At 40.2% G+C, this 144179-nt stretch overlaps 1 protein-coding gene across 1 annotated transcript; it reads right to left on the bottom strand.

Annotated features, from left to right (window-relative positions):
• Nucleotides 1-24648: 24648 nt before the first annotated feature.
• On the bottom strand, nucleotides 24649-109545 carry ATP10B (ATPase phospholipid transporting 10B (putative)). The gene is made up of 23 exons (XM_054516483.1): nucleotides 109253-109545; nucleotides 70204-70497; nucleotides 68637-68831; nucleotides 55899-56103; nucleotides 53551-53636; nucleotides 50852-50958; nucleotides 47178-47309; nucleotides 44653-44780; nucleotides 43300-43552; nucleotides 42144-42379; nucleotides 39094-39273; nucleotides 37955-38546; nucleotides 37334-37440; nucleotides 36553-36679; nucleotides 34883-35067; nucleotides 32463-32775; nucleotides 31249-31325; nucleotides 30577-30702; nucleotides 29262-29462; nucleotides 28592-28672; nucleotides 28380-28484; nucleotides 27748-27935; nucleotides 24649-25135 (listed from the first exon to the last, which is right to left on the bottom strand). The coding sequence occupies exons 1-23, from the start codon at nucleotides 109543-109545 to the stop codon at nucleotides 24649-24651; spliced, it is 4698 nt and encodes a 1565-aa protein (XP_054372458.1).
• Between the last annotated feature and the right edge of the window lie 34634 nt (nucleotides 109546-144179).

Raw genomic sequence — 144179 nt, 5'->3', positions numbered from 1 at the left:
GACTCCACTCAGACATGGGCAGTGCTGCTCACTGCCAAGCCAGTTCTCAGCTTTCCGCCCAGCAGAACTCACCCAGCCTCCAGCACCTCCATTTGTACCCAGAGCTGTTCAGCCTCAGCAGCCGTGGGGATGGGAATGAGCAGCCAGCTCTGTCTGCTGTGGGCTTAGCTCCTGGTCCCTGCCCTGCCAGCCAGTGCTGCCAAGCATCTGCACAAGGATCTGTCCTGCTCCTGTGCTCCATGGACTTCCCTCCCTTACAGAAGCCTGAGCATCAGCCATCTACCCCTGTTCAAGCCAGGGAGAGGCTTACAGCTCCAAAATAATTAAATACAGAGACCCAGCATTTCATGGGAGTCTGAGTAACCTGTTGGATGCTGGGGGATTGGAAAAACCTCATTTTCCCACAGTGAATAATAAAATAATTACATCATAACAGGCAAAGCTGCTGATTTTAAGGAGGTTCACTTTCCCAAGGGCAATACTAAGATGATAAGCTTTCCCCTCTGGTGTGACACTCTTCCCTGTGTGGTATTTTATTGTGGTTTCTATGGAGCAAGTGGCTACTTAGCAAAAGTAATATGTCAGTATGAGAACTTTATATGGGGTCTGGGATATCATCACTGAGCTTTTCATGCATTTAAAAAAACATAATAATGTCAGGAGAGATTTATCTATCGCTACTAGTTGGCTTCCCAGACCACACCACAACACTTTTATCCAGGGGTTCTTGCACTGCTCCCAGGAGTTATTGGCAGAAGCAGCTCCCTGGAGCTGAAGTGGAGAAGACAATTTAATGTGACTAAAGTTTAAAAATTGCTTCTCTGCTTTCTAATTCAAACTATATCTAATGAATTATCACTCCTCTTAGGGTTAGAATATAAGCCCAATGTTTTACACCTGGCAATATTTAATGGCTGTGCCTCTTTGCCTCTTTGTTCTGTGACCCAGGGGAATAGCTTCTTAATATTTCTTTTAAAGACTTAGTGTTTGTGTTGGCTTCCCCCTAAATTCATGGTATTTCATTAGCAGCTAAACTGCAGCAAACCCCACATAACTATTAGGAAGTCTTGCACATAGATAGAGAAAATGCACTCACAAGATTGCTAAACAGAAATTGCTCTGTCTTTAAATGACCATGGGCTGTCAGCTGTTCCTTTGTTTGGATTATTATAGACACACATGAAATATTTGACTGAATGCTCAAGTTTTCCCCAGCTAGAATCCAGACAGATGTCTGATAAAATAAAAAACACACCCCACTCCAGCCCTCCTCAGAATCCTCTTCCTGCTTTGGCTGGATTCCTCCCTGTATTGAACCCAGTATTTCTGGGACTAAATGGGACAAAGCAAGCAAACAACCTCCTTCACATTGATTTCCAAATCAAATCATTTTTAATCACATCAATATTCCCAGCTGGTTCAACAGCCTTGGAGCCCAGCTTTGTGGCTCAAACCAGCTCCTCAGCATGGATGCCAGGGAGCTGTGTGTGTATGTTGCCTAGGTTTGCTATTAACTTTTGTTGGAAGCATTCACTTCTGTTGGAACCTTTCACCTCTTCAGTTCTGCACGTGACATTGGATTTCAAATCTCTCTGTGAAGGGAAGGGGACCCTGCCTTGTACTAAAGTAGTGATCCAGGGCAACATCGACTCACTTAAAAGGAACCACAATTCCCCAGTCACTGAGGAGTCTGACAAATATTTCAGTGCAGTGAACTGCTAATTTCTGGGGCTAAACTCTTCTCTTTTGGAGTACAGCTCTGTTGGTGAATGTGACATCTTAGATGGTGTCAGTCTGCCTCCCCAGACTGTGCTGACTATGGGGTAAAAGCCTGCTCTTGCTGACATTTGTCCAAGGGGTAATTTCAAGCCCATGTGCATCTCTTTGTGCTCAGTGAGGTGCCTCTCCTGCTTTAGAGGAGGGGAGTGCCTGTGTTTTGGGAGGGTGGCAATCAGGGCAGTGGCACAGTGGAGCTGTGCTCTGGCTGGCAGTGTGGGAAGGGATGGAGCTCACAATCAGCAGATCTGCCCCAGGTCAGGTTTGCCTGCAAGTGGTGAACAGCTCCTTCACTCTGTGGCAAAAGAAGGAGCAGAATGGGAGAGAAGGTGGGAGACACAAGCCTGGCTGTTTCCAGCAATAACAAGAAACCACAGCTGTGTGCACACAGGGGAAAACAAGCACACACACTGAGCACACTCCAGTCCCATGTAGAAATGCCTGTCAGACTGGATTTATAGACAGTCTGAATAGGAGAGGGTGAGCCTTGGAGCTCTGAATGCCTTCTCCCAGTTGGACACAGCTCACAGGAACTCTGTCTGTTCACACCTGGGCACAGCTGGCTGGGAAAACATATGTGCCCATTTGACAGAAAATAAATTTACCCGGTCAGATAAGCAAGACTTCAGGACTATATCAGTAACATTCATTAGGAAAGGCAAGGTATGAACTAACAAACCTTGCTCTCTGCTGGTTCCTTTGCAGTGCAGGAGGGCTCACCCCTCCTGAGCCCTGCAGTGGCCTGGGCAGCCCTGGTTCTGTTAAAGGCCCATGTGCTGCTCTCCTGGTCAGGGAGCCGAGGTGCCCTCTGCTGAATGAGGCCACTGACAGTTTGGTTCTGCTTTCTGTGGCAGTAATCCCCCGTGCCTGCACTGAAATTGCCTGGGGGTGGGCTGAAATGTGGCCTCAGGCTGGTGTGTGAGCTTTAGAGCAGCATCACCAGCCAAGGCTGAGGTTGGAATTGGGTTTGGAAGGGTCTCTGCCTTAGAAATGGAAACTGATGAGGTGACAATGGTTCTAGAAGGAAACTTAAATGTCTCTTAAGATGGTTGAGTGAACTTATGTTTTATTTTTTTAGGCCCACCAAGCCTATGTCTAAGTTAGCCTCCTTTTGGGCTCCCTCCCTGCCACTGTGGGCCACTGTTTTGGGTTGGTTTTGCCTTTCCTTATCCTTCTTGACTCAGAGCCTCTAAGCAGATTTTTGAGAGGAAATGAAATCATTCCCCAGAGCTGGTCAAGTTTTCCTACCCATCCCAAATCCCTCTGGCAGGGACATTCTTGCAGGAGCAGAGGGAGATGCTGGTTGAAGAGTTAACACATCACTCTGATACCGCCTATCACAGAGCTCCAGACAAAAACCAACCAAACAAAATGTACCACTTTTAGTGCAGATCAGCCTATTGGATCCATGGCTGTGCTCCTGCCATGGCAGAACAGACTCACCTGCCTGGATGAGTGCTGGGAGCTCATTTCATCTTTACTTCTTTTATTTTAAGCAAAATTTCATTTTCAAAAAGTGCCTGACTGGTATGTTGGGCACCTGGATTGCAACACAATGAATGAGTATTGCCAGAAACATTGAAGTTTAAAAACAAAAGCTTGAGCTGAGGAGCAGCTCCCCAGAGAAGCATTCCCACAGGCACTGTCCCAGCTGCCACCAGAACTGTGTGGGACTGAGGAGCTCCCAGGGGCACTGGGACATGTGGTGAAGAGTTCCCTTGTTAAACAGAGGCCTGAGAGGTGTCTCACTGCAGAAGGGTGACAACCAAGGAAACAGGGGTGCCTTCTTCCTCAGTACCTTGGTTGCAATGTTTTCATCACAAATAGGCGTTTTCCACGAGGAGGGCCTATATAAAAGATGTTGCAAATGCGCTACCAGGTGTGCTGGAATTTGTACCTTGTTCCATCTCCTGCCCTGAATCCTGCCTGAGGGAGGCTGAGGGTGACCAGCCCAGGCAGAGATGTCACCATCCCTGTGCTGGTGGCTTTGGCCTGGCTCCCCAGGCTGTGATGGGTCACAGGTCCCAGCCCCGGCACCAGAGTGCAGCCACCACCCTGGTGCTGTCACCTGTCCTGGGACAGGCTGAGCCCCTGGGGGGACACAGGCACGAGGCTGGGTCAGTTATGCTCCAAAATTGATGTGGGCAAGCTGCCTAAAACAAGGTGGGGGCTTGAAAAATACCTTGAAATGCAATTGTTGGAGGTGCAGCCAGCTCTGGCACATTTCTTAAATGAGAAACATCTTTTTGGCTGGGATAATCTATCATGCTTGAAACATTCTGAAAGGCTGTATCTTTCCCCTAAATACCTTTACTATTTTAATTTAAAAGCTTTTAAAAATTATCACCCAAATGAATGATAAGGAGTGAGAGGGTAAACTGCTCTGAGCTCTCCATTAATGCAAACAATGCAAAGCGACTCTGCCCTATTTACAGAAAATTAATGAACTTAAAAAAGATGAACTGCATGTCATTCTAGTGATCATAAGTTGTTTTTCATGCAAGAAGGTTTGCAGCTTTATACATTAAGTGCTGGGACAAAAGAAACATCTGCAATATTAATAATTGTAATAGATGATTGTATGTTGAGGGAATAGAAATAATATTAATTTTCTTTAATGAAGACTAATGAAATTGTTCTGATCTTTCCATTACAATTTCAACAAGTTTTTCTAATCAAGAAGATCCTGCCTTTTGAAAGCTAATTTTTCATTTTTAATTCCTGAAATGTCAGCAGAACACTATAATGTAAAGGCAATATCGTAGGATGTCAGTACATTTCCAGTTCTAATGGGAAATTGATGCATTTCAGGGGGTTTGTTTTGCTTTTGATTAAAAGAAAAAACCTCAGGCTATTACAGAAAAAGATGTTTTTCTGTCACGGTCCTTTGTCTATAGACTGACTTGGCAGATACTCTTCACTGGGCTTATCAACAGCTGGATGGACAAAGTGCCTTTTCCCTAAGCCTGACTAGGGCAGGATGCCAAGCACTCTGAGTGAAGGGATGCAGCCTCGAGGGGCAGAGAAAGAGATCCTCACTGGAACCAGCTCCTCTGGGAGCACCACAGTCAGCACAGATAGATCACCTTTGAAAAGCACCCCAGCTCATTCAGCCTGGTTACAGATGCTGGAGAACAAGTAGAACCTGACTTTTTGGGGGTGTTCATGCTCAGATTCACAAAGGAGCACAACTATAGGAACTCACTTGTTTTTGGGATGATACAGCTCTGCCCTTCCTTTGTCACAGACAGCAGTGCTCCCAGAGCTCCTGTGGGGCTGCCTGGGGGTGTTTGCTGCTGATAAAGCTCTCTGCCTAGATGGACCTGGACCTGCCCCATCTCCCCTCTGCCAGCTGCTGGGTATCAGCCCTAATTCTAGAAGGAAAAAATTTTGGGTGTTTGCACAGAATTTTTTTGTCTTAATTTCTGTCACATATATCTTATAATCTGCTGTCTAACACTTTTCATAGCATTAATATGGTTGTTGATCCTTCAATATTTTTCACGCCTGATGGTTTCTTAGAAAGCATCAATTATTTTCCTACCTGTGTTCACAGTTTTGTTGTAATTAAAAAAAAAGAAAAGGAAATGTAAGGATTTATTTTACTTTTTGTTTAAACAGAAGAACTGAATTTGTCCATAACCTTCGTATAAGCACAAGCCTGATAACTTCCAGAGCTAATGATGAAATCTGAACAGGTGAACTGCCATTTTCAGGCCAGTTGGTGTGAAGAAGAAACAGGATAAAAAGTCATACTGAAAATCACAGCTGATTAGTGTGATGTTAGGGTCATTTCTAGCTGCATTTATGCCCCAAAGCACATGTAAACACTCACAGATACAGAAAGTATTTATCTCCTGTAATATTTCATTTCTATGCTCTGGGAAAATTTCTCAGTGGGTATCATATATCTTTGGCTGAGAAACAACTGCCTTCTCCCCTTCTACTTTTCCTTCCTTCCTCAGCAATTCTGGTTTGTTTTGCCACCTGCCTCGTGCCCCAGTCCCTCTCCCCTGCCCTTAGTTTATTGTCACTCCCCTGGTTTCACAGATACCCACTGTGTCTCCTCCAACTTTGTGCTGGAATGATGTCCCGAAGGTTCCAGATTGCCGGCACCTTCATTTCATGGCCCCTCCTGCTGACTTGGGTGCTTCTGGAACAGCACCACGGCACCCAGAGAAGGCAGATCCTTGACAGATGCAGGAGCTTTGATGTCACACTCTCTTTTTATTAAAAACCAAAAAGGACATGAGGACTTCTGTGTCCGTGGGCTCCGAGCTCTCTCTCAACAGTGTCACCCACACATTGACTTGTCCCTTTCTGTGACACATATCAAATACCAAGATTGCAATTACACCAAGTATGGACTTTTCTGCCTAATTGAGATTAAGACACACAGTTAGAGCATTAGCTCAGGAGCTGAACCTTGGGGCCTTCCAGCAATTACTTATCTATTTGCTGTGTCGGGTCCTGATTAGTTATTCCAACAGTTACACATTTGCAGCACTTTGCCATGGGAGAGACCTGCTCAGGCCCTTCAGTGCACAGCGAGGGGCCCTCCCAGGTGTACTTGCACACAGGTGTACATTCACACAGGTGTCCATGCACACAGGTGTCCATGCACACAGGTGTACATTCACACGGGTGTACATTCACACAGGTGTCCATGCACACAGGTGTCCATGCACACAGGTGTACATTCACACGGGTGTCCATGCACACAGGTGTACATTCACACAGGTGTGTCCATGCACACAGGTGTACATTCACACAGTTGTCCATACACACAGGTGTGCATTCACACAGGTGTCCATGCACACAGGTGTCCATGCACACAGGTGTACATTCACATGGGTGTACATTCACACAGGTGTCCATGCACACAGGTGTCCATGCAAACCCTAGCCTGCCCATGAGCACCCCTGTCACAGAAATATTTTCTGAAAAATCCTTTTGCCAGGATCTTTTCTCCTGAGAAGCTGGGAAGCTTTGGCTTTTTGCTCTTTTGGAATGTGATTTGGAGAATTGTTTACCCAGCATGTGAAATTGTTTTTACTTGATGACCAATGACAGCCACCTGTGTTGAGGCTGTGAGCAGTCACAAGATTTTATCATTCTGTTCCTTTCTTTGCTAGCCTTCTGATGTAATATATAATTATATATATTTAATATATAATTTATATAATTATTTAATATCATTTATATAAATATTTAATATATAATTTATATAATGATAATATTTTATATAATTAAATTATAAACTATTATATGATTTAGATAATTTAATAATATATATAAGATATTATTTATATAAAATAAAATTTAATGCATAATATATAAATATACATACAATATATATAATTTATATATATATATATAATATATATAATAAAATAATAAATCAGCCTTCTGAAACATGGAGTCAAGATTCTCATCTCTTCCCTCGTCCTGGGACCCCTGTGAACACAACCACACACCCCCAGCTTCTCCTCCTGCCTCTGTGTGTGACTTGAGGCACTGCTGCCCACGCTGCTCTCTGGGTAAAATGGAGCCATAAAATGAGAGCTATCACATGAAATTTGCAGTGGTTGCAACCACCAGTAACTGGGCTGGTAGCCTTGAGCAAATCACCTTGGCCTGTGCTTCTGCTTTCCCAAAAACCAGTGTGGTTTCTGGAAGACCTACTCTGTGAAGTCAGAGAGGCAGAGGTAGATTTCCCTAAGGTTTTTTGGTACTTCTGTGCTTTGCAGTGAATCAGGGTGCTGATGGAGTTCTCATGCAGCTGTCACCCTGTCCCCAGCTTGTCTGGGGGAAGCAGGGCAAAGGGCTGAGATTGCTCAGCCTGTGATCAAAGAGAAGAGCAGAGAGAGAACGTTTCAGTTGCACCCCAAACCCTGCTCCCTTTCTGGTTGCTGGTTTTCCTTGCTGGATTTTTCCAGCAGAAACACAGCATGGCAGGAACCTTGAGCTTTTCCAGTGAGTGTCAGCCAGAGGTGGCTGAATGCTCCTCATCCTGCTGTGCCTGGCACTGCCAGGTGTAAATGTGGAAGGGACCAAACCCTACCAAAACCTACAGCCCTGATGGCTTTCCCAAGAGGTAGCTCTGCCTCCAGCTACCCTCCTGCTTCTCCTTCCTTCTTACTTTCTCTCAGTTTTGGGGGTGTAGAGGTCTCTGCTCACTCTTCCCATCTCAATGTATGTAAAATAAGGCAGTTTTGTGGTGGAAGCAAGTCAAGACCTGATAGAAACCCTCAGCAGCAGGGTTTGACACTTGGGAAACTGGGGCCCAGCTGCAGCTCCAGCCAGCCTGGAGCTCAGCACAGCTGGGGCTGCAGGAGCTGGAAAAAACACCCGAGGAAATTATTTATGTGACTTTGTTTTCTGCACAAATCTCACCCTAAAAAGGGCACAGCTGTCACTCTGTCAACATCAGCAAGTAACTATGTCAAGAAAAACATCATTGTGCTTCTGACTTTGGTGCTTGCTCTGTCGAGCAGAGCCCAATAGGTGGACCACTTGGATCGTGTGAGGAACGGCACAGTGTGATGTGCAAAGCTGGAAGGGCTCCTCCAGCTCCAGCTAAGCTTGTTATTTTTCCCCCAATAATAGAGTGAGAATTGAGAAAAAGACAGAAAATCAGCAGTAGAAAAATCAGCCCCTCCTTGTTGAATAGAAAATTGAATTTTTTCCTGAGCACAATATACCTGAAGAACGATAAGAAACAACTTGGATATCAAGCTAAATAAATAAAAAAGATGTTATATAACCTAATTTTCTGTGGGCCTTACAGAAGTCTCTAATTTATCAGCTTTCATTTAACCAGAGCAAAATTAATAAGATGAGAAAAGCAGAGCTAACTGCAATACTACAAGATTTCTTAAAAAGAAAAATAAAATGTCTAATGAGCTAATCTAAATGAGCTCAGTATTTTGTCTGTGAGCAGCTGTGTGGGAATTCAGAAGGGCTGACCTTCAGGAGAAGCTGATGATGGGTGAATGGCACTGAAGGCAGGGGCCCCTGGTCCCCAGGCTGGTGTTAGCTGGCAGAGAATTGGCTCCACAAAGGGGAATTTGCAGCAGTGCTGGGGCTGGCTGGGCTGCTGGGCTTGGAGGTGGGGATGCAGGGGAGGAGGGATGTTCCTGTGTGCCTCAGCCAGTGGGTGCTGCAGCCTCCTGGGAGGTGCAGTGCTTCACAAAGGGGCAGCAAGGTGCAGAGACAGGGGAGCTGATCGTCCTTTGGTGTCTGTAGGAGCTCAAGGCACACACAGTGTGGTTCACATGCTCAGGGACTGATGAAACACAGGAATACCATTGCACATCAATGTCAGACAGTGACCTTGGGTGTCACTGGCAGATAAAAGCAGCCTGTGTGCCTTTGCCCAGGGATGGATGACAGAGGAGTGTGTGTAAGAGCCACAACAGCTGTGAGGAAAAGCTCCTGCTCTGGGGAATTTCACCAGGGACTCTCCTCTGCCCCTGTGTGACTGAGGGCAGCTCCAGCCCTGCAAGGAAGCTCTGGATGGAAATGCAGTGTCAGCATCTTGGCACACCCTCTCAATCAGCAGACCACAGCTGCCAGTGGAGTAGAAGGGAGTGGCCTTTTCCATCACTGAAGATAAATTTATCAGGAATTGTGATTTGATCTAATGCCTACAATTTCAGCCCTGCCTTTAGGAGTAGAACTGGGGACATATCAATGGGAGGTTTCTTTTGGAAAGACCCATTAACCCCCTGCCACTGTTATTCTCTGGATACTCCATGGGAGATTGTTCTGTCTTTGTGCCTTTAGCCTCAGTTGGGAGCTCTTTCTTCAGCTCTGAGATCTGATTGCATGCCCAATCCCACTTAAACTGGCAGAGCATCATTCTACAGCCCATTACAGCTGCCAGTCATTTAAATTACATGATTTGCATTTATTTGATAAACACAAAGAGTTTTTTTAACCATTTAGAACAGAAACTGATTTTCTGTTGCAGCTGCCCACACTGCACAGAAAGGTGTGTTGGGTTTCCTGTGCCACCCTGCAGCTGGTACCTCCCTGTGCTCTCAGCCAGGCACTTTTCAGGGTGTTCTGCCTTGTATCCCACCCACCAGCAATCTTTTTATCAACACTGAATTTGCTGTGAATTCTTACCATCTTTCTTCTATCAATGAGAAGAAGTGCAAGTGTCTGGTGCTATAACATAACCACAGGAGAAAGCATTAAACTGAAGATCATCACTTCACCAGCCCATGGCTTGTGAAGTATTTGTACAACTAATTAAACTTTTTTCCATCTGTCTCCTAAATGGGACCTTAGTTCTGAAGAAGTCCAGACTTCTTCTGGGGTCACAGCTTTGCTTCAGCATCACTTTTCCCCGGCAGCTGTAAAGTAATAATGAAAGAAGTAGAATGATGTAGTTTATTTGTTAGTGAAAGTAGTGGTGAAGTAAAAGGGGAAGCTTTAAAAAGTAAAAAGGCAGAGACAGTTTTTAGTGCAGATGGAAGGAATTGCTGTTGACCTCACTTTAGAGAGATGTGACACACTCTTGTTCATGAAGAAAAAAGTAAAGGTTTATTCCCACCTCTCATTATATAGAGTTTTACAAACATATCATGCCTATTTCTAATTGGTCAGTAACAAGTTGTTACCTGTAACAATTGGTGAATTCACCAGAGGTGCCTACATGCTGGCAAGCATCTGTTTTTAGATGTTGTTTGCATATTTCTCTTTGATGGTTTAGAACAGCTTATAGAGGTGCAACAGTCCCAATCTCAGAATCCTTTCTCAGGGAATCAAGCTGTTTTTCACTGTTCCAGGAGTCTACTCTAAGGAAAGGCTGGTAGCTTTCTCACAGCTATGTCTGGTTGAGCCAAAGTCCAGTCTATGAAGTTTTACAGGCCTGCTGTTCAGCCACCACAGGAAGGTAGGACCAAAAACTCTGGAAACATAATACATATTATATTATATTATATTATATTATATTATATTATATTATATTATATTATATTATATTATATTATATTATATTATATTATATTATATTATATTATATTATATTATATTATATTATATTATATTATATTATATTATATATAGTATATATAATTATATTATATAATATATACAATATTATATAATATATAATATACATAATATATAATATTGATAGATTGCCCCAGTGATTAATTAGTTTGTCAGAAAAAGCCCATCAAATCAATGGTTTTTACTCTTTCTTTTGCTGGATCCTATGTTATGCTCTTGCTGATTGCAAGGGGAGCCCCTTGTGTTGCAAAGTCTTTTGCTCTGGTGTCCTCTGCTTGGTTCCAGGCTGCTCCTGCTCCCCAGGGGCAGGGAAGGACAACAGGACACCCTGTATGCTGTGGGAACAGCTGCTGTTGAGAGGTGTCACTTCACTTTTTACCACACTTGGTTTCCAGGCAGCAAGGCTTTTTGCCTGTTCTTTGCAGGACAGTCTGCATTGCTCAGTGACTTTAGGAGAAAACAAGTTACTTATGTTCTCTCACAGAAAATAGCAGTCTTGGAAGGGAGCTGAGGGAAGAACAGGGAGATAAGAAGCATTGTTATGATTAAAAATTGTCTCACTGATCTGCTGTGGTTTCATCTTAGCCCATGGAGTAGAAAATGTTCTGACTGGAGGCAGCAAGGCCAGATTTAGTTTCTAATTACCATCATTCATTATATATAATTGTTTTTTATATATATATAGGTGTTGTAAGAGAAATAATGCTCAATAAAAATTATGTTTTGTGAGGCCAAGGGGATGATGCAGCATAAATAAACATGTAGGTTGAGGTCATATAAATGTGGTAGGTTGAGGTAGATTGCAACATCCATGTTATTAAGGAGTAATAACTCAGTGGCCTGCAGTAGTCACAGTGCCTTTATTTTGTGCTAGGCACCCCCAGACCCTGCCAGCCCCACCCCACTTTGCAGGCCTGGCAGGCAGGAGGGTCTGCAGGGCTCTGGGGACCTCAGCTCTGCCCATGGCTCAGCCACAGCAAGAGAGGTTGATGCAGGTCAAAATGAGAATTACAGAGGACTCAAGGAATAATCAGTGTCCTCTGTTATGTTTGTTGTGTGAAATCTGCTGCCCTCAGATCTGATCCTGCCAGCCCTTCCTGCATGGGGAGGGACCTGGGAGTTCAAATAGTCTCAAAGCCAGGTGGCCCCCACAGAACCTGTACAGGTTTTTGAAAGGAGGTTAAGCCCAAGAGTCACAGGAGATGGGAGGAAAGCAACACATGAAAAGTTTTGGAGTAGAGCCATTTAAGAATTGTTGAAAAAGATTTTTCCACTCTTGCTTCCAGTTAAGTTTTTTTTTTTTTTTTTATTTTTCCCCCTACACTCAAACTTCTTCCTCTTTTTCAGGCTCAGATTTGATTTAAATCATTGTAGACTTCTCAGATGTGCTCTGGAATAGCCTGCTTAGACAAGCCTGCAGGCAGATCCCATTAGCACCTGCTCCTTCCCCATCTTGGAGCAGCCCCTCTGTGTGACCTGGAGGGTGGGGAATGGCTGCAAGTGTAAACTCAGAGAAACCAGAGTGCAGGGCTGAGCTGCAGGGAGCAGCTGATTCACCTCAGACTCTGCGTGGGTGAAGGGAAATCACCAACAGCCAGACAATGCAATGTGATGTGCACCCACTCCTGCTTTTTCTAGAATTTCTGTTCCTCTTACTTTTAGCAAATGCCCTCGTGCATTACAAGTCTGAAAATTCTTAGGAAATTTTCCTTTTTTTTTCTTCTCTGAAAGCTTTTAATAATTAAAACAAAACCCAGAAAATCACTGCAAGGGACACATTCATTTTCAGCTGTGCAGAGGAATGCCTAAACCTGCCTCATGTAGAACCACTCAAATTACCCTATTAAACTTATTATAAGCCTAAATTAACTTCTAGTAATTCTGGTTTTTTGTAGTTTAAGCTCGTAGGCTATAGACTGAGTGGTTGACTTGATCCTCACCAGAGCTGATGCATCAGCCAAAATCAGCCCAAGTTTTGCTGACCACCATTCCTGTTCGTTCTGGCTGAACTCTTCCACACAGATTTGTCTTCTCCATTGGTCCTGGCAGTGCCAATGCCAGGGAAGTGACTGGATTTTCACAGTACAGCCCACCATGATGCTCCATGCCTTGGTCTTCATGAGAGCTGAGAGCAGCTCAGTATAGACTTACTGAAGAATAAGGAATTGTACACACAAGGAAGTATTAAATGCTTTGGACAAAACTTAAGAAATTTAATCTTTCCTCTTTGTTAATAAGTACCTGGAAAAACATGGAACCTATCTAAAGAAATGTGCATAGATACACATTTATAAATATATGTTTATAAATCTCCTGGGTGTGCATGCACACCTGTCAGAGGAGAGACTTTGGAAATGCACACCTTTATTTCCCAGGGTTACAGCATTTCATGTTTAGCAATTCCACTCCTCCTACTGCATTACTGCCAGCGTGACAATTATTCTTTGATTCCTTTCCTCCTGTACAGTGTTAATTTTTTAATATCAAATGTGGTGCTTTTGACAAATTTATAAAAAGTATTGGTTTGTAGATTGATGTATATTGGTTTGTAAATTAATGTAAACAGGTTCTTCAGTGGAGTTCAGCATGGCCAAGCCTGAATGCCCTTCAGAAGTTGCTAGGTGACACTGGCACACCTCAGTCTGCTGAACAAATGAGAGCTCATAATGTTGATGCAGTGTGTTCAACCAAACATCCTGCTTTCATTTTGACAGAAGCTTTTTTCCTTTCTGCAAATCATTGTATAATTTTATGAACTGCAAGCAAGTTCAGATTACATTTTTTGCTAGTTGTGATTTAGTTCATAAAGCCAATGCAAGTTTTTCCATGTTGCTTTCATGGAAATCAGAACAAATCTGTATATTTGCATGGGCAACAACATAGAGTGATCCAGAATATTTAACAAATTTCACAGCTTTGATCCTGAACTGCATTTATTCTTGTTTTGCTGCCTGTACTGAAATGCAGAACAGCTGAGCTGAAATGCATCTTTGCAGCCTCCTCCACACTCACTCAGAGCACTTGCAAACCCACAGGAACCCAGTCTGTGTAACACAGACTTAGGTATGTGCATTATGTCCTTGGGCACCCAGGACAGATGAGTCACTGCTGAAAATGTGGATCCTTAACCAGAACCAGCACAGTTTTTTTCTGGCTCCTTCCCAGTAGCTCATGCCATAACATGTAAAAGTAGAATTTTATGACAGTGAAAAGGAGGAAAAGAGCAAAAGTCCTTTAAATTTTTCTCTTTATTTTCCTTTTTTTTTCTTAAGAAAAATATTTCCCGATTTCTTTCTTCCCTGTTTTGAAGTAGTAATCATGCTGCACTGACTCAGACTGTTCACAAGGTGATTTCACTTACCTGGAATTGGTGAGAAATGTGTTTCTAAAAATTTTCCTCCAGGCAGAGACCTGTGGAGCCAGGAAATGTCTCTCAGTGGACTCCTCTGAAGCAAAATGGTGAGTTTGAAAAGAGAGGGTGCATGGGCTTTCAAGCCTTTGGCCTGTCTCTTCCAGCATCATTTTTGTGATCCAAACTGGCATTGATTTAAGATGTGTTCCTGTTCAGGGTAAATAACAGCTTAAAGCAGCTGTTAATTAGCTCAGCTCTGTTCCATTCTTGCTTTTCATGTTTATAGATCTCCTTGAGAAATAAGAAGCAGAAGGAAAACATCCAAGAAGAAGAAGTAGCAAGAAGGCAAAGGATGGGGATTGCAAATGGAAACTCATTTCATAAAACTTTATATAAATCTGGGCTGCATCTGTGCAAGGAACAGTGACTTAGGAAGAGAAACCTGTCGGTTTCTGGAGCAAGGTGCAAAGCCTGGCAGCCTCTATGCCTGCCCATGGCCATTGTGTGCTCACCTCTGGAGTCTCGACCTCATTTTGCCTCCCCTGGCCTCGGTCAGGCACTCTCAGCCCCACTGGGAGGGTCGTGGCTGGGTGTGAGCCCAGAGGAAAGACACTGTGGGCTCAGCAGGCCTTAGCTCACATTTATTTGGGGGTAGCAAGCTGCCATGTCCAACCATTTCAATCTATTCTACATATATAAATATGTATACATCATATATATATATATAGACACTTACATACATAAATAAAGCATTCAGCTTCTGGCCAAGAGGGAACTATTTGTAGCTCTGTTGCCCACTTGACTGCCTGGTGATGATTGTCTTTCTGGGAATCTTGGATCATTCCCAGCATAAGCGAGCAGATAAAAATTTGTGTTTGCAAGTGCAGCAGGTGTCTGCAGAAAGTCATTGCTGCTGAAAAATAAAAAAGTAAAATAAAAAATGCTACCCATATAGTACAAAAACCAGTGGGGAATATTTATTGTTATTTTGCAACGCAGACTTTCAATTGAGAATCACTTCTCTTAGACATTCTCAGAAGAAAAAAAATCCTTGGTACCTTGCATGACTGGGCTGAGATTCTCATTTTGAGGGCTCAGTACTTAATGAAAAACCTGAAACACAAGACTCTTCCCAGTCTCCCTGAAAGACAGTGCTGGATCAGTGTGCTAGTGTGAATGCCACCCCTTGCTTACCTGCCTGTTGCCCTGAGTGGAATCTCAGAATTACCTCAAATGAAAACTTTCTCTTCTATGTTAAGACCATCTCAGTGACACTGAGCAGCTCACGCTCTGCTGTGAATTGGTCTCCAGGTAATAACACAGTGCTTATCTCTCCTTACTTACTTCTCCAGCCACTCTTTCCCTTAATGTTCAAACTGAGGGATTGAGGCATCATCTGGTATCCCAGCACTGAAGCTGTCTCATGTAGCATCACCAGTTGGCACTCAGTCTCATTTTAATGTTTCCAAACCAGAGAGGGCAACGTCAGCTACCTCCCAGGATGGATGCAGAGGCTATAATCCAGAAATCTTTGTTAACAAAAGCTGTTTCTTATCACTCTTCAAAAGACTATGAAGACAATAAACTAGTCAATTTAGTCTAATGGACAGGTGTTCATTAGGGTCTTGTTAATACTGTCTGGAAAGACTTAAAGAAATGTGAATGTCATGGGTGTCAGCTGCTGGAGTGGCAGGACCTGAAGCAGTGCTGATGAATGTTTGTACTTGCACAAGAGGCAATTCCAGTTCATTGTCCAAGGTGTTAACTATTGACATTAGCACTGCTTAAAATTTCCCTTTTGTGAATCTATTCAGATTTCCCTCTGAAATTTAGTTCTCATAAGGTAAAGACATTAGTAGGGATTTCTCCTGATAAATCTGATCTGTATTCTCTCCACATTTGGCACAAATATTTTCTGCCCAGCATCCCCCACTTCTGCCAGCATTCCAGCCACTACAGCTGAAAGCCTGTTTATTCTCATATCACTTGTAGAGGAAAGGATTATTATTTCCTCTTACAGTCTGGGAGGGAAGCATGGAGAGATGGCTCCCATTTCCTGGCAGGTATTTTCCTCTGTCAGAATCCCTGAATGGCACCTGTGACTGCTGAAACCAGCAGCAGATCATTTATTTACCTGTGGGAGAGCTCCCCAGGGCCAGACCCTGCTGGGGGATGTGAGCCTGCAAGGCAGCCTGACTTGGTGGGTTTAAGGTATTTATGCATAATAAGGTATTTATTAAGGTTTAAAGTATTTATGCATTTTGGTTTTGTTTGAGTGCTGTTGCAGAGGGAGAAACTTTTAAAGCATTTGTTGCACAGATAGATCTGGGAAAAAGACATTTGCCGAGGCATGTTTTGTTTCTGTTTTAGCAGCACAATTATCCATTTTGCTGCTGGCACCTGCATCTTTCTGACCTGGGACCTCTGTACTGAGGGAAGCCCATCCTTAGGCGCTGGCCAGGGACAGCTCAGGGAACGAGCAAGTGACACCTTAACCTCAAAATACTAATTAAAAACTGCCCTTGAGCCAGCTCCAGGTCAGGCAGCAAGACAAAAGGCCCTGGAGAGGGATGAATTTACAGTAAATAGCAAGACCTGTAAGACCTTATTGTGGGTAACAGAGAGTTTCAATACATAGAGCTTCAGTCTTACTGAAATATGATTAAAACTACTTATGTATAGTTTCTTTATCAGAAATTCAGTAGAATTATTTATTTTCCTCTTCCCAAAAGTCTGATTATTTAGCACAGCTGAACCATTAGTGGCTTAACAAAGAAAGACCTATACACAAGCCAATAAAAATGCTTTTACAATAAATGATCTGCTTGCCTTTTGAGAGCTGAAACAATCTGTTTGATTGTGACAGTATTGATTAGAGCAAGATAAAGACTATTAAGACAATATATTTCTTGAAGGTGAGCATTTAGGGGATTCTGGATAATTTCCTATTTCTTGTCAATCTTTAGAAAGATTTTCATTTATCACTGAACAGCAAGCAGATCTGAATAAATTGCTAAACAGAGGTTTCCCCACAAAATGACTTTGGATATCTAAAACAAAACTAGTTTTCACTTTAAGCTATTTTCTGCTTTTCCTTAGGTAATTGTAACTTTCCAGTATGAGAATCAAACAGTATTATATGTAACAAATAGAACATATTTAAGGACATACTTTCAATGAAATAGTTTTCAGATTTTGATGTTTGTGGTCATTATCATGAAGGTTAAAAATGATAGAAATAACATCAGGAAATAGGTGCTGAAACTCCTACAATCAAAGAGCAACAAAGTGAATATGAAACTTTAATGTATTGGCATTTATGTGCACCAATTATTCTAATATTTGACTAACTCTGCAAATTCCATTTTCCTTCAAGATTTCTGCATTTTTATACCAAAAGCACTGAATAGAAATCTGATGTTTTGAAAACAGACTGATGTCATATTAATTCTGCATTGTGATAAAATTTTGCCATAAGCCCCTTGACTGCTATGAAACAAATATCTTTACTTCAGATGATTAAAAAAAAAAAAGGTGCAATTTTCTATATATTGGGGTTACATAGAAATCCTGAAAATCTAGACTGCAGTTACAGTGATGAAACCACTATAATCAGAAAAAAAGGTGAAGTTACCACATAGAAAACTGTCCTGATTCAGGACATGCAGGGCCTGTCTCTGTGCCATTGAAGGACCAGAGGCTTTGGCACTGGCCCCACACTGTGGGCTCAGCATTTATTTGGGGGTAGCAAGCTGCTATGTCCAGCACCAGCCCCTCCTTTCACTACTGGCTCTTCTACTCTGCCCTCAAGGCAGGCACACACTAATGAAATTGCTCTAATAAATCAGTAATAATTACTGATCCAAATATAAAAATGTATCTTCCCTCAGCAGAAACCGAAGATGATGAAGTTCTCCAATAAAAAATATTTTCAAATACTGTGAATAAAAAGCCAGTTTCAGAAACACATAACAAATGTAAACCAGAGAGAGGCCTTAAAATGGGCTGTAGCTGATTTCCCTGTACAGCTTTTCCTGAAGTTTCACTGGTTGCTAAGATACTACCAGTATTATCTTCCACTGTGCCTTTGGTATTTGAAATTTTATATTTTTAAGCCCTGTACAAGTCTCCTTTATGCCTTTACCTGCACCTTTTCTTTAGGAATGAGCAGGTGGGGAGTGTAGGTGAGATTCTCACACATGAAAAACCCCAGACTTCAGTTATTCTAGCAGAGCACTCCTACCTTCTAACCACTTACATTCTGCCTGGTAAATACAATTGCTTTATTTAGAAATCAACAGTTTTTAGGCTGTGTCCTGCCAGATAATGTATACTCTTTTAAAAATGCAGAAAATTTCACTGCCTAGAGGTGTCAGAAAATCAGAGGTCTGATTTTCTAAGTTTATTTGGAAACTATATGCTCAAATACCTGTTTTCCTCAATCAAAGTAATGTTTATGTCTAAATGGTTTGCATTTTAGTGCTCTGCAGGCTGAGGAAGTTTTTTTTCAGGATCCTGTAAATGATTTTCATAACTGAAGATGGAGGGATTGGAAGGAAACTCATTCCTTAAAGTTCATCACTCTCACCAAGCATGATTAAACACTATATAATTTAACATTATTTGCTGATAGAAAATCAAAGCACTTGCCCCCAGCATGCTGGCATTTACAGCAGTGGGGAACATTTGCACATTTTATGCTTACAATAACAGATGAGTTATGAAACAGATTCTGATACTCATGGAAGTCTTCACAGCATATGAGCTTGTTCCAGATCCCTACCATTATTGTGATCTATTTCTACAAACTGGAAGTAAAGAAAAACTATTTTGATGACAGATAGTGGATAAATCTTCCAAACTCCAGTAGCAGGTTCTCCTCAAGCATGCTCCACTGCAGGGCTAATCCTCTTTCTCACAGGGTTTGAGTTTGGTTTTTTTGTTAATAAAGACTTGCATAGGCATGGATTGTCTTTCTCTCCTGAGACACTGGACTTTTGTTTGATTCTGTGAAAGTATATCACAAATAAGGAGTTAAGTAATCTCAAGAAACTGAAAATAATTTTAAATGTTAAAGAATGCAAGTCAAATGCAGTGCCAGAATATTCCTTTTAAATAAGCTGCCTTCAAAATCAGTATTAGGAATTAAAATGTTTATTTGGTGTGGTGCTTGGACTGCATTATTGAAGAGTGTTGGAGAGTTAAACTCCTATTGGCTCTAAATTTTAGCTTTGGGTCTTTTATGTAAGAACTAATAGCTGCAAGCACAATTCTGTCTCTTTGATGTCTGTGTGCTATATTCCTTCCCTACTGTGATATTGAAGATTATGAAATTGAGCAGAGGATCCTAAGAACAAATTCCCAGTATTTATATGTTAAAATTTTTGAGAAATCCAATTTGAGTCTTTACAGCATTACCTCCTCTTAAAACATTATTAAAACCATGCTCATTTTAGCTTATTTACTCATTAAAACTATGCTCATTTTAGCTACTGCAAGAGAGTGGCCATTCTTCACAGTCCTCTGCAGTTAACCAAGAACATGCACACTTCACTTGTTCTACTCATAAAGGATGTTAGATGGACACTTAAAGCCCTTAATGATGTGTGTACAGTGATGGAAAGCAGTTCCAGAATTTGTTTGGAAAGCTCCAGAAGGTCTTGGATTTGCTCATGCTCTTCCTTTATCATTACTCCTGGTCTTGATACTGATAGTTCACTCCCATTCCATGCCATGTAGACAGGAACAGGATGAAAGTCTCCTCTGCCCTTCACATCTTGACTCAGACCATGAAATCACTGGCCACAAGCTGCCTAAGCATTGTGAAAGAGGATCCATTCAGACTGAGCTTTGACATATTTGTCCTTCCTGGCAAAAGTCCTTAGAATTAAAGTATTAAAAAAATGAGATAGGCACTAATAAAACTCCAGTGGAAGCCAGCTGATTTCAAATGCACCCAACTGACCTGCCTGCAGTCTATTGATTTCTGTTTGTCCTTTTTTGAATAAAACCAATAAATGTCTGGAAGTTCCCTAAGTGATTTGTTTGACGTTAAATAGAAAAATGTTAGCAAAATAAAGAGGAATACAAAAGGCAGGAACCATCTCTGTTTAGACTCTTCTTCCATTGTATTGTCTACTTATTGCAAATATTTTTACTGCTTCCCTTCCCACTTCCATTAAATTTTTGTCTCAGCTTTGTGGTGCTGTACAGTAATGGTTACAAGAAAGCAGCAGCATGACATGGTTTCTGTGAAGGTCAAAATTTAATCTCTGTGAGCCAAAACTTGACCTTTTTGTCATTTATGTTGATAATTTATAGCGCTCTGCTCTCCTGCTGGAGAACACAATAAGCACACCAGTTCTCTGGGCACCCACAGGAAAAGTATGGCTGGATGTGGAAGCATCCTTCAGTAGCTGCACTGGGAATGTGGGGGAATAACTGTTGCCTTCTATGCCTTCAGACAACAGATCCTCAGACCTTTTTTGAAAAATAATGATTCAGGCTCTATTCAGTCTCAAACTTTTTCATGTAAATGAGCCTAAGTTGGTGTTATATTAAAGAGGCCAGACAGCGAGTTCTATTTGCAGTTGTCTCATGTACTGATAATTGCAGCAAGTTCCAGTCCCTGGCAATGTCAAAAGTACTTTATAGCTCTTCAGTATTATTGGGTCTTCTCTTTAAATCCCACCCTCTGTGATCATTATCTCCAAGAGCCTCTTGTCTCCAAGTTTGTATTTTTACTCATCAGTGCTGCTTACAAGTATCTAATCATGCCACATCCTGCCTGCAGTCACCTTACCCCTAAAGCTAATAGCTCTGTACTCATACCTCTAACTCCAGCCAAACAAATGAATTAAACATTTAGCATCAGCCAACAAAGTGGGAAAGTAAATGCAATTCATCTTTGAGAAAAGTGGCTGCTCACTCTGCTTCAGCAGAGAACCCATCTCCACAGAGTATTAAAAGTGAGATATGTAAGGAGAGAGCAAGCTGGAATCCTTCCTCTCTCACACCTGAATAGTTCTGGGTTTTACACTGCACAGTTATTGCTGACTTGCAGCAGATAATCAGCAATAATGCCAGAGACCTCTCCAGCTGGCCGTATTGAGACAGACATGAACAAGGTGTGTTTGTGTTTGCACTGCCTGCATCTCGTGTTACAAGAGCCCAGAATTTGCCTGTTCTGAGAACATGAGGGATGGCTCTTCAATGACCACTGCAAGCAGCAGAGGACTCCATCCATGACCTCCAACAGACCTGGCAGGCCAGTTCTGCCTCACCTCTGTGTGAGATGTCACCTCCTCTTTTTCATTAGGTAAAGCTATGTATAGCTCACTGCTCCGTATGCAGAATCATTAAAATAACACCATAGACAGGAATAAAAAGAATGCAGTAATTTCACACATCCCTCCATTAATTTAATTATTTTATTGTCCAAGCATATGAAATATTGAATATCACCAGAGGATACATTAAAAATGTGACACCTGTTCTGTCATGAAGCATTCACATTAGAATTAATGGAACATGGACCTTGACAGTATTATTAAATATGTCTTGAAATAAATAAATAAAGCTACCTTTCTAACTGGAAATCCAGTTAGGTCTAAATAACCCATTTAGTAAATACACTTCCCTTCTTCCAAAGAAATTCCTTAGGAGACTATCTGTCTTGCTGGAGGCTTGTTTTCACTGGAAAATGAAGTTTTTTCTCTTGATCTTACATCCCCAAAGGAAGGACAGTCTCAGCTAATTTACCTCATGATCAAAGGGAAGTAAGTGCCTGTTCAACATTTTTTTAAACATGAGATAGTTCATGGTAAGTGCATAGCCAGGAGCAGAAGGAAGATGACTCTGTTTAGCAGTTATTGTGGGTCCAAACTGAGGCAGCATCTGCTCCAGAGGATGGCTGTCACCCAGGAGGGGATGCACAGAAAGCTCTGGAGCCAGCTGCAATGCAGAGGTCAAGCCTTGCATGGTGCTGCCTTTCTTTTCTGTTTATTTCAGCTTTCTCTCTCCTCTAGGATCAAGGAAAATGAAGGGGTAGTTTTCTTCTATGTTGCAAACTCTCCAGGTAAATTCATCCATTGGACCATTTGTGGCAATCCACCACACAATAGAATTATCAGTCTGTATGTTTAGCTACAGAATTATTTAAGGCATGCAAAATTGCACCCATGCAAAATTGGATTTGCATTGAATTATTTATTTATTTCTTTTAACCAACATAACTATTTTTGGTTACAGCTTAGAAAATACTTAGAAAATGACTCTTCTTCCACTTCTTTTATTCCCAGACACAGCAGGATACGCATCACTAAATAGCTTTTAGTGGTTATTTTGTTGGAGTTCCTAATCAATCCTGTTTTCCCTCCCCTCTATGCTATTTCTAACCCTAAGCCAGGGCAAAATCCATTGGTAGAACCATTTTGTAGAGACTGATGAGAAAACATGAGATTAATTCTTGGCTTTCAATTCAGGAAAGGCGTACAACTGGCATTCAGTTCAGGAAGTCTTCCAGAACTGGTGAAACATCTCCTGTCTGGCCCTGTGCACATTCAGATACATTTGTCATGCAGCTCTTCTGATAAGGGCTCCTGCTGTGCAGAGGAGCAGCCTCTGGAAACAGGAGTTTGCTGCTCAGGGGTGACAGTAGGAAAAGCATTTCTCCACCTCTGTTTTTGTCCTCTCAACAGCACAGCAAGGCATGACCTTATCACACTTATTTCTATAAAACACTTCAGATTTTTAGTACAATGTGTAAGCAATGGACATCTTCTTTAAGCTCAAAGGAAATGGACCATTTAATATAAAAAAAGCTGTGAATGGTAAAGGATTTCTCTTTAGTCTTGCTGCCCCAGGTCTGTTCCCAGCTAGTGAGCAAACATTTGAGCAATCTTACCCTCCATTAACAATAATGTCATCTATACCTATTTTACTTCATTTTGCTCATCAAGCAAAAAAATCTTTTACTGAATTATTTGCTGACAATTAATACTCTTAACAAAAGGAGTTCTTACATATGCTCTTGCTCTGGCTACCAGAAATCCCAGTGGGAGATATGCTACTCAATTTTGCCTGAGTTGTTTTAAAGTAAGAACTTGAAGACTCTAGCTACAGTAATTATTATAACATACAGAAGTTAAATTAGCATTTGCTAAATAGGTTATTAGAAAGATCACATGTTGTCATAGGTAGTAAATAGCTAAACACAGCATGTATAAAAAAGGCTAAAAACCTATTAAATCAGAACCAGTGATAGATTCACAAAAGTACAGATGGTTTGAATTTGAAACTAGGTAAGATTTCATCCCACATTGTGAAGAAAACCTTGGGAAATGGTCTTACTAGTCAACATTTCTATAAGAAATATCAGTCACCTTTCATTGCATTGCAATAAGTAGTTATGATGGTGACATCTTATGGTTTTCTTCTGCATCTTTTTGCCCTGAGATACCAAAAAAGGGATAACATATTATGCATATTTTGGTCATTTTACACCATGTGCTTCCTACAATGTGATTGGGGACCTTCATATATGTCTTGTCAAAATCTCCATTATTGAGATCCATCAACTAATGAATGTGACCCACTGTGGGGAGGAGCATGATTCATACTTGATTGAATGTAACAGCACCACATAACAATATAAGGAACTGAGAAACTGAATTTCTAGAAGAAAAATCAGGGACAATTTAAGAATTCCAGGACATAAATCCTTGAATGTGACTTGTTATATCTGTCTACTTTTGTAGGTATGAAGAAGTAGACTCCTCTTACCACCAAGTTGTCTTGGCAGTTCCTGTAGTTCAGTATTTGTATTCTTCATATTTATAAGCTCATTTGTCCTTTCCTTAACATTATCAGGTCAATCTGCTCTCTGCATAAAAATCTTACTCTTCAGGGAACACAGGCTGTAGAGCTGATATTGTTGTATGTGTAAAGTACATATATTAAAACCTGGGACATTCTCTAATGTCTCTCCGTTGCTATTATTCTGCAAGTACCTTTAGTATCTGCAGGTAGTAATTTTTTATGCACAATTATAATTTTTAAGTTAATAAACTCCTTTTAAGACTTTGAGAGTAAAAATCTAGAGTGTTGCTTTAAGAGTTGATTTAATAAAGAATGGATTCTCTTTCTATTAACTCAATAGCATAATAATAACAACATTGAAACTTCACAAGTATTCCCTATTAATATGATACAAAAATATTTGTTGAAAGAAAGTAATTGTGCAATTCTCAGCAACTGTGTGATGCTCATGTAATGTTCCTGTGACATGACCAAACCAGGAAAATAAAAAAGTCGTGTACTGATAAACCCAGACAATGACGCATACAGCTAAAGTTGCATATTGGAGTTGCTATTGCACTACTCCAGCTGCCTCTCTCTCCATTTCTGGTGAGAATAATGGCTAAGCAGAAACATTTTTATTTTCCCTGTTGAGTCCTTCTCCACATGGGCTGTGGGTTCCATTTCTGAAAGTTTCTTCAGAGTGTCACTGAGCTCACTGACCGCCGGTGGCTTCCGTAATTAAAGTTTTTGAGATAATCTTTATCATCCTGCCCAGGAGCTGTTTCCCTGCTGGCTACAAGGGGATGATGGCCAGAGGAAGGCCCTGCTGAAGAATCAGTAGCAGCAGATTCTTCCTCTGCCCACCTGTTAAAGAAGAAATAGCCTTCCTCAAATGTCCTTCTCCCGAGGGGATTAGAGGCAGAAACTCCCAGATTTTCTGTGTCCCTGGGAGACAAGGCTGCTGCTGGATGTAGAAATGGTGACACACATAAGTGGCTGATGCTTTGGTCAAGGTCATCATTAGATGCAGGTGAGGCCACAGGTGCACTACAAGTACCTTCTTTTCTTGATCTTAGTTTCTGGATTTCAAGGTCCTGTTGCTCCTTAGGAAGTTTTTCTACTTGCTGTGCTTTCAGAACAAGAGATGCTCCAAGGGTTCCTCGCAGAGCAAAAATAAAGAACCTGATGAAGGAGGAAGGGAACGGATTTTTTTATCAGTGGGCTCATTCCATAATCTACATCACATATCCAAATACAGATACTAATTTTCCATTGCTTTACAGACATCTGGTAGACACCTTATACCTGGCAGATGAAAGTTGACTCCTGGATCTTAACACAACATGTTACTACATATTTAGCTTAACCTGTATAGAGTCAACTACATGTACAGATTATAATTTTTTTAGTATTCATAACTACTTGTTTGCTGAACAGTGAAGAAAAATAGAAAAAAAATTCCAAGAGATGCAATATTTGAAAATATGGAAGTTGCGTTTATACTGCTAAAATAGGCTAAAGAAGAGATCTTAATTTGTCAGATAAGAGAAAATCAGAAGTTAAAAACCTCACCTTTTGGATTTTTTTCAGAAAGCAACAACTAAAATGTCGTCTCTGCCCTTTGCAGGACAGAGAACTTAGTAACTAAATATTGTGTGTTGTGAGACTGCATACGTCCTCTCTCCATGTCATGTCAGCTTTGTGTGAAAATCAAAGTCTCTTTCAAAGCATCTTTTTATTAGGATTTGACCTTTACATAGGTGGCTTCAACATGTATTTTATAACAAACATGGGTACTCTGTGAAATTGCATTTTGAAAGGTGCCATCCTCACATCCTGCTGCTCAATGTAACTATAAACAAGATTTACAAGATTAAAAAGGCTAACAAGGTACAGAAAGGGCTTTTAAGGCAATGGATTTCTTGGGCTTGCACAAGCAGGAGTGGATAAAGTTTATTTGCAGTGCCTGTGCTCAGGCTGGTCAATCCCAACAGAATCTTGGATCTGCTCAGGAAGTGAAGAGCATGGGAGAGCCCAAGACTTTCTTTGTAGATTTGCTGTGGATCACAATGTCCTGTGTCTTTCCCCTCAGCTCGTTTTCTGTATCTTTTGTGCAAGTTCCAGGTAAATCAGACAGGATGACAGAGAAGGAGTGGGAAACTGTGTCTCCCATCCTGTAAACTGCTCTCAGTTGCTCCTGCCCTCCCACAGCCCTGGCAGGGCACAGGCCAAGCCTCCCCCTGAATGCTGCAGCTCATACAAAAGGCAGCATGGAGGGGAGGAACCCAGGAGGGCAATTATTATAAAAAACCTGTTAGAAGGAACCTCCAGACACCGAGTGAGGAGATAAGGAGCAGGCAGAACAGTGCAATGGACCATGGAATGGAATGGAAGTTAAAATTTAGTGCATTTCAGCAAAGGGTGGTTTCACCACTGCTGAGATCTGGTGGCGCGGCTCAGTTGGAGTAGAAACAGGGCCTGGATATTCTGCAGGTGAAGGAGTGTGCAGAAAATAATCTGGGGTACCAATATGAAGGAACAGCAGTTGTCCAGATTTGAGGATATGAATATACAACCCTTAACCTCAGTAACCTGCTGAGGCAGCAAGGATCTTAAGTGTGCTGAATTCCCAAGATGGAGACACGAGCTCTCTAACCACGTGCTTGATGCAGCTCTCAGCAGAAAGCTCAGGGTCAAAAATGTCACTGTGAATGAGGGCTGATAGGAAAACAAAAGTCGTGCAGGAGCAAAGCAGACTGGAAAAGGATGCCCTGCCTAGAAGACATAAGACCTTACTGAATTGTGTTGTTTATTCTGATCTGAACTTATATTATATAACATAAAAATCACAAGAGCATCTCAACTCAAATGGGAAAATAATAATAGTTTGAAGAAAAACACCATCTATTGTTGAAAAGTTCCTTTTCTGTCAGAGTTAAGGCTCAGATTCTAATCCCTTAAAGCACTTACAAAATCAGATACTAAAAATATTGTCCTGAATTTTGTAATACCAGCATGCTGCATTACTTCATGGGAATTAGGATGAGAAGGAAACTAGCAAGATAGTCAAACCAACCCATTTTTTTCAATGTCCAAGCAAATAGCAAATAAATATTTGAAACAAATGGTGTAACTCAAAACATACCTGCTTTAAGAATTATTGAACACCAAAAGTAGTAATGTTCCCATATGTATATGGGAACAGAATAATTCTGTTTTTTAAACCATTTTTTCAGCAACACATCTCAATAACTATCCCTCTCCAAATATTATCCAGTCTCAATTAAAGTTATCTTTAACATATCTGTTTTTTTGCAATACAAAGTTAAACTAAAATTTTGGATGCGAGGAATATTTGTCATATAGAAATGCTCTTAAATTCAGCTTAGTAATGCATCACAATGTACTTAAAACCAAGAATACATTTAGTAACTCTCAAACATACAGGAATAATTCAAAGATTTGTTTATAATCTTGATTTCCTCAACAACATTGTGGTCATGACAGTGAATAATTAGGTAGCAGATCTGTACTGGTAAATTTTGATGCACCCCAAGAAAAAAGGTTTTCCTGATGGCAAGAGTAGAAAATATGTAGTGACTGACCTAGGATTATATAACTGAATAAATGAATGGTTCATGAACTGGAAGGTTGAACTCAGGCATCTGACTTCCACTGTGATCAGTTATCCTGTGCAGCACGTGTCTGACACATCACATATCTGTACACATCCCTGTCGCTTCTTCACTCCCATGTCTGCAAACCCACAAAAGGAAAGAGGAGAGCGTTCAAACCTTGGTAAGAGCGCGATGACGGGGGTGATGAGGCACAGTAAATAGAAGGTGGGGTCCTGGAGCTGCCTCTCCATGATCCAGTAGGGGTTGGTGGGGGGGTTGCAGAGCAGGCAGGCAGCGTTGTAGATGACGGAGAAGATGAGGTACAAAGCCACACTGCAGATCATTGTCACCAGCTGCAGCACGGTCTGCAAGCACAAGGGATGCCAGTGAGACCCTGACTGGGTGTGAGACAGGAGGGGACAAAGGCAGCTGCAAAGAGTGCATCTAACAGTGCATTTTACTGAAATCTGCAGTAGGAGAAATAGCCGGAAAGTAATTTAGAAAACAGCAGTGAATATAGTTCTCCAAGTAACACTTCCTCATATACTGAGGTATGCAAATATTTGGTACTCTCCTGTCCAAAGGCATGATAGAAACAAATTCTGTCATTGTGCACATGAAAGTATTAACCTGGGGCTACTAAAAAATTCTGGCACTTTGTGAAATCTTAGTGTACCTGTTACTTACCTTTTGTGACCCAGAATTCAGGTAAATGACTCTGAAAGAGAATTCTATGCCTATACAAGATGCAACATTCACCAAAATACCCCCAAATCCAGTGCTTTCAACAGGACAGGTCAAATACATACCCATGTTTTCATTTCTAGAGCCTGGTGCAAGAGAATGGTCAGGAGGGAGATGGTGTTGATGGGGTTTCCAAAGGAAAACACATCTATGTCAGAGTCTTTGTACGTCTACAAAACAGGCAGAGAGACTGTGGTGAGCCCTGACTATTCAGAACTGAATTTACTACTTCTAAGGAGGACAGGAGAGTGAGAATATTAATAAGCCTGTTACTTACCAAATAGGGGACAAAGAAGCAAATGAGGCTTTGATAGAAGGCATCCAACATTGTAATAATAAAAGCTGACAAGTTGTATATCTGCAGGAGTTTACAGATAACAGTCATTATGATGGGATATACGTCTCTAGCCTGTCCTGCAAACATAATTGCTGTTTGTCTTCCATTCACACTACTAATTATTGCTAACTGGTTTCTTTCTATGAATAAATACCTCTGAGCAGCTGATTAAACCAAAGGCTTATCTCTAAACAGGCATTTTATCTGTGTTAAGTAAAGACAGACCTTAGGAATTTTACCAAGTCTACCAAGAGTATTAAAAGCCAAATTTTGCCAATGTCAAATCTCTTCACAAGGGATGTTATTCCTCAAATTCTTTATCCAAGCTCCTTCTAGAGTTATAAAATTTGTCAAAAATCCTTTCTTCTAATGCAACACTTATTTTGTGTCATTTTAATTTGACTATTTGCCATATTTAAATGTATCTAGTGACCTATGGTGTCACAGCTCCCACGGAGTGGAATGCATTACTGGAGAGACAGAAGATTGGGCCCCTGTTTCAACATTCCAAGTATGTCTAAACTCTTTTCTTCCTTCCCTTATTCCTGAACAAAAAACCCCCTGTGGTCCTTTGGGTTATCAAGCAGTTATTTCAGCAGTCATGACATACCTCTGAATTTTGTCCATTCTTGTACAGCTCAGGCAGACGTAGGAGCGTTTCTGCAGAAACATCTTTGTCAAGGGCTCCAAAGAGAAGAGGGGGCACTGAGGTGAAGAAGAGGTTGAAGAAAATCATCTGCCAGTAATCTAGCATGGTGCTGCCTGAGAAGCCACAGAAGAACTGGTACCAGAAGAGCAGGTTGACGTAGCACTGGAAGAGGCACAGACAAACAGACAGAGTAGTTACACCTGTGGTGTTTATTGAGACACTGGTTATTAACAGAGCCTCCTCTGAGGACAAGATTTTGGTTAAAGGCACTGCACTTCATTCCATAGAGCAATATACCCTAAGGGACTGTCTCACAGTGATCCACTGTGACAAAGCTTTTTAAAAGCCATTATGGTTCTTTGAGAACATATCAAAGAATAATTAAGTGAACTGTTCACAGCCCTGAGCACCAGATTTCAGAATCCTTTTGGAATCTCGTGTTCCATGTGGAATCAAAGGCCTGCTGCTCCCTAATGCTATGGGGGAGATTAAAGAACAGCAGCATCCTAGTCTGGAGAACTATTTCACATTGCAAATTTACAGCCTTTGAACTGTAAAAGGATGTCCAGTCAAAAAAAGCAGTGTTCATTTCCACTACAAATTTTAACAGTAATAAGAAGTAATCCTTATTGAAAATTATTAAAAACTTCACAAAAAACCAGATACCTTGAATTCTAGGTAAAAAGCCTCTCATGCTCAGAGTGTATTTCATGTCAAATGGACTTGTTTTCCCGGTCTTGTAAAAACTGAATTACTTCATTTTTTCCACTTTATATCAGACTTCAATGCATAGATCATTTGCATATACATTAAATTTTTAATAAAAATGACAGATATGAATGCATCATTACTTGCAAGTGGTTTCTATAAAAATTCAGAGGTTTCAAGGCAGGCAGTTCTTAGTACACACTCATCTACATTCGAGTGCTAATAATCTGATCTCCCTCATGCAAATTTTATTTTGAGGCTCATGGGTATCATTAATAAAGTTCTTGTGCTGCCATATAAAATTACTAAGCCTTGAGTCCTTTTTCCCTCTGGAATAATGCTATTTCAAAATATATTTAGAGCCTGTATGTTTCTCAGTGCTTTATGCAGCACCTTGCTAAGAAGGAAGGGGCATACGATAAACTTGCAAAGTGAAGAAACACGAACTGTAGCTTCATAAAAAGTAAGAGTATAACCTGCAAAAACCAAAAACAAACAACCAAGAAAACCCTCAGACCTGGAATTAACCTTTGCTAGGATGAACACTTAAGAATCTTAATCATCTTACCACATTTTTGTAGAAAAAGTAAATCACCATCTTTGCCAGGCGAGCATAGCACCAATGTCCATGGACAAGAAGGAGCTTTTTGAGATGCTTAAATCGGGATATTGCAAAGTCACTGGCCATCACAGCCTTGGGGAAAAGGAATAGAAGGTCATTTACAATACATCCTTTTTACATGCTATGTAATGAAATTTGAACATAGACATTGAAGTAATTTCCTACTATTGAATATTGTAGAAGAAACAAACCAACAGACCTCAAGAACATAGCTGGAACTTTCTATCTCTGCAGAGCTCTCCATTTAAGGAGAATAAGGAAGGGGGATGTGTGGGAAAGGATACAGGGCAGAAGCCGGTGGAAGGGAATCCACAAAACCTGGAAACCTGGAAACGCAGCAGCTGAGAAGATTCAGAAACCAGATGCTCACCTAACACTGGGCAGACATCTGCTAATTTTCCAGTCTCATGAGCAAACACAGGTTTGTCCTCACATGATAATTTTTGGCTCAAAATGCTCTTTTTCTTTTTGCGGCTGGACCCTTAATTACAAACTGCATATTAATTTATGATGCCAACTTGCATTTTTAAGATGACTCTTGAGAGTGTAGGGCTGCTATGAAACTTATTAAGCCTTAAGGGACTACCTGACAAAAGAGGAAAGAAACTGAGAGGATACCTGCATGCCTTCTTGGCCAGAAATTCCAATTCCAACATCAGCTGCTTGAATCATACTCACATCGTTTGCACCATCCCCTAGAGTGGGAAGACAGGAGGGAACAATAACAATGCAAGAAAGGCTGCCTCCATCAGAAGAAGGAAATAATCTCAGCAAGGCTGATTATTTCAAATATTGTGTACTACCGTGCAGCTTGATCAGAACTGATGCGTGGCATCAAGCATGACATCAAGGCTCTGGTCTTGGTCTCCCTCCTTCCCTGGCTCCACCAGAGCACAATCCAGCACTGGGACAAGCTGGGTGGTGACACAGCAACCCCAACACCCTTTACATCAGCATCATTTTGTGTTTCTGCTTGGCCAAATCCATATGCTCAGGAACATGTTTTGCAACACCCTATTTCACTGAATTCTGTGAATCTATGACAAATTTGATTGCAGATGACAATGTAACAAGCCAGTTTCAAGAATTATTTTGCTCATTTCAACTCACAGCAATATGTTAAGTATGTAACCAAATTTCCAGGGAAAGAACAGCCATGCTTATTGCTTGCAATATGGAGATGGCAAATTAGGTTAGTTGATAAAGTAAATGAAGCAGAAGGTTGAAAGCTTATGGTTTGAACTGTAAGGCAAAGTAATATTTCAAAAATACAATAGACTTTTCTGTTTTGTCCACAGAGGTGTATTTGTTTAGTTTGGAGTCATCTAAATCAATTCATCAAGGATTTTAGTGGCATCACTTACCAAGTGTGGAAGGAAACTCAAAGCATTTCACAATATTTGGAGGTAAAAGGCAAATGAGTCAGTGCTTAATACCACTCTGATAATTCTGTTTTCACCAGGGAAAATCCTTCAGGAAAAGGGCTTTATGAAAAGATAAAATAGTGACTAATGATGAGTGATTTCCAGGCCCAAAACAAGGACGTTTTGGAGGCAATATGTGCATGTGTTTGTACTGATGTGCATGAAAGGGACTGCTGGGAGATTCTGAATTTGTAGTGCCTTCAGCCTATTTAAAGGGGAGTGGATTTGCTTCATGAAAGCTGAAGCAGGACTTTTATATGGTCTTTGATCAGGACAGATTAATCACTGCTGTTTCCTCACTGCATCTACCTGAGGCACAAAAATCTGCCCTGTACAATACACCCCCCACATTTCTCTCCAGGAAAGAACCCGCTTCCCCTGTCTGTGTGAGGTGCAGAGTGGAGGTACCTATGGAGAGGGTCATGGCTTTCAGCTGCCTCCGGACCAGCTTGACCACCATGCTCTTCTGCAGGGGCGTGGAGCGGCAGCAGAGCACGGAGCGGCAGTGCTGCGCCAGCTCCAGGAGCTTCTCCTCCAAACCTCCCTGGAAGATGATGCTCAGCGTCCTCCCATCCAGCACCAGCCCAAACTCGGGGCTGGGCACCTCAGGGGCTGGCAAAGGTGTTGGGATGATGCCAAAAAACTTCCTCCGTGGTTTGTTGCACTCGTAATTCTTCTTCACCTCTTCCAGGGTTAAATTCAAGAGAGATTCACAAGTTTCCTGTGAGAAAACAGAAGTGGTTCTAGAAATAGTTATCTCCATCTACAGCACAGCACCTTGCCAAATGTGTGTTTGTATAATCATGCCAGTGGGTTTAAGCCTATCAGATAAACATGAGGGGAAATTTACTGAGAAATTTACTGAGAAAATGCACTGATTCATCTGATTGGAGATTATTTCAATAGGACACCATCCAATCCCTCGGTGAAAACACTGCACATTTTATCAGCCAGTTAACTGAGGTAAGGAATTATTGTAAAAGAAAATATAATAATCTTTACATCAGGAAGGCATGTGTGCATTTATGCTGAGAGTTCAGAAATTAAAAAAAAATATTTTCTTTTAAGGAGATTGAAAAATCTAGTTCTGATATGAATGATGTGAGATATTGCAGCATTGGCTTCCACAAAAAATAAACTGTGGTAAGAGAAACAAGAGGTCCACATTTTCAAAATTATCCAAAACTTTCAGAGTTAGGTCTTTTCTAAGTCACATATCAGGTGTGTGTCATAATTAGAAACAGAAACAGAACTTCATATTTTCAAGCACTGTGCCTCAAACACAAAGTCCTTCTGTCTTAGCAAACCTGCTTCATATTGGATCAAGTCCCCTTTTAGATGCCAACAACTGGAATTGACTTATTACTAGATGGAAACAGATTCAAGGGGAAAACTCTCACCTCTCCCATCCAGATCTCCTAAACTGGCACATCACTATCAGAGAAAATCCAAAATGATATCAAAGTTATTTTGCTCCCTCTTAGTACTCAAAGTCCTCCTTCTGTGGCCCTGAATATCTGAGGAGCTAATCACTCCTCTTTCTGCCTTTTCTGTCAGCTTTATTGAGTGATGATTCAGTTCTATAATGTTATTTTCACTTTATGTAGCATAAAGTACATGTGTAGGATGTTTGCAAGATTTAAATTACACTTAAGTGGGAGGTTCTGGAATCAAATGTACCTCTGACATCTAATAAAAACCTGCATCTAGCATGAACACCTAAAACCCCTAAAAATATTGAAGAAACGTCATCTTTCTGTGAACAAACCAAAAACAGTAGTGGAAATCCTGGTTTGCCTGGGCTTGCCTTTTGAAACAAATCTGCCAAGCTACCTAATTATGTTGCATCTTCTTGGAAGATATCTCATTTTCAGTGTTTGAATAATCTGCTGGGCTCAGGGGTAAGGAGAGGCCCTTCCCACTGACACCACTTCAAGACCTAACTCTGACAAAAGGAACAGGTTAAATGCTTTGTATATATTACTTGTGTCCCTTGCTGCTGCTATTGGGAGCCTCTTTCAGAAGTTTGTCTTTGGTTTAATTTTGAAAGTGAGGGAACTAAATCTTATTGTAGAGAAACTCCAGTGTCCCCTGAACCAAGGGGATTCCCAAAGTCCCCAAGTGTATGCAGGTTGTTTCTGAGCCTGGAACCAGGGCACAGAGGCTGCTGTGAGTAAATGCCCATGCTGGCATTTCTGGGAGCCAGGGTGGTCCTGCCTGTAGCATCTCTGCTCTGGCACCACCCCTGTCTAATTTCCATCCCTAATGTATTCATTCTGCTTCCTGTTAAAGCAGATATGTGTTTCAAATGGAATTACACCTTGGAATGTTTTCTGTGCCAGATTCCACATCATCTTTGCCTGTTTCTCTATTTCCATGACATTGAAAGAGACAGATACTTGCACAGGGTTTTTTCTCGTTTGGAGAGGTACTAGCTGCAGACAAAAGCAGTTAGAAACCAGGCCATCTCACTGCTCCATGCAACTGCCTAAACCTGTCAGTATTTTAACAGTATTTACTTAATCCTCACAATAGCTTTATTGAGAAAAGCAAGCTTGTCTTGGGAACACTGGTTCTCTGGGGAGAAAAGCTGAGGCGACCCAGGTGGGTAACTTGTCTGGTCACACAGGGAAGCCCTGCCTGCCCTCCACAGCCTCGTGCCAGCCCTTGGAAGAGCTGAGCTCACTGTGCCTCTTGCTCCTAATGCTATTTGGGGCTTTTTGACTGTTCTTTGTTAAGTGAGGTCTAAAGCAACGGAATGCCAAACTGCAAGACACAAAGAAAAGGTAAGATAGGAAAGTCTCTGCATTTTGTCTTTCTTTACTCACCTTATTTTCAGTGTTAATGGTGAAGACAGTGTCCCTTTGGTTCAGAAGCTTACAGGAGTATGCAATGTTAACTGCTGTCTCCTGTTTGTCTCCTGTCAACACCCAAATTTTAATCCCAGCTTCTCGGAGGGACACAATAGTGTCAGGTACTCCATCTTGCAGGCGATCTTCAATCCCTGTTGCTCCTGGGCAAACAGGAAAAGAAGAGAAATAATTATCTTTTTATTGAAAATCAAGTTGCTATTTTCTTGTTTAAAAAAAGCTCTTTGCTTTCCAATCACGCTGCTGAACTTATTGAGAATTGAACCAAGGTTTTTTCCAACAAACAAACATGCAGGCACATGATCTGCATTTGGATTAAGGTCTGAATGTGTCAACAATCAAGTTCTGTCTCTTCATTTTGCTTATTGCAAGAACAATGCATTTCATTTTTTCCTAATAATCCAAAATGACAATGTGCTGGCAGAGGAATCACAGCATATGAATTTTAAAAATGCTGCATTAAGTCCCATCAAAGCAACCAGAAAAGATGAACTTTGACTGTTTAAATGGATGCTGTCCCTGTTGTCAAGTCAGATGCTTCAGCCATCAAAGGCAGAAGAAACAGAACAGTACATTTTCTTTTTGAACATGCACAAACTTAGAAGCAGATGCCAACATTCATCCTGATGATGTTGGGAAATGACCATCTGAATGTTACAATACTCCTTATCCCTTCCACTAGAGGTCAGTTTGAAGATGCTGTAACTGCGGTACATTAAAGATAGATATTGATTTAGGCTAAGGGAACACTTTTTGCAAATTAAAGTGTGAAAGCACATAGAGCCTTAGTAACTGACAAAGGTAAGAGACTCTGACAAAATCTGCATTACCTCTTATGTGGTCTGCTTATGGCATTTAGCATTATTACTCTAATTTTTTAAATCACTGCAGAGATTATGAGAAGCCATAATATAAGCTATTACTTGCAATCACAGAAATTTAACAAAATATGGGCACAAATTGCAGTCAAAGAAAAATGACAACTCCAAAAATCAAAGTCATAAAGAACAAAATGTTTGCAAACAAAATAAAACAGAAAGCACTGAAGTGCTCCATAATTTAACAGAATGATGCTGTTAGATATGAGATGAACAATGCAGAAATGTCAATCAATGTAAGTTTTAATGCTAAACATCCTTTTACAAAGTGCACAAAGCAAGCACAACAATGCAACAACAGTAGGAACTCAGCAGCAAGACACCTACATGTTCAAGTTACTGGATTTTATAATGCAGTTCAACTACCAAAATTCCCTCAGAATTCATGCCCAAAACTGAAGTTAATTTCTGGTATTTTATAGGTTTATCTAAGGATATGTATGCATGATTGAATTGTGGGAACTTCATTTTCTACTGTGTCAGCTGAGCCACAGTAACAGCTGATGTGCATGTTCTTTGCTCAGGGCACACAATAGCTTCAAGTAACTTTTTCAAAGTTACTGCTGCCCCAAGTGCACAAGAACTTGTACAGACACTGTCATTGGATTTTATCTCCCTAGCCTGGAGATTTCCAAACCACAGAGGAAGTATTTTAGATATAAATTAGTATAAGCTGTTTGCCATACTGCCAGGACTATCACAGGAGAGCAAGTGATACTTCATGCAATGACAATTCTTATTTTTAGCTACCCAGCAGGGTGAGTTTGGTCTCCAGATGCTGTGCTGTCTCTATTAACAGCTCCTCTCTGTTGTCAATTGCAGCTTCTGCCTCCTGACGAAAGTTGGCCCATTTTTGAAAGTCGTCTTCATTCAAGACCTGCATAACACAATTTAAACAGTGTTTATTTGAAATTTAAATAAGAGAGGAATGCCAACATTCTGGATCACAGAGACTTAACTTGTATCCAAACTGGTAAAGTACTGTGTCATCTTTAAAATAACTCAGACTTTTCCAAGAGAAAACTGCAAGAACAAGTAGTTTGTACAAATGACCTACAGCTGAGACTCAAAAATATGACGTAGAGAAACTCCTGCTCACACAACTCTTGCTTAGCTGGGAGCACACAGTTTCTGAGGACTGATCTACATTTCTCCAGAGCTTGAATATGATCTATTTGTTGCACATTGACAATATGACACTAAAATTTAGTAATTCAGGCTGAGAGAAAGATTTTTGAAAGTTGAATGCCAAGCAAAAGAGAAAAAGGTTGGCTGCTCTGCAGACTCTGTTTCTTGCTTGGAAGCACTGTTGAGTTGGTCAGCTGAGTACTATAGGAGAAACAGAAATAAATGATTTGAGACTGACTAAAAATCCCTCATTTGGTCACACTGAGGAGAAAAAGACTCCAGACAAGGCAAATAGATGGACAAAGAGATGGGCTATATCTGGCTGGTTGTCTGAAGGAGAATTATAACCACTATATTTTTCTAGCAATTCTATTGCCATGTACAGAACCTGGTGCTCTCCCACCTTCTTAGCTATGCACAGGGTTCTCAGTCCATCATGGGCATAGTAGTCCAGATGCTTCTGTGTTCTTTCTTTTATTCTTTTCAGTCTCTTGTCTGAGCTAATGTCACCTGTGAAACACAAGGAAAAGATTCCATATTTTAAGTACAGATAATTTTCAATCTAATGGCCCAAGATTAAAAAAGAGTGGGCATTGGAGAAAAGTGGATTCCATTACAATACCAAGTTCTTGAAAAGCTCAAAAGTATTGGCTGTGCAGAAGCTGAAATCTTGCTAAAAATTCCTGTTTCCTTTAAAATAACATTACTTGTGTTTTTTTTAATTAACATTACAGCACTCTTGCTGACAACCTGAAAAGCAATGGTTGGGGCCTTATGACAGTATTATTGCAGAGTACATAATCCCCATGGATTAGCATTATCAGTGAATTTTAATTATCCCATTCCATATTCTAAGCCCTTCTGAAGTCAAATAAATATCTCAGTTCTGATCTGCAAGGATAATACTAGACAAAGCTTATTCTTTCTTTATACTCCTAATATCTAGATATACTATGTCATGCAGAAAAGACCAGAGCACACTTCTTGTTAGGAGACACAACAGAAAACCTCCCTGGCTCATTACCTTTGGTGGAGTTGTCCAGCAGGTCCATTATTACAGAGTCAGCGCCTTTTGTGTAGACCACAATCTCCTTGGTTAGAGGGTGTCTCACCACTACAGACATCCTTTTCCTGACTGAGTCAAACCCCAGGGTGTAGAGGATATCAAAGGTCAGGAGTGTGCCCTGGGGCAGCTGCACCGTGACCTGCTCGGGCGTCCGCGACACCAGCATGAAGCCGTAGGCCTGGGCAGCATAGACCAGAGCTGCCTCGTCCGGGCTCTCAGCCTCGTAACAAAAGTCTGCTGGCAGAGAAATGTTGGTTGCAGACCTAAAAACTTCATCCAAGGAGGCAGCACCAATCTCTGTGCTGCCCTTGTCCTGGAGTTCCTGGCCCCCACTGCTGGCAGAGCCGTCGTTGTCATTGTCATTGTCACAGCTCTCCGGCACAGCAAGAGGCTCCTCGGTGTTCTTTGCACTGAAGCTGGCACCAAGCTGTGAGCTAGACTGAGATGATGAAAAAGATTGACTAAGGCTTGCTAATTTTAGCCTTTGAAATATCTGATGAATCTTCTCCAGGGTGATTCCTGAAGGTTTTATTGGTGGTGGGATTGTGACCTAGAAATAGGAGAAAAACGAAGGTTAAAAATAAATAAATGTGAACTTCAAGAGCCTTCTCAAAACCTCTCTCTACTTTTCTGCACCTAAATGACAATAACTGCAAATTCCCCTTTTCCCCTCTCCTTCCATTTAACCGTGGTGGAAGGATTTAATAGAGAAGTCATATGAGAGATGCCATCCAAATTTGATGGTGATTTGTATTTCTGCTTCTGAAGCAAAGATGTAATGAAGCTCTTGTAGTTCTGTCAATTGCCTGGCAGATCAGAGAAAACCCAGTGTGTTCAACAAACTTCTTACAGCATATATAATACAAAATCTAACAGAAAAAGTGCAGATCCTGGGGTAGCCTTAGCTATCATCAAACATTATAAGACAAGCTAGGAAGGGATACACAGGCATGGAAGCAGTAGACATTACAGAAATGTAAAGGAACTAGAGGACAACAATCAAACAAAGCATTTTTCACCACTTCAGTTTTCACTGGACACTACGTCGTTAAATGGAAGCATGACCCATTTTCCTTGTGTATTTAAAGTTAGATTACCCTTTGTCTTGGCTTAGTAGCTGTGGAGACCAGAACCGTGTTGCAAATGGCAAGAGCAAGAAAAAAATCAGTAAAGGATGTGGAAGTCTTCATGTGTATAAAAGGAGAGAAGCTCTCAGTCTGGAGGGCAGCTTCTCGCACTCGCCGCAGCAGCCTGCTATCAGGAGTCACGTCCTTTTCCTGGAAGAGAAATTACTCAGGATTATTTTCATTCACTCTTGTCCTCAAGGAATAACTGGCAACTTCATAGACTTCTTGAATTTAGACCTAGAAAATGCCTTTTGTACTTAACATCTATGGAAAGATGGTGTCTTTCAAAAAGCTGCATCACTAGATAATTAGAAGGAAATGCATCTTCAAAACGAAGATGATCTCAGAATTTTATTCCTTTTGAGATCTACTAAAAATCAGAAAATTCACTACTGTGCACTTCACTTCAGCAGCAACTTTCTGAACTCAAAAGTTTCCTCTGGAAAAATTGAAAAAATTGATAGGCTAATTGTGGCATCAGAGACAGGTTTTAAAAACAAAACAATAAAAAAAAAATCCATATTTATCAGAACAATTTTTCTCATCTTTTTCACATTAAGTGAAAACAGCGCTGACCTGAATTTTCAGCCTGAACATATATTAAAAACCCTAACTAAGCTAAAAAGAAAACTGAATAAAACAGCACTAATGATGATAATCATTTAAATTTGCCACCTTTTCAATGTTAACAATTTTGTTAGTGAAAATGCCAATAAAAAATGGCTAGTGACATTCAGTTTTAAGGTTTCCTCATTAACCTGATAGCATTTCTTCTACTTGATGGCATGAAAACCTGATGACCATGAGACAATGAAAATCTTTGTTAAATATTTCTAATAGCAAGGCACTACTTATTGGAACTATTAAATCTAGAAGGAAATGTACTGTCCCTTAATTCATAAGAACTCCTAAAGGTAGAGAGTAAATGTTAATTTTCTGTCATGTTCCAGTGTTGAAAAATGGATTTTTCTTACAAACTTCTCTCTGCTGACATACACACAAGTCTACAAACACACTCTGTATACCAGGAGTACTCAGGATGCTGCAGATTTGTAGCAGAGTAAAAATGCATCAGATGAGGTGATGCAAATTCCAAAGGACAGGAACTATAGAGACACCAAAAATTTATTATTCCCATTTTATTAATAGGGAATTGGCTCAGGTGGCAAAGGATAGTACTAGGTCTCATTTAAAGATCATACAGGGCAGGCTCTGTGCAATATCTAAATGTTTCTATTTTCACAATTGTCATAGGACATTAAAACAATTAATCCAGTTAGAGTCACACCTTTGAGCAGCTAAGGCTGGTTATTTCCATAACAGCAGCTTAATGGTTTTCTACAAAAGAGGCATTTGGTACTAGTTCCTCAGATACTCCTTCACAGTGAATTAAAAAAAATGTTTATTTCTAGAAGAAAAAGAAAAGGCTTGGCAGTAAAAAATGTAATTGGAAAATATACTGGCAAGAAATTTCTTTATCATCCTTCAATAGTCATGACCCATAAGAAGTTCTCAGAAGTCATGGCTCATGGGCTCTCAAGAATCCATGGAGATGTTCTCATCAACTCATGAGGTTTGGGCTGGAAAATACTGGGATAACAACTTACAGAACTCCCTTATTCCAAGAACAGTAGGAGTTCTGAGTGGAACTTACTACATGACAGCAGAACTGAATGAGGTAAGTAGAATCTTATAACAACTGCAGCAGAGTTCTGAGAATTCTGCATTTATCAGACTAATTTTTTTTAATAAAAAGATTTGAATGGGTTTTCCAGGCCTTTAACTTTAATTGGAATTCTAATTTTGAGAGTGTATGACCTTTTAGTGTTCACAAAAGCCTTGTCTGAAACGTCTGTTAAAAAACTTTCAAGAAGAGCAGAACAGTCTGACTTTAATTAGGTTGTGGGTGAATTTGGGAAGCTTCAGACCTAAATTGCAACAGATCCTGCTCCCCCCAGACTGCAGCCTGCACGCTCCAATTGAGGACTCTGATTCTTTGTCTCCCCCTTCCCTCTCTTAGCTCCAGCAAGGCTTGGATTTCTCCTCTCTACCTGTGGCTGTTATCACATTAATTGAAGGGTCAGGACCACAATTAGACTAAGAATGATTTATTGCTTAGATAACATCAGTCTCAAAGGCCATGAGATTTATAAGACAGCAAGCAGTCAGTCTAAGATGGTCACAAGTTCTTTGTTGCAGACAGTATATAACTTTCTAATCCAATGGACAGAAAACTCGCCACAGAGTGTTTTGCTTTTCTAACCTGTCCCCTTGACTTCTTTCTGCTGCAATGTGGATAGTTTTGTCCAATAAGGTCTTGTTACATGCACACACATATGTCTCTGTTATAACATCTAGCTCTCTTATAACTCTTAGCTTATTCTATTCAAACCACAATACTGAGACACTGAAATTTTCCAGAGTAGAAATCCATTTTGATTTAGGTGAAATGTACATCTTTGAGTTAGGTCTGTAGCTTGCAAACATAGCTGTTTGGTCTGACTCCTGACCCAGAGATTCTTTCGGATAAAAAAAAATTAGCGGCAAATGTCACTTGAAATCAGTAGAATGAATATGTATGGACCTATTGTGAAATTGCATGCATATGTATTTGAGAGGGAGATAAAAAAGAATCTGGAGTTCCCAGAGGCACACATGTCATTTTAGGGGAACAATTCCCACATGCATTCAGCGCTGTAATAAACATACTGGCTTTACAACTTTCACAAAAGTTGTGGAGTTTGTTTGTTCCACAAATCAATACTACACTATAAAACCCTTCATCATCTTATCTAATACACTTTCTTACTCAAGGCATATTCTATAGAAACAGAAGCTTATGATTTCTCTGTTCAATGTCTGTGTACCTTCCTTTCACACCAATCTAGACATCTCTAAGGCTGTGAATCAAACCCTCTTGAGTCGGTGGAGATTTATCTTTCGGGTTCCCACAGCTTTCCATCCCAAAAGCAGCAGGTGGGGTAAGTTAGAAGGTGTTGGCCCAGGCTGCTGGTACTCACGATGGGGCTGCTGAAGGCCACCTGGGACTGGCTGCTGTCACGCCGACCCACGGACCTGCTCCTGGTGTGGCCCTTGGAATGCGCCCGGTCGCTCTGGCACCTCCTCAAAGGCCTCATGGTGTTGGGCTTGTAGGTGGCTGGTCTCTCCAGATTCATGGGAGGAAGAGTGAAGTGCTGAAGCTTTGCAAAATCCACATTGTCTAAATCCAGCTCTCTCTGTGTTTTCAGTCGCCTGTCTGTAAAAGAAAAATGAAACCTGGCTTCTGATTCTTCACTGATTTTTTTTTTCATTGTTTGAGAGGAATTCCTTGATCAGTTAAAAAACCTGAAACAAACTAAACCAAAGCCAAAACATTTCAAAAGCCATCACCAGAAAAATTTCACTGCCCACTGTCCAGCAGTTTCTGGCAATTGCCACTGTCATTATTGCAAGAAAATAAAAATGTGTTTTCAAAGTGATCAGTCACTTTTATGGGCTTCTCTTAATGTTCTGTCTCTTCAGCTGCTTTTTGCAGTTGGAACAGGAGAGTGAAATATGGTAATTCACAAATCTGCTAATGTTTTCAGTCACAGGACAAACACATCTTTTTGGCAGCTGCTTGCCAGCTTAACAGGATCCTTTCCACTACACAGAGCATGAAAGTAATGACGAAGAAGGAGCCTGAGTCAACACCATGAATTCAGAGCACGAGTGCCACGATCCTCCAGACCCGGACTGCAGCCAGGATCCACTCCAGGAAATGAGTACCTGTATTTTTCATATCACACAGAAGTGCACGTTTACATAGTCACAGAAATAATTACTTTTGGACCCACTGAGTTTAAATATTAACTAGCATCAGTTTGTGAGCTTATAAAAAAGGTTGTCCGGTGTTCATTTAGAAATGAAAGAGAAAGTGTGTTCTCTTTGAATGCAGGGCAGATCCTGGAGGTGCCCGCAGAGGGATCTGGAAAACCTTTCCCATCTGCCTTCTGAATAATTTAAAACACCTTCACTTTTGTGAATCTCTGTAACAGCAGTCTCCCACAAAAAAGTGACTATTCCACAAAACTCTACATTTGATCAGAGGGCTCAGTATGATTAGGTATTAATATTTAAATTTATGACATTTAATTGTTCAGACAAAAAAATCAAGTATAAAAAACTGTCTCTCACCATTTTCCTGATGGGAAAACTCAATTCCATCAATAGTACAGCGTCGAAATACCATTTTATTTTCTGTTAGTGTCCCAGTTTTGTCTGAGAAGATGTACTGGATCTGTCCAAGGTCTTCAGTAATGGTGAGGGCACGGCACTGGATGGGCAAATCTGCTTCTTCATCATACAGGTCAATGTCATTGTGAATTAAGAAGACTTGGCCCAGTTTGACCAATTCAATTGACACATAAAGAGATATGGGGATTAAAATCTGAAAGAGAGTTTAAATTCTCAGTGAGGGGCGAGATAAATTTCACTGCTTTCTACCAGCAATTAGTTCTGGCACAGGTTGAATGATTTCCAAAGAAACAGCTCTTCCTAGAGACATATTTTAGGACTGATGAATTCAGAGGTGAAAAAAATTCCTGCACACAATTGTGATGGAGAAACAGGGATAAGTGGCAAACATAAGACTCAATTCCTAGAGTACTAAATACAATGGTGGGTCTTTCATAGGATGCCCTTACAAAACACATTTTCTGGACATAGGATAATTCTCCCTCTTACCCTTCTGAAACTCTGAAAGGATGGACTAGCACAGACTCTTAGTGCAGAAAAGTTTCACAAACCATTACTTTGCACACAACACTTCCCACCCACAAGCTTCCTTGCCCTCAAAGAATAATGAATTCTTAAGATGCACAAATATTCTGTTTCAGTAATGAAGAGTAATCCCCCAAGGAATCTCTGAGCAGCTCTGAAAGTTATATTCAAATTTTGTTAATATTAAAGAAATTCTGTCCACTTAAATCTCAGTGCTGACATCAAGAAATCTGAAAAGCAAATGTAATTTTTTCCCTCACCCAATAAAATATTCTTTCCCAATTACGCTTAATCACACTCAGATAGACAAGTATCCTACTTCTAATTTAGCTTCTTTCCTAGACCAGATGAACCATACCTAGTTATTATTCCCCACTGGCAAATGGCAATTTTTGTTTCACTGTTTTTCTGAGCTGCTAAGTGGCCTTCTTATTTTGGAATTCTGGATATAGGCAGAAAAAAAAAAGCTGGCATTTAGATGTAAATATCTTTTTTGCGTTTGCTAGATATTCTGAGTTAAAGATATTGTACATGTGTATCCTTGTGGGGTTTCAATAGCAAGAAAATATGAAGTTAGAAAGAAAAAAAAAAAGAAAAAAGAAACATTATTTCACACTTGGCTGGTTTGAAACACTCCTAGCAATATTTTCAAGTAGGATTAAGAAGGCACTGCACAGCTATTAATTGATATTAATTGTTCATTAGCGATTATACTCAATTTTGCGTAGCTTTTTCTGTGGAGGTAACAGAGAGGTTTTTGTCTTTTACCTGCAACAGGATTATCATTGTCAGGAACATGTAGAAACCAGCAAGAACTGGAGCCACAAAATTGCCATTCTGGTCTGGGACATCGTAAGGTGGATGCTCCCAAAACTTTCCTGTCCAGATGCCATGCCCTGTAGGAATGAGGTACAAGACTGAAACGGGCTGGGCAGTGGAGTGAGGGACAAAGCTTCTGAAATGTGCAGATATGGACTGCTCTAACAAAACAGAGAGAGCATTTCCAAAACAATGCTCCCCAAGCAATGCTGCAAATCTTTTGGAGAATGCAGAGCACCTGCAGAGCTCTGCAGCACATGCACATGATTGATATGTAAGTGACAAAGGAGTATTCAGGGATATTTTCATTCACCTCTGCTTCATCAGGTGTTTCCCACAGCTCTTAGCTCTGCACAGATCTTTTCTCACTCTGTGTTTCCCTGCTGGAAGACTCCATCCCTATCACCTATCCATAAAAATCCTCAGAGCTGAAGACTCTTTTTCCTCTCACAGAAGTAAACCTTAGAATCTTTGTATATAGACAAACTAAAATATTTCTTATCCTCCCTGACCATTCTTGATTTCAGTCTGTCTTTGCTAAGAGTTGACAAATCCCCTAAATTCAGTCTGAGCCACTCATCTTTACATTCCTTCAATTAAATCATACCTCAAACTGCTTCTCCCTCTGTGTTTTAAATACCAGCAGTAGATATCATTGCACTGCTACAACAAAGCGTCTGTTCTAGGACTTAACAGCATCCCATCACAATTGTTTTACCACTTTCCATACTTTCCTTATTGAAATAAACTTTTGTAAAGGAGGGTACTAAATTTACAGCATCAGAAGCTTCCCACAGAGCTAAGGCAAACAACTTGGTTTTCCTCATTGCTTAATTTGTCCAGATGCCAAAACCTCTATCAGTCCAGCTCAAATCAAACTTCCATTAACAGCAGTTAACCAAGCAGTTGTTTTGCAGCATCTGCCTACTGAAATGCTGCCAAAAATATTCAAATTATTTCAGCAATGCTCTCTGGCTGCTTCAGACCACAGTCACATCTGAACAAGGAGAACTCTGCTCTACAAGCCACTTCTTACCCCAATTTATCACTGTGTGCAAGAACAATTCTGATAACTGATCCATCAGTGATACTTTTTCCTAGAACCCTAAATTCAGACAAGGCTGCAAAGCAACAACTCATGGCAGAGTCTCTGGACAGTTGGGATGGCTGAAAGGTAATGGACTTTTTATGCTTTTACATGTTTAACTTAGACGAAGAATATTTTGTTTTAACCTGACTAGATAAATTATTTTTCAAATGCTGATTTTTTTCATCTCAGACTTCTTAAATTGAAGGACTTTATTACTCAAGAGCCCCTACACACCAGACAAGGCAAGTCTCTAAATTCACATGACAGCAGCCAGGGAACAAGGAAAATAAAATCTCTCGTTCACACAGATCTCAGTTGTGAAAGTGAAATCCCATTTTGGTGCCAAAAGTCCCACTGCAACATGAAGCAGTGATGCTAAAGCAGTGATCAAGCCTGTTCAGTTGTTCATCTGTTTTGGATGGTCCTTACTTCCCATGGCATCCCACCTGATGACTGACTGGTGCCACATGACATTCCTCCAGGGCAGGCACAGGAAAACTTGATTTGGCTGTTGCTAAATCAGAGCAGTAGCACTGAGTAAGCTGGCACTGAAACAAGATCCATTAAAAGGAAAAGGGGCTCATGGGAGCCCCTGTCATCTCCTTAAAGCATTGCCCTATTCAAAAGTCAGTACACTTAAAATTTGGTCCTTTGCTCTGAATGATGAGATCCTGTTAATTCTGGCCTGCCTGGGACAGATTGCCATCAGAGCTGCAAGGCAAGCAGGTGCTTGCACACAGTGAAGATGATCTTGTGAGATTACCAGTCCAGTAAACTCCAGTCAGTTACCAAACACCAGTTAATAAATTCACACGTGGTCACCTGCAAGGACCCCAGAAAAATGCAGGATACTCCAACACTAGCAATTAATCCATTTCACAGCCTGATGTAAAGGGGCTTTTGAGAAGGAAGCAAGCTGTGGAGGATGTAAACTGAATGAATTAGTTAAGAGCAGCTCATGGGTTCTAAATTGTGTGTCTCTGCTCTGATTAATACCACTCCCAAACATATCAGAGGAAGACACTACTGAAATGAAAGTAAAGCAAAATCATTTAACTTTTGCTGCTATGCACAAGGAACAAACACCCCCTCAGGAGGGAAGGAAAATCTCAGCTGACAAATATCCATTCCTACAATGATTCCTACAAGTCCTACAGGATGGCTTTCTCTTGCTTTACATGTTTGATACCATGGTGGGGATGAATCTTATCTGAAACATTTATAGCCACGTTTTCTTCACCTGAATTGCTCAGATTTGCCATTTTAACTCATTGGAAAGACCAAGGAGCCTAAAGACCCCAAGAGCATTCAGCTGTAGATCTCATGTCTGTAACATCCATTTTAATCACCATTTGGGAAATAGATTTTTGTCAGTGGTTCATACCTACAGCTCCAACAAGGCACATCACAAGCAGGAGTCCCACACATGAGAAAATGTCCCTGTTCATCCTCTGCTCGATCCTGCTGCGCTTGTAGCGAGGGCCGCTGTTGTTCAGCATGGCCTTCGTCTCATGACCTTCCAAACACAAATGATATTATCATGGTTATGTAATAGTTTGCATTTTGGTCTGGTTTTTAAAAAAGTATTCTCCCCCCAGCTGAGGGCAGGCTGACTAATGTTGACATTCAGAACTTTCCTTGTCCATCTTCCTATTTGACAGAGTCTAAATATTGCAGTTTACCAAACACCTCCATTATATCACAGGTTTCAGCTGTCATATACATTTTTCTGTCCCAATGATAGCAGATTAAGTAGGATCATAAGGTTTATATAAAATATCAAAGCCAAATATCCACAAGAAGAACAAGAAAATGAATGGTAGTATTATATTCTTGCATTTTATGAACAAATTGTTTAGGTGCTATACAGATTCCTGAAACCTAGATTTGAATATTTTTCAGCAGCAATTCAAAAGCCACTAGATACATTTTGTATATTAAATAAAATTCAACAAGTCAGTGAAAAACAGTAATATTTAGCTTTTCATTATTTGATTGTAAAGTGCTGACAAAACAGTCATATGAAAAATAAAAATCCCCAATCCTTAAACTTAGTGAGATAGAGATGAGCAGCTATAATAATAATAATGAAAAAAAAGGAGTGCTGCAAGAAGTCAAGAAGCAGAAATTACTTTTTCAGTTCTATTAATGTTATCTAAATTGTGGCTCCACAACTGGGATATCTGGACACCATCTGTTGTTATATTGATTTGTATATTTTATGTTTATTTCTGCAGTCCTTTTCCCTGAAAACACAGACCCTGCAGGCTTGTATTTAGTTTTCATTTGTATGTGCATGATGTGTGTGACAAGGACTGTTTTCCAAACTGCCTTTTAGGTTTCTCTAGGGAAGTGATTTAACTCAAGAACTGGAAGTTAGGTGCAGTTCAATCACACCTGCTGGATTCATTCCAGGTTTACATCAGTGGTTATTAATTAAGAAGGGAGCTAGAGAGAAAATTAGTCTCCAGCCTTATGTTCAGGACATTCACTCAAGAGCTGGGGATCCTGGCTTAATATTCCAATGGATATGTAATTATTTACAAAACCTGGAGCTGTGTCAGTGGGACCAGTTTATGCTACCAGTGCTTCTGTCCTTCCAACTCACACATAAGCACAAAGCCTCTTGTTCCACTTAGGCAGCTATTCAGTGTACAGGCAGGAGATTTGTGCTCACTCCCATAGAGGCAGAACTCAAAACAAACCCTAAGCCTTCCCTTTGATGAGTAAAATCTCTTAACCACAGAGCTACACTGAAGGGGACAGCACTGCTGCTTGCATTTCTGTTCCTCCAGCAGCTGTGTGAATCTTATTCCACACTTTTCTTTTATGTCAGGTGTAATGGAATGCTCTGTATTGAAATCAAAACAAGCCAAAGCCCTCTAATCCCTCCCAGAAAGCCCTCAAAGAAGTGTTGATGAATTTATTTCAGGAAGAAATCGTGATGAGCTTATTTCCAAATATCAGTTCTACCATTCCTTTCCACTTAGGTGATCATCAGGAAAAGAACAGTTCTGTAACAGTTATCACCTTCTAAGGACCAGAAAATCAGAAATATAAGAAATAAACAGCTTTGTTCTCCTCTAATCCTCACCCTTTCCTGTGCTGTAAAGCACAGCACCTCACCTACCCCCCTATTGGTACCTTGTCTCTATTTCTAGATGCTGATGGGCTCATCTAAAATTTTCTGGCACTTTAGTATATGAAAAGCATATAATTCTTACTGCTGTCCCAATCAGAATGAGAAAACTACATTGGCTGTCACTCTGTAATGAGGTTTTTGTGTTTTATGCTATTGCTTTGTGTAGAACAATTTGGGTAGCCATGAAAAGTAGAACTGTCCTCGGGTCAGATGGGAACTGCACAGACCAAGCAATTGCACTAAGTGATGGCTGCACTCCTCACAAAGGCTCCCATTAGAAAGAAAGTTTGAGGAGTAATAGAGTCATAAAAATGGAAAGTGTGCCATCTTATTATGTGACTGATCTTGATTGTTCAGAAAAGGTCACAGACCATGATTAAAAGCCAGAGTATAATCAATGTCAAAGAATCCTAGAAATGAGGCTGATACTGACTGAAGCCAGTCTAATTTTAGGGAAAAAAAACCCCAAAACTTTTATGCTGACATTAACAATAAGAACTCAGTTGGAAATTGATTTGAAGACCTACTCATATGAAAACCACCATGTCTTGGGTAAAACTTTAAAACTCCAACCTTTTCTACTGGCAGCTTAAATAACATAAATGGAGATCCACATTAGGATCTGTGCTGCTGATGAAGGGAACATACTGGGAAATCTGAGCTAAACAGGAGAAAATGAGGAACTGCAACAGGAGAAGGGAAGATAAATTACTCCAATTATATCAGGAATGATCCCCACTGAGATTTTTATACAGTAGCTGCTTTGGAAAAAAAAAGGATTACAGAGTTTGGCTCTGGCTCTCCTCCTCTGCCCAGTGGGCACCACCCTTGCATGTGGTGTTCACAGAGACACAGTGAGAGACCTGCAAAGGCAAAGCTGCCTTGGAAACATTTGGGAGCTGCAGACATTCAGAGTCCAGTTGTGGAGCAATGAAACAGACAGTCTGTTGTCAGGAAAATTGTGCCAGGCTGTGGAGATTAATCTAAGCTAAATGACTCTCATAAAGGCGTAACTTCTCTTTTCTCTTAGGTGGCTCAACCCTGAACCCCTTGCTGCTGATTAGGCATAAAACAGTTAATATAACTCTACTGGAAAGATAATAATAGCTAATGGGATTAATTGTTGTGCTTGAATTGACTTTTATCTAATCTGCAAAGAAGAGGGAAGCTGATACACTCTATCTGATGCAGAAGAGGACACAGCTGGCAAAGCCAATGATAAATCATGCTCACTGAGTAAAAGCAGTGGTAACACTCCAAAGGTAAAAGATGCTGAGGAACAGATGAAGTGACCCACTGCTGAACCTGCCACTGCTGCATTTGGTCTGGGCACCAACACTGCCTCTCTTTGTCCTGCATGAAGTTCGTGGTTGCACAGACACACTCTGTCTGTGTCAGCACAAACCTGAGCTGCTGCTGCCTTTTCTGCCACCTCCAGCTGCTGCCTCACTGCCTCCTGCGTGCTGGCACTGGCACAGATTGAATGGATGAATGAAATTCACAGATGACTTTTTTTTTTTCCTAATTAGCTCTTTAGCTGCTCCAGTTTCTACCCGGAGGAGCCAGTGAGACCTCCCTTAGGGCAGCTGTGTAGATTTTATGACAGATGGAATTAGTAATATAGCAAGAGCTGAGGGTTAAATACACCTGAGCAATTTTTTACTTGTCTGGATATTTTTACAAGATATTTGACATGCACAAGGATACTGTCACTTGCCAAAGACCCAGTGCAAGACTTGCTGGCTTTGGAGATGGATGAGTAGTACCTTAAAAAAAAAGTTATACACCTTTTCTGTGCACTACCAGTTTTTAAAACAAAATGTCATATTATGTTGCAATATTAGACTATATAGTTATTTTTTTAAGGATATTTACAGGGAAGTTCTCAGTTTACCTAAATAAAAAGTACATCTTACCTGCATATATAACGATTCCTACTGCAGCCTCAGTATTTCTGATTGTACATCCACGAAGCAAGAGGTTTTCAATGTTGAGACCTACCTGTTCATGGTTTGGCTGCTCCCTAGAAGAAATATAACCAAATAGAGCAATTAATTTTTCTCTTCTAATGGAGTGTTAAAGAAAATTTTCACGTGCATATCTGTTTCAAGCTGAAGTAATTTTGTAGGCCCTTTTTTGCTTTTATTTCCCTCAGCTCCAAGGAAACTTTTCCAGCAAAATGTTACAGAGAAGTCCAAGTCTTTCTTTTAAAGACCACTTGCACACTGTGTGTCATGATGACAATACAAAGCAAGTTTGGCTTTCATTTGGAAATTTATCTGGCAGATTCAATATCTTATGAAAGAAAACAAGAGTCATTTTGCAACTTCTTACAGCCAAATTTATTTTAGAAAGATGAGCAGAGGTTCAGATGAATACATCTTCACCCTGCAAGAGCCTCTGTGACTCCATCAGCCACCAAAAGTCTTTGTGAATCTCACTTCACTGAAGCAGCCTTTGGGCTGAGGAGCTCTTCCTCGTTCTCATCCTGGACAGAAGACTTTTCATCCTGGCCAGAGGTGCCCCATTACTCACCAGATCCTTCTGCTTGCAGCACAAACTGGTGAAAACCAAAATGTCAGTGCCCATCAGGCAGGAAATTTGTTGCTTGCCTCTGAAAATTGATGGCACACACCTACTGCTACCCACAGCTTTCATTTTACACTGGTAGGTTCTTCCTGAGATCTTTACCAAAGCTGAGAGCTTCTATTTCAGATGCTCTGCCTTGTTCTGTTATATAAAGGTCAGGGTGGGAAAAGACCTTCTTTTTCCTAGAATAATCATTTCTCTCTACTTTCTATTTGGTATTTTGTGTTTCATTTACCAGCAAATAGTCTCATCTCTCAAATGAGGGGCAAGGCTAGGTGTTACATTAGAGCTAAGTGAAGTCCAATGTCTAAGTGCAGCTACACATGATTACACAACTTAAACTTGCCAAGGGAAAAGGTGTAGGTGTCAACAACCTACAGCTGGTGGAATTGTAAAAACGTAATGCCAGAAATCTATTTTTCTTGGAATCTAAATTCAGCCTTGGGGAACTCATTTAATAGAAGCCTTCTTGCATCCCCTTGAACAGAATTTTCTGTGATTGGACATGTCAGATGGATGTCACTAAGTTATTTCTTATCATTTTTTATCAGAGACTGCTCCTGCTATTTTATAGAAAGGCGGTAGAGCCTCAATAATTTATTAAGGGTTCATGGACAAGAAGGTAGCCTGCTCCAAATAATTTGTGTTTACAAAATAGCTCAAATCTCAGCAGACCAAAGACAGAAACTTCACTAACTCTCAGCAAGGAATTTTCCCCACCAAATCCTTTCTTCTATTCCTGAAGAGGGGAGAGAAAGGCAGCTAATTCCATGTTCCATCAAGCAAGTGAGATAATAGGCATTCACCAAGGAGATTTCTGTCACAGACTTTCAGCTGAGAGTTGAATATTTTGAAGCCAGTCCTGAGTGCTAAGGGTGTGTATTTGTGTGTGTGTTTCCTTGTGTCATATCTCCTACTTTTCTATAATCTAAGTGCTCTTTGCTAATTGGAGGGGTTGCTTCAATTTAGATTGTACCCAGTGATCCCTGAAGCCAACAACCACAGCCAGCAATCAATACAAACTCGACCTCTTTTTCCCTTGTAAGAAATTGCAGCAGAGGAGAATTGTCATTGCTATTAGAGGCACCATTCTTACAGGGCACAGCCTCAAAACCAGATTAGGTATGGTCAGTGCTAATGGAGATAATCCCTGGTTTGCTCTGTCAGAGAGCCAGCCATCTGCAGCTCCTCCAGGTGCAACACTCTCACTGCTTCTTGCAGAGCCATTAATTCCTAGTTTAGCTATTGGTAAATTTAGCAAAGCTGGGGCATGGATGAGGATGCTGGCACACTCATGCAGTTCAATTATTTGCATGACAATGGGGCAGGCATTTGGTCTGGGGCAGTAGGAACTTTGGACAACTCTCTGCTGTGGTGTGGGAATAACCTGCTCTGTGTTGGAGGGTAAGAGAATTTTAAGACATGAGCCATGACACAGAAATTTGCCTTATAATTCATAAATGGGGTTAAATCTGCTGAATTTGCTGTTATGCCTGTACCAGAATTATTTAATGAAGAAAGACAAAAAAGAAGCTACCCTACTTTTTTATACTAGTCTAGTGCATCAGTTCAATAGCATTTTGCATGCATGTTTGACTTTTCTACCTTTCTAATAAGAAGAAACTCTGGATTATTAGATCTTGGACACCTTTTCCCTGTGGCTGTAAAGGTGAAGAAACCAGAGCCATGCAGATGGATACCTTAAACAATTGGAAGGATTTATCTAAAATCGAGTTTAGTCCAATCATCAGGTCAAATGTACATGAGCTTATGTCTAAGTTTTGAAGAGAGCTGAATCTCTGTGAAAATAATTTGTAGGAAACAACTGTAAATGCAATGCCAAGCCTTGGTTCTACCTTGCCACAAAACAGAGTCCAAGTCTACATTTTATATTGACTTCTGGATCTGGGAATAGCTAATAGTGACAACCATCAATTTCCTCAAAATATGTTCCTTCCATCCAATTCCTCCAAGAGGACTATCAAAGCACAGATCAAAAATGCATTTATGGAAAACAAATACTTACATGTAACCTTTGAATTTATTGAGATCATTGTTTGGCATTTCACAGACGATGGTGTTTTGGAAAAATTCCGGTTCAAACACAGTATCCTACAAGAGAAAACACACTGAGTGTCAGATCCAGTGAGTATTTGAAATGCTAAACACCAAAAAAAGCTTAATTTAGACCACCAGGGCTGGAACACTTGCCCTAGCAGGAGATACAAAGACATTTTAACTCATTCAGCCTGAAGCAGAGCTTCAGAAGGGCTGAGCATTTCCTCCTCTTGGAATAACAAGTGGTTAAATTAAGTGAAGAAAATGCTGTGTATTGAACAAGACATCACAGATGCCAATTAGTGGAAACACCTGTCTTCATTTTAAGTGAATATAACAAAGATAGGAGATTTAGATTAAACATTAGGAGGAAATGCTTCCCTGTGAGGGTGGTGAGGCCCTGGCACAGCTGCCCAGAGCTGTGGGTGCCCCATCTCTGGGAGTGTCCAAGGCCAGGTTGGATGGGGCTCTGAGCAAGGACTCATGGGCAGGGACACCTTCCACTAGGCCAGGCTGATTTAGAGCCCAGTTTAACCTGGCCTTGGACACTTCCAGGGATAGGGCACCCAAAAGTTCTCTGGACCACCTATGCCAGGGCTTCACCCCCTGAAAGGGAAGAATTTCTTCCTAACATTTCATCTAAACCTACTCTCTGTCAGTTTTAAGCCATTACCCTTGTCCTGTCCCTCCATGCTCTTGTCAATAGTCTATCTCCACCTTTCTTGCATCCTAAACTGAAGAACTAAGCCCAGTTAGTTCTAACCCAACTGAAGAACTAACTAATATGTATTTACTTCCTCCCCGTTTAAAGAGTCACTTTATAGGCAGAATTACATCTGAGGGGGTTTCAGGAAGTTCATAAATCACAGGACTAAGCAAAGCTCAAAGAACAAGGAAGAAGCTGGCACACTAAAACCTGCGGTGTGATACCACATCCACTGGGGTTTTTTATCCAGCACACTGTTTACACAAGCACACCACAAGAGCAGGGTGATCCAGGAAGTTTTGTCAGCTCTGACCTCCTGAGCACTGGCTGCCACCAGGGCCAGAATTGCATTCCACCCTGTTCATGTAACAGGAGTTCTTAAGTATAGACATTCCTGGGCATACAGTTTATCTCAATAATAACTCAAAGTCTAAAGAAAATCACCATGAATAGGCAGTCAGGGGCATAATTTAGCACAGGAGTATTTTCTGATATAGTGGAAGACTTCCACACGTTATGAACAACTGAGGCAAAAGTTTGCATTTTGTGTAATGGTAGAGCACCCTGTTCTTGTCTAAAAGGAAAAATAGGTAGAAAATCTAACATGTAAATTAGAACTATGTGACAAAAATGCAACATTTTAAAAACGTTAAGTAGCCAGATTACTGTTTTTCTGCTAAATCTTTACATATTAAAATTTAGAGTGTGTCTCAGGAACAAAACCTCTCCCTAATCATCACTGGAAGGCACTGGAAAGGGCCTGTGCTATGCCACAATATGAGACAGTCCTTAATTGTCTTTGAAAAGTGATTTCCATTTGAACAACAAGCAAATAACACGAGTACACCCCTGATCTCAACTGGCCATGGAAATGGTGTGCTTTGTTTAATGTCTGGTTGCTCCATGGCAGCTGTGTCCCACACACCAGTAATCCCAAAAGATCTTCCTAGTGGCACTGGTACTAATTGCTGAATAAATTAATGTAATTCCTAGAATTATCTGTGAGGTTTTATTTCCTGTCTGCTGGAGTGATTCCAATGGAACAAAGTTTTCCTCCTCGTGTGCTACCACTCCTCGTTCTGGGTTATTTGAAAAACTGCCCTGCTGTGTGTTTAAAGATACTTGAAAATGTAACAGCAATATGTAAGTCATATTTTCTAGTTTATTTCAGGTTTTTCCAACATGAGCCACATGAGTAAAGTAAAGGAAAGGAAAGTAAAGGGAAAAGGTAAAAAGGAAATGATACTGCCTATGAAAAATAAATGGTGATTTTAAGAATTCCAAGTGAATCACAAACTGATGTCAAACATTTAACTTTAAAAAAAAACCAACTAATTTACTTTGGGTTCCTATTAAACTGCCAGCCCATAGTGCCTTAGAGCAGCTCCAGCTGAGCTCTCACACCTCCACCTGCCTATGCAGTGAGTTTGGTGTGCCAGGACACCAGAGACACAGAATCCATAAGGAAACCCACGGATGCTGTGGCAGGGGACCACGAGCTTTCTTCCAGCTGCCATGCAGAAATAAACCCCTCTGTGCAGCGTCTGGAGACAAGTGTGCCCATTTTGTGGGCGGCACAGCCATTTGTGGGCTGCCCTGCCCAGACTGACCTGGCTGCTGAAGCCCATCACCACGCGGTGCTGCTTGAGGTTGGTCTCCCCGTCCAGGTTGGCGGTCTCCAGGTGGCAGATCCCGTTCTGGTCAGAGGAGTGGAGCAGCAGGATGTCTGCTGGGACAATCTCGTTGCACTGCAGCTGCACAAAGTCCCCCACTCTGACATCTTTCCAGCATTTCTCCACGTAAGCGTGTTCCTCCCTGTGGCATTGAAAGAACAACGAGGGCGATGAGGGGCATTAGGAAGGCAGGACTGCTGGGTTGGGGGGCTTCAAAAACAGAAAACAGGGCATGGGGACACACCATTTTTAAAGAACCTTTTTTAAAGAACACAGAACAGAAGCTAGAAATTAAGGATTCAGACACTTCCACAGTACAACTTCATCATTTGTCATATTCAAACTAAGTCTTTACATGAATAAAACATTTTCAGCAGTTCTCTTTCATTCTAGCACTAGTCCTATAATCTGCACAACAAAATATTGCAGGCAGTTCAGACTAACAGCGGTATTTTTGAGTATCTTACTGAAGAAATTCAGATTATTGTTTTTGACTGTGACTGTTTCCTAGACACTTTCCAACATCAGCATATAGCTCCTGAAAGAAGTAAACTGATACTTCAGCTGCACTTGCTTCAGGTCTCTCCAGTTTGTAACTCTCAAGGGGTAGTTACAAATTTTTAGCTTAGTGCAGAGAAACAACTTCAAAAGGTGGAAGAGCTGACAAATGGTCCCTTAGTATTAAGCAAAAAAAATACAACCAGAGCCCAAATTTAATGGAAAAGTTAAAGTAAGAAACAAAGAGCTTATAAATTAACAAAAAATTAAAAAAAAAGAGTTTATGGGGTTCAAAGAAAAGAAATTACTATTTCATCAATGAACTAAGCTCAGCAAATAGCAGACATTTTTTGACATTGCATTTTCAGCAATTAATCCTTCAACTGCTCTTAACCATCTAAGCAGACCAGAAACAACACAATAAGCTTTAAAATTAGTTAATGGGAAAAAAAAAAAAAAACACTGCAACAATGGCTTGGTTCCTCTAACTCCTTGAGAGAAATTTATTTTTTCAGGATGAATAACTGAATCATCTTATGCCTTGCTCTGTGAGAGGGAAAATGCTCAGGATACTTTACCAGACAGACAATTAAAGGCTTTTTGTAATGACTCAGAGATCTCATTTTTGGTTAAGTTTTTAATCATCCTCATCTATTGGATGGAGAATACTATCTTCCACTGAAGTGTCTGTGTCAGAGAAGGGGAGCAGTGATGGGAGAGATAAAGTGTTTTGCTGCAGTTCAAAGCCCACATCCAAGCCCTGCCTCCCTGCCAGGCCAAGGGCTGCTCCCTGCTCACCCACTTTGCTGGGCTGGTGCAGAGCCAGCCACGGCACTGCCAGGCAAACCCTCTCACTGGGCTTGCGCCCTCAGCCACAAACAACAACAAGAGGCACCTGTGCAGCTTATGCAAGAAGTTAAATTCTGTCCATTTCCCAGTAGTTCTGAATTTTCATTAAAAAAACAGAACCCTCCAGACTGATGATTTGAATCCCTTTACTGCTGCTTTTGAAGCACTTACTGAACAATGGGGTTGTAGCAATATTTTTTCATCTTACATTGATTTTTCTTTCTTGAATTTTTAATTCTTCTCATTTTGTCTGATTCTGCTTACCTGCATGTCCTTTTTCTTTTGTGCAACAACAGACATAAAAGACCACACAGAAGAACAGAGGTTTTTGTAAGTTAATTAGGTGCTGCTATGCATTTTAAAAAAATCAAATTAAATTTCTATTTGAAAAGTATTTTAGCAAGTGTATGCTGAGTATTTAATCCTCTACAAAGCAGATACTAAGTTAATATAACAAATCAACTATGTAAGCACCAATCCTTTCCATGCCAAACAACTTCTGAATAGGACTTCTTAATTTGTTTGTCTAAAACATGAAAGAAAGAATACACGATCAGTTTAGAGGAAGCAGATGTCTCGTCTTGCCATCCTAGACATTTGGATGCCATTTATAGTTTGCATATAATGTTTACTGTGGCCTCTCCATGGTAATCCTACCTCTCTGTACGTCAATTCTTGCACAAGTCAGAAGTTTACAGAACATATTTCTGATTTTGTCCACTCATAAAATGCTATAGAAGGGCCTTGTCTAGCTGTCTGTGTTCCACATCAGCTGAAAGAAATCAGATTAGCCCAAATAATCCACAGAAATAATGGATTTGTAATTTTTTTTTCCCAATAGCTCGCTATGAAACCTACATTACGTGTAAAGCTTCAGGCTTCTAGCCAGTCACTAATTAGAGAGAAGACAGTGAGTCAGAAAAGCCAAATGACCTCTTTCAGATCAGAGGAAAAGCCTTCCTAGGCACAGGGACTGCAGCTCAGGGATTGCTGGAATCCCAAACCTGCATTCAGGGGAACTGTCACTCTATCCCAATGAGTATTCAAAGAATTTTCTGCTCCTGAAGAAAACTTCATCTGAACCTGTAAGATTAAAATTTTGATTATATTATAAGATTAATAATTAAAAATACTAAAAATAGTACAAAGCTTTTCTACAACTTTGTAGGGAATTGCCAGTGGATGAAAGGAAGAAAGCACTTCATGATGAAACTGGTGCACCCCACGGCAGCTCTGTCCTAGTTGTCTAACAAGATTTTTCAGATGAAGCAGTTTCCTTTCAGCAATCCCTGTAACTGGAACACTGCCCATTTTCTGTTCACTGATGAAAGTTAACAGCACAAGCTCTGGTTGCTAAATAAACAGAGGAGCTTAATAAACCCAAGATGGTCTGATGAGAAACACACAAAAAGGGCAAATGTATTGAACCAATAAAATAAAAATCACCAGATGTGGGGATTTTCCATAGGTGGGACTCTGGACCCTTGATTCGTACAGCGTGTGGTGTCAGGGCTGTGGCACACTGAAGACAAGAGGTAAGATGAAAGTTCCTCAGTTCCTGCTCTCTTTTACCAGGGAATTGATCAAAAGCACATTCAAAAAGTGTTCCCTTGCTCATAGATATCATGATGATGCCCATCAGAGGATACTGCCAATGAAAAGAGGCCTTGAACAGTCAAAATGATGTCTGCCAGAACTGTTATTGAACTCATCAAATCTGAACAGAAGGCCTGAACTAAACAGATTTTATGAAGTAATTTCTGGGAAAAAAAAAAGGATCATAAAAAAATCCTGCTGCAGTTGGAGATTGTGGGGGAACTTGAATAAATTATTGACTTTGTGTCAACAATTTGATTTCACTTTCTTGGATTCAATAAAGATAAATTTCAAAGAAAAACTGGATCAAAATGCATGGTGAATGGAGGGAAATAAAAGTTATTGTTCTGCTATACAGAAAAGATTAAATAAAAGTAATTTTTCACATGCACTCCACAGTATGTGTGTCTGCTAGATTGTCTTAAAGAAAGATCTTCAGAAATTTTTGTCATATAAAAACATTTTATCAGACAATTACTCCAGTGAATCTTATTCCCTAGAATTACTGCAAGCTCTATCTCAAGATCCTTTGCAGTTCAAAATAAAGATATTGTTTGCTCTGCACTATATCCCCCCAAACTGTCACCAGGTCATGGCACATAGAAAAATATATCAGTGTTATCAATAGAGAAATCTACATATTTATATTTTGTTGTATGTAAATTTGCTAGAATGCTGTATTTGAAAATGGCCTCCTTCAAACACCACCTATTTTATAAAAAAACAATATCCTGGGATCCTGGGTCTACATGGCAACAGGCTGAATCACACAGCTGCTTACTCTTTACAGTTTTTTTTGCAAATAAAAATCTTGCCCAGTTTTATGCTATCAAAGATTATATAGCTTTTATATGCAAACCCCTCACAAAATATTTTCAAAGATCACTTTATGTCCATGACCTCACCATCAAGAGCTACTGCCACAAAGCAAAAAAGCCTGACATCAAAGGAGCAGATTTCGGACTCAAAGAAGTCACTAGGTCAGACAGGAACTGATTCTGGAAACTGTCCATAGGTCAGAGTACAGCACAATTGGCTGATGATGTTCCTGATCTGCACACGCTGCCTGGGCATGGGAAGGTGCCAGGGTGTGTGTGTGGGTTTGTCACTGCTCCTGCCACCATCCCATCCCATCCCATCCCATCCCATCCCATCCCATCCCATCCCATCCCATCCCATCCCATCCCATCCCATCCCATCCCATCCCATCCCACCCCATCCCATCCCATCCCATCCCATCCCATCCCATCCCATCCCATCCCATCCCATCCCATCCCAGTTTTTGTTCCAGCACACCAGCCCAGCAGCACCAATGGTTCCATTTATCAGTGCCCAGTCCTGTACCCAGCCCCAGCCTTTCCCCACAGCACCAAACTCTCAGGATTTGAACACTATGTTAAGACAGCAAAATTGTCTTTTAAAAATAACTGAAACTAATAAAAATTGTCTTTTAAAAATAACTGAATATTTCTAAAGTCTAATAAAGTACATACACTTGTATCATACTGGCATTCCAAATTCCTCAATGCTAATAACAGATCCTATCTTTCCATATGCTTAAACTGCCTATAGCATCATAACAAGCAACTTACTGTCTCAATGCTACAAGCCTATGCTCAACTTCCATAAACAACTGAACCTTATGTAAACTTTAAGTAAGTACCAGATCTTTCTAAATGTATTATTTGTTCATATAAATGGTTTGGGATTTATTTTAACTCATCTTTGAAGAAATAAAATAAAACAGACATAAACAGCATGTTACTTAGACTTTACTAGGTTAATTTTGTAAATTGTAGATTTTTGTATTTAGGAAAATGTATTTTTTTTTTACTGCCTTTTACAAAATACTATTGTTACAATTATTCCTGGCACCAGCTGGAAGGAACAGATAATTTCAAGGTGACTCAGTTGATGTCTCCTAATCATTAGCATTAGTTTCTATGGACTCTCATTAACTGGTAAAGTTTCTGGAAAGCACAGCCTACATCAGCTTTTTGATAGTCATATCTTTATATGACCATGTAGCTCTTGAGGTCACATGGTAGAAACCCTCCTCTCTCCAGGTTTAGTGGTATTTTACAAGTTCAGACAGTTAGGTTGAATCTTAATGCCATGAGGCCATGATTTTGCAGGTCTCTGAGCCAAAGCCAGAGATTCTTATTTATTTGGTCTTAATGTTTAGTCATTAGCTCCTGCTGCTAAGCCATTGCACCTTTTCTGTGAAGCAGCTTTAATTGTCTTGGCAGGTAATAGATCTTGAAGAAAGCTCTGATCAAGCAATACATGAAGCAGTGGTAGCTTTAGTAATGCATTTTATGGATTTTGTTCCACAGAGATTGAGGATCCTCCTGTAGCAATACACCCTGACTGACAACAATTGCAGCTCACTGCTCTTCCACCTTCAGGTGCTGCTGCCTGGACCAGCTGAGAGCTCTTTGCATTTATTCGGTTCAGCTTGTCCATAATTCTTCACAATGCAATCATCATATCCCACACAAGGTGTTTTAATTTCTTCATGATTTTAGTAGCACTGGTTTCAAGCAGTGCCATGGTGACACAACACACTTGGGTGTTCTGTTGGGTAAGGACATTTTCTCTCTCTCACTGCAAGGCTGAAGAATTCCTCAAGCAGAAGGCACTGTTTTTGTCAAACTCACTGCTAATTCAGGTATCCACAGCTAAACTAGGGACAAAATTTCCACAGTACATGAAGAGCAGACAAAAATGCCAGGGATGGCAGAGCAGGGGATGCCCATTACCAGAGAACAACACTCATGTTTAACATTAGGCAGGGGGATAGTAACTTGCAACTAGTCCAAGTGCCTGCTTTGTGGCTGTCACAGGAATTCACCTATTCAGGAGGTCTTCAGCCTCCAGCTGGTGAGATTCCTACACTGTTCAGGGAAGGTACCACTGAAGCCTTGATATTGCTATGCCCAAGAAAACTGCTTGCAATTTTACCTGTGGTGAGGTTTTAAGTGGGACACAGACTTTAGCCCTTTTTTTTTGTGTGTAAAATGAACCCAGTAAGGCCTCCAGCAGGCTCCTAGTCTTTACAGTTATGCTTTGTCAGAAAACAAAAATAACAAAGCAGAAAGAAAAGGCTCTTTAACAAGAGAAAACTCAGTGCTGCTGACCAATACTTTTAATTAAGTGTTGGCAAGAAATCTTTCAGTTCTTATGCCCTTGTCAGAATGGGAATTTTCTCTCATCCTGCTTTCTACTTTACAAACTTTCAGTTCACCTTGGGTTGAATGAGTTGCTTATGATATTTCTGAGTCCAGAGAAAAATTGTTTTTCTTTAAACTCTGAGTTTTGACAGTAGGTCAATCCCTGCTTTCAAGCATGTTCCCCTTTCTCTGCTCTTTTCCAGATGCCCCATACCTCTGTTGGTCACTGCATCCCTGGCCAGTCCCAGGCACTATCCCAGACAGGGGGAGCACCCACAGGAGATACAATCTCTCCTCTGTTCAGAAATCCAGTTACACAGAGCAGGTGAAGGAGGTTCAAACAGAAGGGCAGCCTTTGCTGCCCAGCTTCCCATAAAGTATGGATGGTCACCTGCAGGCAAGCAAATCTCCATTGCTGCCAGAGAGAAAATTGCAGCACAGACTCAGAGTACTTCAGCTGACTGAAAAACTTTAATTCTCTTTCAAAACAGTGGGTCCAGATTAAGCCACTTTCAGTTTTTCTGCTGTTGGCAGTTCTCATTTCATGCACCACAATAATGAGCACTTTGTTTTTTCCTTCTTTCTATACCTCTGCTCCAGGGCTAACCCAGAGTTAGTGCTGATGCAAAATCTTTAAATGTTTTAAAACCTTACACTAAGTAGACAAAGAGTCAGAGTGAAGGCCAGCCTAAACTTTTTGTGCCACAGGCATCAGTGGACTGAGAGAGGAGGAGGAAGAGATTGATGCTTGTAGGAACTACCTGAAAATGACAAGGTCTGAAAGTATTACAGAGGAACTTTCTATGGAAAGAGTAATCAGGCCACCTCATTTAGGATGCCTGTTGGCTTAGCTGCTTCTCCAAAAGGGCCACAGGATGATTCAAGGCACATAAACAAGGTTTCTCTGAGTCACTGTTTCAGATACCTGGATTTAGGTTCTTACAATTAAGAAATATGAATTGCTTAAATAATGTTAATGTTTTTGTGACTGCTGCTGTGCCATAGTGAACTGTGCATAGCCTTTGCATTTGTATCTTTATGTCTACTAAAACACTGAGGAAAAAATAGGTTTAATCTTCTAAAAATGTGCAATTGATGCAAAAACCTGTCTGAATGCTATGGAGTGTTTACAGAGCTTGATATAACCCTTGGGGTACATCACAGCCAAGCTACATAATAATTACACAACAATTAGTTCCTTGAACATTATAGAACTTCAAGAAAATTGAATATATAGAATAGCTTTTAGCAACTATTGCATTGGCATTCACTTTCAGGTTTGTGTACCACATTCAGTGCTGGCCCCTGTTAGTAAGTTAATGACAAACTGATGAGAGAGTTTAGAGAAAAATAACCATGGGAGCTTTGGAGGGACTGACTGACTAGAAGGATGAAGAGAGCAATCTGTGCCAGTCTTGACTAAAATGTCTCTGGGTGTTGCATATAGGTACAGCCTTATAAAACAAGGGCCTTGTTACCCCTGTAAAACCATGGCTCATGCCTGCTACTGTGGCTAAGTAGAAAAGGACTGTGGGGAAGGGACTCAGCTGAATTAGGGGTATGAAAACGAGTTATAAACCATTGTGTGTTCACATTGTGGTTTATGGTGGTTGGTTGAATTGTGTTTGTTGTGCTTTAAAACTATGTAACTGATAATGGGCAAACTCCTTAAAAAGGCCTGGTTTTTGCAATAAAGCAGCTCTCCTTTGCACCTGCCTGGGGACTCTGTGTCACTATGGACCCTCACCCACATCTGGGTGCAACAAAATGAATATGATAAAAATCACACATATTTGAAGATTATAATTAACTGTTATGGATGGAGTCTAACTAATTAGGGTTCCATGAAACCAGGCGACTTGAGAAATGTAAATGCAATTAAAGAGGCATAATAAAGTATAGCATCATAGAAAATGCTTTGGTGTTTTGTAGTAATGGAAGTCTGCCTTGCTTGGAAAATGATAAAGTAGACAAAGTGTATTTCAAAGAACACCATGAGAAAGCAGGCATTAAATAGGTCTGAACCGTCTGCAATTCAGATTTCTGTTCTTTCCTTTTTGTGTGTGATTCATTCCAACAGCACAGCAGATTGTCTACAGAGTATGATTTCAAAAGTTTTGGTTCCAAAAGTACAAACTCCTCCATCAAACATCTGGGTTATTGCATCTCCCCAGGACACTTTAATGCCTATTAATTGTTTCTCATTTTTTCAATTAAACATTCTTTAAATACACTACTGGAAGTGTCTTTTCTTTCATTTGACCAGCAGACCAGATTTCCCATTTCAGCTGATCTCTGTGAAAAGAAAATTAGAATAAATATGTTTACGGGCCAGCCTATTTAATTTTAATTTCCCTTGCTCTCTGTTGAAAGAAGGCAATTTACTGCATTTCCCCTGGTCCTCAAGAAAGTTTTGGAGAACATTCAGTATCTGGAAAAGTTTGGTTTGCTTTGTATTTCTTTTGGAACAGGTGCCAGAGTCCTTATTAAAATATGAAATAAAGACAAAATACACTCCAAGATTATCTCTTAAAATCTAAGTAATATTTCATCTTGGATGGGAGATCAGTTGTTCTATTAGAAATAACTTTTTGCTGCCACAATATTAACAAAATTTGCAGTGTCCCAAAAAGACTTTCACCTATGCTAAAACAATTACTTATTTTCATGATTCATATGGAATAAAATTAGAAGACATCATGCCCTTCCATGACTTTGCAGCTTCCCGAAGCACCAGAGAAGCCTGATTGAAATTATTCATAATATATTAAGCTGTAGTGACTGATCTGATGGCAAATATTATTACCCACAATTTTTCCAGAGAGGATGAATGCTGTAGTCTGAAACCCTTCACATTTTCCTTTCCCTTACACCACCTTTTTGGGCCATAAAACTTTGGTGAAAGACAAGATCTTAGACAAGACTGATTCATAGATCAAAATCTTTTCTATGGGATGGAATAACCAATTTTAAGGCAGGCCTGACTCATGTTTCTGCATAACAATCTTGAATCTGGAGTGGAATATATGTTATAACTCCATGGTGGATATTTTTCCCTTATACAAAACAAGTTCTATTGTATTCCCTACTTCTCATGTTCCCATGGTAAAAGGCTTTCAGATTTAAACTGGCATGGTTTCTGTGTGTAAAGAGGAAATAAATAAGATCCCTCTCCAGATTTATTCATTAGCACCTATTGCCCCACTTATGCTGTCCCGTGCTGGTTTTAACAAGTATTAACAGATAATCCGTTGCCTCATAGGCTAATGCAACACTGAAAAGCTAGAATATTCAGCCAGATGGAAATTTCAAAGATAGACAGAAGAGGCAGTTTGCCATCCTACCCAAAGAGCTACAATTATTGACATTCTTCACCACATATGAGACCTTAAATCCTCAATATTTAGAAACTTGTGAAATTCCAGCTTTTTGTTAAAAGTTGGCAAGGAGAGGAGTGCAGTTTTTTTTAATGACAAATCATTATCTATATGTGGGCCTAAGTTTAGTCCCTGTACAAGCAAACCTATTACTCTCCTATTTAACCTGCAGCACATAAAAATAAAAATCTGCCCAACACATGCAGGAGAAACAAACAGAAATGACAGCCCCATGTGATAAAAGCCACAGCTCTGCAGGATCTTGCCCATGAAAGCACATGCTATATAAAGCACTGTTGATTATTTTGAGGGATGACAGGTACATTCATGGAGATGGAAAGTTTTGCACTTCTGACTTTATCAGGGAGAAGTCATTTGCTACTTTGCTGAGAGAACAGTTTTGATACAATAAAACATAATTTTCAATCTTCCGAATCTCCTAAAAGCAAGAACTCATGAAGCACTTTGAGGAAGCGAGCACAGGCACACGTAGTTAATTCATTTAGAGGTGACTAAACAGAGGTATAAATTACTATCTTTCCTTTCTAGAATGTGTTTTTACAGGTTCCTTTTACATACTGCCTAAGAAAGAAAAAATAACTGAAAGCTAGATAACAACATAGAGTATAAAATAAAATGTAGTTCAAAGAGCCAGGTTTTTCAGTGATTTCTTGGCATCTAAGAATGCAAACAAGTCCCATGACAGATCTTGTTCTGTGCTACCTTAGGTCGGTAGAATTAAACCCTCTTGAAAATGTCTCAGAAATCCAGCTGCTGGTAGCTCTTTAGGCTCCTGTTTGTCTAAGAGGCTGGTAGACACACCAATACAATGAAACTCAAACTTAACTTTCCAGTAAAATAATACTTTAAAAAAAATCCAAACAAAACAACTTAAATAATACAGTAATACTTACAAAAAAAAAAAAATCCCTGTATGAGAACAAATTCCAGGCGATATATAGTGCCCATGACTTTTCCCTATTCCACCTAATGACTGTGATTTTTCAGCAGTTATTTGTTAATTTTTTTAAAGAAAAAGCCTCACCATTGATCAAAGATCTTGACCCAATGTTTTTGGCAATAAAAGCTGTACAAAACTTACCTGCTGTAAATGTAGCATCCCATGTGATTGATTTCTTTGTCCAGTTTATACCTCCTGAAGTCCTCCCAAGCATCTTTAATGGCTGTGATGGCCATTATGCCACAAATTGGGATCACAGACACCTCTGGTTGGAAAGCATTCACCACTGGCACAAAATTCAGCAGTGCAATGAACACAAAATAAATATTGGCAAAGCGGTGAAACTGCTCATAGATATTTTTAGGGAGGAAAGTTATGATGGTATATTTTGTGGTCTTAATTTCATTGGTGTCATAGTATCTGTTTGGATTTTCCTTCCACTTCTTGCTTCCAAAGGGCAAATTGGAGATGATCACACGTTTATTTTCATTTTTCTTCTTTCTTTTCCTTACTTTTCCTCTCTTCTCCAGCTCCTCATTTTGGATTTCCGTGTCTGAAGCACCACACTGGCAGCAGGTTTCCTTGAAAAAATGTTTTTTCCATGCCATTGTAGAGAAGCAGCCTGGAGCAATTTTCCTTGACATCTTGTTTTTCTTTCAAAAAGTTGCTCCAAGTTGAAAACCAATGAAGTCAGAAGAGTTCAGTAGTCCAAATGAACTCCCAAATGGTGAAGAGAAGAGTTGAGATGTCTGAATCCCAGGGCTGCCTCCTCCACTCCAACCTCCACGTAGCCAGGGCCAGGGATCATCCTGACTCAGCTGCACCAGCTCCTAGATCCTGCTGGGGCAGCTGCACCTCACGTCTGCCAAAAGCATCCTGAATGTTTTGTTCTTCCTGCCAGCAGATGCCTGGAGGCCCTGCTCAGACCATTTCCCTCCCTGCTCGTGTGAAGTGTCTCTGCTTTACCACAGAGCTGTGGCAAAGCTGGGAACACACACACACACACGGTGTTCACAGGTCACTCCAGCAGTTTCAGGATCACTTTATAGCCCTGGGAGTTGCCAGGAAGCTCAAAGGTAATGGGCAGAGCTCTGTGTCCCAGATGTCAACAAAGGATTGCTACCAGCCTCAGAACAGACAGTATTTCTCTTTTATTTCCTCTATCTATTGTTTGTTTTCATGGCCATAAGATCGATTATTATTAAACAAACAACCAACCCCATTCCCCCAAGCTAAGTAAACCTCTGATTTTGTAGCCAGAGGAATCAGACACAGACAGAAACAAGGGAAGTACAATGTACCTGGATTGCCCCTCAGCCTGATCCTTCTCCCCAGGCCTTCCTTTCTCTACCTGGACACCCCTTCCCCTTTGAGCCTTCTTCCTCTGACACATAAATATGTCAGCACAGATGAGGGCTCATTTCCACAAGAGCTAATGACATGTATGTAAAACATAGCAATCTTTTTCTCTGTGGCTTGGGCTTAAGAGCAGGTGAAAAAAGGAAAGCACACAAATATTTAAGCTTATTTTAAATGAAAACTCCTGTTTGCTTCACGATGCAGTGACAAGGTAAGCAGTCTCAAGTTAGTACTTGGACAAGAAACTCTGATGAAATCGAAATGTTGCAACAAGAATTGCAGTGAAATGATTTCTTCCTTCTGAGTCAGTCCTGAGCAAACAGCTTCCCACAGGTATTGCACCAGCTCCAAAGCCAAGCTGGCTTGTATTGATCTCTCTGCTTACTGGAAGTCCTAAAACTTTTTCACCTCCTGATTATTATTATATGATTCACCTTGAATGTAGTTGATCATTAATTTCTGTATTACTGGCTTTATTGTGAGACATTAGAAAGACTTTGTTCCAGTTTCTGTACAGCCCCAGTTTTCTGTTCCAGGCTTGAGTAAGTTCCATTCATCCTCCAGATCCTTCTGCTATGAGGAGAGGATGTTGTGTGTGTTGACAAGCTGCTCTAAAAACTTGAAATGAAAACCTGTATGTATCAGCACACGCTGTTGTGATATGAAACAAAGCCTCAGTGATATTGAGATGATTTAAGTAAGATAAATAAGGCATTTTTAAAGGTAGAAAAAAATATTTTGTAATGGTTCTTCCAAACTTAGAGTCTTCTGAAAGGTCAGTGAGGGAGTTCCTGTAAAATCAGATGAGCAGTTTCTATGACAACAGAAGCAACGAAAGAAATAATAGATTTAGTTTACTTACTTGTCATATACCCTGGTTTTAGTGAAGTTTATTGTCTTATCATACTGGTATTTTCTGTAGTCTTCAAGAGCATCCTTAATCATGCTGAAAAGCAGCACCATGACCAGAGGCAGCATGGTAATCTCCCTGTGGAAGACTTCCACTTGTGGGAACCAGTTCAGAACCACCATAAAGAAAAAGTAAAGATTACCCAACCTGAAAAGGTATAAAATAAATTAAAAGTAGTCAGAAATTAGAATGTATCCTTTTCTTAATGAACAACCCCCATTCTGTGTCAAAGGAACATTAATAATTTTTCTCTTCTACCTTGTTTTTCCTTTCTCCAGAAAAAATTAATCAGCTGCTTAACCCAGATGCAAATTTTTTCTTCAGAAGAGCTTGTGACATAAATTTTCATACTATTATAGCTAGCTCTAGTTTTCTCACATGTTGGAAACAATATCTGTCTGTGGGATCTCCAAGGTCTTTAATGGCCCCTCAGTCTTGAAAATAAGCACAAAATTAAACAAAAGCCAAACAAACCTCAAAAAACTAACCAATGAATTTATAGAAATGTACCCATCAGGAATCCATGAAGGATTCTGCAAATGGCAGGTCAAATTATGAATGGGCCAAACTAGTATACAGAATTAAAATTTCAAAGCTAGAGATGGATCTACAACTTCCATTTCTCTTTTTTGTGATGATGGTTCCCTGGAATCGAGTCCTTTTTGACTTGATTCTTTATGCTGGGGGCGGGGGGGGGGTTTACATAATTTTAAACCAGCCCTTGGAAAGAAACCTGACCTTGCACTTGCACATACATATATACTATTGGTAGACATATCTACATTGGTAGACAGTCACTTTGTAACATTAAAAATATATCAAAATTGAGCTGCTGAAATCTACAAAATTTCAGAGGTGTTCTCAACACATTCAATGAATTCCTTTTGTGCTCTAAAAACCAGATGTTTATACAACACAAAACCAGAAGGATTTTTAAATAAAAACTTGATTTTTTTTACAAAGAGAACTCTTGCAGCATTCAATTAAGAAAGCTGGTCACAGCAGTGGTTAAGCAGTCCCTTGCTTGCTTTAATCCACCATTTCAGTGTCAACTGAGTGCCATTTTGTTAAAAATTGCCATCACCTGAATTTTAGTGCCGTTACAACTACGAAAGCAGCCCTTCTCCATCACACTCAAGTATCACAGTTTCAGAGAGAGTTCTTGAATCTCAAGGATCATTGAATTGTTGCAGTGGAGACAGCCACGATACACAAAGTATCACTACACAATTTCAGAAAGCTTCAACCCATACAGAGCACCATCCCATCACTTCAGAAGGCTGCAAGCATCTGCCCTTCCTGTTCTTCAGCCCAACCTTTTATCCCCTCATGCTGATGCCCTGCCCCTGTGTGCCCTCTGCTCCCTTTGGTGGTTGCTCAGTGCCCCTGGGCACTCCATGGCTCATTGCTGGCAGTGCTGCTCACCTGCTGCTCACAGCTGTGCCCATGGGCATGGGGCTGGGCCAGCCCCACTGCAATCACCACAGACTGGGTGCCTACACTGAATGAATTTTTTTACCTGTGGAACTGTCTCAAAAGATTTCGGGGCAAAAAAGTGAACCATGTGTACTTCGTGGTCTGTATCCTGTTTCTAGAATAAACTGTAGAAGCTTGTTTCCAGTCCTTCCACTGTCTCCCATTGTCAGGCAGCACAATCCTCCATGTGTTTAGACAGAGTTTTGGTTTGGCACTGGCAGAAAGCAGCAGAGGTGTTGATTCTGACAGAGGCTGGGAGGGACCGCGAGCTCCCCGTCGCTGCCAGCGGTACCGAGCCGAGTCCACAGACAAAGCCATTCTCAGCAGGGAGGGCAGCCTGAAAGACAAATGCATGGCAAGGGCTGAAATCCAATTCCACTCTGGTAGAAAACTCCCTTCGTGTTTTGCAAGCTGAGGTTTAACACAAAGACAATTCTCCTGCTCAGTGCAGTGCATGTTCTTCGATCTCAGAACTTCTGTAGAGAATGCAGAGAATAAAAGACAAAACAAAATCTTCAATATGAGAAAATCTATTTCTATCTCTGGGGACGAAAAAAATATCTAAAATCTATTTTCTGTGTCTTAGAACAGCAAATTGACAGAGATAAAGCCAATTTAACAGTGGTGAACATCGACTTTTCCATCATGAATCCTGTATCCTATATTTCAAATTGCAAAGTGCCACCAAATCTATTCAGGCATTTTTCTTAAAATGTCTGACTTTCTTACAATACTTTTCCTGTTCATTCTTACTTATAGCAGGACTGGTTCAGGTTTTGAATCTTAATAGCTCAGATAATAAAGAGCTGCAGCATCAGCTTAATCACATTCACACACAGGTAACAGTTTTCCAAATTTCTTCAAGGAAATCTGATTTGAAAGAAAAACCCCAGCCAGCATTAAAACAATGGATGTTTTATGGGTTGGAGAGATAAAGGAATTAAATCTCCCAATGTTAATCCTATTATCACTGAAAATTTGTCTCCTGGTTTGCTCACACATTCACAGCTGCAGGTGTGATGCTTGGGCTCCAGCCACACAAGAGTAGCTGCTGTAATGCTCAATCTGAACACAGCAAAATCTCACTCAAACAGCGTGAGTTTGAGAACAGAAAACTGCCATACAGTGACAAGGCACTAAATGTGCAAAAGCAAACCAAAAATAAAAGGTACTGGCCTTGTGCAGCTTCAAGGTTCCACTGAACAAAACATGAACTGAATCCACCTAATTTAGACTGGGAGAAATACAGAGTATGTGGCTTTCTTTAGGAAAAAACCAAATCCTTAATCATATTCAAAAATATATGTACATTTGAGTCTTGGAAGAAGAGAAAACTACTCTGCCAGTGGGCAAATTAACGAGTATTTGACTGAAATCAAAGTTATATTCAACATATACTACCTTAGAGCCATGTCCTTACAGTGTAATCCTTAAACTGTGGTGCTGAAGGATTTCATAATGAAAAGGCAGAAATTCCATTGTTGGTGGTTACCAAAACCACACAGTGAGTACTCAGTGAAAACACTGTAGGGAAATGATGCAGCTTAGATTTTCCAAGTTAAAGGCTGGACACCTGGAAAATTCTGCCACCTTGCTCTTGTTCTGAGCAATTAACTCCCCAGCTGATTTCAGCTTAAATTAAGGTCTGAACAGTGGATGGAAAAGTGACCCAGATACAGATTGTACTACATACATTTTTAACCACATTATACATATACATGTCTCCTCATATAAGCTGCAGTTGACAGAATTATTCACTACCTATCAGAGCACCTCATTCTGTGTCTGAGATACATCAAGGTAGGTTGAAATTCCTTAGAATTTATAAATGAAAAAAGCAATAATTTCAGGCATATTGCTAAAAATAAAAGCAGACAAGATTAATTAAGGCAGCTTTACACATAATAGAACCATGTCTTCCACAACTTCCCCTGGGAAACTTTTTCTAAAGCTTCACAAATCACAATTAGGAAAGCCTGCTTGACATTCAAGAGAGGGTCTCTCTGCTCTCCATCTTAACAAAATTTCTTACTGTACAAATGAATTAATGGAATGACTTAGTTTTATTCAGTTTGGAATTCAGCCCTCCTCCCAAGTGTCTTTGAAAAGCAGTGGTCAAACAGTGCCATATCCACGGAGAGAGGCCAATTGCTGCCATCAGGCAACCGAATGTGTTGCAGGAAATGCAGAGATTCCTCATAAACCACTCAGAACTAAAGTGCTCTGTGGGAGGAATTACACAACTACATAATGAAAACAGCAAGATAATGGCTTTCCTGACCTGTGAACTTCAGTGCTGAGAGTGAAAAAGTAGCAGAAGCAAACAAAACTTTTAATTTCAGATCACTAAAAACATAAAGGATACCAGATGTGCCATCAGTGTTAGCAAATCACCTAACAGGAAAGAAGAAAGAACCCAAAGATACATCCTTCTGTAAAACGACAGTTTTCTATAATTCAGACAACTCACAAGAATATTCCAGCTTGCTGGAAGTTTGTTGTCTTATACCATCTTCTGTATGGCAGGAAATCTACAAAGAATATTGCTCTCCTTTGGCAATATATTTAATGTGTTTGTCCCAACTCTTTCTGAAAAAGCATCTTAAAATCCATTTTCTGCAATTCTGGAATATTTTACACACTTGTTTGATTTATATTTTCACAGAGATAGCATTGAAAGAACCCATGAAGTGTGGATTTTTTTCAACATACTTTTACAAAAGTCACTGGCTTGCTTTCATCTGGTTAGTGAAGCTTCAGCACCACAATCCATATCCTGAAAGAGAAACATCAAGGGGATGCAGACTTTTCCAACACCATCTTGTTTGGGATTTGCCACCCATTCCACTTCAGCATAGTGGTCACAACAGGTGATTTTTCCAGTGCTGGCACATTTAGAGCTATTGCAGCCTTGCCTGAGCTCCCCTTTGACAGCCACTTCCGAAATATTGCCTTCAAAAGGAACCAGGAAGCTCCTGCTTGATTTCTCACTGGGACTTTGAGACTTTCCATGGGACAAGGTCAGACACAGCAGGCAGGGCTGCAGAAAGTGGCACTGTACTGTCACCCTGTCCCTGAGAAATACATGGACAAGCCATGGCTGAGCTGCAGCTCAGCACTGCCAGACTTGACAAAAGGGGGACAAAAAGAAGTCATCTATGTTCTTAAACTCAAAGAACTAATAGGTAGGAGGCAGCCACTGCAGGTAAGCCATGCAGAGGAATATCCATGACAATTCCCCCTCTATTGCTATATAATCATATAGCAGAAGCTTTTGTTCAGTCTTTTGTAAACTTTCAGTCAATTAATGCTGTTGTGATCATTCCCTAATTAAAAACCTAAAAAGGTTTCAGTTTCAAGAAACTATTTACCCTCTTTCTTTCTATTCTATTCCTGATGGATGCATTGTGGGCAGTTTTCAACAGGGCAGATACAGTTTGCCCATCTGTAATTCCCACATGGTTTTCTAGTGCAGTCTAGCCTAGGACATGCCCCCTCCCCTCTTGTGTAGATGCCCCTCAGAATTTCTGAACCCACAGAGATATATTCATTATATAAAATTATAACAGATCATTACCTCTTTTATTCTTCCTTTTAGGAAAAGCACTCCTCCCCACAGTCCAATTTTTTTCACTCCTCTGTGCTTCCAGTGGAGGTACTATAGTCCTAAGAGATGGGCAAAAATCTAAAACATATCTAGGTATCTCAATCCCTAAACTTCTGCATCTGGAATGAACCAGACCAGCAACACAGAAGTGATTAAACTACTATCTAATTATAGCAAAGGTGACTTCCCATACAGAAATATGTCAGCTAGACACTCAGTTACACTAAGATGTGAGATGATAAATGTGCAAGATGGTGTCAGTGCAGGAGGGTAGATGCAGTACTCACACTATTTCACAAGCTGCATCAAAATGTCTGAAATATGAAGCAGTAACAAAAGCGTGAAAACCTTTACACCTCCCCAAAAAGCTGTGGAAGAAAGGGTGTCCCAGAAAGTTTTCAAGATTTCTGATATTTGATGGAAGAATGAAGTGAATGATACACTGTAAATTAAAATGGTATCATTCACAGTGTCATCAGGCAGCTATTGAAAAAAGAGAATTTCTTTGCAACAAAAGGAGCACTGGCACACTCTTTCTGCAGATTCTGGAGTGCCATTTGGTAACTTGTGTCATCATCCAGTTCAGAGAAACAATGTGAGAAAACAATTTTTCTTTGTCATTTGCATGTGGATTAAAATATCCATCTTCTATTAACTAAAATAGTGCATGTGCTATTCATGGAAGGGACACTTTTTGCCTAACAGTTTTGTAATGGTGCCCTGAAAAATTCCTGTTTGTGAAAAGCCATTGACAAGCCTTTCTCCTAAGGGGATTTTGCATATCACAACAGTAAAGTGTTCACTGCAATAAGAAGCTGTTAATTCTACCTTATAAAAACCAAGGCCACCATTCATGTTTTGAAAGCCTCTTTTATTTTCTTCTTCCTGTGTTTAATCAGTGAATGAAGCTTTCCTCATTGGTAGGATTGTACTACATTTCTGTCCTAAACATCTGTGAAGTCACTGTGATTTATCCTGCACTGTGATAAACTTTCACAGATAGCCTGTGCCTGTATTTATCACATAATGTATCCAGGGCACATGAACACATTTGGAAAAAGAGAGGAACAGGATAATTATTATTCCTTTTGTTGGGAGAGCTGAAAGGCACACTGGGTTGGCAGAGACAAAGGGAATCACCCTGGCAAGTTGTTTCCAAGTGTGGATTGTAACATGTACAGACAGGTCTGCCCATCACAGATTAATTACCTTGTACTTACCTGTCTCAAGCCTTCTCAGGCAGATCATTGTTTATTTTAAAACTATTTTATATATTTCATATGATAATGGGAAGCTGTAGGCACTTTTATGCAACTTGTGAACTTTCTTTTTAAGAACTTAACAAGAAAGAAACCAGAGGGAAGATAGCACTGTACACCCTAGCATGCAGTAGACACAATTTGGCATTTTCATCCCCAAATGCTTTGTCTTCTAGTTGTGAGTACTGCAATTGTAAGCCAGCAAAGAGTATTCAGGAAATACTTCCCTTTATTGGAAAAGGGATGCTGTAACAGAGCACTGATGGTGTTTTTCTTTTGCACCCTTGTGTAGACACTGAAAAAGCCCTTCTCAATTTTTCATAGCTAGCCTATGTAATTAACATTCTCCCTTGGATTGCTTCATCTCACCCAATACTAGAGAGAACTTCTCTTATGTGACAGAAACAGACTGCATTAGAGAGCTATGCTGATACTATTAGCAGGGAAGGACACGTTGTGACAGATAATTTAGGAGCATTTTTTCAAATGCTATCTCTTTTGAAGACTCTTTTATGGAAAAAAAAGTATTGTTAACTGTAGGAGAAAGCTCATCCAAAAGTCAGCAATAAGAAAACAATTTTCTCTCTTTTGAGGTTGCCTCATTTCTTCCAAATAACAGACTCAGCTGCAGATCTCTGCATCCCAGACTTAAAAGGCTGGAGAAAGGAGTCCTGCCTCTCCTGCATATGCAAAACAAGTTTTACACAATCATGCCTTGTGCTGTTTATTAAAGGGATCCACATTAAATGAAAAACAACCCTGCTCACAGGGATATGTAAAAACAAATTCAGAAGGTAGAGATACAAAACAGTCATTTTCAGAGCCATCAAAGAAAGACAGGATCTGCACCTTGTTTTAAAAAGCTAGTTTTTGGAACTTCAGGGCAAAATTTTAGACATGGTGGAGCTTATTTTTGAAAATCAGTGAGAAAGTGCAGTGGTAGGATTGGCTTTCAGGAGTGTGCATTATCAAGAATTATAAATAAGTAAATGATTCCACGTTTTGACCTGATATTTTCACTTCTGCATTACCTGTAAATCAAGAAAGTCTCAAATAACACAGGTTCTCTCTAAGGCTTTATTCCATTATTCCAAAATTTTAATTTTATTTCCTAATTGAAAGCAGCAAGCAACTGTTCTTCTTGTTGCACCCTATGGATGATGCAGCATCCATTCAAAAGAGCCATTCTGGGGAAGGATTGACCAGGGAGATAAACATTACCAAGTGAACTGAGTATTATAGAAATTTCAGCCACAAGCTTCTTTATCTGCTTTGCAATTATCTGCTAGAAAGCTCTTTCATTTTTGGTGATACTGTATAGAAATTCTTCCTCGGTCACAGTTCAGAGACAGAATCATGTAGTTAAGACTAATGGGAAAAGGAGATTGGGAAGAGGAGATTGGGAAGAATGAAGAATGCAGTTGTATTGATTAGCAGGATACAGACCACAGCCTAAAATGATCCTGTAGCATTTTATAGTAGAGCTATAATACTTGCAGAATTAAAGAAAATTGTTCAAATGAAAAAAGAGCTCCAAAAAACGACTTCATTCAAAAATCTTAGTCAGTGCAGACTGTTGTCATTCAACTGACAAGAGAAATGTATTATGGATTAACAATTATGTAATGGTTTTCAGTCCAAGGTTGTGTTTGTGGGGGATAAATAGAAAAGAGCTTTTCATAAATCTGATACGTCAGAGCACAGAGCTTCACTGCTCTGTTGCTGTATTAGACTGACACATTTTTCATGTCTTAGATGCTCTTTCCTTGGGGAATAAACCCCAAAACCTTGCAATAATAGGTTAATTAAAAGGCTCTTTGCTGAGCCCAGAGTTCAGTGCTGGATGCAGAACTTTGCTGTAGCTGAGCAGTGCAAGGCATGTTCAGGCAGCTCTCCCTTCTGCAGGGCTGCAGCTGTGTTATTAAGGCTGGTTTCAAAATGGATGTGCTCTCAGCATATGCTGACATACAGGTCATGCAGACAAGGATGATTATCAAATATTATTCAAGAGGGAAGTTTCCAGCTTGCAAACAGTAATGCTGGATGCTGTGTTAGCTTCATTCTGTGAATAAGGAGCTTGCTCAGGTCTCCCACATGATGTGCTCGTTTAAATAGAGAGTTAGACTAAAATTATCTGGGGCTTGCTGCAAGGAATATCACTGCTGCCAGCACGCCCAAGAACTACAGTGGGCTATTATTACATTTGGGCCCACTGTACTTTTCACAAGTGTAGGCAGAGGCAGCTTCTGCCACCTTTCAAAGCAGGGATTGCATTTGCCCAGCTCACATTTTCAGCTGAGGAGACATTGGAAAAAGACACTTGCATAGAGCCCTTACAAAGCCCAAAATGGCAAGGTGTTACTTGGAGACATCAGATGGAAACAGCAGCCGAGGCTGTGGTTGTCATGACTTTTCCTCTGGCTTTTCTTACTGCCAGGCTTTGGCAGTGGATTCCTAAAAATATTTTATGTGCATATATATTTTTAAATAAGTAAACATAGTTGCAGAAAGAAGACTGCAGGCTCAGGCCAGTGCAGAAGTGAGACTGAGAAGTGAGGCCATTTTAAGAAATAGTCAGAACTACACATCTTGGCATGGATATTGTTTTGAGGATGCACATGAAGGTACTGTCCTAAATACAGATGTTTTCTGAAACCAGGCCTTTATTACTCTTGTCCAAAAAACATAAGAGACATAATACAGAATCTCTTATGGTTCACTTTAAATATTATTAAAAAAACTTCTATGCCACATGAACATAAATTGGCCTACACAAAACTGTATATATAGCCTACACCACTGACCATTGGAAACAGCCTCCATATGAGATCTAAAATACAGGCAAACATACAATACTTTCTTTGCAGAAAGTAAAGGGCAATTCATAGAGAAAAAGTATAGAAGAAAGGGTAATTCATAGAGAAAAAGTAAAAATATTCAAGACCTAACTCCTTCCTGAGCTCTAGAAAACTTCATCTCCATTCTTTCCATAACCTGGTTATCAGAAAAAAAAACCCAGATAAGGAAATGAAAAGATGGGTGTGCTGCAGAGCCTCTCACTCATTCAGCTCACAGGACACAAATCTGCAGCTCACCACTGCTCTTTTGAATGGATGCTGCACCATCCATATGGGGCAACACGAGGAAAAGTTGCTGCTGCTTTCAGTTAGAAAATAAATTAAGAATTTCGGAATAATGGAATAAAGCCTTAGAGGAGAGTTGTGTTATTTGAGGCCTTTTTGATTTAGAGGTAATGTAGAAGTGAAAATATCTTGATAGTGTTCTGCATCTGGGGAACCTGCCTTATCTATAAAAACACTTCAGACACCCCTAATCAGAGAAAACAGCAGCAACCAGCACCATCAGTGTTCTACAATTCTTACCATCTCTCCATGGCTGAGAAAAGTCCATTTTTAAGGATTTAAAAGTATTAAGGAATTTTGGGCCCAGCACATTCTGGGAGTAGAGGAGTGACAGACTGCAAAAAGCCCTCCCAAGCATCAACTGAGCGTGACTGCAGCAACTGAGCTGGAGCAGAGTCACCTCTGGGGAGACAATCCTGGCCACCAGCAGCACTGGGAGAAGCCACCTCCACCCAGCTCCTGGGAAAAGGAAGCACAGAGACAGACTGGGGAGGCAAGGCAAGGTTTTGGTAGGGCAAAGTGAGGCAACTTTAGACCCACTGTACTGGAAGCCCATTTAATCAGAAAAGGTTTACTCAGTAAACTGCAAATAAATGCTTCCTGCCCAATATCTATGTCTGGGTAGCGCTTTTTGCACAGCTGTCTCTTGTTTTTCTAAATAAATCACATGAGCAGTATTTTCTGGGACTGGGAAATGTTCCCTGTGGTCTCATCTGCCTATTTAGAAGTCCTTTTAGTTTGGTATTAGAAAGGAAACCAATACCTGGTACCCAATGTATGCCTCTGCCTCCAGCTGAGTGATCCTGCACACTACTTAATTAGAAGACCCTGTATTTCAAACTCCAGCAACAGCAGAATTTAGTTGCATTTTAGCCCAGAAACGAGGACACCAAAATTAGAGCAATTGTCTGAATAATAATTTTTTTTGTTTGTTCCACTTAATATTCAAAATCAAAGTGAAGTGGCCTCTAAAAGACAATCTAATATTTATAGTGTGTATGATTATAAAGCACTTAGGCTGAAAATTATGTTGCAGATGTTCATGTGGGAACTCAGCAATGCTGAAAAATTCCAAAAGGAAGCAGAAAAAAATGAAAATAAACTGGAAACTGACCAGAAGATCCTTTATATGTAAAAACCTTTTATGCATCTATGTTTTTGTCAGAATGTGCTGACTCTAATTTCAGTTCTCCAAATCTGAATATTAAAGTGCCTCAAAGAGAATGGTTACTTATTTATATGAAATGGAAAGAATAACCAGAAAAGCTAAAAAGACTGCCAATTCACTAGGGCACAGTTGCATGTCAATCAAAGACCAAGGGAAAGCTTAGTCAGGACCTAATCACAGAGCATTGTTGGAGGAATGTCCAGTGACACCTGGGCTGGTGGCACAGGTGCGCACAATGTGTACCCAGCATAAACTTGCTCTGGTTCTCTCTGGAACAATTATTTTCAGGCATTTTTGAAAGAATGGCATGAAAGCCATGTCAGTCCAGAAAAGCCCTGCTGGCAGTCCTGCACCACACGGAGAACACCTGGAGACCTGAGAGGGCCACGTCAGGCGCTGCAGGATGGACACAGGTTAAACTGCACACAGGAAACTGACCTCCACTTCTTGCTCACAGGTTTCCTTGGCCTTGAAGACTACCACAAATTTCTGTATAAGATTCTGGGAATAAAATGCATAATAGTATGTACTTGTAAAATGCTCCTTGGAAGCACCCATTCCCTTTTAATAACATTAGTAAAATTCCTTTCAGTCCTATCTCTCCTTCTGTACTGCCATCCTCTCCAAGGCTAGGTTAACTACGACACACATTTTTGCATTTAAATAAACTAGATAGATAAAACAGGATAATATGACAGAAATAATTTTGTAAGACCACAAAAGAGTATAAGACAAAAATTCACTTGTTGGCAGGGTGTTTCTCCCCAAACCCCTATTCATAAAATCGAAAAGGCTAAAATTTACAGTATGCCCAGTCAAGGCTGGTTTTCCTACAAAAACCAGCTTATCCTATCCATAACTCTGATCTTTCTTGCTCCTCCATCTGTCAGGTCACAGAGTTGCAACATTAACCTTAGGAAATGTCACCTTATTCCAGAGCCAATGAGTCACTTGACAGGCAGCCAGCTCAGGCAGCTCCGATGGGGAGTGGGAGAGGACAGGGGTAGGAGGCAAACACTGATGCACTCACACTGCAAATTACTGCAGGTGCCTAAAACTAGTCCAGCTCCTCTGGCTCTTTCTAAAGCAAGAAATCAGGGAGAAGTGGCCTACAGGCAATGTTCCATGGAGACAAAAAGAGCTTATGTTTGTACTGCAAGGTGACTCAAGCCAGACCTTTTGCAAGGAAACAGGGATTATTAAGTAATTTTGGCAAACGTCACATCTCATCCCCATAGAAAAACACATAACTGAAGCAAGAGAAATTAACCCTGTCATGTCAGAAGCTACATCTTTGCAGAATATGAGATGTACTGCAGTGAGGCAGCATGGGCAGAGACCCAAAAGCACATTAAAAATTTGAGATTTAGAAAAATTTCAGAAAAATTATTTTATTCGATTCACGCAGGCTGCATTTAGAGAACATAGTGATGATATGTAAATAGCAGAATTAGGAAACAGAACTGGGTCAGACCTGATGAAGCACCTCTTTGTTATTCAGCAGTGCAGTTATTTTATAAAATTAGGCAAGGCCAAGAAAAATGGGCTGAAGGAAGCAAATGCTCCATGCCATAAGTACTCGGGGCCTAACAGAGTTATCCCAACAGAGCTGGGCACAGATACTGCCTTGTCACAATCTCTGGCAAATTCAAACTTCCTCTCCCAATCCATGTTCAAACTCTATGTTTCAAGTAAAGTTTATCACAAGATCTCTGATAAGGAAATGAAGAGCAAACATTGGCAGATTTTTATTTCTGGTCTGAAATCTCACATGAAACCTTAAGGTAAAAAGCAAATACATGCCTCTGTCCTTCTGAAGGTTCCCTAGGCTTACTTTTTTGTTGCTTTGCAACAAATGAATTGTGCAATCATTTATGTGAATGCAAAATAATCATGACAATGAGCAAACAGTTGATTGATCTCAGAAATGAGAGGCAGAGTGGAATCCAAGTGATACCAGAACAGCAACTGTTAAGGCTGAACCCAAAATGAACCTAATACATCTAATTTCAAACCTGAGCTTCACTTATTCTGGTTGCAACATCTGAGACAATATTATCATTATATTTGTTGTTAATTACTACTTAAACAATGGAAATGAAGAAATTAGAGTTTTGCTTAAGATTGCTCAAGTCTGAAATATGTTCTTAAAGCAGAATGATAAGTATCAGACTGAGAAAACCTTCTGAAAATTTGCATTAAATGACAAAAACCCAAACAAACCAATCCAAACATCTTTTCTGCTATTATTCTCTAAATTCTAAATTTTAAGACTTTAAATTCTAACTCATGAAAACCTGTTTTGTTCTTCTGTTCTGCAAGATATTTGTTTGGTTGTAGAACTTTATCCTATCATAAACACTGGCAAAAAATTAGGTTTTAATTAGTATGTATTTAAAGAGCAGAACATGAAGCATACAGTCGCTCTGATGATTTGTAGCCAGGGTTTGTTCGAATAAAAACAGCAAATATTTTTTGTTTGCCTTTAAAGTCTGAGGTTGGCTAATTTCTGTTACAAACTAAAAGACTGGTTATTCAAAGTACTCAGTTCATTTAATTATAATCAAAACCAGATGACATTCAAAGTCAAACACAACGAAAAGCATTAGTAAGGTAAATGCTCTTTGAGTCTGATGTATAAATGACTTCACTTCCAGGCTGACTTTTTACATACAGTAATTTTACTGAAATCACATTAGGTCATGATTCTGTTCTTGACTCAAAGGAAAAAAGTTCTTATCATCCTCTTCTTGCTTGTACTGCTGACACAAGAGAGACTTTCAGCCAAGTCTTCCTCACAAATTCTGAAGTGTTACAACTGGTCCCAGAGTGTGTGAAAGAGCTTCTGTGCCACTGCCAAAGGTTGTGTTTTTGCCAGAGCAGTCTCCTTGTGCATTACCACAGTGATTTCAAACCGACTTTTCTTGCTTTTAAAAGCACTGGATTGCAACTTACATCTTGACACTGAAGCTGATTACAGCCTGCTGTTACACGTGGCACTTGACTCAGTCATCTCCAGCTATTAAGGGAGCTGGGTTTAGCTACAACCCAGAAGTGGATGGTGGAAACCATAATTTTTTTACAGCTTTGCTTTGAGTAGGGAGTGCTATGAACTTGTCAGTCTAACTTCCTGGAATTTTACTCATTTGTTATCTTATGTAAGCCCAGCTGACCTGCTGCAAACAGTGGAGCCTCTAAATTCAGAGATAGATTTAACAACTTCACAAATTTCAATAAATTGTGTTCTTTCTTCTCTTCTATTCCTTAATTATTTTCTCTAACTTGAGTGTTGATCTCTGTGTCCTTTCTCATTACAGGAGCATATAGTGCAGCTATAAATACCATGGGGTGCTGGGAGTTCCATTACCTGCAATAAGAGGTGAGACCTTTGCAAGTCCTCCCAAGAGCAATAACTGTGATCACTGCTCGAGTGGGTGATGGCTATAAGATAACCACAGCAATCTGTAGTTACTATTACACCAGTCTAAACTGGAAGGTACTTCACAATGGTTTTGTTGCTTTTCTTAGCAGTTAGAAGACAAAGTTTCTTGGCAAAATCATCTATTTCTGTACCCACTGCACCATCTTTTCATTCATCAGTGCACTGCAGTGCCTCAAGATATGGTTTGTTACTGTACCATGTGAATTCTACAAAAGAAATTATTTTCAGCATTAAGTTCCCCTTGGACAAAACCCACAGGTCACATTGGTCACCCTGCCATTACACAACAGTCTGGCACATCTGTAATGTCCCAGCAACTTCTTCATGGAACACTGGCACAAAAGGCAATAAATACACTTTAGGAACCTTGTTCACAAGGGATAATTGTTAGCAAGGAGGTGTGCTCTCACTGGTAAGAGAAAAGTGGGCTGTTTTTAAAAATGGACTCTCAAGGTTCCTGCTTTTGTAGCTGTCTGAGGCATGAGATTGCATAGCCTGATTTCCTGTTAACACTCATTAATACTTTCCCATTGCCACACTTGCCAGTACTTTTATCAAATTGTTCCTATATTAAGTATGCACTTGATAGAATTCTTGATTTGACACCAGTAAGAAATGAAGCAGAGATCTCTCCTAAAACAAGTTTTCCTTAATCACATAAAATACAAGTTTATACAGACACAGCAGGGTGATTTCCTACAGAAATTTCAAAGGAACAAAAACAATTTCAAGACTATTGTGTAGCAAGTTCCACTTTTTGCTGACATTTCCAAGGGGTGATGATGGTTCTTGGGATTAGTGGTACTACATGAGGCAGTTCTCCTAGAGGTCACACAGTGTGCTGCAAATAGGTGGTTGGTTACCTAAAGAATAGCAACACAGATGCTAAGGTTACAAAAAGAAATGCCTTTGAGAGATGTTTTCAATACAGAGGTAAGACAGGGAGGTTGCACAACCCAGTACACAAGTGAACTGTGACTAGTGACAGCATGAGAAAACAGGCAGAGAGGTCAAACATTAAATGGTGCCATATCAAATGATTCTCGCTCTAATCACTATAAGAGGAGGATGAAAAAGAATTTACCAGTTGTTTTAAAGCCCTCTGTCTGTTTTGTAATCATTAACCAGGTAGTCATTGGAAAGAGTTGGTGATGTAAATGAACCACCCATTTTGCAAATAGAAATATGACTGTTACTGTCAAAGGCAAGGACAAAAATTCAGAAACAACTGTCCCAGTTTTACACTCATCCCAAGAGGATTTCACATCAAACTATTGCTTGTAAAGATGTAGAATTGTGAAGAATATGTTGGGTTATCCCACATCAGCTGAGTATTTTACAGGTCTCTGAGGCTGACAAATTCACAGCTATAATTTTAACAGCACAATATTTAAAGGCAAACAGCAGGCAGACAATGTGGATTCAGGGCTCTATTTCCAATTTTTTCCCCCTGTGTTTACATGTTTTACCTTTGCAGGACACTCCCATATTTAGAGAAAGATTAACACATTATTTTTTCCCCAATTACGCACGTACCAGCACTAAAGTAGGTCAGTGCCATTTATTAGAAATGAGTGTTTTAGTGAAAACAATATATTTATCTTGTTGCCCTTAGAGGAAAAATATCTACAGATTTTAGTGGGAAAATGGACACTTTTCTACTAGATTAGATTTTGAACATAAATTTATTAAAAATTTTAATAAATTCCTTAATGAACTTAATGAACTCATTCCTTAATGAACTTAGAAGGTGTCCTTCTTGAACCATAGAAACTAAACAAACTTCCTCTCTGAGCTATGTGGCGTTAAGAAACAAACTAAAAATAGTAACAATCTTTCCTTCTATACAGTGTGCAAGGAATAAGTAAAATTAGATATGTGATTTTGCAAGTTTATGAGTTGTTCCCAGCACAGATTGAGGGTTTTTTGCCCTGTGCAGCACAGCAGAGATCACCAGGACAAGCACAGGGCAGTAGCTGACTGACAGGGCACACTGGAGATGAGCCCAAGACTCAGAGATATTTCTACTGAAAACATTTCCACTCAGTCCGTATTGGGCAGCAAGTGAGGTACAAACAGAGCAAAGACAACTCTTTAAGTAGCCATGCACTTGTTTTACAGCCTGCCCACCCTGGCTGCTGCCTCCATCAGAGCACTTTGCTGTGCTCCAGGAGCTCTCCTGAAGGCAGTTCCATTTATGAACTGTTTGCTCTCTGCTCGCCTCGCAGCCAGCACGGCACAACCATCACTCACTGCAAGGGAGAGGGAGCGTGGGGAAGAAAAACAGCTCTCCCCAAATGCCCTCATAAATTCACAAGGAGAAATAACTGTGCAGCACTACCCAAACCCTTTAGTTTTATTAATGGCAGGAAGGCAGTATTTCTTTCCAATAAATCTCCTCAGCTTCACCTACTGGTTGAAATGGAAGATGCTCCATGTTGGACAGTCCTACTTGCCTCGTTATTACAACTCCTGCAAAATATTAAATCATGTAATCTGCTTCACAGGACTGCCTCTGGCAGAAATACACTCTAGGAGAACAAGTAAACAACGTGGGAGTTTGAGCACCAGCAATTTTACCTGAAAGAAGAGCCACAATACAAGTGTTGCTGTGATATTCTGCGTGGCTGACACTCCTGCCCTAAACCAGGCTTTAGAACTTGCACTGCTGGAGCAATTGTTTGTTTTTGTTGTTTTTTTCGAAGCCTCAGAGCATAAAGAGCTTACTGAAACATGGAACATGGTGTTATTAGCAAGAACACCACAGATTCATTTTTTTACAGCAGATCTCTAAGTGGGAGGTTCCTTGTGATGTTTTTTGAAAAGTCTGAGAACAAGTTTGCAACTCTCCAATGTGCTGCACATGTGTTGTCCATGTATGTCCCCAGTGTGGAACATATTCTCCTAAAACAAGTCTGCATTTTTTTTTTTCCTTTTTAGGGGAGGCTGCAGGAGACAGGATGGAAATGGCATCAAAACACATGTGAAGTCCACCCTGCACAGGTTAACATTTTTAATCACTCCCAAGCAGATACCCTATGTGAGAAACAGAGCTAAAATGATGTGTTTACTGAATGGTGGCAAGCCTAAAAAGCACAAACCAGATGAACTCAAGTATCTGCTTAATTCCAGTAAAATATAGGAGAACTTGTATAATTTCAGCCTTCAATACCCACACCTGGCACTGCCCACTTCCGAGCTTTGTGTGGTAAGCACTCCAAGATCAGCTTTCAGAGGGCCCTGGAAATGGGAAATGGAATTCATGGACCCTGTGGATGGACCAGTCCCTGAGATGACAACATCTCCTACAGTAGTGATGGTGCTGATATTGATCCACCTACTTTTGTACTACTTCATCGTATCTGATTGAATGGTATGACTCAACATGATGGCCAGATTCCTGGGAGCTTCTGCAGAGGGTGTCCACATCTGGAATAATCTCTTTCTCATCACTGAATTTCAGGTCACTTTAAATACAAAAGGTACGGGACAGTGATGGTTTTTTTTGCACATGATGAAAAAATTATAAAAACCAAGAAAAGGTAGCAAAGACTTATTGCAAAACCAGCAGAAAGTAACTGTGTGATAGAAGAACTTCGAAAAATTAATTTTTAGGTAAACTAGAGGCAACTACTTTACAAGTACATAGTAAAAGAAATGTATCATTGGGGAGACAGCAGCTGGGATGAAGCATGCAGGAAAAAGCTCAATTTTTTTTCCATGGATTTGCAATTGATGATGGGGACACTACAATGCATACAAGGTCACCTCACTTGTCACTGAAATGGAGTTGCCTGTAGAGTGGAAGGTAGTTACTGATTAAGAGCAGATAGCAACATTATAAAAAACAACTCTGAGCAGTGGATTTCAAAAAGCTGTATGGGGGAATTTTAGGCAGGCAGAATGTAATTATCCATTTGGAGCTCAGCCAGATACACATAACTCTGAACTCTGTGTTTGCTGCCAATCTAAATAGCACCACATCCCCCCCATTTGCAGTGGCAGGACTGCTAGCTAGGCAACTCCCAGATTAAGCACCAGGAGCCTTGTGATGTGTGTGCAGGATGGCTGTAGCAAACCCTGCTGTCTGGGAAGCAAAAAGCCAGCAAAAAAGGCCAGAAAAGTATCAGACAGCGTGACAAACACTCTGTTACTTTGAAGTCAAGGGCTGATCCCTTTTCACACATTACAGATGTAAAAAGTTATTTGGCAGATCAACCTTCTTGCAAGCAACTGCAGCCATCTGGCTTTCCTTCAAAGCTCCCACCCAGGCAGCTCCTGTGTGTGGACAGCCCCTGGGGAGCCTCACTCGCTGCTGACAGCTCCAGCAGATGGGTGCTCTCTCCTCCCTGCTCCTATCTGCCCAAATCCCTGCTTTGCCTCACAGCAGCTTTCTGTTTCCAGACATGCTGCTGAAGCAGGAAGCAAGTGCCAACTGAATCAGATCTTTTCAACAAGACACACTCCAAACGATGTTCTCAGCACTTAACAGGCCATCTTACAATCCTCTTGGCACATGCTCTCAGTCTGTTTTCCTGCAGCTACTGGATTCTCCGCACTGTGCCGCTCATCGGAAGAGACAGGCACATTATCCATGTTAGCCACATGGGCTGGAAAGCTGCCCTCAGAGCCCATCCAGATCACTTCAGTGCAGCATCCAGGATGCTCTTTTCATCCAGCATATTCAAGCACCATTTCAGAGAGCAACAGAGTAGACTTAGAGCAAGTCAAACCCTCCCCAGATCCTGAACTGTTTTTCCTCCTGACTTACTAGACAGAGCATAAATGATTTTTGCTGGATTCTGAGCACTTTGTCTTTCAAGGAATGGCTAGAGCTTGAAGAACAGTAGTAAACCCCAGAAATTCATAAGGGAAAATACATGATACACGGGGAGCATGTTTCTTGCTATTCAAATTAGAATTATAGTTGTATCATTTATAAACATATAAGATTTATGTATTCTCCTTCATTTCCTGCTTCAGGGGATGAACCTGTTCTCAACTGAGAGCTTGAAAGGAAACTCTTGCAAGGTTATGCCCTGAGCTGTTGAATTTAGTGGCACAGAATAATTTACACCAGCCAGGACCCCTGGAGATGCCATGTCCCACACAAGAGCAGGACAAACTTCAGAGGCAGATCAGGCTGCTCTGGGCCTTGTCTGCTCAAGTTCTGCATATTGCCAAGGACAGAGGCTCCACAGATACTTCTTAAAGAAATTCAGAGACACAGAGACCAGAGGTCTCATAAGGGTCTCACCAATTCTGCTGTGTGATGGCAATAGCTCTTAGGGAGATACTGCCAAAATATTCATATTCTTACCCTAATCTTCCTCCAGGTAAAAGGAAAGGTGAGAGACTTGCAAAGGATGATTTGAGAGAATCTGAGATAATACAAGGAACCTGTCTCTTGTAATTAGGTAAACTATCTAGGGAAATAAGTGTACAAGCTCAATGCTTTAAATTAAGTATCTACCCCTAGAAGACACAAATATCCAAAAAAGGGTAAACAACAATTTCTAAAAATCCAGAAAACCTTGGAAAAATAGCACTATCCACTATTACTGTAGCACTATGGATGTCCAGAGTTTAAACTGCTGAACATATTTAGAAATCTCCCCAGTTTCAGACTGCCCTCCTTGTTCCACACAACTGAGCCAGTCAGACACAATATAAAATGAAAGTGTTTTAGAAGAGGTGGGCATGACCTGAAAACTACAGCCTTTTATTCAAGTAACTTTATTTTTTTTTTTAAGAGGCACTTGAAATCGTACTAGATAGTAGAAACAGGATAGGGGAAGGAATAATGTACTCTTTCTTCTCTCTGCATTGTAAAATCCACTCATGCTCCAGAGAGGTGCAAAATAAAGGGCAAACTTTTCTGCAGCCAGATATGTCTCTAGTTTGCTGTGGGTAGTGTGGCCTAATTTTTAATTACAGTGTAATACATGTTTAGGGCTGTTAACCTAATTAGCTACTGCATCAGAAGTGGGACACCAACATTATTTCCAACACAAAGTAGTTAAGCTATAGTAGAATGATTCAGAGAAGTTTTGTTGGAGTCAAGGATTTAATCAAAATTAATATTCAGGAAGACATGACACCTGTTTTCATTCAGAATTTAGCTGCAGTGCCTTTAACACAGCTCCTTTGACAACTTTTTGATTTAACTAAACCCAGCCTTTTGAAATTGACTGCTAAATTTTTAAATGTGAGTTTAATTGGAAGCTCAGTTAATGGACACAACCAATCAGGAATCATATATTCAGATCAGGATATGACCAAAGAAAAGTTGTCAGCAAAATCAAAGCGATGAATTTTTCATTAAAACCTTGGCAGATATGTGAAAACTCTGTGTGATGTCTTTGAGGTGGATCCACCTTCTATTGCAACTTCTGTCTTCTATTTCTGAGGCCCTGCAGGGAGGATTGGTGACCCCAGCCTGAGGAGAGGAGGCTGTGAGAGTTCCAGCCAGACCAACCCTCTGTTTCTAAGCTGCCCCATGGGTGAGCTGTTCCTGCAGGACTGGTAGTAAGGATAAGGATTAGAGGGGAAGCTAACTCCCCACACCCCACTAAGTACCAAATAAATACTTCAGGGGTTATAGGTTGTTATTTGACTGTCAGCAAACAAGAGCCACAGCTACACTCAGGCATATTGGATAAATTATTCAAACTACAGCAGCGCAACTCTCATCATTTCCTGGCAGAAATCTTTTCCCCTTCTCCTTTACCAGCCCCAGTTAGTCAAGCAGAAACCAGACATGGCCATCTCGGTGTGTTCTGTGCTTTGCCTCCTCACTGCCCACCATATCACTGACAGAAATGAACTCAATTTTTTAGAGAGCCCATGTTGAACAACTGGGATGGCAAAGTTAGGCTAATGAGAGCAAGAAGCCTTAATATAGATATGCTACATAGCTCACTTGGAAGAACTGCCATCAAGTCCACTAAAACTAGCAATGGCCATGCCACTGAAAAACAAACAATAAATACAGAATTCTGTGCTCTGTGATTTTCTGCATCAATTATTCCAGTTGCCACATATGAGTAGATTTTATTTAAAGGATGGCACAGATATTTGAACAGGCCAAGTGGCAAGGAAGAAATGCCTTATAGAACATTTTAATTTTCTGACTCCTGGTGGTAAAGCAATATATTCTTTCAGTAGCCAGCACTGCCAGAGAAGTCAATTTAGTTTGTTATCTGAGCTTACAGATGCAAAGAAAGACTTGTAGCCAAGCAACACATTAGAACAAAAAATTGCTAGTGGCACTGCAGGAGAAAAGTCCCAAAGCACTGTTCCCATGTGCCATCCAGAGCCCTAGAAGTTCAAGCTTGCTTAGGGCACTCTGTGAGCGTGGCTGGGCAGGAGCTGGTGTTTAACCACCCAGGAACGGGAGTGTTTGTCAGATGGCAGCAGCACTGGGCACAGCTGTCAGTCTGAGTTGGGGATGAGCTCCAGATGTTACAGGTCAGGCTCAGAGCTGCCTGGGAGCTCACAGGGCACCTGCAGGGCTGTCCCTGGCTGTGGCACAGGTGGTGGTTTCAGCAGAGCTTCCTGCCAGACAATTCAGGAGATCAGGAAACTATAACTGAAACCTTCTTTTCAAATGTTCTTGGCAACGTGTGGCTGTTGCTGGGAAACTCCGAGGCAGATTTGCAGCAGAGCCCAGGATGGAGTTTTGAGTTCCTGACAATCTGCCACCTTTCCAAGGAAGATTTTTCTGAACAAGTCTGTCCTACCTTGGCCATTCACCATCATTCACATCACAGCAGCCCAAGTATAATTAGAAGAAAGTTAAAGCAAAGAGGTTGCATTTTCAGCAGTTTTTCTAAGTCACAGGTGGTAGAAAACTGTTAAGGATCCCTGTTAGGAATCACTCAAAATACCCCTCTGCTGTTTTCCATAAAGAGAACAGAAAACTGAAGATACATGAGAAAGTAAGACACAGAATGGCTGCAGCAGCTTTCCTGACTTTTCCCTGCTTTCTCTATGAAACCTGTGCTCCCTAACAGCCCATCCAGTTCCCAAGCTCTCCAGAGGCAGAAGAGCAGAGGAAGAAGATGCTTCTGAGCAATGAAAGTGAACTTGCAAGCAGGCTAATCTCAGGAGCTGCTGCTACTTCATTTTCCTGGGCACCTGTCAATGCATTCATCCATGCTGCTGTGATGCACAGAACTCCCTTGCTTTGGAATGTGTTAGCACAAGGCTCAGTAATGGCCCTCTTCAGAATTCCATTGCACATGGTGAATAAAGGGAGATGACAACAGTGACACCCATTTGGTTTTCTGACACCAAGATTTGTGTCTCAGTGGATTTATATCATATATGGACTCTGTTCATCCTCCTGGGGAAAAAAAACTATCTTTTCTCATGTTATCCAGTATAACTTTACTCACACTTTCTGATTGAAATCACTCCAAAAACACAATCACAGCTTTACAGATACAGATGGAAAATGGCACTTAGAAAAAAATGCCAGGTGAGAGGGACCAATCTGATTTTTATGTATGCCTCAGCACATGTTCTATTCTCACAGGGGCTGTACATGTGCTGGCAGCCCTGTCCACTGGAGGTTTCCCCTTGGTCAGGCCAGAGAGAGCCTCCAGGGCCAGACAGTCAGTGACCCCTCACTTGCCTGGAGGCCCACGAAGAATGCACAGAAAATCAAGGTGTGGGATGTCACCTTGAGTCAGGAATGGATAATTAATGGCACAGACCCTAGATCAGAAGGCTAAGAGGCTAGAGGCCCTGGTTTATTGGAATCCCTTCTTTTATACCCTGCTCAGGTGGACCTAACTGGTCATTTGATCAACACATTTCACATGATTGGCTAATTAAGAAGACACCCTTTGGTAAACGTCTTATGAGAAAAACAACTTATTCAAAACACCACCTGCAGACTGTTTACCATTTGTTTACCATTCTTTCTCTCTGCCTCCCTAAAACTTCCCAGACCAATTAATGGGAAAGCTCCTCTAGCTTCCTCTCTCTCTCTGACCAGACTGTCCTATCCACAGTGGGAGGAACCCTAGCACATAAAAGCAGCTCACTGTGACACAGAGGAGCTCTGAGGTTCTTGGAGGGATCAGGGGCTTGCTTGGAGGGTCATCTTGGCCTTTTTCTCACCCCACTGTGCTTGCCAGGCCCAGCTGCCACCACTGCCAGCCTGCACCCACCAAGCCTGCAGCTCCAGCAGCTGCCAGAGCCAGCAGCCAAGAGTGTTTCACAGTAGCAGGTCTCTTGGCCTGTTCAGAGAAATAGGGATTTTATTCTTAAGTGGAAAAATTGAAGTCTTAAATTAGGAGAAAAATATCAGGCTCCTTGCTCAGTTCTCCCACAGTTTAAAAAATAAAAGATTTTTAAATCTACTTCATGTTCTCAGTCCTCATCTGTGAAACCCCCTGTGGGACATACTGCAGCAGAAAGAGGCAGCAATAACTTCAGGGCCTCTGTGTCTATTTGGCAGCCAGTGAACTTGTCAACACAAGGAGATTTACCATGAAGCTCTAGCAGTATAGCCTATTCTGGCATAATTATTGCATAATGATTTTCTTTGACTATTCCACAGGAAAAAACCAGCATGTTTACAGCTAATAATACTCTAGCCTTTATTTCAATCACAAATGCCAAGTTAGGAACAAGCCAAAGTAAAATTTAAACTAATATTTCTTAAAATACTTATCCATCTTCTTCACCTCCTGGTAGAAATGGGATTTTTTGATAATCTCTGCATTGTCTCTTACTTCTCTGTAGTAGTAAAAGCTATCTGCACTCAGATGGCTTTTGCTTAATATATCTCAACATTAAGGACTGGGTTGCCTTTCCTATTTACCACACCTAGGTTGTACCAATTCTGTGCCATTTTCACCTTCAAATCTGCCCCCTTTTCCAAGCATCCAGGTAAAACAGCCTTGCAGAATGTTCCAAAGCCACTGAACTTGGGTTCTAACAACTTGTAGCTATAGGAGGAATGTAATCTCCAAGCTTACTAGGACACAAGCAATTCAGAAATTCCAAGCAGCTTATTGAATATTGAATAGAAGATGTGTTCCCTGCAGGAAGCAGCACTGTGAAGACAGACAGACACTGCCTGCATGGACAGATTTCTCAGTGCTCTGCAGAGCCAGCCCTGCCCAGCAGCCCAGGGTCCCGCAGGTGAGGGTTCCTGCAGCCCTCCTGCCTGAGGGGATGGGAAACACTTGGCAATCCCCATGTCTGGGGTTCAGAGCTGCTTCTCAAAGTCCAATCAGACTCAGAGTAGACACCCACGATGCCTCCTTGTTCCTGCCATCACAGGACAGGATTTGCAATTAGGTGCAGAAGTGAAGGGAACCAACTCCTTTCTATTCCAGTCACACACAGCTTTCCTATGAAACAGATCAAATGCTTGAACACTGCCTCAGATGCAAGCAGGAAGGGCAGGCTTAAAGATGTTTTTTTGACCTTTCCTAGCTCCATAAAATACTTTAGGGTAAAGCCCAAACATCAGAATCAGTGTGTATTCTTCCAGTGGTACAAGAAAGAGCCAGGTAAAGGTCTCCTCTCAGTTACCCAGGCAACTGCAAACAGCAGAGCCTGCTCATGCTCATTAGAAAATTTTTTTAAAAAGCATTCAATCCTGGAGTCTGCAGTGCTTCCAAGTGATTATATTCATATGGTGCATATATGCTGCAAAAATAGCTTCTTCATTTTCTGCCAGCCAAATTAACCATGAAAATGGACCAGTTTAAGAATGTAATTATTATAGACTAATTTGGCAAACTAGACAGGCACTGTTTCCTCAGCCTGGGCAGCTCTGTCTCCTGGGATTTCACTTGCCTGAGGGTTTTGTCAAAGAGCAAAGGCAGCTGGAAGCAGGCACTGTGCAGGGAGGGCAGGTAGGCAAGGAGAGCTGTGGTGGAAGGAGCTCTTTGAACTTCACATCTGCAAACAGACAGCTGCAGATCTTCAGCAAAAGCTCAGGAAACTGTCATTATTGCAGTGGGGAAGGGATAAAGCTCCCACACAGAGCTGGGATTCAGAGCTTAAACAACTACTGAAATGATGCAGACAGCCCCATCTGAACCACGCTGTGAGGAGGAGGAATCCACAAATGCTGAATTGCAGTCAGTGGGTGGGAGGCACCACACCCGGGAAGTGTGAGAGGAAAAAAGTGTCTGGTTCAGAGTGGAGACAGGTTTGGACCCCAAATTCTCACCTGAGTTGCAATAGGCAGGACTCAGCTGGGGTACACTCAGTTTAACCCCTCAGCTGTTGTGAATAACCCTGATGAGCAGGACTGGAGCTTAATGTAAAGAAAAATAAGGTTGGATTAGCTTTTATTTCTTTTTTTTTTTTTTGGTCTCTTTGCTGATGGCAGGGATGGAAAGAAGGCCACATTATGCATGCTGCTCAAGTAGTGCAGATGAATTTCTGTAAAAAGTACAGCATTCTGGAAAAGCACAGAGAGACTTCCAGGCTCCTGCCCTGGCCTGATAACACCACACACACCTCAGCAAGTGAAAAACCAGCCAAGAGACCTCCACTAGTGCAGCACATTATGGTGGTGATGCACTCTTGAAGACCACCTCTATAACCAGAGGGTGACTGTTGTGAAAAAAATGGATGTAATTAGAAAAGATTTTTTTAAAGTTAGATGTTGATAAGACATTTCATTTCCTCTACCATAAAAAGAAGTAATAAACATTAAGGCACAATGTGATCTAGGAGCATGAATTCATTCTTTAGATGAGGCTTGAAAGATAGCAACATAGAAAGCTTATAAAGACTATTTTTGGATGGCACAAAACCAAGGACAAGTGTGGATTTTTACCATTTGGAAGAAAAAAAAAAAGAAGACACCTCAAGAGATATAGTGGCAATAAGTCAAAGCAGGAAAACAAGAATAGATGAAGCAGACAGAAAAAGTGAATAATAGCTGTGGGGAATGTTAGCCAGGGCACTGCCAACTGATACTTCACTTTTTGTCTGTCATCTGGAGTGATTGTCACAGAAGCTGGTCACTATTAGCCTGACTACAGACATTTTCTCTACAGGAGATTAATCAAGCTGGACATTTTAATGAAATACCTTTGGAAACAAAAAAGCTCTTTTTTATTATTTTTCATAAAGAGATGATAACTTGATGAGGATATTTCAAAGTGTCTGACTGGTTTCTGATGCAACACATGTATTAGCTGCAAAATCTTTAATATAGGAACAATTTGTTAAAGAGATTAGTATAAATCTATATGAAAACCTTTGAGGTTTTTTAAATGAAAGGAACTTGTAATATCCTGTCAAATATTCTCTGTTGGCAATTATTGTACCTATATTTCTTTTTTGTCTTTCACCTATTATGAGGTAGGTGGAAAAAAAGCCGTATCAAAGTACAAATATAAAAATTGGTTGGAAAAGCCTTACAAAGGGGATGGTTTAGAAAACACACCAGATGACATTCTCGTGTCCAAGCAAGGAAGGAGTTATTAAACCTTACATCTGGAGTTAGGAAAGAGTGGCTCACTCTGCAGGAAGAGGATGAAAGCCTCAGCAGCTAACAGAGACATGATAAATAATAAGTACTGCTATGCCTGCATGGACACAAAGAGTTACAAGTGAGTGCTGTAACAGTGACTGTGCACTGGCCAGAAATGGCACCCTGTGCTGTTTGTCATCCCTTTTCCATCAGCCCCTCAATGCTTTTCCTGCTGATGCTAATCCCACTGACTGTTTGCACAGAGCAGCTCTGTGTAAACACTCTGAGACAGAAACTTCCATGATTCAGAGACTCCTCTGACTTCACTTCTGGGAAAAGCTGATTCACATTCCTTTGGTGTGCTGGCTGCACCTTCTCCCAGGCCAGTTCCACTCACTCCTGAGGTGGCTTTACCTACACAGCTCAGTATCCTCAGGAATGGGAAGGGTGAATTGCAGCTGCTTTTCTGCAGAGCAGGAGCATTCACCATCTGCTGCGCTGTGTTTCTGTGGTTAGATGGGACATATCAATCTAGCCATTTGTTTATACATTTAACTTCTGCAAGCTTTGGAGGGATTTCTGCCCATTCAAAAGAAGAAGAAACCTTTGACATAATTAATACTCTTTTTACTTTTAAATTAAATGTAGACTTTCACTCAAATTAAAAATAGAACTCTAAAGTTGATTGGTGGGGTCATATGAGGAATTATTCCAACAGCAGAAAAAGTTTGTTGTATAAAGATATTTGTTCCAATTCAAGAACTAATGTACAGACAGACCCTACATTTACAACTGTATGCAGCATCATCCATCCTACAAGAAACTAAACACCTGGTTTTAATCACATCCAACTACTCCAGCTTCTAGGATTTTCACACTCAAAGTCAAAAGCTGCACAGCACACAGTACCATTGACATTCTTTTATGTCTCTAAGTCTCAAAGTCAAGTTCTTTAGCCAAAGAAACTGTACTACAATCTTTATGAAAACTTCTCTTTATTTATTAAATATCTGAATTGATTTAGACCCCCAGAAAATAAGAGCCTACTGAACTTTCCATTTATTCCAGTCTAGATTTGACCCATTGCTTTGTGTGACATAAGCAATTAATCTTGCTGAAACCCCTGTTTAAAGGTTATGACAGTTTGCACAGAACATGAGAGAACTTGCAATGTCCTTACTGACAGGGCTGCAACCTTCTCTTGTTGTCATCTTATCAAATAATCTCATTCTTGTTTAAATCTTGGCCTGAGTTACTTAAAATGACACTTTGCCATTGCCAGTGACTGAGTCAGCCAGTAATTGCTGCTCAAAATAATATAAATTCATAACAGTAAATGATAGGAGATAGTTATTTTTAACATGTTTGACTTGGTTCCTGAAATATCACTCAGTGACACAGAATAATAACTCATGGAAGGGTGAACCAGCTGGAAAGCTGGAGAGGATTTACTCATGGGATTGACAGCACTGCAAGTGACTACACAAGAGGCTCTGCTGCCTCCTGCTTCCTTCTCCCCACTGCTGCATCCAGATTTGCACAGGACCTTTCTGTGCACTCACTGTGCAGGTCAGCTAGGTGCCAAAACCTGTTCAAACATCTGGAGACCTTGAATGGCTTTGTGAGGGACACATGAGATGAAATGACTAATTTCTGGGGTTGGTCATGCTAGTTTTCATTTTTCCATCTAACTAGAATTCTAAAACAAGCCTTCAGAGGAGAAGGAGAAGAATTTTAACTTTCAAGTGTCTTCTCTCCAAAGCACAAGATTGCAGATACACAGGTACACCCCTAATATCACTCAGATGCAGCAGAAGAATAAGAGAGACTAAATTTTTTTTATAACTTGCTTTAGAAAAGGCATTCTGCATTTCTAGATCAAAGAACAGCAGTTTCACTCCATTAATCAACTATTTAATCAATAAGTATGTGATATGCCAAGAAGGAGTTCCAACTGCAAGGTGGACACAACAGGCACAGTTGGTTCTGAGACACTTTGCTGCTTGTGCCTGTGAGGCTCTGGCTTTTCAGAGCTTGGTTTGACTGATACTGAGCCCAGTTCTGTATTACCAGACAATAAACCAAGGAGTAAAGCCAACAGTCAGACATATTTCAGTTTGCACTTGTACATCTACCTCTGCTCCTGACAGACATACAGAGAATGAGCTGACTGACCTAGTTAAAACTGCCCAATTAACTGAGTGAATGACAGAGTCTGAAGAAACTGAAAAAGAGCAATATTCTAGGGAGGGAACTATCAGGGACTCTGCTGAGAGTAGGGCAGAATCTCCCTACTTATGATGAGACCAAGCTCAAGTTTCTAGTCCTGTTATTGCTACTATTTGCTATAGGAAATTTAACAATGCAAGTGAAAAGACCTGCAGTAAAAGGTGCTCTAATTCCCTGTGTATGTGAGTTTGTACCTGTCCTCAAAGAATGTTCTGATACTATTATAAACCACATTGACTGGGAAACAAAACAGCAAAACCCTAACCAAGCTCATATAGATTTTTTTAATATTAAGAAAGAAAATACTAAGTTTCCTGGCCATATGCTTAAAAGTGAATTTGCCATATGGTATCACCTTCTGTGTTACTTGGAAAACAAATACATTTACCTTCTGTTTCCCATTATTATCCTTAAGAACATCAAGGTGTGACTTGAAGACAGCAGAGAAAAAATAGTCAAAATACATAAATACCACACACTGGTTCAAGAGACTGGACCAAATTTAATTATACTGATTTGCTTGGACAGAAGCTCTACAAAGGCAGCAGAGCACTGTGGACTTAGCAGAATATATTAAAGCACAGGGTATCTCATCACATCAGCCAAGTTTCCCTTCTCTGTTGCTGTCACTGCTTTTGTGCTCCTCAAGATTTACAGGCCTCTGAGAAAAAGCCTGAGCATGGCATATTAAAGAATACAGTTAGAACAACCTTAGTGTCTCATCCTCTTGATGAAATGGCCAGAAACTGCAAAGGACTATTTACTCTTCAGGATTTGGGCAAAATGACAGAGACTGCAGAGAGGACAAAACAAAAATCCCAGCTTAAAAAAAACCCCAAACCTGGTGGAGCCCCTCTTTTCTGCTCTTAGAATTCTGTAGGCAAAGCAAATCAGAAGCATCAGTGCCATGTCACTCAGTGCTGTCTGGTGGTCAAAGAGGCAGGGTTTCCCTATTACCAGGCCCTAATATTGCTGCATTTATGCTTGTGATTAACTATTATTATAGTAAAAGGTTGTGCAACATCCTCCCACTGATACTGATGCCACATAAGCAATTAAGAAGCAAAGGTTAGAGTCATTGCTCTTGACCAGCTGTAAAAGTAGCTCATAGCTAGTGGGATGATAATTCTTCAGCAAGGGACATGCTCTGGTCCCTCCAGATCTTTCATTCAGGTTTGCATGGAGGTGAGGCTGCTCAGGTAAAGCATTTTCTCCTATTCCAGTATCTCTTTTAAAAAGAATTATCTAACCCATAGAAATTTGTATATTCTAATGGCAAATTCATTTTTTGATTCACCACATTTTCCTAGACCAATTATTAATTATTTTAGGACAAACTCATGACACCACTGCAGTCTGTGCTATATGGGTTTGTTTGGGTTTTTTCCAAGAAAATAGGAGTCTGTGAGCAGAATGGATTTTTCTGATAGAGATTCTGAAGGCAAGAGAACTGGAAACCAGGTATAAATTATAAGCTATAATTTCTTCCAGATGGTACAAACCTATAAAACAGACTATACATCTGATATCCAGGCAGATGCTTTGGTGCCCTGCAAGTCCTTATATGAGACACCCATAGGTGAACAGAAAAAAAGATTTTGCATTCCAGACCATATATCAAGACCTAAATAAGCCTCTAAAGCAGCAGAACTTCAGGCCTCTGGTTGCTCCCAGCAGCAATGTGTCAGATTTTGCATACCAAAAGGAAAATGCAGTATAAATGGCACCGTTCCAGCACTTGCTGCAGCTTACAGGGATGAATCCCTTGCCTCACGTGTTGCTGAGGTAGCTGAAGGGATGACATTGGTGACTTCATGCTGCATTCTTGAGATTGGAATGTGCAAAACTGAAGCAATCCCCTACAAGGACAGTCAGGACCTCAAAAGGGATGGAGAGTTTAAAAAGCAGAGCATGTAGCATTCCTGGTATTAAGTTTTTCTCTTTCTTCCCAATATATAATTAAATAATCTTTTTTTTCCCCTTGATTTTTTTCCAGCCTTTTCCTCAGCCTGAAAACAGCAGAAAAATGAGAAAAATAAGAACACCTGTAACTTTAAATGAGAGAAACATCTAACACAAAACATGGGTCTTGTCTCCAGCTCTCATTTCTCAAGAGGAATTTCTGGTAAAGGAGAGCAGAGGAGAATGACAGTAAGTTATACTGGAATGTGAAATTTCAAAATTGCTGTAGAAAATTGTTAATGTGATCCTTAACTTCAAGGTTCTGCAGTGTTGTGTTTGATTCAGTACTTACAGGTAGGAGAAGCCAGTAATTTTACAAAGGTTTAGGAATGTGTCTTAATATGAAGACTGTGACTAAAACTAAACTCCAGAACAAACAAGATCATTAAAGTAATTATGAATGTTGAGTGAACTTTACTGTCCTCTGACTGTTTGATGTGAGATTCCTCAGGCACAACTTAGCCCAAATGAGCTTGCTGTACAATGTATTTTCTTCATGGATATCCGCTTCAGTCCCTTTTAAGGGTTACATGTTATTAAAAATCAAAGTGGGTTTCAACAAAACCTTTGCTACTCTCAAAGACTGTAATATTGTCAAGATTATCCCTTTGCTTTTCTATCAATTATGAAAACCAACAGAAGGGGAAAGTGTTATTTATTAAATGAACAGCTTTTAACTACCTAGAACCTATGTGGCATACAATTTTTACAATACTTACACATTCAATACATTCTTCACAATGACTCTATTAAATTAAAGTGCTAAACTCCATCTGCAGACAAATTCATCTGGTACTTGGGATTTCTTCATATCAAATAGCCTGCAGGTATGCAAATAGGAATTCACAGTCCATACCAGATGTCCATGTCTAATTAAAATTAAAATTAAAAATTTAAAGGGCATGCTCTTGATGGTATTGTTGATTTTCTGTTCAGCACATTGCTGCTCCTCACTGCCTGCATGGAACAAAAAGATGTACTGACAGAAACTGGTGAAACACACAGTTCAATTACTACCAGTAAATCAGACTTTACATAGAAGAATTATGAAAGTGTTAAATTAGACCCAAATATTGCCATTACCTTCTCAAGTACCCAAAGGATCTAAAAGTTTTTTCTTTTTCTCTTTTCTCTTGTTATGAGAAATGCAAGAACATTTAGTACCTAACTCATGTACTCAATTAAAAAGATGACTGCTACCATGGACAGCTGCATCAGTCTGGACCTTCCTCTTCTGATGGACCAGTCATACAAAATCTCCTATCAACGATTATTTATGAAATTACAGTGTTTAAAATAGCAGCACATCCAACATAAATTCTTCCAGAGGGAGGAGGCTGCTTTAGTACAGCGTCAGTTAGCTAAGAGCAGGAAAATCACTGTTCCTTATTTTCTAGATAAGTGATGAGCAAAGTTTGTCAAAGCCAAGGAATAGCACAGCCTAGGAGAAGAGCTCTTCCCTCCATCCTCAATACAGAAAATCGAGTCACATTTCCCCCTAAGGCTACACTATAGATTGGAGTCACAGTTTCTTCTTTATAAAGAGCTTAGAAACATAAAGGTCTCTGAGCAAGTGTTGAACACCAAAATGTGTAACATCTTGTGGATACACAAGTAGGAATCTCTTTAGAATTCTAGAAATACCCCTCTTTTTTCACCTTACAGAAAGAAACTCTCGTTTATAATACATATTGATGAAAGCTGCATGCAGATACCACAGGGGGCCATGGTCTCACGTGTCAATGGGGATATTAAAGACAGTGTTACATCTCAGATCTTGTCTTTACAACAGAAATAATGGCCAAAGACATATGCATGACTTTCCAAAGATAGATGAAATATTTCCAAATATAGGGTTGGTTATTCTACTTTCTCCCCCCTCTTTTGCAAGTCTCAAATAAGGAATTTCTACTCATTCTTTGTTTTTAACTAGCTATAGAGATAAGTCAACACAGATTAAAAAAAAGAGATGGATAAATTTTACAACTATTTTCAATTTAGAACAATTTAACAACTTGTATTTCGGAGCTCACTGGTATCACAGTATAAGACTCCTATGTTTTTGAGAGGGGAGGTCATGGTTTATATAAAAGCATGTCCTTGTCAACTCTACCAGTGTCTTTTTATAATCCTTTTCATGTTCCACTTAGCAAAGAGAAATGCTGTTACCATCTTAGAAGTTTGTCTTCAAGTGCAATACAGGGATTGAGGATTCTGAAATCATCCCCCATATCTCTGTAGTTCCAGGAAAAGAAAAAAAAATCCACAGCAACGGTAAATAATTTTCAAAATAATTTTCATCATTACAAATGTCTAAAATTCTGTTCTGGAGGTGAAGGAAGCGACAAACCCCAAAGCCTCTTCATTTTTGTTACAAGGAAGCCATTTCAAAGTTGGCTCCATCAATATAAAATACCAAAGTGAGACATGCAATAAAAATGTTGTGGTTCAATAAAAATGCAGTTATGGTGTTAAGTTTTGTATAGCAGCTGCTCCAAATGTGCATTAAACACAATTATGGTATCAAGAGGCATTAATACTGTTTGCAATGTTTTGTGAGACTAAAAGCAATTAATTAAAAGGCAATATGGTGGCACATAATGGATTCTGGCTACTTGCCACCATGAGCAATAATGGATTTCATTGAAATAATAGTAATAATTGCATAGATTTTTTTCACTTCAGTGGAACTTTCCATCCCCTATTTACACATCAAGTGTTGGGTCAATGAGCATTTGAGAATCTTCTTCTTTTGCCTTGGAAAACACACATGCAAATACAATATTAAAGGACAGATTTCACGTCAGCCAAAAATGATTACAAATATTTCTGCTCTCCTGTTTATAAGGGTAATAATTCTAGGCATTGTATTTCTACTGCATAAACAAATAAATAGTGACAAGTGCTACCAGAAAATGCCACCATGATTTGACTGGCAGAAGGCCTAGGCAGACAAATCTAGAGTGCTCTACAGATAGCCTTTTAATAAATCTAATTTCTTGTTTATAAATTAGAATCATGGGTCATTAAGCTTTCTGTTATAAAACATAATGCTACCCAACCAGTCAAACAAAGCAATGAGCCATGAAGGATAGGTGAGATTATAGATTTTCCTAATTTCAGTTTGGAAATCTGAAAAGAAACCTTGTCAACTAGCAGTGATTTTGTCCTGCATAGATCTGTGGTCATGTAATCCAGCCATGACATGTAAGGTTATGTTTCCTTGGAAGTTACTTGAAAAAAAACCCTTCCACATTCTCTGTGCAAACTCCTTTACTCTTTTTACCTTGTCCTCATTATTTCATAGCACTTATGTGCTTTACTGAAATACTTTACAGCTGCCTGAAGGACTGCAAAACATTCCAGGAAACAGAATGTGTGATGAGAAAAAAAGAGTCTAAAGCCTCATCTGAACCTTTCTGCAACTTTGTCTTTCTTCCCTGTCAGATTATCTTCCACTTTGTCTTGGGTTACAATGAGAGCTGTAACTAAAAGTATGTACTCTAGTATCATTTACATAGGATGTTAAAATAGGTAGAGAAGTGTTCTTTATGTTCTGCATGATTCAGCTTTGATAACTCCCTCCAGGGTCTATCTCCTCTAGTGGGCCATCGAGTCTCACTGCATCACTCACAGAATCACATCATTGTGAGGAGCCCCGCCCAGAGGGAGGAACCACAAACATTCCTACCTGGATATAATCTGGGGCTGGAACACCATGAGAGCCCTACCACTGGATTCCCAGAGGACAAGAGCTCGATAAACAACACTGGACCTCCAGAGAAGGACCAGATCTTTTTACAGGATCACAGTTTCAGCAGAACCACATCCATCACTCCAACAGGACTGCAGCCACCATTAAATTGGACTGCCACCACCATCTGACCAACAGGGTGTCAGGTTGTACTGACTTCTGTCAGTTTAAGACAGTATTTCTGTACTATTGCCTTCATTTTAATTTTCCAATTAAATTGTAGCTCTGACTTGGAATCTCTTGTGAGATATTTGTGTGGAGTTCATTCTTCCTGCTGGTCTGCCCTCAAACTAGCACACACTTACACAGCTTACAGCTGCCCTGAACTTCCCTTCTGTGCAACCTTTGTTAAGTCAAGCTTTTCTTACAGCTTTTCAACAGTTTCTTATCCTTCTAATTGCTTTCCTCGTCTTGACATGATGACCTCATTCCTATTCTCTTACTCAAGGGACTCAGTGTCTTTCAAAAAGACTCAAGCTCTTCTATTGCATATTGTGGTAAAAGTCACTTTACATCACACAGTGATGCTTAAAACACATTTTGTAATTTTCTAGAATCCCATCTCTCTTCTCACTTTCTGTAAACGGAATTTACAAGAGCACTATGAAATTATTTTTAAGGGACAAGCATAATGGTAGATTTTTATTTTGCCCTGGAGTTTCCCAACATTTTTGTGCTTTTAGTTATCAGTATCATTATTTTCCTCTTTCCTGACAATATATTAATCTTTATTTAAAATATAATAGCTTAAAAATATTTTACATTATTGATTTCTTTTTCACAAATGCCTTTCTGGATGCATTCAAAACAATACTCCAAGTTCTACCCAGTCAGATAACTTAAATTAGGACATGTGGACTGAGTATACAAGGCTTGTCTATTCTCTTTATTCTTCATCATCTCATGCAAAATTCTTAAAAATCAGCACAAACCCCCCTGTGACAGAGTGTTGTGGCAGAAATTCCTTGCTGTGGTAATTCACCTGAACAAGACAACGACTAGGATTTTTTTCAGATAGTGTTTTTATGTACAAGGTGTTCCAAAGTGATTTACGAAGTACCAAGTCATAAAGCAGCCTGGCAGAACAGATACTGTGAACTGAAAGAACATTATATGCTTCTAAAGGCTCCAGCATGTTTCAAAAATTGGGTATGGGAAACTAGCTGCTAAATTGGAAATGCTTAGGTCTAGTTGGAAAATGAGTTAAAATAGCAGAGAACATTACCAAAGGACTGCAACAAGGTCTGGTGGATGAAGGATCATCCAAATGTCAGGAGAGGAATACAAAAGGAACTATTATTTTTACTATTGGCCCAATTACCACGTTATTTTGCCTGATAAGCCAAATTCTACTGAACCATCAGGCCTTGAATAAATAGCACTCGGATGGGAAGGTGAGCCTTGCAGCAATGCCAAGGGGTTCAGCAGTCTCAACCTGTCATGGGAGACTGGGAGAGACTCCTCACTCCATCCTGACCACAGAGAGGGCATCAGTGACACTGCAGGGACATGTGTGCTAACCCTCAGAGAGCTTACTCCTGCCAGAGGACACTCAATATAAATAAATAGAGGATACTCAATATAAACAAATAACAGTGATGATAAAATGCATGTGCCAACCAAAACTGAACTTCCTTAGAGCTCAGAGCTGCCAGAAGGAAAAGCAGTGTGTTGATACATCTTGGTACATGCATACACAATCTCTCACACTGTTTTTAATCATGCTTCAATCATTTTTCTGATTTAGACTTTGAAACATGAAAACAAGAGCATGCAGCCACACAGCTGAGATGTGACCATAGGTGGTAGTTCCAGACCAAAAGCCTCTCTCTCTTTTGAATTACCAGTCACAGAGATCTCTCCATGTCAGAAATCAGCTACTCTCAAGTTTAATCCTTCCTGAAGGTGATACAGGGGCAGGCACAGAGCAGACAGCAGGGATGTTCAGCAACCAGACAAGCCCTGGTGACCCCTGGATCTTTGTGAAGTCCTCCCATGCCCCCAGGCAGGAGCCAGGCACACCTCAGACTGCTGTCCACAGGAGCTCTGCCCTCCCAGCCCACTCCACACTGTGGGCAGTCCCTATGTTAGGAAAGCTGAGGCTGAAAAGCCATTACTAAAATGGACATCATACAGCAACAGGTTTAAGGAATTCTGAAAGGTTCTTTTTTCAACTTTTAGACAATCATTCCAAATGCATGCTGTGCTATAGAAAAAAAAAATCAGCTAAATAAAAAAAGAATCAAATAAGGGTATGTGATAAAACAGATAAATCCCCATTTATTAAAGTCTATTTTTGTAAAAGAAATTTGTCTCATCTTCCATAAATTAGCCTTTCAGCATTTAAAAAAATCCTTTTCTTTGCTTGTAATAAAGACGTACAATAAGACTGCAAATGGAAAACTTTTCATAGGAGGAAAAATTTCTGTTTAGATCCAAGTGGTTGAAAAAGTGAGTAAAACTTGCAGAGTTTCACAACTGTAGCTGAAACAAACTCTCACATGTGAAGGTTATTTTATGAAGAGTAATGAATAATCTAGGTTGGATGTGCAGGTCTCTCACTTCATCTTTGTAATAAGAAATCAGTAATGAAAAGAGCATCACTGCTATCTTTTGTTGCAAGGTATTCTTCCCTCCTTGCAATCATTTATCATTCAGATGAAATAAGTGCAGGGGCTTTTATCACATCAAAAAGCAAATAAGTCAATTTGAAAAAAGCATTGCAGCTGTATAAGAAGGAGCTTGTTAGAAGCAGCCATTGCAAGAACGTTTTATTTAAAGAACAGGTTATCAATACAGAAATGTTTCTTTCATAGCATAATTATTTTTCCATTAATATGGTTTTGCTAAGTGCAAATTAAGCATAAAGTAATGGAGATATTTAAAATATATGTTTATATTTACTGACACTAAATGCCAAATGCAAATTAGATTTTGTTAGAATTCACAGTAGTCATCAGTACAAAGGCAAAACCCTGCTGAATTCCCCAGACATTGTATCAAAATTTATTAAAAGAAAATGTTAACTTTCCTTTTCCTTAAAAAAGCCCAAACTCCAAAACTTTTGATTGCATGGTTGAACCTTCAGAAATAAATAGGATATTGAACTCAGAGTGAAAAAAATAGGGTTTTCTAAGAAAAATAAAAAATTCAGCATTAAGCTTCTAAACAGCATCTCAGGCTTTCCAGTACTGCAGAAGAAGAGATTAAAAAAATCAAAAAGACAGAGGAAAAGTTTGAATCTCTAGCTTTGCTAGTTGGTATCTTATTACTATGGTCTGAGACAATGATGATTTTTAGGAACATAAGCTCAGAAAACTTATACTTTCCTAGCTCAAAGGCCAGGAAGCACCAGCCAGTGTGATTTAAGTACTCTTCATGCTAGGAGATACAAAGAAACACCTGAAACAGTCACTGCCTTGTAGGTTGGACAGGTGGCAGCAGTGAATTCTCAAATTATTGTGGCAGCCTCGCCCAGTCTTTCGGTAATTTATTTTCAGTTTTTGATATTCCTTGTACAAGAGTATAACCTCAGAGGTATGCTTTCACTTTTTCTGAGTTCCTGGAGTCAGCAGAGCATCAGGGTCCCAGTGAGGATCCCACCCCATATGCCAGGCTGGCTCTGGGGCTGGCTGCCCATTTTGCTGTCTGCAGAGGGGAGCTCTCTCAGCCCGGCTGCTGAACTCCACGATGTGACTCCTCTCCAAAGCAGAAAGCTGTGGTTAAAAGCTCTGAGCCCAGGCTAATGAGCCCCTTGGAGAAATGGGATTTTATGGCCTAGCCTCGCTGCCTCTGCCTCACACAGCACTTGGGTGGAGGAGCTGGAGCAAAGCCTGCCAGCAAAAGCACATCTGCACCCCCCTGTGAGCCTGTGCTGCTGTTCCCACAGGGAAATGAGCTCACAAAGCATGCAGGTACTGCTGAGAACTCTGCTTGCATTTCCCAGCTCAGGACTGATTGAAAAGCACTGGCACATCTGGCAGCCCAGAAGGTGACATCCCTGAGCCCTCTGCCAGAGGTCACCACTCTGTCACAGCACAAGTGCCTGGGCACACACCTCCTGCTCCTGATGGCACAGCTCACCCTGAGCTCTGCCAGGAGCCTGCTCTGGCTCTGACCTGGACCTTCCTGCTGGCTGCTCTGCATGGCAGCAGCCCAGGGCTGAGCTGGGCAACTTCTCAAACTCCTGCAGCAGGACCCACTTGCACTCACCTGGCAAGAACAACTGCAAAACTGTGTTCAGCAAAGGGATAAATAAGCTGTGTGCTTGAATTCTGTCCAAATTGGTTGCTGTGGACAGCACTGAGAATCCAAACTGGACCTTCAGAAACCCACACACTCCTTGAAGAGTGTCCCAGGGAGCAAAGGCAGATGCTACCCTTGCACACAAACCACAGCACCTTTAAGACTCACATTCCCTTAAGGCAGAGTCAAAAAATAGAATTTCTGCTAACTAAAACAGCAAAGAAAATAAACCACATGGTAGAAGAACTTTAGCTATTTGGTATTTTACTCTTGGAGGTCCATAAACCCACTCATGAAAGCTCATGAAACAGTATTGCCTACAAAGTTCAAGATATAAAGGCTGGTCTTCTAGTAAAGTCAAGCAATAAACCTCTGAGTCAGATTACACTGCCAAAGACATCTTTAATACTTGATTAAATGAATCAGTTTGCTTGCTATTGCTTTGATCATTCTCAACAACATGCAGGCAATAAACACTGACAAAAGCTCAGGACTAGACCATTGCTGCAGTACTGCTTTTCCTCATGTAGTCACAACATGCAATTTCTTCTCACAGATCCTGTGTCTCCTGAGATTATCATAACACAAAGACATAAGGAAGAGAAAACATGCTTCTTTCCCAAGTGGTTTTACTCTGACAGCACTTTCTACTTAGTCACTATCAGTACTTTTTTTGTATTCTCACGTTTTGTGTCTACATCAACTTATTTAATTTCCTGGCACTATCACACCACTGGTGGGAGTAACAGAGCTGTCACATCACCTGCACTTTTTCTGAATTTTGGGGAAAATGGTGACCGTGCCAGCTGCCAGTCACCCACAGCAGATGCAGCACAGAGGGTGGATGGAGAAGGCATCACTGCAGGGAAGACCTTCATCTGCCAGTTTCTGTCCTGGACAGGTCTGACACAGGAACAGAGAAAAGATACCACTCAAAAAGACACCAAAGAGGAGCAATTTTGAAGCACATACAGCACCTGAACTGACCTAGCAAGAGATGAACAGTTTCATTAATATTTGTAAATGAATAAGAGTTTCTGAGCAGACACCATGCAAGCACAAAGAACAAATGATTAATACAAAGTCAAACAATAAAATCAGCGATCCTGCAAAATGACAACACACAGAACATCTCAATCTATATGATTTATGTACTTTAAGAACTACTTAAGGTCAGGTTTCCAGCTGTGAGCACTATGGCTGCTCCCCAGAGGTGTTTGAAGACAGAGATTCCTGTCCTCAGGTGCTTTGATAGAAGCTTACACAGTGAGCCAATAGCATAATTAAGAGGGGAGAAGTGTGTGTCTAACAGGATATTTGGCCTTAATATCTGTAAAACCTGGCACTCTCTTCTCTATAACCAGAAAAAGAACCCCTGACCAGAAGTGAGAGGGTGGTTTGGCCTGAAGCATCCACACACACACAGGCCCACTGTTGCACTGTGTTTTGTTAAGTTCTTAGGTTGGTTTGTTCCAGTCCCCCTATGTCTGAAAATGGTTCTGCCCCAGTTCTCCCTTCCCGCCTTTGGAGCTGTCTGTCTCCCTGGCTCCACCTCAGTGGACAATGGATCCCCTAAACTCCGCCCTGGTTTCCCTGGAAACCCTTGGATCTTTTCTTCTGACCCCTCCCCAGTGCCCCGCCAATCACTCTCACTCCCCACCCTTACTGCTAGAATGTTCCAGCAGGGGAGTTCGATGGTTGGCTGAGGAACGGGGGCCCCTCCCCAGAATGTTCCCGTTGGTGCTGCTCATGTGTCAATCCCTCGGACCCCACTCCCCACTGTACCCCCATTGGCCCAATGCCTGGCACCTCCCTTGTTCTCCTACCCTTTAAAACCTGCTGTTATCCCCTCCTCTCGTCTCCTCCTGCTGGTCCGGCTGGTGTTCGTTAAAGTCCGGATTAAGCCATAGTTGGAGTCCGCCCTCTTCTTTCCGCTGGCTGCAGCTTTTCCCAGACTCCGTCCTGCACAAGCTGTGCCTACAGCCGCAAGCTGGGCACTGCCTTGGGCGCTATCCCGAAGGCAGCTGTCGGGAGAAGGGCCCCTCGTGCTGCTGGCAGTGCTGGAGCTAGCCGGACCTTGAGAATCCAGCACTGCTGCAGCCCACAATGTACTGACCATGCTGCTCAGAAAGCCTCAGAGCTCCAAAACCCCCCTCTCTGGCTAATTAAACTCCACCCAAAGTAGAAAATTACAGTATTAGTTGTCTGCTTGCTGTGCTGGCTGGTTTTATAAACAATTCCTAGCAGACCTGCCTGAAAAGCCTTTTGGTAAAAATCAGACAATGTGATAGAAAAAGAAATGAAAAAAGAACTCCCACCCGCACCTGGTGTGGAAAGGCCACTTGTGAGCATCTTAATGCCTTATCTTCCAGAGGATATTATGAAGAAGAACTTCACTGCACACAGAAGAAGGAAGAGAGGCAGAGAGATGAAGCAGAGGGAGGGACAGCTTGGGAGAAACATCCCTGTTCTCTAAAAACATCTGTAAATCCTGATGGTTTGCTGTCCAACCCAGAACAGACTTTTTATAAGTTATCTGCAAGACTCAAATCCATAAATTAATTTTTAAATAAGAGGCTGTAAAATTCTTTCAATGTGACAGGAACACTAACACTGCCCAGTATGGGCAAGTATTAACTTCCTGAATTTCTGCGTTTCAAATCTACTTTTAACAATTTTAGGCTAAAATATGTATGCTGCATGCTCAGGCAAACCTCCAGCTGCATAGAAATGAAATATTACTGAAAGAGGTTGTTTACAAGAGCCAGCTGGAGCAGCTAATACATATTATAATATGCTAAGCCCTGATAGTCCCATATCAGTTGCAATTACTTAAAAATGCAGTAGCTCTAAGATTGAGGCAAATTAAATCCCCTTTATTCATGAAGTAACTAAAACAATGGACAGGAAAATAAAAGAATATCTGTGGTAAAAAGTAACAATTGGTAACAGACAGGCTGCAGGCAGCAAAATATGCTTGTTGGCAGCACCCTGGAGAATGCTAAAGAAAACACCAAGATTTCTTTAATTGGTTCTTATTTACATTATTTGATCCTGGCACATAAACTCTATTAAAACAATGAAAACAGCCTCCTTGGGTTTACTCATTACATAAAGTTTATTTTAAAATGAGACCCTGGTGCCTAGCAAAGACTCTCCACTCCTCCAAAGAATTTTTCTGAGGATGGTGCAGACAGGCACAAGCCCAGCCTGCACACAGAGAGGCAGCCCCAGGTCGGTCCCTCTGAATAACTGGGCCCACTCCATCCAGATAGCTACTCAAATAATGACTAAGCTCACTAAAAGCAAGAATAGGGAGAAAAGATTGTGTTGACTGGTTTATTCAGACTGATGCTGCACATAGCTCAAGGCAGGAATAAAAGTGGTACAGCCAAAGAACAAACATAGCCCATGAGTTGTTGTGCAAATGTAAAAGGTTGTACTCTTTATTTACCTGTGCAGAGTACCTGCGCAATCTCACCTACCTTTGCTAGCTTTTGTCAGCTGAGAATGCTGCATTATTGTCAGTTTTACAGCTGATGGAGAAACCACTAAAAGCATGTTTCCAGAGTGGCTGAGGACACGTGAATTGGATAACCTCAAATTAGGGCGCTCGGAGAGTTCTGCCTGCAATTGCACATGGGAGAAAAACCTGCCCAAGTGCAGAGTAACTCAAGGGTGTTTGCAATCTCAGAGGTGTGCAAGGGCAGGAGAGTGAGTGCTGCCTGCTGAACCTGAGGTCAGAACAAGTTCAGCAAGGGAGAACAGCCAGTCCCAGAACAATGATATCTAAACATAGGTCCATTTCTGAAACAGGGAGGAATTAAAAAAAAACCAAAACCCAACACAAAATCATAACTATGCATTCTTGTTAATGAGCAGATATAACTTTACTCCTCAATAACCTGGAGGTCTCTGTTGTACTGTGTAATAACAGCAATCTGCCAAAATTAGCTCTGTTTCTGAACAGTGATGGGTGAAGGGACAAAGGGGGGGGTGTAAGGGCTTGGTCTGTAAAATACAGGGAATACAGAGAGAGTTACAAAAGGATATGGCTATAAGAAACAATTAAATAATTTAGAAAATGGCCCTCAGGGTCAGGGAGTTTGGTAGCCTCTGCCCTACAGCTTCACAGTCTGCATTAACTTGTGCTCAACAGCTTAAATCCATGCAAGATTTGCAGAGTACTTCATCCACAAAAGGTGGGTGGAACAAGCAGCTGAGCTGGTGGTTCAAGTTAAGCCTCAGAAGTACAACAGAATTCTAATATTGGTGTGTGTTCCTAGTCCACACCTTCCTAATCCTCCTGAAATGACCATATAAATAAAGTGTCTCTTTGGATTTAGTCATTAGTGATCACTAGCATGTAAATCCCATTATTGGTCACGCTAATGGGAAGACAGTAAACAGATAAAAATAAAGAGAATGGAGTCTCCAACTATTTTGTAAAAAAGGTATTCAAAATGAAAACCTTTCAGAAATCTTACCCTAATGACAATATTATTTTACATGTGGACTAAATATACCAATAATGTTCTTACCTTTCTGAAATCAATTACTATTAGCCATTACAACCATTCCCCTCCCACAGAGCCAATACTCAGGCATGACTCTGACAGAGATTGATTCCTCAACTTGACTAATTGGTCTGAGGATACAGAAAATTAACTGGATCCTGCTCTGCCTGAGCTAGCAGCTTTTGTCTTTGCTAGGAACAGAAAAAAGAAAGATTACACAGTACTTATTGTTATGTCATTCTCACTAGAAAAAATTAGAAGTAGTTTTCTCTGCCAGGGTAATTATTTCTTTTGCATAGAAGCTTATAATTTTTGTTTTGTTTGCTTGATAATTGTTTGTTTTCCTGGTGCTTGTTTTAATTATTTAATTTCTAAAAGCTTTTTTAAAAGCTTGGAATTAAGGATGTTATTGCTTTGGAATGGGGAATAGTGGAGGATGACTCAGAATGCTCACAGAGGTAAATGCAAACACATCTTTGCTTGTCTCAAAGTTCACACAAGGAGCCCTGCAATGAAATTGGTGAGGACAGAAACATCCAGGGTAGTGGTGCACCACTGACATACCACTCATCCTTCAGAACTCTTTGGACTCCGCAGGCACTCCATCTTTGCATTATTTTTTTACTCATACATCTTTCAGTACACAAACCAGAATCAACAGGGATCCTCAGAAATGCTGCTCTGAGCAGCACCACCACTGTTTCCTGTGGCTGCCTCCCAGTTAGAGCTTTCAGCAGCCTACAGAGGCTGAGGTTGCTCTGCAGCCTTTGCATTAGTGGGATCACTTACCCTACACAAAACATGACAAACCTACTTGAAGCTATAACATAAATTACCCCAGAACAGGTCCCCTCAGGGGAAAACCATTGCTCTGGGGCAGAAGTTTCCCTCATTAACTGCTCCCCAAACCAGGCTTTCTTTAAAATATGAACCAGACATAAAGCTCACAAAAGTTCCCAATGCATTACTCTCTTCTTTTTGTTAACAAAAGGATTATTTTTTATTCCTTTCTCCTTGAGAGTTCTTTCATTTTCATATTTAAACTTCTATATTTCTTCCCTGAATCTCCCTGGAAGAGCTCTCTGCAGTCTCCTGTGAAGTACTATCAATATTAGTATTCTGCTGCTAATGCAGCTCCTCTGCTCTCCAGCCACAGCAGAGTCCCCTAACACAATCACATTGTCTGCCATCCACAGCAATAAAGATAATCTGTTCTGAACCCCCTCATATATTGGCAATCTGTGCTTTAATGGATTACTCTTTGGAGGAATTTAGGATGTAGCTAAATTGTAAAATAAAACTTTAGCAGAAACAGCTTCAAAAGTCAACAAGACCACTACTTTATTTTAAAACACAAAGTTTCTATTTTATGCTCCATTTCTTTCCAGTATAGGTTTCTTGTTACTGTAAAAGTCTCTATTTGGCTTGTTCTAAAACCTGTGTGTTTTCAAAGACCCTGGAAAAATTAAAAAGTCAAATAAGCAATTCATGCCAATGATGATTTTTTTTTGGTATTACTGAATTCTGCAGTTATGTTTACTGTTTCAGGGGGAGTTTATAATTATGCAAATTGCTAAGCAGTCTGCATAATGTACAACATGTTTGGGTTCACTGACTGGAAGCTGAAATACATTTCTTTAATGCTGCTTGTATGCTGTGCAATTCAGTTTGCATTTCTTATGCTCTACTGCACTGTACCTGTCTCCAGCAGTATCCTTGTCTTTCTGAATTTACATGCAACCTCAGTACCTTTGCAGTCATTTGGCTTTCACGAATTACTTAAATAATTCATGTATGCCAACTTAACATTTTTGCAAAGCAAAGCAACATTTTGATAGTCCTGCACTTGCTGAAACCTAGTGAAGAGGCTTTCACCCTTTTCATTATAAGCTCAATTGTTATCATCAGAGTCAAACACTGTTCTAAGCTGTGTATATGACATTAAAGTGGGTGCTGTTTTATTTTCCAAATCAGATTTTCTTATATACACTCCATTGCTTTAAACACTGCATACCATAAATATCCTGTCTGTAGTCACTAATAGACTGTAATATTAGACCATAATATTTCATTTTCCCCTGCTTGTGAAAGGCAGCTCTGTGACTGGCTCTGTCCCAACCTTGTGAATCCTCTGGGCTGTAGTGCTGTTCATCAGTCAGGTTTCCTTGACTTTGAGACAAAATTGGCTCCTGGCTCCTGCTCCAGGCCTGGATGAAGGCCCCAAACTGATGTGGTCAGCCCTGATCCACTCCCCTGTATCCCAGGGTTATCACACAGGAAGGAATTGAGGAGGAAAATACAACAGTAGCATCAAGCTGAGCATGAAACCAGTTGGAAAGTTTCACTCTCTCCAACATCTGCTGCTCACAGTGGTGGCAAGACAGCATCCACCCTCTCTTGGGACTCACCAGGGCTCAGCAGTGAGGGGTGTTTTCTATTTTCATGTTAGCAGCAGCCTCTCAGAATCACAGCCAACACTGGCTTGTGCCACACATCTCCCTTGTGCTACATTGCACAATTTTGATAGGTGATTAATTAGACTAATTATTAACTTCAGCCCATGCTCAGAGTGTGGGATGCTGTGCAAGCTGACAGACTCAAAACCACAGAAGGTCTTGACTCAGCTCTGGTTATGCTTCTATATGGTCTCTGTGGGACAGTGATGCCCAATTAACTTATATCACTGTCTACAAACTTCATAGGGTTTTATAGCTGGATGTATCTGGGACACTTTTTTCACTCTCCCATATCTGAGATCAGCTGAAAATGGTTTTTGTTCTGCTGGTGCAGGCCTGTAGTGGGTCCGACCCAGCAAGCCCGGGACTAGGCATGGGAGAGGGTGTGCAATGCCAGAATTGATTCTGCCATTCTACCCAGCAGTCAGTATGGAATCCACCCTTAGTAGCCATTTCTGAAAGAGCAAATATTCGACTAACCCTTGAGAATAAAAGAAAATATTCTGGAAGATTTTTTTCCCCACCTTGTGTCTGCTTTCAACGTCAGTTATTTTGTGTCTAAAGTTGAAAATGGATTTTATAATTTTCTAATATCCACTTATTAAAAAAAAAAAAAGGATTTGTTTCAGCACTTTCTAAGCTCCCTTGTATAATTATATGAAACATATAAAATATTATTCCTCCAGGGAATAGGCCAGCTCACGCAGTTAAGAAGAAATTTTCCTTGGAGACAGACAATTTCATAATTAGCCACTACAGGATTTCTGGTGGCTTCCAGCTATTATGGGGAAAAAGACATTCAACCAGCCTCAATCACTGGCCTCAAATAACATCACCATAATTGTGTTTGGACTGGACAGGAGTGGGGTGGACTGATAAAGCTCTGATAAAAATGCCTGTACCTATGTTAAAATAGTTTTCAGGTAGTTCTTTTCCATTTCAGAGAAAGGGGAACAATATTCTCTTCATTTCATTGTCATATTGAAAGCTTGTTTGAGAGGCAGAAAGTATCACAAGCAAAAAGAAAATAAAAAATACTGGGTTTTATAATAGGTAATCCCAAATTCTCTAAGACAAGCAGTACAAAAGTAACGCCAACATAATTTTTTTCCCCTGGAAACAGATTTTAAATAGAAATGGACTCAAACTTTCATAGATATTTAAAAAAGAAGATGACCAGAGAATAGTAATTTTTTATGAATCAATTTCTTCAGATTTTTCATCACAAAAAAGCCTGAGAAACAGATCAAATAAAAGCATGACTACAAAAGGAACGGACATTTTTCATTAAACCTGCAGAACACAGTATCTGCTTTATCTCTGCATACATTTCCCTATTAGCTTTTGATTGCTTAATGTTATTCATAATGATTTGCAATTCTAATATTTTTTTGGGGAGGAGAATCTGAAACTGTTTCAAGGGGCAAAGGGCTCATTTGCATGCTATTGTTTGTGACTTGGAATGCACCAAAATATGAAGGACTGATCTTGAACCGGGTACAGCACTTACACAGCAGAGCTCCTGAAGGCATCACTTGTAGTTTATTGTACAAATAGCCATCACAGAAGTCATCTCACTGCCTTTAGAGCACTATTCTAATAATTTTGTGTTGATAAGAGCCTGGCAGAATTCCTGCAGGGCTGGTCAGCTGTTTCCTTGGTCTCCATGGAAATGAGCTCCTCTGGAATCCAACTCCCTTTCAGCTGTGGTGGGGTGGGCAAGCTCTGAGGCAGCTCCATGTGGAACTGGACAAGAGAAACCACAGGAAGCTTTCCCATTTCCACATGTAAACTCCCTTCCTGTCATATTTCTCTGACCTCTGAGAGAAGATTCTCACTGGCTGATTTCACCATTTTACATGTGCCCTTTTCCCACCTGAAATCTGAACCTGTGTGTCCCAGGGTGTCTTTCTGTCCTGTAAAAAACCATGGCAGTCACATCTGTGCATGGATGATCAACTGTACCTGAGCTCACAGCTCAAGCCCACGGCTTACAGTGATTTATCCACTTGTCTGACATTGAGGGTGGAGGATCTTTACCTCTGGAGGAATAAATTCAGCTTCCTAGTGCCAATAGCTGCTGTTGGAATGAGAAAAAAAACCCCTTCATAAGGCAGGGGCATGTGAAGTAAATTTTGGTCCAGAGAATGACAGGACATTGCTTGTGCATAGAATGAAGCCTGTGATAGAATATTCTTTATCAACAGAAAGAAGTTGCTTCCAATTCAGTTAGATGCAGCATTTACCTTTTATATTAAGCACACATAGTTCTCCTTGGATAAAAGATCTGCACAACTCATTTGTCTCTATTCCTGCACTATGTACACACTGCAATTAAACAATGCTCATATGTGAACTAAATACTAAATATTGCAACAATGAAAACTTAAAAAATGGTACTTAATTAAAAGAAGTTTTGTTAGTTTTCATTGACCAGGAGGAAGAGAAACATACGGGGGGGGGGGGGGGGGGGGGGGGGGGAAGAACAAAAACCCAACCAATAAACCAAAAACAATTTTCATCATACATTGAGCAGAACTTTCAGTAAAATTTAGCAAATTTGAGTATCTTTTTAGATCTTGTATAATCTCATTAGACAGGCATATAAACTAGAAACAAAAACACTGGAGCAATAAATAATCAAGACAGTAAACATAAAAGATTTACTGAAGAAATTTTAAGTGTTTGCAAAACTATAGAGAAGCAAAGTTTCTCTTAACCAAAGAAATGCACAGCTCTAAAAGCAGATTAACAACCCTACCTGACTTAATTCCTCATCTCCTGAAGTTTCAAATTTTTACACTGAATTTGAAAGATTGAGACTGTACTGAACACAACAGCCACCTGACTACAGAAAAGGGGACCCCAGAAAGTTCTGTGGACATCTGCAGATCTGTGTTTGTGAATAGAAGAGGGCAGTACTAAGAAATCTTCTAAAATACAGGCAAAGTATGTTTCCCTGTAAAGCTCCAGGAATGAAATTACTACAATCACCTGTGATCACATCACAGGATTTGGTTGGGGGGAGTTCTGCAGCTCCTCTGGAACTCTCTGCCTGCTCTCCACAACTGCCATGGCTGGAGCTGTGCTGGTGCTCCCAGCTGGAGCAAGGCTGAGCTGAAGGCTCCCGTCTGTCTGCCGCAGGCTGGGACATGGACCCTACCAAGGGCTCTTCAAAACAGTGGTTAAGGCAACTTGGCTTACAAGGAACTTCTTTATATTTGTGGTTGAAGAAAGACAGAACAGAAAAATCGATAGTGGAATGTGAGAAGGAATCAGTGATGGGGGTGCAGTGGAGCAGTAAATAAACGTGCAGCCTGCCAGGCTGCTCGGGGCTACCAGCTGCAATTCTGAAAGGAGCTCTCAGTGCAGCACTTCATTGTACTTAAGAAGTGAACAGAGCTAAAATCAATGCATCTCTTAAAGAGGTACTTCTAAACATTACATATGTTTAAGTTATGTTACAGGCACCTAAAGCAGGAAGGGGAGCACATTCAGCCTGATCAGGCTCAAAGCCCTCAGTGCTCAAAGCCATGGGCAATGGGATCTTCTGCAAGCTGTTGGGGGCACTACTGAAAAGTGGGCTTTCCCCTGTAAGAAATGATATTTCTTTCTATTCAAATGTGTCCTGGACATGTTATTTCTAAACAAATCCCCAGAGATATGAAATGCTTTCTTGAATACTTTTCATTTCTCCTTATTTCATTTAGGTCATTTTGACATTTTGTGTCACAAAACTGCAGGGACACAGTCTCCAAGGGATTTTTTTTCCCCCAGACTCTGTGGTAGGAAGCTCATTTGTGTCAACTCTTCAAGCAGCTTCCAGCACAGCAGTTGGAGGAAGAGCACAGACAGAAGTTTCCTCTCTGCACTTCCTATCCCAGTTGACTCCAATGCTGAGCACAATCCTTTACAAACTGAGCACAAGCTGAGGTTCTTAGCATGTAGCACTTAATGTTATTATGAATTTAGATAGGAATTTATTTCTTTGAGGAAATAAAAAAAGACTAAAATGAAAGCTTCGGAAAAAAACAGTGTTTCTCTCACTTGAGAGCTCCACAGTTACAGTGATACTCAAAGGCTCCCTGCTTCCCCCGGGCTTTCACAGTGTAACATCTCAGAACGGGATCTGGGAACACTAGATGGCACTGTTAGATTTGATTTAGTCATGTGATTGCAGCAATGATCGAGTGGGCTCCTCCAAGAGAGGAAAACCCTATTTTGAGTTATAAAGGAAGAGAGGTCTCTTTGATCTGGCTGAGAATCATGATCTGAATCTTCCCAAGTAATCCATCTATAATCAAGGAAAAATCAGCAGAATACTTTTCCATGAGATACAAAATGCAGGTGGATGTGATCACTAAGTAGATGAATAAAAAGAATATAAGAGTGTGTGGTAAGAGCACAATATGCAGTAAAACAATAAGAATTTATTACTGCCTCTTAAAAAACGTTTTATGTTACAGTTTCATTACTTCACAGTAAGAAACAAAAGAAATGTAACAGTTTTTTACCAAACTGTTCCCTTCTCTCTATTCCAGGTATTGAGACATCTGAGGACACCAAGTTTCCCCAGACATCATGAATCTCAGCTTAAATTTCACTTCAGTCAGGAGAAAGGAAAAGCAATATTTGCACCTAACACATAAAACTGCAAAGAATAAATGTTTTTAGGGCTACTCCTGGGAGAAATGATGTTAGGAGAGAGTTGTAGGAGAGATAATACAGTTTTATGATATGCAGAAAGCCTAAATTTTTACCAAGACTGTCTTTTCAAATCTTTTTCACAGAGACTATAGGCGTGAGCCTGTCTCCCAACACAACAGAAAATGTGTGAAATAAGAGGTAATTTCTTTTAGCTTGCCAGTCTAACAGCAGCGACCATTTTTTCTTTGTCACTCTCAAATAAGAGCAAGATTCAGACAAAAGTACAGAGATCAGTTCCATTGCCTGGTTTTTTAATCTGCCCTTGCTGCAAAGCACCTTTTCCCTCAAACCTCTTTCCTGTTGAATGTTCAGAAGCTTCTTAAATTTTTGTATAGATGTCTCTCTGCATTAGAAATCCTTATCTAGGGTGATGAACAGGCAAATGTATAATATTTTATAAATAAAATCAACAGCTCTAATTGTGCTGCCTCACAGCCAAACACTCCTCACTCTCTGCTGCACAGGAGTGTTAAGCACATTACCCCTCATGCTCTCTTTGGGAGACATTCACCAATCTTGTAGGCAAACAGACTTCAAAAATGTTCCCACTAATTCAGTAATTGCTTTTTCTTCTCATCAGATTTGGGGAGAATCCCGCTATTTAAAGAACATCTAAACCAAACCCAACAAAAAGCTATTTTCCTTCAGCTGCAGTCATTTTTCTCTTCACAGGCTTAGATAAAACCAAAAATGCAAGACATATTTAATGAACCAGCAAGTTCAGTCTTGTGACTGGGCGACATCAATGATTATTTGAGTGATTCTGACATCAGAGATAATTTTCTCAGGGAAAAATAAGCTCAAGGTTAAATAATTTCAGAAAGAGGACAGGAGTCCTGATTTAAATTTTACAACCAACTTCCCAGCTTTCTTGTCTCGTGGTTTGCTGCTCTCTAATCTAAGAATAGCAATCAAATCCAATCTGTCTGGTGGGATGCTATGCTGCTTCCTTTTCAAAAGGCATGGGGAAAAAAGTTTTGGGATGTTAATCTAATGATCTGGTGGGAACACCTTAGGCAGTGTGGTTAGAAAGAGGAAAACACAGCAGGAGTTGCAATACAATTGCACCACTGATCACAGATGTTTTCTACCTGTCTAGGCCAAATTAATCTGCCCCCCTTCCTTCCAGCAGCTCTGTGATGGTCCAGCTTTTGACTCATTTCCCTAACTACAACAATAGAAGAAACATAGCAGAAAAAGAAGGAAACAAAAAACTACATAATTTTATAATAAAATTGAATTTGTCTGAGATTCAAAAAATGGCAGATGGACACTTGGCATTCAGGGCAACTTGGCTTTGGAAATGGAGCTAAGTCACAAAGTTTTAGACTGCAAGAAACCCTGTATAGAGGTTAAAGGAGATGAAGCTGAGAAGTGCATTGCTATTAGCAGTTATGAGGTAAAACTCGTCCCACTTGATTATCTGTTACTTATTCCTTGTAAGGCAACAGGGCCTTGAGGTCTCTTTTTCCATAACCCCCTAAAGAGGGACAAGAATTTTCCCACCTCCAGGATTCCCTAAAGGGAAATCCATGAAATCCATGCATGTCAAAGCCTGGATTAGCTTAGATGCTCTCCCTAAAATAAAGACTGGGAGCATCCTTCTGTGAGCTGAAGTTCTCCTGAAAATATTACATTCTAGCTATTTGTAACCTAAAAGAAAGGATCAAACACTTTCCAAATCTGAAATGTATGGATTTTTCAGCACCAGCTGTTGAAGAGCTTATAAAGACTCAAAGGAAGTTTGAGTCTTTATATGAAAGTTTTGGATTTATGTTCTTGAGAATGACATATTGCCTACAGAAGATCAATAGGAAAAGAGAAAGGCAATACCCCAAATACCACCTGCTGTTCTTTTGGAGAGATATCTCTGCTCTGGGCAGTCTGCCCAAGAAAGAGCAAAAGATTTTGTCCAAATATAGATTACATTACATGGCAATTATAGAGCCTTCCTGCTTAAACCAGAGTTTGAGTTTTGCCTCCAAGGCTCATTTTTGACTCCTTTCACTGCAGTTCAAGGACAGCACCACACCATGCTCTGGTGGCAGTACATCAAAGGGCATTTGGGTTTCATCTGTAGCAGTCAAGTCAGTCCCTAACACAATCATTCATCTTGGATTCTTCATTAAATGACATGCCAGAAAAGTCCATGCTAAGCTTCTCTCCAAAGCAGACATCAATAATATTATATACCACTGATTTAAAAAGCAGCTCAGTGAAAAAAGCCCCAAGTAACAGAGCAAGGACCAAAGATTAAAGTTGTCCTTTCAATTCAAAATCAAGGAATAAATCTTACGGTGGGTTTTTTTGTTGTTGTTGTGGTTTTTTTAAACTTATTTATTTTTAAAAGAAGGTTTTAAAAATGCAAACAAAACACCAAAACCTGTCACACAAGCCAAACCCCAAATTTGGATATCTCCTTGAAAAAGGCTACATTATTCCTAGGACTTACACTTCCATAAAAGATCTACTACAGTGAAACTGTAGTTCCAATTTTCATGTAGCTTTAATAAATAAAGAACGTAAATGAGGACATGTTTATAGGGACTTATGGACCTTTTATTGGATTGACTGATGGATCCAGGGAAAATAAATAGATAAGCTTTCAGGCACTTGTTAACCAAACCAATAACACAATATGATCATTCTAGTGGTCAAAATAGTATAAGGTAACATATTTATTAGATTTTATTAATTTTTAATATGTGTTCTTGTTTTTACTATTTTATTACTCAGAGGATTAAATCTGGCCACTTGAATACTCAGTTCAATTTGATGGATTACAAAAAGCTTCTATGAGACTTAAATATTGAGAAGTAAGAAGGAACAAAATCCCGTGAAGATGACTGGGGTGACAGGGCAGGGGCACTTCCACAATGATTGCAGCAGAGCTTGGAGGGGGCTCTGGAGGCTGCCCCTGCTCTGCCGGGCATCCCACAGCTGGCACCTGAAGGATGTGCATTCAAAGCATTTGGTGGGCCAGGATTCCCAAAGGGCTGGCAAGTAACACAACAATTTGGTGAGACACCCGAAGTTCAAGGTCTAACCAGACATTCAACAGTCTCTTATGAGAAGAGCTCAAGTTTTTTTCCCCTGATTACTGAGACAGTTCAGTAAGAGGAGCTGGGGCAAGAGAGCTGGGGAAGACACTGAAAAGCCAAGTGTGCAGGATATTTCTGTGGATGTAACAATCTGTTTATGCTGTTTTATGATATCTGTTGCTCTGCAAACACTAATCTGCAACTGCAGATCTGTCTTCATAGTAATGCATATTGCATCCTTGTTACAGAATGAGGCACAGCATCAAGCTCAAACACCCACCCAGCCCAAACATGAGACGGGCTCATCTCATGCCTTGGTAGGCACTGAGACTTCAGAGTGAGGTATCTGAATGCACTTAATTAAACATATTGAAAAGTTAAATTGCACCAGTTTTCAGACTTTAGGCTATCAGGGCTGTATCACAACAAATGCCTCCTAAAAACACTGTGCACAGACAAAATGCATTTCCAAAAACTCTGAACCCCCATGGAAGTAACACAGCTGACAACAGCTTGTGAAGAAGCGGTGTGTTAAGCACTAATTATTGAAAACATTAGCTTGTGTGCTTGCTCCAAGCAACAGTATTCCAAAGCATTCCATTAAAAAGTAAATTCTAAAAATACAGAAAACAAAACAGACATTTGGTGAGTCTTCTAGTTTCTAAATTAAAATTAGATTTCCTGAAGGCACCACATGTGTCCTTACTGACAGTGCTTTCAATGACAAATATTTTGAAGTATTAAGCAGCAGCAATGAAGGTGCCATAGCTAAAGCTGAGCTGGATCCTGTTCAGCACAGCCCAAGGTGGGACAAAGGTTAAAACTAACACGTCTCTGAATGACCACAGCTCTCTTTGCAGCACAGCCATGTATAAGTCATACAGCAGCCTTCAAAAAAAACCCCAAAAAAACCCCAAACCCCCCCCCCCCAAAAAAAAAACCAACCAAAAAACCCCCAAAAGAAAACAAAGTAAACAACCAAACCCCCAAAATCTCCACTTCAATGAGCTTCTGAAGCCTTGTCCTACAATTGGTGCAGTTTCTTTAAATGGCCCAGTGCAAGAGATCAGGTCTGGAGTAGGTGGGGCAGGTATAATGCAGCACTCAGAACTGCATGTTTATCTCTGCATTTTGAAATAGATGAATACATTATATACCAACTGATTATCCAAACCATTTATTCAGTATTAAGGAACATTAAAAACCTACATCATGTGTAACCGCTAATCAGCAACAAATTCAAACTTAATAAACTGGTGTTTAATTGTATCTTGTTAAATTTAGCAGCTATCTTAATCATAATTAAAAACATTTCTAAGATGCATTTTAAATCATTACCAAAACCTCTTGCCAGTCCATTTCCAAACTGAAAATAAAACAATCAGAAGTTCCTATTGATTTTTTCCCTTCTCCAAGCTGATGGCAGTAATTTATACCCAACCCTATCTCTGCCCCAGTAACCATGATTAACCCACATCAGCCAGTGCCAGAAAAGCTGTCCAAGGTGACAGCCAAGACAATAAAATATAACTACACTACCAACAGCAGTAAAATGCTTTGCCTCACTGCACTGATTTCTTTGGAGGCTCACCTGGCCAGCAGCGCTGTAGTGCTGCATTCTGTGCAGGGTTCTGAGTGCATGACTCTACAATGCTCCTCTGGGTTGTGTAAAAATGAAATATTGCAAAATGGGGCACGTAACTCACAGAAGTCAGCTGTAAGGAAAAGGACAAGGACCTTGGATTTACAGATCCTTTCATGCCAGCAATAAAGGATTGCAAGGTTCTGTCAGATTGAGGCAGCAGGATGTTTATTACTGCCCTGTTGTCTTTTCATCAGAGGAGATGAAGAAGAGCTTTGGAGATGATGTGCACTCACTGCTGCCCAAAGCCTGGCTGGCTCCTGTTGTCCCCAAGAATGGTCTGAGCACTGTTCATAGCTACAGGAGAAGGAGGGATACAGCTGCACATGGCAAAGAGAGAGTTGGTAAATGCTGCCACAGCTCATGGGGAGAGCTCCTGTGCCCCTGCTGTGGCAGCAGATCCTGGACAGAGCAGGCACAAATCTCCTACACTTCCTGCAGCTCTGCTGCTAAGGGGCCTCTATGAGTGCCCTACCCTGGAGTTGTTTGGACACAGATGTAGACAGACAGCATTTGGTAAAACATTCCCATTGTGTCCATGGACAGGAGAAGGGGAGATCCAGCACCTCTGGACAATAGAGGGAAAAGGGGACCCCTGCCAGCCACAGCACAGCACATGTGATTTCCAGAACACTCAGGATGTATATCAGCACAACACCTGAGAGCACAGCCATACTACTAACTTGGCTGAAAAACACATATGCCTGGAAAATAAACCCATATTGTTCTTTTACTTTGGTTCTGATAGTCCAAATTTTCTTTTTTTTCCCCCATGTAGCTTCATTCCTACAGATGGATAAAGAGAATATGAGACAGTTTTTACCACAGAATTGCCCCAGTTGCTCTTACTGTTGGGAAAAATCAGTAGTTAGAAATGCTCCACAAATCAATTCTCTAATACTTTGAAATATTATCAGGAAAAGGACTGGGAATAATCTGTGGGCCAAGTAATCAGGTGTGTAAATATGGCAAAAATCTGGTGCTACTTGAGTGAATAAATTAATTCAATGGGAAACAATAGTTGTAAAGACATGCTGTTTGTTCTTTGCACCTTTCTACTCAGTCTTGTAAGAATTACAACCCTTGAGCTTTATTCTCTTACAGTTTAATTTTTTTTTTGGTGTTTAGAACACTTTTCCTGTTTGCTCTATTGTGGTATACAGCTGTCTGTATTAAAGCTCATTTAATACACTAGGGCTCATACTTAAGTCTGGAGTTCTTTCAAGTCTCCTTTATTATTTTTTCCACATCCTCAGCTGTTCCAAATTTAGTTTAATAAGCAACTAACTAGTTCACTCTCCTTGTCAGTCATGTATATACATTAGATACTGGCTATGTTCAAGGACTACCCCTTTGGGAACCTTGCTTAATACTTTTCTCCAATTTAGAAGAGCCTTTCTGACAAGCAATTGCTTGTTCCTATTTGTTTTTTAGCTGTCCTTATCCTCTGTATCCACTCTTCTGTCCTCCCTTGACTAGCTGCAGCTTTCAGTTTAAGCAGAAGTCTGTGAAGAGGATTCCCAAATCCATAAATTCAGCTGTACACAGTGCACTGTGAAGGCCACTGCCATGCCTTCAAAAGAAGCAAAGTTTCACTGCTCCTGCAGTGCTGCTTCTGTGGTCACACTGGCTGGTTCCTCTGAGGTTAATGGAAGATGGAAATGTTTCATATTTTGTTTCTTTCAAACATGGTGAGAGAGATTCTACTCTGGGCAGCGTGAAATGATCCATGGAGTAACTCCATGGGTTTCAAAGACTTTGTGTGTCCCACACCTTTTCTCTACCATGGATGTCAAGGCTCAAAATCTGATGTGGATTCTGCATTTAGCACAGTAACAAACTAATATGCCTCCTCACTGGTTCAAGGAGCAAGACATTTCTTTAAAAACTCAGAAACAAAACAGCCAAAGAAGACAGGGACTCTGAGATTAATGCAAACCCTATGCATGGAACAAGGGCATGACATGCTTAGGATTTGTTGTGCAGAGAGGAGTTCAAGTTGAGAATTTTGCCCTAAGGGACAGCCACTACCCTTAATCTGTGCCTCCAGCTTCCAGCAGCATCACTGCAATTTGAAGCAGTTGGACTTTTAAGAAGCCTGTATCCAGCCAGCCTTCATGACTATTTAAAGTCTCTGTCAGGACTCCCTAATGATTTGTACCCAGAGCATCTGCCATCCCTTGTTCAGCTGTACAACTTCTGTATGGCCTCAGAGAGCATCCTGCTTCTCTGCAAATAATGGGCCTAAGTGCACATGTAAAGAGGGTGAAAATTGTTCCCAAAACTACCAAACACTTAACTCACTTCTCTCTCTGGGCATCTTAGTGGCATTACAAGAAACCAGCCATGTGTATTTGCTACTATTTTGCATGGAATTCAATTGAAACAATAATCTAATTAGTTATCTATTAGTTATAATCTAATTAATAATCCAAGACACCAACATTTGTGAAAGCTTTCTCAGCATTATTTGCCTACTTGGGAGACAATGTAAGCTCTTCCTCCTTGTGTGAAACCACAGGAGGATCCTTGGAGAAACAGTTTAAATACATCTGGGAGTGAAGTGGCAGAAGGAAAGAATGGAGACAAAATTGAAGTATAAGAGCAATTCCTCTGTGCCCCTTGTTTTGGATTCTGTGATGCAGCCAGAGTAATGTTGCTTTAGGCTGAAGAAGAAAGGAAGCTGGATAGAAGGAGCCTCTATCAGGCCATATAATCTGACCAAGGAAATCCTTGTAGAAAACTCAAAGCCAGGCATCTTATAAGGTGCCTTTAATTTAAGTGTTGTATAAAAATCCCTTTCCTTTCCCTCCAGGAAACTTGCACAGAGAATCCCTTTAAATCCAAGGAATTACTCCTCTTCACTTTGCATTTAGCAGTTGGCAGGAGAGAAAAGATAAATCAATAAAAGTTCTCTGTGCCATTAAAAGGTTTGCTGCAACATTTACATTAAACCAAAAATGAGTCAAATCAAGACTGCCAGTAGAAGGCACATCTCAGCTGTTGGACACAGGGGAACAGGTCTAATAAAATGAGAAGACAGTACTTCACTGGAAGAGGTGCACCTGCATTCTCCTCTAATCCCACCTCAAAAAGGATAAATAAGCGTAACGAAGGAACAATGCGCAGATGCCCACTCTGCTAAGGGTGGCTAAAATGAAGAATTAAGCACAGATGTTCAGCCTAGGGCTGAAACAACCCCTGTGCTATAACATGTTTAAAGTAAAAGTTGAAATTTTACAGCTTCTCTTACAGTAAACACCAAATAGTGAATATGCATTACTGTGATAATCAAGGCTGTGGGAAGGGTGGGGTGTCAAGCCCCACTGAACTTTGCAGAATGACTAACTCAGATTGAGAGTTCTTGCCGTGCCAGGGGTTCCTGCTGGGAGTTACAAACTGAATGGAAGATTTTGACTTTCCAGATGTCATGCAAAGACATTAGAAAAATCTCTGCAGAAACTTAGAGGCTCGAGGAAAATGCCACATACTCTTCTGAAGATATTCAGAGCCCCTGTTCCAAATGCTCTAATGAAGTCAGTGTAAGTTTCATTTTATGACTTTCTCTACAGCTCTTAATTCCAATTTTTATTTTACTCTACCTTATTGGCACATGAGTATACAGATCATTACTAAAAATCCTGCTTAAAGGCCCTAACTAATAGAAAATCCTTACTATGCTATGCATCATAAAGCAGATCATTTTTGCAAAGAAATTAGACTAGGAAAGGTAGTTGTAACTTTATTATAGAAACAGAACTAGGAATTTGCCTGAATCCCACAACTTTTGGAATACTGACAGAGATCAAATCAACTTTGCCTCCTGTGCACTCCCTCACAAAGCCAGTTTTTTTCTAGATTCATCACCCTCTTTCATGCATCAACAGAACATGAGATCATTCAGTTCCTTCTTTTGCATGATACAAGATATGAAACCTGAAGAATTTTTGATCTAAAACCCTAAATGAAGTACAAAATAGAATTCCTTCATCAAGCTGGTAATTGAAATGATACTTTCTGTCCTGGATCAATGATTGTACGCAATCAGATATTCTGGAAAGTCATATTCTCAATGATTGGCAAGGTAACCAACTATAAGTTTAATATGTATTTTTGGAAAACAACCAATATATGTAGCTGGAGAGAGATCTTGCGCACAGATTCATAGAGGGGACAAAGGGTCAGTTTTCACATGGAGTAAAAACCAGTCCCCTCTGCACCCCCCTTTCTCCCCCAGCTATACATATATCCCTGACAGAGTTATCATCTATTTATTCCCCAATAATGCAGACACATTTGATTGAATTTTTCAGAGTGCTCAGTTATTTCATGACATTTGCTTGGCAGTAGAAGACAAAACACTTTTTTTCATTCTGTAAGGGAAAGTACAAACAATTCAAGAAGAAAGCAAGATGTAACAGACCTGGTCTGCTGAATTTATTTATATAAGACAATAGAAATCACTGTCATAAAAAATCTGGTGACATATCATTCAATAGCATCAGTGGGCTTTAAACTTGAAGGATAGGCTCAAAATACAAATTAATTTACCTCTGATCAGAGTGTAATGATACGAAGCAGCACCAAATCATTCATCATTTTCCAATCTGGTGCTGACCTTTTTAACACAGTACAGCTCTGGTAACAAATTTTAGGAAGGCAGCCAGCATCACTGGAGACATCACTCCAGACTCCCCAAGTGCCACTGCCCTGGGCAGCACAGGGGGCTAAGGATCAACTTGAACCCCAGCCTTTGCTGGGGACAAACTGCAAAAAATATCTTGGATTATGTGTAAAGTTTCTTCCATCCTGGGTATGTGAGTTTGGAGCTGTAGCTCTGATTCTTTTATGTTTTGGACCTAATTTTATAAATAAACTAAATCCCACACATATTGGATATCCTTCAGATTCTTGAAACTTGGAGTGCTTGCAAAATCTCTCCACAGTTGGTGCAAGACTTGTTTAGAAATAATGAATGGCAACTGATTTAGTAAGAGGACAGGATCTGAGGAGTCAGGCTGGATTTCCCTGATTTCCTAGCCTGTCAGAATTCCCTAAGAGAGACTGCCTCTCATCTCTGGGTGTGACATGCCAGACTGCTGTCTCTTTTAAGTACAGAGAAGGAAATGGAATAGAAACACAGCAAATATCACCAAAAGGGAAATTAACTTATTTTCAATAACTGCTATAGACCTAGAGTAGAGAAATGCTTATGAAGGCATTGCTGATGAACATTTATACCAGAAGACAGTAGCAGCCATTGGAGCCAAATGGTACCAAATAATCTTGACATGGTAAAGCTGCAGTAACCAACAGCTGATGACTGAATAAGTGCCCAGCTGTGACCACACAGACCTGGAGTGAATCAGTCACATCTTTAACCTCAGAAAAGACATTAGTGAAAGATGAACATGTATTGAAATAGAAGGAAAATATTTATACTTCTTCCCGCTGCTTCCCTGGCAGGCAGCAATAACTGGTCCAATTAGGCCAAATAATTACTCCTAAACTCAGTGATATCTGTAGAAGAGGAACCTTGAAGCAAACCAGGGAGAACAATCTACAAATAAAGCAGTATATTTTGCATCTTGTTTATTACCAGTAATGGGCACTGGCTGCCAGATGCCAGCAGTAACACACAGATGCTGAAAGTAAAAACTTGTTTCCATTTACTCCCTGGAGAATCTGAAGAAATCAGCTTTAATTCATGAAACTGAGACAAACATTCTCTTTTTCACCAGGCTCCAGAGGATTTAGTACAGTAGGTGACAAAATCTGTGTAACATAAATTGTCAAACAAATTAATAAAAACAAAGAAAGAACTAGAGCTGCTTACGAGACATCAAGCCCCTTAAGACACACATCATGTCATGGGGGTATGAAACTCTAATAATGGGAAATTCGTATTACCCTTGCAGAAAGCAATTTGTTTAACACAGATATGAACTTGGACTGGTTTTTGTAACATCATTGTGCCATATCACATTTCAAACTAGGATGGCCTTTGTCATGGGATAGCTCTGGCACTCCAGTAAAAGTATTTTCCTTTATATCTTGCTCATCAGTTGTGGAAGAAGCATCCTTCCCTAGAGTTAAGTGATTTAGGAATTGCAGTTGTTGTATTGCAAGAAAACATTATCAAGGTTCCTACTTTCACTGCTCTATTTATTGCCATTTCACTCTACTTTACAGTTTGCCCCTTGCTTCTACTTTCCTGCTTTCTTCAGATTACATCCTAAATATCAGCTGCCAGCACTCCAGCCTACTTACAGCCCATCTGGTGGGAAGGAATTGCTGCACACTCTCAACTTACCAGCCCATCCAACACATACCAGTATTTTATTGAATGTTGTTGTCATCTAGAAACTACTGCAGAATAAATATCTTTACAACTCTCTTCTGTTGTTTAACTAAGTAGCTGTTGACCTGGTCCCAAAGAGAATATTGCCTGAGTGTTCAATTATGGGGAAAATTCAGCAAATCCTCTGGAACCTTGAAAGTGATGTGTTTCTCTCTTCAGATGAGAAGCAGTGGTAGGGCAGTGAGGCTTTAATATGTGTGACTAGATAATGCTTCAGCTCTTGGGTGCCTAAACTGGTTTTTCCTCAATTTGAGCACCTGCTTACCTCAAGGTTAAGGCAGTCTAAAAAGGAGCTACAGTCAAGCAATTTATTCCCTGTGTCCTAGTCCTGGAAGGAGCAGATTTATCTGTTCATATATCAAAATTCAGGAATGGTATCTTAGATATCACCCTTTACTCCAGTGGGTGTTTCATATCTCATCCACCAGTGAGGGTAAGACTGACAAGTTTTATTTCCAGAGAGAAGTTTGAACAATCCATACAAATTTCCAGGGTTCTTATATGAACGGGAAGAAAAAAGACCTCACACTTTTCCTTCTCCCCTGTGTGTTAAAACTCAGTTTGGTGTGTCCTTAGGAGTGGAACATATACACACTATCTCAAATGATACAAAATAAATGGAAATCACAGAATATCCTGAGTAGGAAGGGACACAAGGATGGTTAAATCTAATTCCTGGCCCTGCACAGGACAGCCCCAAAATTACACCATGTGCCCAAGAGCACTGTCCAAACACTTCTTGAACTCTCAGGAAAAAAAAAAAGATTTAGTGACAGCATTTTGGTGAGGCAGCAGATAGCAAAATAAAAAAAACCAAACAAACCTATATATTAGAATAAAAGTAGAATTTAAACTAATTTGTATATGTAAAGAGGATAAAAGTGTTGTCAGTTGAAAGGAGATAAAGCATTCAGTTGATGTATTATGGGTAACTATAGCAACATTCTGAAAAGAAATCTAAATATATTGTTTGCCTGATTAGTAACTTAATTTACCTGTTCATTCGTTAATAAACTAGAAGAACCTGTTGATGGTTGCATAATTTCATGACTTGAAACACAGTGGAAGGTTAGACCCAACTACATGGTAAGCCTCTCATCTTCAGAGAACATCAAATTTCTTACTTCAAAAAAGTTAGTATTTATCATTTCAGTGGGAAATTTCTACTTTAAGGTTATAATGGTGAACCAGAAGACAGCTGTAAATAGATCCACGTATATAATTCTAATAAATAATGTATAAATAAAAGTCCACAAAAATTAGGACTCTTGAATTGCCTTGACCTCACATACTCTCACAGAGCAATGCCTCTGCCATCACACAGAGATAGGATGAAATTAATTTAATTTGCTGTTATGCAGATACCATTGCATACTTGATTTACTCTCTGCAGTGGAAGGATTAATGTAACAGCAGTTTGCCAAGGTCTACCCGTGTGTCAGAAAGGAAGGAAACACTAGAACTGTTTCCTCAGTGTACTCATCTCGTACCTGTGGAGTCAAAATGAAACTTCAACAGTCCAAATATCATAATTCCTGTCAAACGCAGCATTGGGAAAAGCAGAGATTTCATGCACATTGCATGGACCCTAATTTACCTTGTTTTATTAAAATGCACAAAGCTGGGCTGAGAATATTTTTGAGAACACAGGAATTGTTCTGCTCCCAGGGGATTTGTGCATCTCTTAACTTTGACAACTTAGAGTTTTGTCAACCCCCTTACCTATACACACCAAGCCTTTAATCCTAAAACTAAACCACAGCCAGTATTTTATTGGCTGGAGCAGGTGAGAACCTTTTTTTACCTCTTGTTATTGCAGTGTTTCTTGTCAGCTCTCCATATTGAGAATTAGGGATTATCTGGGAATTCAGAAAGGAGATTCCTCAAAGATAATAAAAACAGCTGGCAATTAAATATAAAGTAAATTGGCATGACAGTATTAACTTGAGTCTGCAGGCAGAAACAGCCCCCCAAAAATTGAACTTTTCATTTTATCCATGATTCTGAAGTAAGACAACCTCAAGTTAAAAAGTTTACCTTTTCCACATTATTTAAATTTGAGGGGAGACAAATTTTAAAGCCACAGGAACTATAAGAAATTTTAAGTTACTGACTGGAAGCTGGAATTGTAACTTGTGCAAATCACTGTGACAAAAATGAGTACAATACACAGAGCTCTGGAATCAGTCTGCTCTGAGCTGTCTGCCAGCCCCAGGGTTGATCCTGACACACTACAAAGCAAGACCTAAACCACCACAGGATAAGAGATCTTAAGGGAAGAACTGATGAAAATCCTGCTTTGCTGGCATAGTTTTAAAAATGCTGAGTAGCTGGATTTCCAGTATGACATAGGGGGAAAAAGAAATCAATTGCTGGGTTAACAAACCCATTTCCCCCTCTGAGTTCTTTGATTTAAGATTATTGTAATCCAGTTTGTTTCATGATATGAAATCCAATTTGGTATCTGAGTCTCAAGGACACATGAATGTAAAAGCAAAGGCTTTTCAAACTGATTTTTATGTGCATATTGGCTATTACTCCATGACCAAGGTCTATAAATCTCTAACTTGAAAGACTAATAGCTCTTATTGATTATAGTTTGATCATGCAAGATAAAGCAAGTGGCAATAATAAATCACCTTTATGGATTATTTGTGTTCATCAAGTGAATGGGATTAAATGTGTGTTTGACATATTTGTTGATGAATCTGATTTTTATGTAAAGATGTTTCTGTGTATAATCTGTTAATGAACTGTCTCACAGAAAAAGAAGAAACATTTTCAGACAGTTTAAACCATCAGTCTTCTGTCTCAAGAGCAAACACTGGGAAATACTGGCACATAAATCATCACTCGCCCTAGAAACTCAGTTTTTCATTAAGTTAATTAAAAGGCAGCATGAAAACACGACTGAAATTCACTAAATGGAAACAACTATACCAGGCAGATCACCTGTACCTACTCTAATTGTGCATACAACAGCTTTTCTGTGATACTTTCAGGAATTAAACTCTTACATGACAATAATTTTACAATTTACCTAGATTATCACCTGGAGTCACCCAGGAGATATTTGTAACTTGATATGAAGAATAGCTCCTTCCTGAATTTGCCAGATTTGAAAATTTTGCCAAGATATTCAGGATTTTTTTCCCACAAACATAACCACTTTAGCACTTTCCATTGTTTTGTGAACAAGAGAGAATGAAAAACCCAGAAATAAAGAGATGCAAAAATTCCTCCTACTTACTATTACTCCCAGAGCTAGGATAAACTGCATTTGCAATATACATTCTAAGGTGACTAGCTGAAATTCTGAATTTTGGTGAAATATAACACAGTACCTTGAAACAATCCTAAATCTGCCTTGGAACAACTGCAGCATTACCCACCTCAGTCTTCCCAAAGTCTCCTCCCATCTGACATTTGTGTCTAGTTTTTCTCCCTCCATCCTTCCCGCCCCACTTGCTCTTTCCTCTTTTGTTCATCAGCTTTCTTAAGAAAAAGAAGTGTGGGGGTTTTGTTAGCCCATGCTTTTATGTGAGCAAACAGAGCTTGACTCTTCAGTCCCCATACAAATCTGCTGTGTACTGCTTGGGGGAAAAACCCAAACCCAAGATCAAGGGCCTCAATCATGGGCTCTCTGAAAGTGCTTGTGTGGCAAAGTGACTCTGTTTTTTAAACTAATTTTCACTAGTCAAAGGAGCTTGCAACATTTTCCTAGCAGCTTTTACAACATTCAGAGTGTCAGAAATGCTTCTCCCATTTTCCCAACAGAAGCAGAGGCACAACCCACCCCAGCAGCTGAGGGCTGAATTCACTGCTTCAGCCACACACATTCACTTCTGAACTGCAACTCACCATTTCTCCACTGCTGGAACAAAATCTTGTCTCCAAGAGAGCTGGCTGAGCAGTAAGATTATAACATGCCAGGAGGTGATATTCCCATTACATGACAGATTTCAGAGAACAAAGACCTTATTGTGCTAAGTCATGTCCCCAGAGAACACTCGAGCTCTTCGCTGGGGGGTGGAAGTTACACAGGCAACAGAGCACAAGTGGGAAGGGCATCCTGAAAAGTGGGGAAGAAAACATTTGCCATCCCCCCCTCACCTGACAATTAAAAACTGGTTTCTGTGGCAAATGGAGAGATAAGGTATGCGTGGATAATCACTCATACAATCAAGCAAACTTTAAGGAAAACCATGTCAGTTCTTGATTCCAACCAGGAGCTCTGAGACCATTCAGGATAATGCTCAGGTCAAAATGTGCCTTCATCAATACATTGAAAAAGTAAGCTTAAAAAACAAGACATCACCAGCAAACCCAGATTTTTGATGTTTAGAAAGAACAACACATTCTATAACTTTTAACCAATAAAAACCAATTTCCTTTCTAGGCAGCAATGACTGCTGAAACTCTCCATCTCCTGAATCGTTAACATTCAAATCAAGTGTGATAGAGTGTTGGTAAAAGTCATTAGATAGTCACAGGGAAGAGCTTGCAATGCTGGAATAACAATTAATTCAAATCAATACAGAAATTAGAAGGAAAGATTAGAAACGGCTGAAATTTACCCAGTGAGATCTAATTTATATTTTTAGCAAAATGAATCCTGATAGACAACCAGTAAAACTTCAATTAAGAGTCAAGTTGAAGTTTTCCAACTTATTTTTAGAACACAGTGTTAATATACTGCCAATCTTCAGAAAAAAATATATGTAGTAAACCACTGTGCAAACTTAAAGCACAGCTCTAGGGTTGCAACAAAGAAAAGAAAACGTAGAAGAAGTAAACAAATAGACAAGATTAGATTATTTAAGAGGTCTGAGCAGTTTTTTTCCCTGTAATATGTGACAGGAAGGCTGTACTGCAATATTAGCCTCACAGGAGAATCAGTCATGATATGTTGGAAGGAATGCATTTGCTCTCAGAGTGATCATGCAGAGATGGGCTGGTACCTGATGGGCAGTGACATGGGCAGGCTCCACATGGGCAGGGGCCTCTTCTTGCTGCCCCAGCACTGCAGGTTTTGGTTACAGCTCAACACATACACCCACGATGAACCAATACTCATTCCCTCAAACAGAAACAGCACACTGTAAAATTCAATGCAAGAATTTAAAACAATTTCCCCACTGGATATCTACCAACAAATTCTCATTATATATCAAGGCTGACATGCAATGCTTGGCAACATTCGTGGTAATCATCTGAACTTTACCCTCAACACTTCATATGAATAACAACTCCCTACTCACGTTGCAGTCCTCCTCTCCTGCTTTTTTCCTCTTCATTTGACAACAAAGACCATTCTGACACTTTTCTTTTTTTCTTCCCTCTCAAAAAGAGTAATAAAAAATGGAAATGCACATGCACGCCAGCAGGTGACAGCCTGCTATGACTGTGAATTATTTGAGGAAAGAGCTGTTCTTAGGGCTCTTCTGAAAGCATTTGACATATTGCTGGTATTTTGAAAACCAGAAAGATACTACTATGAGCAATGATAACAAAGCATTTCCTTATAATATTTTTGTTTTTATGGAGGATGACATTACCAAATACATTTCTTGCCTCTTCACCCATCACATTTGCCTAAAGCATCACAACAGTGAATTAACAAACCTCATACTATTATCTCTGGTGGGATGAAAGGTCATTCCTAAAAGCACTCCTCTGCTATGCCTGCAGCCTTCTGGAAAGAGAATGAAACTCCCAAGGAAGCTGTGTCCCCTTCCATGTCTAAAGATGTGACAGCCCCAATAGATCTGATAATAAGGACAGCTGGAATGTCTAGGAAAAGGACTGCTTGCATCCCCCACCTCCTGCACCTATCACAACATGAATAGGACATTTAAAGGATGAGTTACATCAGCAGAATGCAGTGTTTAGATGAAGGACAATGCATTCAGGGGAGGCTCTTCAAATGACCCTTGAGGAGCCATTTGCTTCAAACAAATCCATTTGTGCAAACACTGACATGAAGATGTGCTGGCCAACTCTGTCTTAGTGCCAGGAGTTCACAGAGAGTGCCATGAGTTCATCTCACCACACAGGAGAGATGTGAGCAGGAAAAGAGCTCTCCCCCATTCCCAGCACAGGAAACAGTCAGGTAGCAGGAAAATGAATAGCAGCACAAATGAGATAACTTGGAGGCAAGAAATATTACATGAGATGTTAACAAGAAACACTTTCAGCTCACTAGTTTGTGAAACCATTATAAAAGAAACACCTTCAGATTACTCCTTTCTCACATTTTGTCATGAGTCCCCCTTGAGGCCTTGGCCACTTATGTATGATGCACAGAGCTATTTCTTTCCAAATTTTCAAAGTCCCAGCCAGATCTTTTGTGGTGGCTCCCTTTCAAGACCAGCTGTGTTCAACCACCCCAACTGCTCCACTGCTGCTGCATTTTCAAGCAGAGGTTTCCTGCTGTCCCCTTGGAGCACTTGCCCTGTTTGTTGAGCACGTGAGAGGAGAGAAAGGAGGGGAAATACAGGAGCATTCAAAAACCCCCAGAGGCATCACAGGGAACCTTTACCTAGAGCTAAATAAAGGAGAAGATGAAGGAGAAGGGAAGAGATGAAGCCACAGAGACTGGAGTACAATGGGGTTGAAGGGAGTCAAGAGAGAGACAGGGATATTTATGGCATGTACCACAGGCAAAGTTCAAACATATTCCTCTTCTGAAAAGGCTTCTGTGACTTGGAAATAAATCATCCACTTCAACCAGCCTAACAATGTCCACCACATATACCAAACAACATCGGACCAGAGAATAGAAGATGTTTTCACTTTCTTTTTAAACCAATTTCTTTTTGATCATCTTCAACTTTTTTTTCATTCTTAAAACTCTCATTAAGCTCGGTGGACTGGTTTCTTGTACCATAACCATGACAGCTCTACTACCTTTAAAAATGGGGAAACACTGTCAGCACATTAAGCCTCAAGCTACATTTCCTTCACAGTCAGAAATCTGAGAAATTAATAATCCTTCTCTAGCAAATTTTCTAGAAATGAGTGAAAAGTTGCACATATTCTTTGGTGTTAGTAACTCAGTGATGAGGATGGGAGATGAGAATATCAGCATGGCATTTGTGTAATTGCTAAACACACAATGTATCAAGTGTTGTTAATGAACCCAGCACTTACTGAGAACTGAACAATAGAATATTAAAATATTGTAGTTCTATCTCCTCAGAGGAGAGAGGGAAGTGAGTGATTGCAAGGGAACACATATGACATGTCTGAACATGAAAAGCTGCAAAGTGCTCTTGTACTTCATGCAGAACTGAAACCTTAAGGAAAGGTTCTAATGCAAGTTTTGAAAACTGAAGGGATTTAAGGAACTTTGGTGCTATCAACCTGTTCAAGCCCCTATCAAATTCAATTAAGAAGATTTGCTAGCAGCTGTATGCTTGGATTTCTGCCTTAGCTGAAATGGAAACTGGTGGCCTTGTGAAAGACAGCAAAAGGCAGCAGCAGACAGCTTCAGCAGGGTCACAGCCTCACCCGTGCCAACTGCAGCACAAGTCCCACCCTGAAATAATGATCAGAAGCCAGAGCAGATGTGAGTGTGCTATCATAAGTGTGCTGGAAGCAGTGCTTAATTAGAAGATAAGGAAAATGTATTAGCACAGGAAAAATAGTGAGTTCATAAAATAGAGTACATTTGAAAAAAAAAAAAATTACTGGGGAGAACACCAAAGGTTACAGAACGGGCAACTGCAATTCTCAGTCGTAACCATATCTAAGTTTAGGATTGTAAAAGCATTTTTGAAATTTCTTAAGTTAAAATGAAAAACAAAAGGCTTCTGAGAAGTTCAAGATATTTTACTATTTCTGACACGTGCACTTTGTTTCTGTTCATACTTGGGTAGCAATGAAACAAAAACCCTGACTGCCATTGTTCAAAATGGAAACTCTTCATCTGAAAACAGACATTTTCTTCAATTATTTTCCCACATTGTCACAAAGATACTTGCTTTGGTGTTTACTACCTGCACAGGTGCTTTATGAAACATGCAGCTCATTGCAGGACTTACAGATGGGATTTGTTGCTATTTGAGATACTCCTTTCCTGTTCTACCATTTTAGAAAATGTGGAATCATGAGTTTATTGATGGCCACTGTCATATAATCAAGGCAAACACAATAACCGAATCAGATTTTGTATTCTCACTTGGTTTTAAAAAAATTCATGCCTACAAATCTGTGAAAACCTCACAGCAAATTTTCTGCATGTCCCCAGGCACAAACCAACCCAAGTGGCACTAAGAACTACAGCAAAACTCGTGACTTAAGTAATTCCTGATTTTCTTCCTCATAGATCACTTATCACTTGCACTCTCTGTGATCCACTCTTTAGATCAGGAGCAAAGCAGGTTCAGGCTCCCTCCCTCATGGTCACCACTTCAGGACTGAAGATGGTGCTGAGAAATCACAAGAACACCCACTTTGATTTCATCCTCAGGTTTGCTACATCTAGGACTGAGTTCTACAGCATGGACACAAAGTGAGAACACAGGAAATCCCATGTGGCTCAGGTTTTGTTGTTTATCCTTGTGTTCCCACAGACACTTGTCCAGGCACTTGGCAGAAGTTGCACTTTTTTAAAGCAGAAGCATGATCATACAAAGTTAATACACCCCTATCTAAAATTCATTAAATATTTAAACAAGGGATGGAACTATTGATTTTGTTCACAAAATTACACAGATTAATAGGAATTATTAAAGTACAACATTTGACTCTTGTCACTGTAGAGTGCTGCTTCAGCAATCAGGATCTACAAAGTCAAGGAAACACTGAAGAGTCAGGGAACTTAGTAATTATCAATTAACTAATGACCATTACTAACTATTATAAGCAGTCATTGCTCTTCAATTCCCAAAATGGTGGAAGAAGGGCTGGATTTAATAACACTGACAGTTATATATGTAAAATTTGCTAAGCTTTAAAGTATTTTGCTTTTCACTCTTACACTGAAAATGCTGACAATTCCATAATATTTTCTAAAAGGCTTGAGTATGTTCTTAAAGGTAAAGTTTCTTAGGAAGACAAACTTGTCTTTGGTGTAGAACACTAATTAGCTGCGTGCTGACCACATCATGAAGAAAAATTGATAATTTTTTCAGAAACCTAAGATTTTCCAGTCAGGTTTCTAAGGCTCATATTTTTCCCTTAGTTTTGGAAGGAATGGGAGTCATCTGAAAATCACCTACTTGGTAACTTGTTTGACCCAAGTAGTTATTCATTATCATGTGTAATTATACTGAGCTGTCAACAATACTCAGAGTAAGAAAAGTTACCATCTTCCAGGGAGGTGCAATTTTTAAATACGGAGAATTTTTCAATTAAAAAAAAAAACAAATTGAGAAATGCGTATTTAGAAAGGAAAGCAGAACTGGACCATTTCAGCATAGAATTGTAAAAGAGGCTTGAAGTGTGTCCAAAACCCTCTGAATGTCAATGAGATTTGGGAAGCTATCCCTTCTGCATCCATGGAAATTCCCAACTTATTAAACACTGGCTACACGTCAAAAGGACTGTGGTAAATTACACATTTTTTGCTTTGATCTTTTGGGTCAATTCAAACCCCAAAGTGAAGCCAAATATGTGGCTTGGAAATCTGCAATAAGGAAAAAACCAGAGGATATTTTATCCCTGCAAAGAGATAAGTAAAGCCCTCTGTACTGGGCTGTAATCAGAAAAAGAAAATGCAGAGTCATAACATAAATTATACAGACCATTTGCTTTAGTTAGGAAACACTAAAATAACCCTTGGATGTCTCCTGTGGAGGTGTTGCAACTAGTATGCAGTTTGAACTTAAATGAGAAGCAAAAACCCCTAAGCAAAAACTCAGGGCAAATCAACTTCCTGCAAACTTGGTCATGCCTGTGTTCATTGGCTGCACAACTTCAGCCCATTGACAGAAGGTGAGGCTCCAGAGTTTGCTATCAGAATAAGAACACTGAGAAACAAAACAGTGCCTCATGATCACCACACATAATTATCCACCAGCTTTTCCAAAGCACCTGTTTGCCCTCCTGTGCAAGTCAGCAGCACAACTCTGCCCAGAGCTCTCCCAGTGCCTGCAAGGGTGAAATGCTGCTTAAATCCTCACTAGCATTCGAGCTTGTGCCCTTAGAAGAAACAAATTTATTTTTTTCTTATGCCTCTGTTCATCCTGCCTATAAACTATGTTAAAATGGCAGAACTCTGAGCAGGACTTTGGTGAAAGTTTCCCTAAAATACAGAATTCAGCCCAGGATGGATGAGCTCTCTGTAAAACTCACCTGGTGAGTTTTACCCCAGGTCAGAAAAAACTCATTAGTGAAGGTGATCAGCACTCACAGGCAGTCCCTGCTGTACATCCAGTCACTCTCTAATCACCGGGGATTCACACATTCCCACACTGGAAGTGCATTTACATTCCACTGACAGGAATCAGATATCCAGCTTGTCTGTGGAGCTATCTCACTTCACAGGCAGCACGAACTTTTTCAACAATGTAAACAGAAGATTAATGAATACGAGTGTTAGGGTGAATCAGGGCCCTGACCCAACAGACTGCCTCTGCTTCTGTCTCTGCTTTTTCACTCAGATCATTAAGCAGGGCAGGGGGCAGCTCGTGAGTAGCATTTTCTAATCTAACATTTTGGGAGTTCCTTGAGACTATTGAAATTGAAGTATTAGCTCTAAACCCAGTGCTGGGAAACCTTTACATGGAAAGTTCATCAAGCAGAGGAAAAATCAGTGAACATTGCAGCTGCCTGAAACAGTTCATACTCTGAAATTACATAAGTGATCTGAACTGAGTGAGAACCACAACCCTTGGGAGCAATTTCCAGCAGCGCTAATGAAAGCACATTGAGTTCTTTATATCCAGAAACTGTCAGTGTTTGCAATAGTATTTGGAGCACATCTTAATGCTGACTCACAGATACCAAGCATATTATATCACATCACCTTTCAGTGTTCCTGTTTACTCAGCTATAAAGTTCAGCATCAGGTTCCCTTCTGGGAGTTTATTTATAGAGAACACCTACTAATACTCTACATACAGAAATTAACTGTAAAGACAGAAAGGACTGATGACTAAGGGCAGGATTAATGTGGATACATTCAGCAATATATATATACATGGGGCCAGGGAAAAGAGATACAGCCAGGTTGAATGGATTACTCAACAACTCTTTCAAGTTATGGTTTTTGGGAGTTGGAATACTTCAATTGTTAAATTATTTATGACAGGTAGAGTGTAGATACATCACTTACACCTTAAATCAGTTGGAAGTTTTTAAGGTAGATTTCCAAGTTTGCTGAAGAGTTTTAATGGAGATGTGCTTGAAATACTCTGGTATTAGCACACACTTGAAAATGTGCAGCAAGTGGTGTAACAAGAAAAGCAAAGCCGTGCTATTATTTCTGATTCTCAAAGAAGAATCAATTTCACAAAAAACCCTTTTTTAACAGACAACAATATTACTCAAGCACAAACCCCAATGGGTAGGAAGCACAGTTTTGTTTTTCTCATCTCTGTTTTTTGAAAAGTACAAAATGAGGCAAGCCTTGGTCCATTATTACCCTTTGGAATCCTTCCTGTTAGCTGAACCTTTCCCAAAGTGCTTTCTGGTGGGCAAGAGGGAACAAAAATGAACAGGATTTCCTATCTCCCATAATTTATCTGTCAACAATCTGTTGCTTAATTTCTGAATTGTTTCTTTTCCTACAAGAGATGCAAGTGAAAACTGCTCTACTTTCATTAACCAAAAATGCTTTGCCACCAGACAGTTTTCTTCTTGAGAATATAGATAAAAAAATGCATGACACCATCAGAAAGGCAGCACTCTGTTATCACACAGGATTCTTACTGCCTAGATCCCAGATCCTATTTTGTATTCATTTGAGAATTTCCTCTCTCTGAATGTGAGGAACCCAATCACATGATGAGCTGGGATTTGTCTTTTAGAGTTGCACCAGATTATTCAGTGGCAACAAAAAGTTCTGGGCTATTCAGGTGTGCTCTGACATACACATGAAATCCATGCAATGCTTGGCTTGTTATTCTGTGCTCTAGAAATGCTGGGGAAAGAAGAAAGAAAAGCAAACAAAAGATGCAAACAAAAAACCAAAAATATGATGACTCCTCCAAAGGACTGTTCCATACAAGAAGCTGAGATTTCATTTACTCTATGCTTAGAAGTCCCTAGGAAAACAGTTTCCAATTATTTTCTTTCAGCAAAACACTGTGAACGGTTATTACAAGGGAACCTAACTGTTCTATATCCCTAACTGTTCTTACCTTGAAACAGAAGGAAAATTCTTTCACTGAAGGCAAAATGTAGCCTATCACTGGCAGTTTTATTTTCCTCCCTAGACTCACATGGTTGTTTCAGTGGAGGGAAGTGAATCAGAAATTTTTTTCTATGAGTGTGTTAATTCCACTCCCATTACAGGTCTTGCTGAGCAGAGAAGCACCTCGGTGTCCATAACTAACCCAGAGGTGAGGGGAGGAGCAGTGCTGAGCTCCCAGCCCAGCAGGGAGGGCTGTGGAGGATCAGCTCTGCCCCAGCAGCAGCAGCAGCAGCTCTCACCCAGGGGATACCCGGCTCCCCAGACTGCCCTGGGCAGAGCTGCCAGCACAGGCAGCTGCGAGCCCCTCCTGCTCCAGGGCTGCATTTCTGACCAAATGCCCTTCACAAGCAGCCAGCAGAACATTTCCAGCAGCACCCTCTAATGTGCACAATGGCTGCCACTGAAATGCTGCTTGCTAAGGAGTGGAGTGGTAATCATTACTTCATTAATGCATTCTTTTCTGTATAAGATAAAGTTATGGAAACTGGGATAAAAGAGGGAGCATGATTAAACTTTTAAATAAATCCATGATGGTATGTTTCAAGGAAAGACTGAATTGTTTTAATGGCTTGCAACTCCATGCTGTGCATAGGGAATAAACTGTAAGTTTGAGAACAACTGAATAGTAACAGAGACATAGAAAATTGGCTTTTTTAATCTCTATAGCCAAACATGTAATGACAGACTTAATCTACCTTTTGATTAAGTCTGATCTTGCAGCCTGCCTTCTTAGGAACACTGCAAGTTATCCTCAAGTAAGCTGAGATTGCAATTAAAAATAATAGAGCAAAGTTTGGTTGCTTGTGTTACAAAACAATTTCTCAAACAATTCAAATATTTGCTTAAAAAATTAACTACATTTTGGCTATTTGTTACATCAACTAATTATTCATCACATCACATTCACTTAATTACCAATTGTTCATTTGCAGCCATTAAGTGTGGATTAATGATCAGAATTCTCATTAAACTGTTTTCCACATCAGACAGCACATTAAAAATTCCACAGCAGGAGGAATGAGGCTCTCATGGGCTCATAGCAAACATGCTTTGGACACAGCTCTCCCTTTGCAGCTCAGGGTGGGGAATAGGATTCACAAACTCCATTGTATAAATTATATTATTTTATAGTTTCAGGTAACTATAAATTTTCTATTGCATTTGCAAACCTCCTAAATCTTAACCTGTATGAAACAATTTATCTGTCCCTGTAAACCAGGATTTTGAGGTCTATGGAGCAAGATGATAATATTTAAGCACAAGATTTTAAAACAAGTGGAAGACGTTGATGGGTAGTAAAGTAAACAGTTATATAATTATTGTTATAAAGTTTCCAACATATGGAAATGTCCAACATATTCCAGCTACTATGGGTAGATGGGGTATTTTCTGATTTTTTAAAAACTTCTGAGAACTCTTCAGATAGAAACAGGTTGCAAAATAAAATCAGTTGTGATAAATTTCTAAGCGTAGTACAATTATAAAATCAAACAGAGATGTCATATTAGGATATGGATCTAATTTAAATAAGTTTCTGCTTCAAGCATTGCTTTACTATTTAAAGACATGCTGGTGAGACAGCAGTAATAGACAGCAAAACCATTTTGGTCGAGACAATTGATGTTTGCAGGGTTTTTTGTGTTTATTGATTTCTCAATGTCTTCTGCC

Source organism: Molothrus ater, chromosome 15 (genome assembly GCF_012460135.2).
Source record: "Molothrus ater isolate BHLD 08-10-18 breed brown headed cowbird chromosome 15, BPBGC_Mater_1.1, whole genome shotgun sequence".
In the NCBI taxonomy this organism is placed as follows: Eukaryota; Metazoa; Chordata; class Aves; order Passeriformes; family Icteridae; genus Molothrus; species Molothrus ater.
This window is presented reverse-complemented; position numbering and strand designations above follow the sequence as displayed.

What these genes read in the sequence shown, in the direction of transcription:
- ATP10B (XM_054516483.1), bottom strand. Translation starts at nt 109,545, where the DNA reads ATGGTCAGTACATTGTGGGCTGCAGCAGTGCTGGATTCTCAAGGTCCG. An exon ending in TGATGGGCTTCAGCAGCCAG is followed by an intron (nt 53,637 to 55,898) that starts GTCAGTCTGGGC and finishes TTTCTCTTGTAG; the next exon opens with GATACTGTGTTTGAACCGGA. An exon ending in GCTTCTTTGTCCCCTATTTG is followed by an intron (nt 28,485 to 28,591) that starts GTAAGTAACAGG and finishes CCTGTTTTGTAG; the next exon opens with ACGTACAAAGACTCTGACAT.